This window comes from Amaranthus tricolor, chromosome 1 (assembly GCF_026212465.1).
Source record: "Amaranthus tricolor cultivar Red isolate AtriRed21 chromosome 1, ASM2621246v1, whole genome shotgun sequence".
NCBI lineage: Eukaryota > Viridiplantae > Streptophyta > Magnoliopsida > Caryophyllales > Amaranthaceae > Amaranthus > Amaranthus tricolor.
The window spans coordinates 15,158,971-15,284,796 of record NC_080047.1 but is presented as its reverse complement, the minus strand read 5'-3'; the positions used below and the strand labels follow the sequence as shown (position 1 = coordinate 15,284,796).

At 33.0% G+C, this 125,826-nt stretch overlaps 5 protein-coding genes, 1 long non-coding RNA gene and 1 other non-coding gene across 12 annotated transcripts; 1 reads left to right on the top strand and 6 right to left on the bottom strand.

Annotated features, from left to right (window-relative positions):
- The first annotated feature begins 8,785 nt into the window (after window positions 1–8,785).
- Window positions 8,786–13,686, top strand: LOC130805576 (uncharacterized). Its single transcript, XR_009040208.1, has 3 exons — window positions 8,786–9,132; window positions 11,117–11,276; window positions 13,552–13,686. It is a non-coding gene; the product is annotated as an uncharacterized LOC130805576 (long non-coding RNA).
- On the bottom strand, window positions 12,006–30,168 carry LOC130805569 (subtilisin-like protease SBT5.3). Its single transcript, XM_057670352.1, has 11 exons — window positions 29,876–30,168; window positions 29,687–29,799; window positions 29,223–29,320; window positions 28,972–29,136; window positions 22,119–22,239; window positions 15,559–16,105; window positions 14,618–14,715; window positions 14,131–14,376; window positions 13,825–13,939; window positions 13,519–13,732; window positions 12,006–12,750 (listed from the first exon to the last, which is right to left on the bottom strand). The coding sequence occupies exons 1-11, from the start codon at window positions 29,960–29,962 to the stop codon at window positions 12,215–12,217; spliced, it is 2,340 nt and encodes a 779-aa protein (XP_057526335.1). The 5' UTR covers window positions 29,963–30,168; the 3' UTR covers window positions 12,006–12,214.
- Window positions 30,169–34,297: 4,129 nt separating this feature from the next.
- Window positions 34,298–49,640, bottom strand: LOC130805565 (la-related protein 1A). Its single transcript, XM_057670345.1, has 14 exons — window positions 48,906–49,640; window positions 46,804–47,329; window positions 46,167–46,329; window positions 45,542–45,632; window positions 45,293–45,364; window positions 44,631–45,181; window positions 40,841–40,910; window positions 37,075–37,176; window positions 36,111–36,445; window positions 35,819–35,962; window positions 35,578–35,641; window positions 35,175–35,320; window positions 34,921–35,025; window positions 34,298–34,835 (listed from the first exon to the last, which is right to left on the bottom strand). The coding sequence occupies exons 1-14, from the start codon at window positions 49,173–49,175 to the stop codon at window positions 34,673–34,675; spliced, it is 2,802 nt and encodes a 933-aa protein (XP_057526328.1). The 5' UTR covers window positions 49,176–49,640; the 3' UTR covers window positions 34,298–34,672.
- A 1,404-nt stretch (window positions 49,641–51,044) lies between these two features.
- LOC130805552 (protein argonaute 4B-like) lies at window positions 51,045–59,574 on the bottom strand. 3 transcript variants are annotated; one of them, XM_057670334.1, is made up of 23 exons: window positions 59,481–59,574; window positions 57,874–58,110; window positions 57,589–57,794; window positions 56,989–57,216; window positions 56,769–56,905; window positions 56,587–56,684; window positions 56,408–56,505; window positions 56,156–56,321; window positions 55,950–56,066; window positions 55,753–55,860; window positions 55,541–55,603; window positions 55,351–55,464; window positions 55,095–55,260; window positions 54,902–55,014; window positions 53,481–53,618; window positions 53,267–53,397; window positions 53,110–53,175; window positions 52,746–52,809; window positions 52,539–52,650; window positions 52,388–52,461; window positions 51,757–51,851; window positions 51,622–51,653; window positions 51,045–51,523 (listed from the first exon to the last, which is right to left on the bottom strand). In XM_057670334.1, exons 2-23 carry the CDS (start codon window positions 58,102–58,104, stop codon window positions 51,348–51,350), a joined length of 2,733 nt encoding a protein of 910 aa, XP_057526317.1. In that variant the 5' UTR covers window positions 58,105–58,110; window positions 59,481–59,574; the 3' UTR covers window positions 51,045–51,347. The 3 variants fall into 3 exon arrangements, with proteins under 3 accessions (XP_057526317.1, XP_057526312.1, XP_057526324.1); XM_057670329.1 differs by lacking the exon at window positions 59,481–59,574 and adding an exon at window positions 58,775–59,174; XM_057670341.1 differs by having other exon boundaries at window positions 51,045–51,653; window positions 59,479–59,518.
- A 6,911-nt stretch (window positions 59,575–66,485) lies between these two features.
- Window positions 66,486–100,114, bottom strand: LOC130805538 (protein argonaute 4B-like). Of its 3 annotated transcripts, none has more exons than XM_057670324.1 (23): window positions 100,063–100,114; window positions 71,392–71,628; window positions 71,106–71,311; window positions 70,785–71,012; window positions 70,566–70,702; window positions 70,366–70,463; window positions 70,176–70,273; window positions 69,917–70,079; window positions 69,711–69,827; window positions 69,501–69,608; window positions 69,274–69,336; window positions 69,085–69,198; window positions 68,839–69,004; window positions 68,644–68,756; window positions 68,425–68,562; window positions 68,215–68,345; window positions 68,061–68,126; window positions 67,850–67,913; window positions 67,651–67,762; window positions 67,490–67,563; window positions 67,182–67,276; window positions 67,069–67,100; window positions 66,486–66,961 (listed from the first exon to the last, which is right to left on the bottom strand). In XM_057670324.1, exons 2-23 carry the CDS (start codon window positions 71,620–71,622, stop codon window positions 66,786–66,788), a joined length of 2,730 nt encoding a protein of 909 aa, XP_057526307.1. In that variant the 5' UTR covers window positions 71,623–71,628; window positions 100,063–100,114; the 3' UTR covers window positions 66,486–66,785. The 3 variants fall into 3 exon arrangements, with proteins under 3 accessions (XP_057526307.1, XP_057526300.1, XP_057526303.1); XM_057670317.1 differs by lacking the exon at window positions 100,063–100,114 and adding an exon at window positions 72,849–73,021; XM_057670320.1 differs by lacking the exon at window positions 100,063–100,114 and adding an exon at window positions 72,513–72,719.
- LOC130805528 (protein argonaute 4B-like) lies at window positions 94,084–100,681 on the bottom strand. 2 transcript variants are annotated; one of them, XM_057670301.1, is made up of 24 exons: window positions 100,600–100,681; window positions 100,063–100,120; window positions 98,859–99,095; window positions 98,573–98,778; window positions 98,260–98,487; window positions 98,043–98,179; window positions 97,856–97,953; window positions 97,673–97,770; window positions 97,414–97,576; window positions 97,207–97,323; window positions 96,997–97,104; window positions 96,770–96,832; window positions 96,581–96,694; window positions 96,335–96,500; window positions 96,140–96,252; window positions 95,921–96,058; window positions 95,711–95,841; window positions 95,557–95,622; window positions 95,346–95,409; window positions 95,147–95,258; window positions 94,986–95,059; window positions 94,746–94,840; window positions 94,646–94,677; window positions 94,084–94,543 (listed from the first exon to the last, which is right to left on the bottom strand). In XM_057670301.1, the coding sequence occupies exons 3-24, from the start codon at window positions 99,087–99,089 to the stop codon at window positions 94,368–94,370; spliced, it is 2,730 nt and encodes a 909-aa protein (XP_057526284.1). In that variant the 5' UTR covers window positions 99,090–99,095; window positions 100,063–100,120; window positions 100,600–100,681; the 3' UTR covers window positions 94,084–94,367. The 2 variants fall into 2 exon arrangements, with proteins under 2 accessions (XP_057526284.1, XP_057526289.1); XM_057670306.1 differs by having other exon boundaries at window positions 98,859–99,092.
- A 16,049-nt stretch (window positions 100,682–116,730) lies between these two features.
- On the bottom strand, window positions 116,731–116,838 carry LOC130801485 (small nucleolar RNA R71). The gene has a single exon (XR_009039624.1). It is a non-coding gene; the product is annotated as a small nucleolar RNA R71 (small nucleolar RNA).
- Window positions 116,839–125,826: the final 8,988 nt, after the last annotated feature.

Below are 125,826 nucleotides of genomic sequence, written 5' to 3'. Positions count from 1 at the left end.
TCTGCCTCTTCTTGTATTGACTGTTCGCTTGCTGTTCCTCGATCTTGCACTTTTATTCCTTCATCTTCATCTTCCAAATTTGCAAGACCTATTTTAATATTACTTGTTTCCTGTTCACTTGTTGAAAAGTTAGTTTCATCAAAGATTATGTGAACAGACTCCTCTACACACATTGTTCTCTTATTATAAACTCTGTAAGCTTTGCTTTGTGATGAATAACCTAGAAATACTGCCTCATCACTTCTTTCATCAAATTTACCTATGTTTCGTTTTCCATTCACATGAACAAAACATTTGCATCCAAATATACGAAAATAGGAAATATTTGGTTTAACACCTTTGAGCAATTCATAGGGTGTCTTTGAAGTGATTGGTCTAATTAGTACACGATTTAATGTATAGCATGCAGTATTAACGGCTTCTGCCCAAAAATTCCTAGGTAGACCACTAGCAATCAACATGGTCCTTGTCATTTCTTCTAAAGTCCTATTTTTCCTTTCTACCACACCATTTTGTTGTGGTGTTCTAGGTGCGGAAAAATTGTGATTTATGCCATGTTCATTGCAATAATTCATGAAGTTTGAATTTTCAAATTCTTTTCCATGATCAGACCTAATGTGAACAATTTGATTATTGGTAGATTTTTGTGTTTTATTAGCAAAGGAAACAAACTCATCAAAAGCTTCATCTTTGCTTGCCAAAAATAAGGTCCACGTGAATCTACTATAATCATCAACAACAACAAATACATACTTTTTGCCACTACGGCTTTGTGTTCTCATTGGTCCACATAAATCCATATGAATTAATTCTAATGGTCTAGTGGTAGTCACAACGTTCTTTGATTTAAAGGATGACCGCACTTGTTTCCCTTTAGCACAAGGATCACAAACTTCATTTTTAAGAAATTTTATTGCAGGTAATCCTCTTACTAGGTCTTTTGATCTTAAAGTGTTAATCAATGAATAACTAGCATGACCTAGACGCTTGTGCCAAAGAAGTGGGTCTTCTTCAATAACACTTAAACACGTTAGACTGTTTCTGGGAACAGTGTCCAGGTCCACCACATAGGTGTTCCCTTTTCTGATTCCCTCCAGCACAGGGTCTCCTGTACTGTTCCTAGAAATTATGCATTTTTCAGAAGTAAACTTAACAGAGTTACCTTTGTCGCAAAATTGAGAAATACTTAACAAATTGTGTTTTAAATTCTCGACTAAAAATACATTATCAATGGCATGGGAACTAGACCTTCCAACCTTTCCTTTGGCGATTATCTCACCCTTCATGTTGTCACCGAAGGTTACTGTTCCCCCATCATAGGCTTCAAGTGAGAGAAATTTAGATTTATCACCCGTCATATGCTTGGAACACCCACTGTCGAGATACCATGAGTTGTTCCCCCTCACTTGAACCTGCAAAGCAAATTAGTGGTTAGGTGCAGGAACCCATTCATCCTTGGGTTCCTTGTCGACAATACTTGAATCACATTTCTTAATCCATATTCGTTCGACATAATTTTTATTTGCTTTGACATGATGTTTCCCTCTTTATACATTGATGTTTTAGGTGTCCACTTTTACCACAGAAGGAACATATTTTGCTACTAGGGAGATCTACATAGAACTTTTTCTTTTTATCATTCCTCATATAGCCTAGACCTTCTTTACTTTTGGTTTTAGCATTTAGAATCCATTTGGGAATTTCATTGATTTTCCCTTTTCCTCTTAAGTTTATTTTATTTTTCAAATATTCATTTTCAATTTCATAGGATTCTAATTTTGATTTCAACTTTTGAAATTCAGTGCTAACCATGTGAGTAGATATGTTGTTTGCATATTTACTTAATCCTAACAATCTATTTTGATTCATTTCAATATTAAGAAAGATAAATTCCTGTTTCAATTTCTCAATTGTCTCTTTTAAAACAACATTCTGATCTAGCAAATTAAAAAATCTGTTTTGTACATCTACTCTAAATGAATTTAGATAGGATATATGATCCTTGTTTGAGTTGAGGTCTTTCTCGATTTGGAGACACTTGGTATTCTGTTTTTCTAATTTTTCATGTGTCTCCAAGAGCAACTTAATCAATTTATTCTTACTGAGTTTAGACAATTGTTTAGGGAGTGAGATAGAAGACATTACCTCTTCCATGCGCTCGTTCATCTTCAACATCTTTCCAGGGAACAGGATACTGCTCTCAGGGTTTCCTGATTTGGAGACATTACCCCATTCTCTATTCCCTTAGACTTCCCATAAGTCTAATTACAACAAAACACTCAATTACCCTTTACAAGGCCATTTCTCAAGAGGATAAGAATTAAAATAATTACTTAAGAAAAATATAATAAATTAATTGGCATTGGAAAACTGAAAATATTTTTCTTAAGATGATCTCCCTTTAATGGACACTCTTGAATCCTAAAAGGATTGATTTTTGATTCGAGCAAAGTCCCTTCTATTTATAGAGGGAACAGCCAGCAGTTACCATAAGCATAACATCCACTATCTCACACATACCTCCACTACCCCCACGTTCTCAAAACAAAAGGTGGTGGAATTAAGAAAGTGTCCGGCTGTTATTTGCTCAAGGAAAAATCAGTTTCCTTAATGCTAAAAATAGCATAGGAGTTTAAAACATAAGATCCTAAAAAATAGGAGATCTAAATCTAATTAAGAAAAAGTCTTGGGCTATTTTTAGAAAACCTAAAAATAGATTTGCCAATTAACTTACTAATTAATTTAAGCAATTAAATTAATTCTAAACCATGACATCAACTTAAAAACAGAAAATAATTAATTCGCAATTTTTCAGTCGATGCTATTCTTCAGACCTGCTACGTAGGAACAGCACACTGTCTCCATCTACAACTTTCGTCAGAACTCCAACTCTAGGAACAGTAAACTGTCTTCCAGAGCAATTGTCCAACTTCTTGGATATTTGAGACATGTACATCTTCCACGAATCAAGTCATAGGCTTCATCAACGATTCTCATTAAATCGGATATATACCTACAAAACAATCTCTAATAATATGTTTGTTTATTTACAAGTGAAGTCATCATCAAAACCTTAAGAGGCCAACATCCTCCATGTGCCATCCTTTTTTGGCACAAGCAAGGTAGGTACGGCACAGGGACTCAAACTCTCTCTAACATACCCCTTCTTTATTAGCTCTTCCACCTGTCTTTGCAGCTCTTTAGTTTCCTTAGGATTGTAACTGTATGCAGGTTTATTTGGTAAACTAGCTCCAGGTACTAAGTCAATTTGGTGCTCAATGCCTCTCACAGGTGGCAGTCCAGGTGGTAAATCAGTGGGGAAGACATCCTTGTATTGATCTAACAAGCCTCTCAATTCAGGTGGTATAGGCATGGGGTCATGGACTTCCTTGGTGACCAGAAGGTATAGCTCTTCTTTTTCTTCAATCTCTTTCTCACACTCTCTTCTATTCATTAAATGGACAGGTACCTCAGTGGGTTTAGGTGGAACAGCTCTGTGTGGAGGCAGGGGTATCAACTCTTTTTTCTTCCCATTGTGCCTAAGTGTATAGGTGTTGGCATAGCCATTATGTGTGGTCTTTTTATCATATTGCCATGGCCTACCCAGCAACAGATGGCAAGCATCCATCTCCAACACATCACACAGAATATCATCCACATATGTTCCCAAGGTCATACTCACCAAGCACTGTCTACTTACTGATCCACTTGCCTTGTTATCTAACCATTTCATCCTATATGGGTGAGGGTGAGGCTTAGTTTCAAGGTTCAGCTCACTTACCAATTGCATACTTACACAGTTTGATTCACTCCCACTGTCAATGATTAGGTCACAGACCTTCCCTTTCACTCTACACTTGGTCTGAAATATGTTTTCTCTTTGGTCAGACTTCTTAGCCATGGGTGTGGTGTGAAAGCTCCTCCTAATGATTAAACTAACGTGCTCTTCCTCAGGTAGAACCCTTTCCAGATCCTCCTCCTCTTCCTCCTCAATATCCCCTTCATACTTATATCTATTCCCATGTTCATCTTCCCAGTATGTGCCATCTTCATCACTTAGGTTGGGTGGATCTATTTCCTCTTCTTGGCCATTCCTTGACACTAATATTTTCTTTGGCTTGGTATTTTGTCTAATGTCATTCCATTCTCTCATGGTGAAAGCTCGAGCATTAGGGCAATCTCTTTTGTAGTGTCCCCTCCCATTGCACTTGAAGCACACTACATCTTAAGGGTTTGGTGTGGCTCTAACCTTGCTATGTTAGTCCTTGGTCCATTACTCTGTGCATCCCTTCTAGGTGCAGTCATGCTATTTGTGTTCTTAGGTGTATAGGCCCTGGTGTTCCTAGTGTGTGAAACAGCTGATCTGTTAACATACTTCTCAACCTCAATGGCATGTAAACTTGCTGAGTGTACTGTGAGGTCAGGTGTAATCATCATTTGGTTCTTGATATCTTCTCTCAATCCTGCTATGAATCTACCCACTCTCATCTCTTCAGGGTCATGAAGGTCACATAGAACATATAATCTTTCCCATTCATTCATGTATTCCTGCACTGATCTATTTCCTTGCTTCAGGGAATTGAGTTGCACATACTGTTGCTGCTTATAAGAGGTTGGGACATATCTATTCCTCATGTGTTTCTTAAGTTTTCCCAGGTGTTGATCCTACTCCTTTCTTCTCTAAGTCTCTATTTCTGTGTTCCTTCTAACCAAACCGCAGCTGACTTTATCAATTTCACCTTAGCTATTTTATACTGTTGGTCTAAAGGTGTCTCCCTAAACTCATAGTATTGTTCCATTCTACTTTCCCATTCTTGGTACTTGGCTGGGTCATAGGTAAGTCCATCGAATTCATGAATGTCTATTTTCATTGTTCAGTCTTCGTATGGGCGAAAATTAGGGTTTGGTGCTCTATCTGTTTGGTTATGCAAAATCAGACCAGTCATCTCTTCTCTCATTTGACGCATACCATCCTCCATCGCCCTACGCATATTTTCTTCCATTAATCCTATTCTTTCATCTAGATTCATGGTCTCTAAGTCAACAGCTATTAACCAACACAACAATTTTCCAGTAACAATCAATTTCAAACAAGAATCGCAATAACAGAAAACAATTTGTACACTGATGTGAATTGTGTGACAAAATGGATTGAAAAACTTGTAATGACAGTCAATAATGAATTCAAAATAAAAGAAATCACTCCCTGAATGTTGTAGGAACAATGACGAATGATTCTCCAATTTTATCGCCTGACAATCGCCTTTCAGACGCCTCCTCTGAAACTGCCCAGAACAAATGACAATGTTCTTGAATATCCTGCTTCTATACTACCTTTGTCCCTTTCGTGAATTGGCTCTGATACCAAGTTGTTGCAAAACAAAGGGCTGAATATGACCTTTGTTATGCAATGATTATCGTTGTTTCACAACCTTAATCAATGATGCATACAGAAACCCAAAACACTCAACAAACAAACACTCAAGCACTCAAAACAGACCAAGAAGGAACTTCTTGATTTTCTGACGTTGGTGACTGATGAACTTTGTCTGCCTTCTATGACTATTCTATGACAAATACAATGCAACGACGTTGAAGCCTTCATTGCATGGTTCCCTTGAGAATCCAAGTCACTCCGTAACTCTTCAAACTCTCCGGCCAAAGTTGCTCCACAACTTTGATGAAGTTTGCAAAAAAACTTCTGAAAAACAGAAAAAATCCTTTTCTGAAAATACCTCAATATTATTGAATGATCAAATGAAAACGTGAATTGTGTTATTACATGAGAGCCTACGTATATATAGAGTTTTACATCTAAAACTAGCCCTTACAAAATGATTGGCTTAATACACGTGTGATTAACTAACAAAACAGAATGCAAACAGAAGGCCAACACTTAGACAAATTCTGATCTTCATATTTTGTTTGACCAGCCTTCCTTCACCATGTCTTTTGGGCTTCCTGATGGATTGTTAGCAAGAGCCTAGGCCCTCTATAGCTTGGCCCGTGTGGTGAGATGACGTTCCAGTCTTCTTCATGGTCCAGGTGTCTCCGGTCTGCGCTCAGGAGGGTCAGCAAAGTCTGCTGGTCGTCAGATTCTTCTGTTGCTCTGTTTCTGCTGTCTGTTGATTCTCTTATGCCCAAGATGCTAGTTTCTGTGGTGTGATGATTTCCCTCAGCCTCTTTGAATGTTCTTAGGTCCATGCTTGATGTGTGGGAAGTGTCATTGCTGGTCCTTTGCTCTTCATGGGCAATTGGCGTAGATGTTGAACCACTTGCACTGTCTTGTCTTTGCATGCTGTTTGTGAAGGTTTTGTTGCTTGATGCATTTGCATCAAACCCCATAGTCAAAGGTGCAATTTATTATAGGAAATACCTAATACTTAGTCATAGGTTAAGTCCAGGTCAAACACAGGGAACAGTGACTAGAGCGAAATTTATGGGTAAGAATGCAAATATGAATGCTGGGTGGCTAAAGATAATAATGAGAATGAAACAGAAACTGACTATAAACAAAAGAATAACAAAGCAAGACAAATTTAGGGAGGATCAACAAGATTATTATAAATATCATCATTAAATTGGATAGTTAGAATCTTTGATTATCCATGAACAATAAAATTATAATCTAAACATTACATAGTCAAATTACTATTTAGATAGTTTCTCCAATCTAATACCTACTCCTAAATTAATCCAACACAAGTTTCTAGTTAGTCATATAATGAATTCTAATGAATTACCAATTGATCAAGAGATATTCATGAGTGAATCATATTTGAATCTAGCAACATATTTTCAATCATGGCAAGTCCTTAGATCTTTTACCTTTTAAACATGTAGAACATAATAATAAGGAAAAAGAATACAAAAAAACTACTTAATTTATAGCATTTTTTGAAAAAAATACCTAATCTAAATTTTTTTTGCAAAAAAAAAAACCTTAAATGACATAAACGTTTGCAAAAGACCACCACTTGACAGTTTTCATATGTTTATTGTTAAAATTTTATTTTGACTAGCACGAGGGGTCACGTGAATTACTCAAGTCAGCATTTGTTCCTCTTTTAAGACACAATTTCTTCTAATTCTTTTCTTTTTCCCCTTCAATTCTTAAGAACCCTAATTCTTTCCCTAAATTGAATTATGTCTTCTTCCACAGGAAATCGAAGCTCGATAGATGTGGGTGCAAAGTTTCTTTTGCAAAGAGAATTTCATGGACCAAGAAAAATCCTGGAAGACAATTTAAAACATGCAATTTTTTTTATCCTGATACTAATTGGAGGAGATACAACAAGTCAAATGGATTGATGAACCTGAAATGATTGATTGGAAAAGAGAAATGACGAACACACTTGTTGAGGAGAAGCGACATTTATCAACTGAAATTAAGATATTGACTTCAAGGGTTTGTTGCTTGGAACATGAGAAGGAACAAGGAATTTCAGAACTTAGAAGGATTAAGAAGAAATTGATAAATGAGTAGAAACATGAAAAAGAGATTGCAAGCTTTATATCAGGGTTTGTCTTTTGTTTTTTGTTGGTGTTGATTGTACTAATCAAGGTTATGTAACTTTCAAACTGTTTTGTAAGTATCAGTGTTATGTATTAATGATTGGGTATGTAATGATATTTCAAAGCTTTTGTAAACATGATTATGATGAATGAAGAGGCTGATTTTGCTGCTACTTATTTAACTTCAATATATATGAAATCTTACTCAGTTTGTAGTTTGGGTGATGACATTGTTCACAAAATAATTGTTCCATAACTTATCAAAGACAAACACAAATTTTCAACCTCGTCTACGTTTGGGTGCAAGCTAAGGCCTAAATGTCTGTATTCAGTTTTGTAGTTTTTGGAAACAAAAAACCCACCAAAATACAATAGAATGTTGATTGGTTTCATCGTCTCGTAAGTAGAATAGTAATGTGCAAAATTTCTACCGTTAAGAACATTGGAGTACAACACATAAAGAAATTAGATTAACAAAGTCATATTGCAAAAATGCACAAAACAACATAAATTAAGTTCAAGAAAATACGATTCAATTAGAAACCCAAAGAAGTACATTCAATTTAAGAAAGTTTTTTGTTAAAAGGAATTTATCCTCGCTTAGTTACCCATTTGAAATCAACCCTTTTTTCTTTTGATAATCTCCTTTTTTTCTCATAAAAAACGAGTTGATTCAAAACAACAAAGTTGAATGGTTCAAAAGCTCAAAGGAAAATCAAAGGAAGATCAAAGGAAGAGAAGAGAGGATCGAGAGTCAGAAAATTCAAAGGCAAGATTTTTAATTGAACAAAACCATGCAAAAACCACAATTGTAGCATAGTATATATGAGTGAAATTCAAAATTGGGAAGTTGATTAATGAAATAAATGATGATTTAAGAACTTACCAATTGATTGGATTGGATGAAAATGTTGCATTGAAGTGTTGATTGAACGTTAATGGATGTCTTCCATGAACAGTGAGAGAGAGATTATCAAATGAGAGCGGAGGAAAAGGAAAAATAAAGGAAATATGTTATTTCGGGGTTATAAAATGAGGTCATGTGCCTGTCACGTGCAAAGTCAAAAACCCACTTGATAGTCAACTAACTGATTCAGTCAAGTGGTAGTCTTTTGCAAATATTTATGTCGCTTAGGGTAGTTTTTTGCAAAAAAAATTAGAGTAGGTAATTTTTTGCAATAGGTGCTATAGACTGTAGTTTTTTTGTAATTTTTCATAATAATAATAATAAAGAATAACATAATAATGAAAGAAAGTAACATATTATTAAAGACTTTAGATGAAAACCCTTAAAGGTGTCAATCTATTGGAAAAAGGCTTAAGAAACTTGGGATGACACAAGATATCATGATATCCAACTAGATTTTGTTTATTTTATATCTTTGTGATGATATCAAACCAGGTAATATTATTAGAAATCTATTGGAAAAAGGCTTAAAGGTGTCATCATAAACAAAATCTAATTGTAGTAGAAATCCGGATAAAATCTCCCGTGGGAGCGTGTACATATGTTGCCCGAACTGAGTCTTGGAAGGATATACCCGATCGATCGAGTATTGATGAAACCCGGGCTGGTTTTTGTGTGATACCTAACCAAGTATTGGCATATCCGATCAGGTATGACTATTTTTAGCTCATTTTGCTCATTAACTTTTCAACTTTCATCTAACTGCAAGTCTTGTATCTCCAACTATTTAGATTCTCTTGTAAACATATGGAGATTAATAAGTCTATAATTTATTTAATTAGTGCTAAACATTCACTTTGCACAACCTTGACCAAGTTGTCCAATAGATGGGAAAACGTGGTTGCTTTTAGCTCACCTTTTAGTATGTTATTTAATAAGTTTATAATATATATGATTCATCACCTAATTTATGAGATTAAATAATATATTTTTATACTATTTTTCTACTTTTTTATTAAATTTTACATTTGGGTTAAAGCTTTTTGTGTTTTCACTTATTTTGTATGTAAAATGAGCGTAGCTACAGAAAATTATGAGTTTTAAAGGCATGAAAACACTAAATAAAGAATTGAATCGAGGAAAGATGGAAGGGAACTAAATGTCCAAAAGTTTGGAGGTAAAAATCTGATATATATAACTATTAATTTTTGACACACAAATTAGAATCATACAAAACTAGTGTCATGGAAAGAGGATTTCATGGGCTTTCAATCGACATATATATACACCCTAAATGGACATATGAGCACAAAGTTATGGCCATTTTTACAACGTTAGTTTTCCTAAATTCGTGTAGGCCAAGCCCTTGGGAGTCTAGTTAGGGTTTTGACCCGTAAAAGGCTAATTAAAATTCTGCATGTTTTTCGTGAGACCGTTTTATCATGAGACCACTCACAAGAGTAATCCAATCGGCACAATTATAATTTTTTACAATACATGATCACTTATTGATCAATTTAAGGTCATACTTGTTACCTTCAAGATCAAAATTAATGTCTTTAAAAAGTTGTAACTAATCAAAGTTTAAAAAAATAAAAAATTTTAATTTTTACCTAAAGTGATCAATTCTGACATAAGTGATCAATTTTAACTTGAATTATATAACCTTAAATTGATCAATTATGATCTTTTTAAAGTGATAAATCTTAACCTCAAAAGGTTACAAATGATTATTTATAATTTATTACTTAGAGAAGAAATCTCAAAATCCATCTGGAAAACCGTACCATAGTGCATGCTCTTCGCTGACGATATAGTTTTAGTCGTCAAAACCAAGGAGGAGGCTAACAGTAAATTGGAAGAGTGGAGGGAAGCCTTGGAGCGTAAAGGGTTGCGCATAAGTCGTACGAAAACAGAATACTTACGATGCAATTTTAGTGGGATATAATCGATAGGGGAGCCAGAGGTGACCATAGGGGGAGAAGTTATTGCATATACGTCCAAGATCAAATATTTGGGATCGGTGATTCAGAGTAATGGGGAGATTGATGGAGACGTTACTAATCGTATACAAGCGGGTTGGCTTAAGTGGCGAGCAGCAACTGGGGTGCTGTGTGATGAAAAGTTTTCGAGGAGATTAAAAGGTAAATTTTACCGTGTTGCAATTAGGCAAACATTATATGAGACAGAATGTTGGCTCGTAAAGAAGATTTTCAAACAGAGGATGGAAGTAACAGAAATGCGTATGCTGAGGTGGATATGTGGTAGTACTATGATGGATAAGATAAGAAACCAGGACTTCAAGGAGAAGTTAAGGATTGCACCTCTGTCCGCAAAGATGTGGGAGAACAGGTTGAGATGGTTTGGGCATGTGCAGAGAAAGATACATGACGCCCCAGTAAGAAGGATCGAATGCATCATAGTGGAGGGCAAGAGAAGTCAAGGAAGACCTAGGAGAACGTGGGAGGAACAGATTAGAAGAGACATGCATGAACTTCACCTCCAAGGACCTGACCAGGGATAGGGGCAGTTGGTGGCGCCTTATCCACGTCTTAGATTACTAATCCCGTCTCTTTTACCCATCGTTTGTTATTGTTCATTGCCTTTGATTATCGCTCTTTACCTCCTTCATTACTTTTATCTTTATTTTTAGTTATTTGTATGTATTTTATTTATTCTATTTTTAAGTTGTAGGTTTCTCTCTCTTTGAAGACTTTTCTCGAGCCGGGGGACTCTTTGACCGCACTCTTCTCTATGGGTATGAGCTGCCGTCGTTCTTCCTTCCCCAGACCCTGAGCATAGTTTTCTATGAGCGGGATATACTGGGTATGATGAGGATAATGATGATGATGAGGTCAGAATTGATCACTTTAAGATTATAATTGATCCATTTAATATTATATTGAACTCGTTTAAGATTATATGTTATAATGATCCCTGTGCAAGTGATGACTTATAATTTAGTAGTATAAGTTTTAAATTGATCTTTTCAAGATCATTTTAAAACTTATTTATTATCAAATTAAAATTTTCCGCTCTAATATTATAGTTATCACTAATCATGTGTATTCCAACCAGTGGCTGACCTATAAAAAACTTCACTAAGTAAACAAATTACTAGTAGCAACAGAAAATCCAATACATAATTATTTTTTTCTTTTAATCGGACTTAGTTCTTGTTACGTTTCTTATTTTGTAGCAACTATTTCTAAATAGAGGTAGTATGTACAAAACTAAAGATTAATGGGAACCTTATTGGTGAAGAGTGCTTACTTTGTTGTTTCACAAATTCTTGTGAGAGACTATCTTTAATTAGGCGGCTTATTATATATTTTTTAAAATATTATAAGTAGCATTAAGAATAATGTAAGTGGACATTTAAGATATAGGCATCAAGGATACCATAAGTAAACATTAAGAATAATGTAAGTAGGCATTAAGAATACGGTAAATAGACATTAATCTTTAATGGGTTGGGCTTGAAATATATCTTTCAAATAGACGGTCTCTCAAGAGACAAGCTGTTGTTGTTTCCTTTCAAACCAAGAAAAATAAAAAACTCACAAGTAAAAAAAGATCAAGCTAGCACACAAGTAGACATAATATTAATAATTATACTCATCAATAACATCAATAATTTAAGGTTCTAACAATAGCTTGTTTAAAATATTTAGGGTAGGGTAGATTAGGGTAGGTGGTCGATCAGAATCGAACAATCTAATTCTCGCCTGGAAAATATGGTATTCGTCGCCACTGAACCAGGACCCACTCTTGCTTAGTAGCAACACTAAATTAAAGCACCTTAACAATAATTGGACTAGTAACATAATGCTTACCATCTGACCATATTATCCTTCCAAAAACGTAATCCTTAGATATCATTCCTTTCTTAGCTTTAAATCTAAGGTGGAAGGTCTTTTCTTGACCCAAGCTTGTAAACTCCAATACATGAGGTTTGATAGAAATTGAGATCCCTTTTGGGTTATGAACATGGGCTATATACTTGCCCGAAGACCCAACATTTTTCAAAGTTCTAGTTATTTTTATGGATTTCTTAAGATTAGGGATAGTAATTGAAGGGTAATTGAGATTAAGGATGTTGAATTTGTGTGGGCAAATGTAAGGGTTCTTGTAGAATAAAGCAATAGATGTGTGATTGTAACCAAGGGCACAAAGAAAGTTGAGTTGGTCCTTGATTGTCATATCATAAACAAGTCCTGGATCCATGGCTCCATTTGGTTGTACATGACCTGCTCCATAGTGAAATGGGTTTGCTTCTATGTTGGATGCATTTATGATTGGCTCATGCATATTGTCTATTATGCTTGCTGCATAAACAATTAATATATGAATTAATAAACAAAATAACTACGGGCTACTGGTTTGAGTTATGTGCTAATCAATGACAGATCTTGGACCGTAAGCTATAGAACGAAGGCCAAGATCATTATCATAACAAGAAACTATGGGGAAGATTCAAACTGGCTCCCATCCTCTAGTTGTTGAATGTTTTCCCTTTTACCGTTATGACAGGGATTCAATTCTCACCATCTATAAAGCAAATCAATTCCCTTTGACCTTTTGCTTGTAGGTTGTACGTATTTTTTAGCCTACCCTCGAATTTTGAAAAAAGAAAATAAAAATATTAAGTCACATTTTTTTATTGTAATGTTATAATGTTTATTGAGTGATTTGATTTCTATAGTATATATATTGTTAGGCGTCTATATTTGATAGTTTACATTACATGTTTCCAAACTCTTTAAATATCTTACTTATGATAGAGTATATAACATATTTTTAACCATTACTTTAAGTTTTTAGTTAAGTTGATTTCTTGACATGGTATCAGAGCTAACATAATGATATGTCATAGGTTCAAAGCTCATCCACCTCTCATTTCAAAGTGGAATATTTAGCGCTAAATATGAAAAGAGCATGTGTTGCATCCACACTTTTACCCCAAAAAGCTCTTACATTAGGTGGCGTGATTAAATATATAACATATTCTATGGCCCCAACCTGAAATTTAAGCTTTTGGTTCAGTAATTTCTCGACAACTCATGATTGAACTTAGCAATAAAGAGTATTTGTACCTGTGGTCATGATAGCTGACTTAATTGCTGCAGGGCTCCAATGAGGATAAAGGGTTTTTAATAAACCAACAACACCTGAAACATGTGGGCATGACATAGAAGTCCCTGATAAAGAGTTAAACTTAACTCTGCGTTTATCAAACACTTGGTTTGTTGGCCCTTGTGCTTCAGTGTATGCTGCTATTACACTCACTCCTGGTGCTGTTATATCCGGCTGAACAAATTATATCACACAATTACTCGTCAGTCAAATCGATTATTATGAAATTATCTTGTTTAGAAATGTACGGGCCATGTAGAACGAACCTTAAGAATCTCTGGTGTAATGGCATTCGGCCCTTTAGATGAAAATGCTGCCATAAACGGTGCTGGCTTTACATTTAACCTTGTTGTCGTACGTGTAATGGAGGCTTTCGGGAACCTATTATCAAATTTTCAACCAATATTAAGAGAACATGTATAAAACGCGTAGGGAATATCCCAACGACTGCTCGTTGTTGTTAGAGTATATAACATATCCTGAGGCCTTAACCATCAGCTTAAGCTTTTGGTTGAGATGATTCCTTGACATGGTATCAGCGCCAGAACAGTTGTATGGGTTTGGTGTCTTACTTGGTGGACTCGATGTATGCATAAACACGAACACCATCACTATAGTTGATGTGGGAAGCAGGAAGAACGTGAGGATCAGCAATGACTTCATTGGCGGTTTCCTGGTTGTTGGCGAGGATCATAGCCACACCCCCTACTAATGTGACCTGTTGGCCTTTGTCTACTCTCGCGTTGTCTCCTCTTAGGCATACGACTATTTTTCCTATCGCCTTTTTAGGATCTAGGGTACCGGATTTGCATAATTGTCTGCATTAACAAGCCTAAAGTCATCGACTAATAACTACTCATCATTATCATCATCATACCCAATATCCGGCCCGAAAGTAGGGTCCAGGTGAGGGAAGATGATGGAGAATCCATACCCGCACTCCCTTCACGGGGAGGACTAGAGGAAAGCAGTCGGTTTTACCCCAAACAGTAATAACTACTACAAGTACCTATTGAAGGCAAGATTGAGAAAATGGGATGTTTAGTATATGATTCTTACGCTTCTTTTACGGATACATTTGCTGCTTTCACCTGAACAGCAGTCACTAAATGATAATACTTCCCTGTTGGTAATGATTTTGGTGCTAAGCTTTGTCCCTTCAAACAAATACACTCAATTGTTATTGTCAAGGATATATTAGTAGTTCTATCGTGTAGGAATGTCATTTTGTTACCCGACCCTTAATTAGCCCAAAATCCATCGAAATGGTGGTCTATAATAAGGAAATTTTTGACCCATAAGACTACAACTTAACCAAAAAGCTGAAAAAGGTCAAACTTGACCATAAACTTAAACTCTACTGTTTGATCAGTTTTCCAAATTTTATCTTTTTTTCTAGTTTCATATCATTAGTTATATCTGGTCTTACAATAATTCTACTTAATTTTTGACTTTGAGTGTGAATTTATTTGAAGTCTTAAAAGCACTATTTTGGTCCCTTTTATAAGACAATTTTTTATAAAAAGAAGACAAAATATACTTCCTCCGTTTTTTAGTCGCATCCAGCCCCATTTTTACACTTTCTTATTTTATATTTTGCGGATATGAAAAAAAATATAGTCATGTGGGATCTTGATTTATTCGTCTCGACGCATATTTTCATAATATCCAAATTTCATAATTTTTAGTCATGTATAACTCCAGATAAAAATGATTGAAAAAAATATAAAAAGATGTTTGAGTGCAAGTAAAAAAAACAAAGGAAGTATTTCATGTCTTTTTTTTGAAAAATTTAGTAACATCAAAATATTTATTTAACTCTTGGGTCAACCCAATAAGACCAAATTTGGGAAATGACTCGACATGAAAATGATCCAATCCCATGTTGAACCACCCAAAAATAACCCAATCCAAAGAAAAACTGACTCAAAACCCGCCCGCCCAACGTGTTGACAAGTCTAGTTAACAAGGCAATTAATGAATGGACATAGAAATTGAACCTTAAGATGTAGGCCATTGGCAAGAAGCACATAATCAGAAAAATCACGATCCATAGTGCTAGCTCCAACAGTCAAAATCCAAGGCGAAACATTAACAACCGTACTATCAGCAGGCCCAGAATTCCCAGCCGAACATACTAAAACAATATTCTTCATCATTGCATGAAACGAACCAATTGAAAGACTATCATTAAAATACGGAGTAGGTGTTCCACCCAATGAGGCCGAGATAACATCAACACCATCAGCAATAGCCGCATCAAACCCAGCCAAGATATCCGAGTCATAGCACTCGTTGCCATTTATAGGCGGCCAACACACCTTGTATGCTGCCACTCGGGCTCGTGGAGACCCGCCTTTTGCTACGCCTTTTCCGAACCCAAATAGGCTAGCATCTCGAATGAATGAACCGCCGGCTGTGGAAAGGGTGTGTGTGCCGTGTCCGTCATAGTCACGAGGGGTGTTTACTATTGTTATGTTGGTGATATTGCTGCTTGATAATGCGGCTAGATAGCCTTTGTTGAAGTACCTTGCTCCGATTAACTTCCTGTTTTTTCATGTATATTAACAGCCAGTTTGATAGTTAGTATTAAATAGTGGAAATGGTAATGAAAAGTTAGTGTAATTTTTATAGCAAAGCCGTAACTAAGCATAGTCAGGATAGCCGACCACCTAGGGCCCCAAAATAGTGTTATTTAGACTCGGTTTTGAGCAACATTTTTTAAGTGATTTATTTGTTAGCTTTTTATATTTAAAGTAATTTTAGAATATAATATTACAATACATTTCGTCTTGATTATTTTTGTTGAAGTGGAAAAAATTTTATCTTTTGATATAATAAAGAGCCTCATTTTGAAAGACATCGCAAAAATAAATAGGGCCTCCAAACTTTTTTGCTCCGCCCCTGTTTTATGGTAAAATCTCATGACAAGTTTATGATCTTGCTTATTTTTACTTCAGTCACCTTAATTTCTTCACAAAATTTATTCTATTGCATTACCATATGGAAATGTGGTATTAAATGATAATGAAAAATTGTGAATAAAAAAATATTTTTGATGATCAACTATTCATTACCATGGGAATGAAATTATACATTTAAGAAAAATTACACTAAAAATCATTCTCATTACCTCCATTTAGTACCAATAAACAAACGGGCGTTAGTGTCTTTAAGTGATTAATTAGAGAATTGGATTAATTATATAAATTTGTATTATGATGAAACGATCTCATATAATATGAGTTGTTTAGATTTTTGATGTTGCGTTAATATTCGTAGCTAGTTCTCTAATGATACACTTCATTAAGTAAATTTATATGATCGTTACCTCAATTTTTATCCTTATCAAGAGTTTTGTACATTTTGATTTTCTTAATCATATTATTGTTTCCAACCAATGTTGATTAACGTATCATAACGGGTGAAAATATTTTAATTGTGTTTGTGTAACAACTAGCTATATTGGTTTATTATAGCGATTAACTTTAAAAACAAATTAAATGTATAAATTGTTTGGTAAAAAACAATAGCCAAACAAAATCAAATTGATATAATAATATTATTTATTTCTATGGCTTGATTTTGTTTTCTTGGAGTGTAATTTGGTTTGGTGAGGAGAAAATGCCCATATATAATCTCACCTCTGTGATAGTATCAGAACTAGATTTCTTAAAATGGTAGGCTTACATTTGAGGGGAAGTGTTGAGGAAATGCCCACATGTGTTTCTCTAATGATGATTTAGTGAGTCATGACTAACATATAAGCTAAGATTTGTGGACTACTACTACACATGTTTTCAGGAAGAAACCTCATTAAGTTTATGTTTAGTCAATTCTTATCCTATGTGAGCTTGTACACAAGCCCACTGGTGATCACAAGCTTGTCCGCACGATCCTATGATGTTTTGTCTTGTAAGAAATTAAGAAATGCTTCTTCCAATTCATTACTAATGTCCCATTTTTTTTTGAACACTATTCACCTCTTACTCTTAATTTGTATTTTATTATTAATCTATGAGTTAAAATCAACTTTTCATAATTTTTAATTATGCACAATTAGAGATCTTAAGGATTGAATAAGTGCATTGAATAGGATGCATAAAGCAAATAAGATATTAGTTTTGAATAGAAGAGAGTAATGAGCAACTCAAATAAAAAGAGATAACTCACTTACAAGTCAAAAGAAGATTTACTACTAACATCAATTAGTAGTAGTATGAGTTACTCCTCAAATTTATAAAGTGGTATATTATTTTTTTTTTTTAATGTGGACCAACTCATGACACTTAATCATTTAGTTTGCTTAATAAAAATGTGTAGAAACTTAGATAAAGTTTTTCTTTAAGAATAAAATATGAAATTACTTTTAGTTGGTATACCGTATACCAATACTTTTAGAGTAGCTAGGCACTAAAAAGTTGAAGTATGGAAGCGTGAGCGTGCAATAATGAAGTAATACTACTACACATTTCTGGAATTTCAGCACTAGTATTATGGACTGGACCAAACCTCCATTATAAGTTTGGCTTTCAATTTGGGGTTGCGTGGGGGTAGGTGTGGAGGAATTGATCCAACTACTAGTAGAATAGTAGTATAGAGAAACTAGAAATGGTGAGACCAGGTAAAAAAAACTATTATTTTAAGCACAATTTAACTTATTTTTTTGCTCCCTTTAAATTTGCAATATGGACTTAAATATGTGAGAGTTTTTTAAAACTTACTCTCTCAGTTTTTATTTCATGTTCCTTAATTATATCAACATTTTTATAATGCGTATAGTCTTTATATGTGTTTTATTAACTTTATTTTAACATTTTTATTGTTTGTGGTTCCTATATTTTTTTTTATACAAACTTTGAAGTATAAGCTTTTAATGTTTATAGTACCTATTTTTTCTATTAAATTTATTATTTAACAGAGTATTATATAATCTAAAAAATTCAACTTTTTATTAATTTCCATAAATGTTCCTTAAAGGAATAACAAATAAAAACAAAAAATTATAATGCAGTGTTTGGTACTTAGCTTTTACATTGGCATTTTTGTTGGATTTTGGCTTCTTGGTTGAGCAACCAAAAAAATGTTTGGTAAATGACTTTTAAGCATGCTAAAAAGCTGACTTTTAACTCACAATAAAAAAACTACTGCTGTTAGCTTTTTCGTTGGCTTTTGGCTTGTTGACCCACTCTTTCTCTAATAAACAGTCAGCACTTAAATTTATCAAATATAAATATAAATAACTAGCTTAAAAGACAATAAAAATAATAAACGTTTTTAGCTGGTCAAATAAACCAACAACCAACAGTGAATAAGCAAATACCCCACTATCTATTTCAAACTCGAAAGGCTGGTGAGGATAAAACATCTTTGGACAAGAGTATTATCCTTGTAGAATACTCCTAGAAGTATTACCTTTTGCTTTTATCTATGACCAGCAGTGCACTACCAGTGCCAGAAGTCAGCAGTTAGTACCACCATCCTATATCCATATATGATTAGGGTGACTAAGAAGATTTAGAAGACCATTCATCATACTCATGTAATATAAAATTCTCCTAGATTTTATTGTAAAAATTTATCATTCATCATTCTCTTCTTTTCTTTTCAAATGTCTTATTTTTTAGTTACTATTTATTAATTACTCTTAATTTGTATCTTATTCTTAATCTACGTATTAAAATATAATTAAATGAAATTTTGTATTAATTCGTCTTAGTATAAGATTTATTAATATCTAAATTTTATAATTTTTAATTATACACAATTATCACTATTAAGCATTGAAATGATATATATTTCTACTATCATCATCATCATTGTGGACTCTAGTTATTTGCAGTGGTTAAAACGGTTCAATTTGATTATATTGATATTCAATTAAATAAAGTAGAATTTTAAGTTTAAGTTGGAGTTTGTTCATATAAAAGTTGATTGTGCATGATTAGAACATTGCATGTCATCGTTGATCAACAAACTTAACTTATGAGTCAAGCTTGGCTTGATGATAGATGAAGTCACATTAAATATAGGAAAAATTTTAAAAACTACCTAATTTAGAATACTTTTTGCAAAAAACCATCTAAATTAATTTTTTTTGTAAAAAACTACCTTAAATGACATAAACGTTTGATGGTTTTCGTATATTGACTGTTAAAATTTTATTTTGACCACCACGTGGGGTCACGTGAGTTACTTAAGTCAGCATTTGCTCCTCTTTTAAGACACGGTTTCTTCTAATTCATTCCCCTTTCCCCCTGTAATTCGTATGAACCCTAATGTTCTTTTCCCAAATCGAATTTTGTATTCTCCTTCCACATGAAAATCGAAGCTCAATAGATGTGGGTGTGGAGTTCCTTTTTTGCGAAGAGAATTTCGTGGACCGAGGAATTCCGTCAATTGTTCTTCTTCCTCATGACTCTTGAACTCTAAAACTTCAAGTAATTTATTCTGAAAGCTACAACGCAATGTCATTTTCTCTCTTACTCTCAGAGGAGGAGGATGGAGATAAGGTTTCATTAAATGATGAGGATTGTGTATGGGAAGTACTATGATAGACCCAATTTTTGCTGGAAAATTTGTTGAAATTGTGAAAAAAATTGGGTAGTTGCAGGTGGGTAAAGGAAGTTGAATATTGAGATGATAAAGATTAAAGATTATGTAAAGAAGCCACTAAAATGAAAGGTTTTTCCTACAAATTGTGTTCTTCTTCAGATTTTTCCAACAAATTGAGTTGAATATTGGATAAAAACAGTAAACTGTTGAAATCTTGTACTTTCATTGACATTTCGATGCACAACTTGAGTTGTTCTTCAAGTTTTTGAATTAGTTTGGTTAGTCTCAAAATGATGAATATTGATGGCAATTTTAGGTTATTTTTTCAAAAGCTTCAGAGAGATTTTTTCTTTTTCTGTTTTTTTTAATTATATTAGGGTGAATCTGTATTAACCTTGTTTTTCCCAAATTTATCTTTTTTGTTTTATTTTTTTGATTTGTGGTGAAATTTAGAGTAAGAAATCAAAAAAAGTTTATGGATTTTGTCTTCAAAATAAAGTGTTTACTAATATCTCTAATATCACACAATAATTCATCATTACTAGAATCATTTTTATCTAAGAACAACCCAAAATTAAACTTGAAAAACATAAATTTTCTTCTCAGGTGGAGTAGCATATTGTACTGGTATGGGCGAGGTGTGTAAGGATTTAGAGTACACTGTACGCCTTTCAATTGTTACCAAGAAACTGTCTGACATTGTATATATGTAGGGAATAGGCGAAAAAATAGGAAATTAGAAGGAAAATAATAATAATAAAAAAACAATGGAGGGAAGAGTATATTTAATGATGTCACATGCCTTTCACATGCAAAGTCAACACTTTACTTGACGGTCAACTAACGATTTCCGTCAAGTAGTAGTCTTTTGAAAAAAAAAATATCATATAAGGTAGTTTTTTACAAAAAAAAAAAAATTAGATTAGGTAGTTTTTTGCAAATGGTGTTTTAGATTAGGTAGTTTTTGGTAATTTTTTCAAATATAAATGGGACTACTAGCTTGAATAAGATAACATGAATTAGACCTCCGCCCTCGAACATCTGCAAAGCGGGTACTTAGCTATAGCCCATTTATAAAAAACCGTTAAAATTAAGAAAAATTCCAAATCTTTTCATAAAATTAATTATCTCGACATCTTCGATGTTGAATTAATCTTTCGTATTACTCTCTCTGTTTTCATTTGTTATTCTCATTCACTTTTTACGCAGATCTCAATGCAAACTTCAAAATCAATTAATTTTAATTGTGAGTTTTTAAATATTCTAAAAAGCTGATATTTAGAATATATATTGAGATAAATCTTATCAAGATCCCACATGCATAAGTTTTCATATAGATCGATGAGAAATCATAGTCAAAGTTTGACACTAAAATTCGTAAATTCCATTTGAGAAAAACATATGAAAATGGAGAGAGTGTTTTGATACACAAATAATTAGTTGAGATTGAGACGAGAGAGAGTTTAGGTTAGAGGAAGCTAGTTGAGAAAAATGATGTTCAAGGGCAAAAAGGTCAAAAGGGTGGCAACACAATACAAAAGAGGACAACTTTTATCAATGCCCTTTATAATTTTATCAGATAGTATCACATCTAGTTATATTTAAAAGTTTTATCGGAGTAATTTGCTAAATCCTCGATATAAAGTATACGTAATTATGGTGCAATTTCATTAAAAATTCTAGTTTTTAATAATAAAAAATTCAAAATAAGATTGACCGTCAAATTTTCATACATAATAATTGACACTTAATAATTTGTTGAAATATAATCACGTACAAGAGCGAAAAGAAAAATCCCAAATGTATAATTCTCTTTAAAATTTGAAGAAAATAACTCCTATAAAATAAAATACAATTTTAAATATGAAAGTTGTAGGATGGTATGACTTAAAAAATAAGTTTATAAAAGGTTATCCAAAGGTAAAAAAATAAAAAAAAAATGAAATGAAATGGGAAAGAGGAGATTAGGTAGAGTGGGAGCGGGGATGGAGAAAAAGAAACGGACCTATTGCAGTGGACTCCACCAAGAGCAGCAGATGTGGTTTGATTTTGGCACATTCCCTTCCACCTTGACGGAATTGGTCCCATTCCTTCGTCTCCAAAACTCTTTGACTCCGGCCATACCCCTGTTTGTCATTACATTTTTATAATTCAAATTACCTTTTTATTTTGAGCTACTGTCTCTTTGACAGATATATTCAAGTCCAGGCCATTTAATATTAATGCTTGCTTATTATAATTTTAATTCTTACTTAATCATCCTTAATGTTTACTTATCGTATATTTAATGCCTACTTTTAATATTTTAAATATTTACTTACATCATTCTTAATGGCTACTTATAATATTTTAAAAAATATATATTGGGCCGACCCAATTAAAGATGGTCCCTCAAAGAGGCCGTCTCTCACAAAAATTTGTGTTTTATTTTTAGGACTTTTGTATGAGATCGTCTTATTATGATATAAGTTAATATAGTTAGTCTATTTTTCTTATTAATTACTTTGAGATTGTAAGTGATCACTTTAAACCTATAAGTAATCAACTAATAAGTGATCACTTTAAGATTATAAAAAATAATCAATCTAAGGTCATAAGTGATCACTTTAAGACACTAAATATATATTGGATGATTTCAATAGAAATCGTCTCATTTGAGAATTTATGTTTTTTGCTTTTTATTTTATTTCAACTTTGGCCTATCTATTTATTAGTTGTCCATTAACCTTAATGGCTTTATTTAGTTTTTATTTTATTTTCAAACTAGATAATTACCTCATAACAAATTTTTGCAGTTAAATGTGAAAATTAATTACCTAATATTATTTAATTCTAATTGGAATCAACTAATAACTTATAAGGCATTTGTCACTTAAAAATATATTGATTACACTATAGATTGTAGTTAGACCCCCAAAATATTTGTTTTTGTGAAAAAAATTATTGTAGCTTATAAGCCAAAGTATTAGATAACTAAAGTTGTAGCATTTTAATTTCTTAGAATAGATTATGAGCTATCGTTAAAACTTATGATAAAAATCATTTTAAAATAAAATTGGTAGCATTACAAAAATTTTACATTATTTGTCAAAACTTTTTTCAACTCTACAAAATTATCAACATACATCGAAGTAGACTTATTTAAAATCAAAAGATATTTAATAAAGGTACAAAATTTTATAACTATGTTAACATCATAGCATTTTAGAAGGAATATTTTTTTTATAAGTGATTGACACATAAATAATTTTAGTAAAGATAATGTCAGCAATATTTTACATTAGTAATGGATTATTGATACAATAGATATAAATTGTTGACTAACCTTAAAATTAAATTCATAATATCAACTCTAATAAGAGACTCTCTCATACGCCCAACCTTAAACTTTTAAAAAAAAGTTATTAAAAACTTTTGTAATTTGAATTTTAAAATCCAATCACAATCACCTACTTTTTATCTTACGATACCTACTTTTAGAATTCATAACACCTAATTTAGATCATACAAACACCTACTTTATGAGTTATATATAACATTTATTTTGAGTCTTACAACACCTATTTTTAGGTTTTAATACACCTACTTTTGGATCTTAAAACACCTACTTTGAATCTTAAAATACCTATTTTAATATTATAATGTGTACTTTGTAACTTAAAATGCCTATTTTTATATCTTAAAACCCCTAATTATGTTCATCACACATTACACTTTCATCTCTGTCTTTACCTAGGACTAAAAAAATGTCAAATATATGAACACTTTCCAATTAAGAAAAAAATAATTAAACCAAATTAAGTGGAATAAAATCTAGAGGATTACTTATCTTATCAAGAAAGAAAATAATGGAATAATGGTTCTAAACTAATGAAGGAAGAAAGAAGGTTGTATTCATTTTTAAGGGATTATTTTTCTCTTTCTATAGTTGAATGATTTTCTTGGGTTTTGGAAGTTTTAATGGAGGCTTAGAGAAGGAATAAGAACTCATAAAGTGGATTGTTGCTTAGGGAGTGAAAAAGAAAATGATATTAATGAAAGAGAACGAATAATTTTCTAGCTATTTGTGTTGATTGATTTAGATTTTTTTAAAAAAAAAAAACTAATTTTATTTTTTAAGTAATTATCTACCTTCATTGGTTGGGCTAGCCAAAATAAGACGTATCTTAAAGACACGGTCTCATGAGAACTTATGAATTTATAATTATGTGGATATATTTATCTAATATCACATCTTAAAAAATTAAATTAATAAGAATTATTTCGTAAAGAAAATGAAAATTGTTAGACTTAAGGGTATAAAGGGTTGAAGGACACGTGGGTAAAGTTTTGCTTGTTTTGCATTGCATTTGTCTTAATTGGTGAGTGTCAATATTAATGGTGACTTGAGTGCACCAAATAAATTCTATGCATTAGTGTGGTTGCATAGAAGAGGAATCCTATGGGTAATTTAGTGTGAGTCTTTATTTGTGTGATGAATATGGTGTTTAAGAGTGTGATTAAATACATGAAGTAATAAAGGTATTGATAAAGAAACTTAAACACAAGAATTATGGAGCATGATGAAAAATATTAACGAGGAATTGCAAGAGTTTATAGTTCTTTGAAAAATGCTTTGAACGAGGCACTTAAAGCCTAGCCTTGCCTTGAACGAGCTCGAGGAACAGAAACTGACAGATTGTAGAACCAAGATGTGCTTGAACGAGCAAAGGTTATGCTCGAACTAGCACTTAGCAGATTGAGCAACAGAAGCCACTGGATGAAGCTGCTCGAACGAGTTGTGTATAGGCTCGAACGAGCAATGTGGTTAGACTGTGCATTGGATCCTTTTATTCAACTATTTGTGTTCCAAAGCTGATTATTATGCCATTTAATTTTTGTATTAAGTATGGTTACTCATTAATGTGTAAACCCCAATAAATAGGGTGCTCATGTGCTCATCAAATCAATCCACAAAACACCATAAGCCTAAACACAAGCCTAATCTCTTCTCTATTGTAATTTTCTATTTGAGAGTTCTTTGAACTCCTTTGAGATAATATAAGCGAGATACTACATACCGGAGGACGTAACCTTAATTGGGTGAACCTCGTTAAATCTTTTTGTCATTTTCATTGCATTATTATGTCCTATAAACATTGTTTTCATTGAAAGTGTAATCTATTCATCACAAGACTTCATACACTCGATCTTAGTAATTTTGGAGTTTAAAACACATCGTTTGAACTCTAATTTAGCATCGCTTTCAGTGAGAATATATGCAATGGAAGATCTTGTATACTTTTTATAGGTGGAATACCTACTGTAAAACCATCGATAAAATATATTTTAGAGGCCAGAGTAAAAATGTAATCTATTAAACAAGATATTCGAAGGGTTGGGCCTTAGTTGGCCGAGGCTATGTTATGTTGTGGTGTATGAGTATGAAGTTTATACTTAATAGATAGGGGTTGCTCCAAGTATGAAAGCAGGGTCAATTTTGAGGTTAGTTTTGAGGTGTAACCGCTTAGGATTCAGCTTATAAAGGGGTCTAAATTGAGTCAATCCTTATTATTATAATAAAGTTTGTGCGTAAGTACCTTAATTTTATGATCTTAAATTTGTACATTTATTTGACATTAATGTGATGGAAAAAACAAGAAATTATATGATGTATAGTTGGAGAAAAAAAGAACCGAAACTTTATTTATATAAAGGTCAATTTTTCATTTTTCGCCTAAGGCCCAAAGATAATCAGAAATAACATTGTATGAAAGGTCTTAACCCACTATAGATAGGGGTTGCATCCAATATCTATATACTAGTTTAAAATATTTCTATATATTGTTAAAAAGTAGGAGTATTAAAATATTTTAAATTTTTAAAAACTCTTAAATGAGTCGATCAACATAATTTTTTATGCATTTCAAAAGATATAGTTCATTATGCTATTTTAGTAATAAATGAAACCTCTTAAAATATTATATACATTAAAACAAATTTTGATTCAACATATAAGGAATGACTATGATATAGAATATATATAACCCAAGTATGAGGTAAGAATGAGACAAATATAAGGGTACCATAGCAATATGTAGGGATGAATTTGGGTTGGATTTAAATTGAACTCCGCTGGATCAACATTCGTATCCTATTTTTTTGGACATAGACATAGATTCAAATCTATAAATGTAAAAAATTTACACTCTGACCTAGACCCTTAAAGTTTGGCTTGTTTAGGGTTTGGATCTAGCTAGGTGTAAAACTTTTGTTTTTTTAATTTTGTTCTAAGAATCAATTAAAAAATTGTATAATGCAATTATTTTTCCATTTCTATATACTTATTTAAACATATTCAACTACAAGAATTTTCTAATACTTTATACAAATTGAGCAATCAAATATATGAAGCTTTCTAGCATTTAAATTCTTAAAATAAAATATTCTTTAAGTTTTTTGATTTTTAAAGTACAATATAACGACAGTATTTCAAATTATTCAAATCGACAAAATTTTGAATCATGCAATTTTCAAAGATAACAAAGTTCCAAATAAACAAACATATAAACATAATAGTTCATATATAATTTTAAAAATAATAAATGCAAAAGAATTTATGGGTCGGATCCGAGTTTCAAAAGTGTGCACTCGGGCTATTAGGATTTTAAAATAGGTGGATTTAGACCCTTATATTAGATTCGGATCGGGTCTAATTAAACTCTTAGAGTCCAAGACCTATTTTCATCCCTAACTACGTGGTAACTGGTACGTGTGGTATGAAATATATTAACTTAATTAGTAGGTAGGTAGGTATATCCATAAAGGAAGAGTACCTGTATCAGTCGTATGTGTATATATATGAAATAATTTCAAATTATTAAATTATTTACAGTAGCTCATTCTAAGATGGATCATATATATATATTTTTTCTTTTTAAAAATGATAAATTAGAAAAAAATGACAAGCTTATAATTTTATTTGTGACCTAAATCAACATCAATCAATAAAATCGTTTCAATTGAAGAGACAATGTGACTATAATAATTTGAAAATTTGTAAGGATTTATTTAATTGTATAATATCATATGAAAATGGTTGATTTAAGTAAAAACAATGAAACACAAAATCACACATACTTCCATAATTCCAACAGACCAAACAAAGCTGATGTTTGAAAATAAAATGCAAGAGTGGGGTGGGCTTGCACTCCCATTGGTGACTAACGACTGGATGCGCCAACGTTAATGACACACATGTGAGAGGCGGTCCTAGAAAATCCTAAACAATCCTTTGAAATAAGGATATATAAAGGTGATTTATTATTATTTTTTTTAAAATTATTGTTATTTACATATAAATCTTACTCTATAGTCCTTTGGTCAACTCTTTCAAGTATGAAATGGTTTTCCAATTTTGTGGATGGAAGAGATACTCCACGTCACCTATAGATACTCATAATATCTACCCTCTTTTTCTCTAAGAGATTACTATACTCACTTTTATATATATTTTATATATATATAAAGTTGATTTATTTTGACTCTTGTTATAATATTTTCATTTTATGAACTAAAAGTTTAATTGGATTTTGTTTTAATTTTAGTTTGGATAATAAATTGATAAGTCTAATAAGATAAATTAATTTATTTTGTTTCTTTATCTTTATTTGCTATATTATAAGGATTGAGGTGTTTGGTAAAATAGTTTATTGAACAACTTTATCTTATATATTTTTGACATAAATAAATAATTGAATGATCAACTAATTTAATACAAGTAATAGTTCGTTAAAATAACTTATTGTTATAAATCAACTATCTTTAAATAAGTTGATCTTATTAATGAATTAAATCAACTAATTAAATTAATTAATTTAATTAATTATTAACTATCAACCGTTTGTGAGTCATCACGCCCAACCAAGTACGCATGATTGCTTATAAAAAGTAAATAGTGGTCGGTGCACTCCAATGTGATTGAAGAAAAATGGGAGAACTACGCCTAAGAGTGAAAATATAGACATTTGCATCTATAAAAGACGAAAAGCTTTATGAATGATGTATATGACAGATAGATGATTATTAGGAATTGAAAATTGAAAGGCAAACCTAAATTATCTTTCAAATATTCATTGAATAGTACTAACATTAATTATTAGGAATTGAATATATCGAGCAATTATATATCTTTTCTCTAAGTAAGATTCTGAAATTTAGAGAAACCTATAATCCGAAAAAATATTAAGATTAATAAACTTTATGTTGTGAAAATGGGCCTTGTCTTTTTTTTTTGTTTCTCATAATTTACATCACTTTTTATATTACTTTTATCTTACTCATCTTTCACCGTTTTTAAATGGTTTTACTCTTTTTTAATCTTATTTACAAACTTATTATCTGTCTCTATTTCAAATCAGCCCTTTCCACTTATTTTTTGTCTTGTTTTCCAACTCAATTCTCCTTTCCGCTTAATTTCATCCAAAAATTTATATAGGATGCATTTTCGTAAGGATAGAAAAAGTACCACGTAATATAAAAGTATATAACATATTCTGGGTCTTCAACCATCAATTTAAAATTTTAGTGAAGTTGATTCCTTGACATAGTATTAAAAGGCAACGCGACAAGAGGTCACGGATTCAAATATTTAGCATAAGGTACGAGGAAAGTTTATGTTGTATCTACACTTTTAGCCCAAAGAGCTCTTGTGCGAAGAGACGTGTTAGAGTATGTAACATTAACATATATTTTCGGTTGAGTTAATCTGTAATACGTAAGACTTGAGTTGGATTCTTATTTTTTAGTCTTTCTCTTCGTTAAGTCTACCCGTAAAGGTAATATAACGTAAATAGGTAAATTAGGGGAAAAGAACTAACCAGTGTCAAGGTTGGCGATGATAGTGTGTTCACCAAAATGAGACTTTTCCCATAATGATGAAGCAGGGATTTGTCCATTATCCTCGAGCCCCAAGAAAGACCATGATCGAGTTGTGTGCAATTTCCTTCCCTCGTTTGGAAACACCGATATCACATTGGGATGCTCTGTATTATTATCAAATTAATTTGTTTATTACTGAGATGTTTCATAAATAATTAATAAATAAAGATTTGAATTATAGTGTACCAACTTGCTATATTTAATGCATGTTCTTCCTCAAGAATTGCTGCAAAACCATTGATGTGTCTTGTGTAGGAATAAAATATTGCATTCTTGGCTTTTTCTCGGCTGTGGTTATTGCAATTGGACACACACAATCACACTACTTGTTAGGGCAAGGATAATGCATTTGAGTATTGGTTGATAGTGTTCCACTCACACCCTGTTCGATAATTCGTACTAAATAGTAGGCATTGTAATGAAAAATTAATGTTATTTTGGTAGAAATATCTCTTGATAGATTTAATAGACATGTTTATTCTCTTTCATTTATTCACAAATTTCATTCCAATGCATTACCATTTAGTGACTTCCATTTGGAGTGAGTTAAAAAAGGGTCGGATAATATACGTAACTTTAGTACTTAAAAAGCTCTCACATATTTAATTTATAAGGTAGAACTGTGAAAGCTAAGAGAGACAAAGAGTAGTGTACCTTCCAAGGTAGGATCCCAAGAAGTCATAATGGGATTCAGTGAGCTGCTGCAAATGATAATCAGAAAGTTGGTGTTGATCATGTGAATGAGCTCCCATGTACACTACATAAGACTGCATCAAATGATTACATAATCATTAGTCTAAGTTCAACAGAGTATTTCCAAAGAGCTGGGAGAAATGGATTTACCTTTTTAGTAGTAGCCAAAATGGGTTCTTGCAGTGCAGATATAAATACAAACAATACAAACTTTATCACTGAAACAGAAACCTTCATTTTTACTTGCTTTCTGTTTTTAATATTCACTCCTCTGTTTCCAAACAGAGCAAGGCTTTTGTTTATGTTTTATGAAGCTGCTTAACGTATGAAGCTCTATATATATATACAACACAAAAAAGTTTTTATCATCATCATACTACCCAATATATTTCGCTCATAGAAAACTAAGTACAGAGTATTGGGGATGAAAAGTTCAATCTTGATAGCACTGAGTACCTTTCTTTGTTAACTTTTTATAATTCTGATGTGAGATGAAATTTTTTTTATTTATATCACGTAATTTGATAATTTTACTGTAAAATAATAAATGATAGTTTTATAAATTTTTATCTTTAATGTTATTGGTTCTAAAAATCTTGCATGACAAATCTATGTCAACTCAAATGTGAACAAGATAAAATCAAAGGATTGTGGTCAACTATTCATAATAGTATTCCTTCAAAATTCAAATATGAAATTAAGGATATTGAAAAACTTTAATTGAAAACATAAAGTATTTTTAGCTAAAAGATATTACAAATTTTAATTTATTTAGAAATGATCCAATATTTTTCTACACCTAATATATTACATATTACATTACATATTACATTGTAAATGATATTGAGCTAACATTACACATTCAATTATATACAAATCATATCTTCAAGAAATTATCAAGAAAATCGACATTTCATCTATAAAACTCCAAAAATCTCTGTAATGGAGGATTTAATAAATGAATTTGACATGAAAATGACTTTACAGACAAAATGAAGAGATGCAGACGAGGATTTAATGTCAATTTATATATCATAATTTTAATTCTAAGATATTCAATTTTAACTTAATGCGTTGCAATAACTCTATTTAATCTGAATACTTATCTTTAAATCAATCCTTAAAGATTATAAGTTCAAAATTGAGTTAGATGATAAAATATTTCACAAATTTACTATTAGCATATCAAATTTGAACTAAATGCTATACAATATGTCTATACAATTTGAATACTTATTTATAAAACGATAATTGAAGATTATAAGTTCAAAATTGAGTTAGATTACAAAACGTCATTGTCAGATTATATGTCATAATTTAACTATTATCGTATTCAATTTGAACTAAAATTTATACAATATCTTTATAGACTTTGAATACTTATTTTTAAAACGATAATTTAAGCTTATACGTTTAAAATTGAGTTAGATCATAAAACATTAATTATCAATTTATATGTCATAATTTAACTATTAACATATTCAATTTGGACTATTTATATATATATATATATATATATATATATATATATATATATATATATATATATATATATATATATATATATATATATATATATATATATATATTGTTGTGATTAGTGTGACTTGAGTGCACATTTGATGTGTGCATTCATGTAGTGACTCTTGGGATGGAATCCCATAAGTTTGTCATGAATAGGTGTATTAAGTTGAATCTTGATGATTGTGATTTATGATGGGGATTAAAAGTATGGATTGATGAGGTAATGAAGTATGAGTTATTCATGGGAGTTATGGGACTTAATGAAGAAGTGCAAAGGTTTAACTCTTGATGCTCCTAGGATGCTGTTTTTGACTCTTCAAGTTCTTGGAGATGTTTCATTATCATTTATTCATAGCTTTAATGTATTTAATATTACTTAGTGTGATCTCTCCTATAAATAGAGAGCTCTAATTCACATTGTAATTGGTGAAAATCAATCCACAAAAATACACCCCAAGCCAAACACTAGCCTATATCTCTTCTCTATTGTAATTCTCCATATTTGAGAGTTCTTTGAACTCCTTTTGATAATATAAGAGATACTACACATCGGAGGACGTAGCCTTAGTTGGGTGAACCTCGTTAAATCTTTGTGTCGTTTTTATTGCTTTACTTTCTCCTACAAACATCGAAATCATTGTTAGCGTAATTTGTTTGTCACTAAACTTCATACACTCGATCTTGGCAATATTGGAGTTTGAAACACATCGTTCGAACTCTAATACATCGCCGTTTTCATATATATATATATATATATATATATATATATATATATATATATATATATATATATATATATATATATATATATATATATATATATATATATATATATATATATATATATATATATAACGTGTTTAACAGATTGGCAAGGATAAACAATCTTCAATCCTAAATTATTGTAATCTTAAGCTTGAATCCTAAGAATCAGCAATCATAAGAGAGGAAGAAACAAAAATGGTAAGAATCACGAAAGGAAATAAAATGGAAAAGGGAAGAAGAGGAAGAAATGGCAAGAATCAAGAAAAGAAATAAAATTTGATTAAAAACTAAAAAAAGAGGAAAATGGAGGGAAGCAATGCCCGCGCGTGAAAATGGGCCGGCCCATATCTTCGTCTCAACTTATGACGGTCTTGTCCAAGTTTTTGTATTTATCTTTTGGATGACAATGAATCTTTTAGATTCGACCAAAAATGGTGGATTTATGACCGTTTTATAGGGTTTGGATCACAATTTTTTTTGACCCGAGGATTTAGTGTCGAAAATAATTTGACAACAGGAATCTGGGTCTTATCATTACTAGATTTAAATTCAGATCTATAGACTTATTTTTTTAATACTTTTTTATACTCCAATTCTATGTTACTTTTAAAGTTTATTCGATTGATTAATTATGTAATTGAGGTTATGATTACTTGATTATTTTTTGTTTATAAAATATATAAGTATTTGACTAATAATATATGAAATTATTTTATGCATATCAACGTTGTATAATTTTTATTTTTAGAATAAAAAAGGTAGTGTGATTAAGCTATAGCATAATGAAGCATAAGGCAATAACCATATCTTTGTGCTTATGCTTTTTTTTTTATGCATTTGCTTTTTTTTTTTTTATCAATCTTTCAAATAATATACTATATTCATTTCAATTTATTTGTAATATTAGTTTTACACTCATTTCTTATTAGATTTTGGGTTTGAGTGAATAAAATTAGTATTAGATGATTTGAATTTGCTAAAATAGATGTAATTAAATCGAATGCATAATATAAATATACTAAAGTAGACTTCTTCGAATTATACTTCATTAGGTTAGATTCTTAGGTTTCACAAGTAAAACGTTTGTGTCTAAGAAAATATTGCTATTAAATTGGGACATCTCAAAAAGAAATAAATTTCAGCTAATTTAAGAATTAAAAAGAATATGTCACATGAGATATTAACGTTTTTACAATAATCACCTACCACCTAAATATTTTATCAGAATAATTGTGTTGTGTGTTTTTAGATAATAATATAAATACAAAATTATAATATCTCACAATCTAAATATAAGGTTTTTTGTTTTAATTTTTCCAAAGGTAAAAAAGGGGAAAAAAACAACTATTAGAGCTAACATGCAACCTTCAAAGATCAATGAGGTTAGACTTTTAAGTTTAACTTTTGGATAAAAAAAACAGCCTACAAACTCTTCTATTTTTCGTGATGAATGTACATGTCAAATCCCACATCAAGAAAAGATAGAAAATGTTAACAAATATACAAGTTTTTCAACTCCAAATTATTACGGCATTTAGGAAGGTACCTAAAATCTGTGCGGGCTTAGCTCATAATGAACGATATATCATACTAATGTGGATTTACATTTTGTGTTCTAAAAAGAAAAGAAAACTTTTGAGTTTTGAAGGAATGTATTTTCTTTTGTTTGATGATAATTTTAAAAGGAAAAAGAAAGGGATTTAAAGGGGATTTAATTCCTTAACTTTAACAATAGAAAAATCTCTCTAAAATTGAAAATATTAGAAGGAAAATAAAATTTCTCTTACTCTCCCGGCCCTCGAAAACAAACAACAAAAGCTTCTTCCATTATTATCTCTCCTTCCTTTCTCTTCGCCCTCCCTTCCCCTTCGCTTTCTTTCCTACCTTTCTCTTCCCCTTTCCCTCCCCTTCTTTCTTTTTTCTCTTACATTATTATCCAAATTAAGTTTTAAAGATAAATGTTCAAATTCCATGTTAATACTTTTGAGTTTGACCTACTATATTCAAGTTAGTTTTACAAGTCAAATCAATATTTAACGATTAAAACTTAAAAAACTCGCTCATTATTATAAATTGATTTTTGTAAATTTTAGCAAAAATTATTTGCATAATGTATTTAAAATATCTATTGTAATAAAATTTTAAAAAAATAATATTGTAATATAAAAACAAACCTAAATGATCCAACATCAACTCAATCAACCATTTTAACAGAGCTAATCATAACTTGGCAATGCGAATATAGAAGGGCGAAGGTATAACAAATGAAAAAAGGCCAGACGATTCCAAAGGATTGTAAAATTGTTTTCATTGAGTCATTTTGTTCTTTTTTCATTTTATTTTTCCACTTTTTTTGGGCTTTTGTAGGGTTTTTCCAGTTATCTTATGTACAAAAAAACCCAAAGAAGAGACATCAAATACACAACGCCATTCTAAACTCGCTGATACAACGCGAATAAAGGATAGCCAATGGCAATGGCATATAAAAAGGCGGGATTGCAAGGAAATACTCGCAAAAGCCTTGGCCAACAGCTACGAAACTTCCAAACATACAAAATCCATGCCTCCTCTCTGTGGAGTAAATGCAAGCTTGCCCTCATTTTCATCTATCAAGTTAGATATAAGCTTCTCAAAATTGGGTCGCCTTTTGTATACACATTAAGCAGGTATAGGCTTATTGTCGTCCTTCACTTTTGATTTTTCTTTGGCACGGCGAAAGTCGTCTAAACTCCGAAACTCCTCTCTTAGCAACCTCTCCAACTCGGGATTTTTGTTCAAGGGTTCGTTGTTATCTCGTGCTTCCCGGTAATGATGGAATGCCCTTACCGCATTGTAAAACATTTTATGCATCAGTTTGGATAGACATAACGGAATCTTTACGGCGTAGCAAAATAAATAAGACATACCAGTACTTCTCAAGTCCGTAAAGATTGCCTTTCTTGTAGAAGTCGAGAGTGAGCTGTTCGAAATCCCCATAAAGATCATCTCTAAATTCCTTCTCCAAGCCGTAACTACAATGAAATAATAGAAGTTTAAGCATTTTAAACGAATTCGTTCTCTAATATGATTCTTGGTTCATCACAAAAGTGATTATTCATGTACCCATGAACGAGAAATCAAACAAAACTTACTAAAAATGGAAGATGATAATTTGACGTACCTGTAGAACCTGAACAAGCATTCCAGCCCATAATAGTAATTAGCGGCTGCATCCTCTAGTGCTAATTTCTGGAACTCATTGTACATTGATGGAACAAATGTATCTCTAAGAAAATACGACCAAAATCTGTAAATAGTATTCATTTCCTGCAGCAAAGTAAGTCGGACTCTCAGATTACATGATAATATGATGCAACAATATGGGCATGCAACTGCACATCCACGCTGCACAGTACTTTTTTTAAGAATAGTATGCTGATTACACGCCACAGCCTATGTGATCACTAACCAATTTTAGCATTTATAAGGATGATCAACTGCGTGATTTTTAAACCGTTTCTTTTTTTTTGTGGGGGATGTGGATCGTGGGTGGGGGGGAGGAGGGGGAGGGGATAAAGCCTCACCTCGCTGCACCCGATTCCTAACTTCTTTCGGTCATTTAGGCATCGCTTCTGGTACTTCAGGTACCTAAGTGAAATAGCAAGAATGTGAGATGAATAATTTAATTCAATGATCGAAAATCAACTGTTACTGTTATCACTTTGCCATGAAATAGACATCTAATTACTTATCTGCTATCTGGCTCTCAATCAAGAATACTAGTATAACATAAAATTACACGGGGAAATAGGGAACAAAACTTACTTCTGCTGTTTGAAGCCATTTCCCTCTAGTAACTGGTGACTTGGATGCTGAAATGGAGGGATAGACTTTGGCAAGGAGCCCACTGGAGGGCTACTTTCTGCGACATTCCCATGAGGAGAAGCACTCAATTTTGAAGACCTGAGACTGCAAAATAAAACAGATCCTAACGTTGTCACTTTTATGCATGTAATTTTTCCGACAAATAGGAAAATTTCAAAACTCAAGCAAACAAGGGCTTTAAAATATTCTTAGACATATTTGAGGCAAGCCAAAGATATCGACATAAACATACCTAGGGTTTTCAGGGGGTGTAGAACTGAAGAAAAAACCGACCGAATTACTTGGAGGACTTTCTGATATTACTCCAAAGTTGTTACGACCAACTCCATGGTTCCTGAAGTTGCTCGAGAAAAATCTCTGTTTGTGGCTTGACTGTGGCTTTACAGAGCCCTTGTTTTGTTTCCTTCTGTTATTATGATTCCCGACCTCATCACTCCCGTGACCACCAGAAAAATTTTCAGGTGACTTTATCACACCAGTAGAAGTTATAGGAGATCTAGAGCTCCCATCTTTTCCTTCGATACTAGACTTCATCTTTCTGCGATGAGACTTTTTTGCTTTGAGATCCTAAAAAGGACAACACAAGACCATTACACAGTGCTATATACTGAAAATTTATGGAAAATCATCTGTTCTATTAAAAAACGGCAAGGAACCAACAACAATTTGACTACAATGACAGAGAGCACAAACTAGTAACCACGTTACTACTTACTAGGACCAACAACAAAAACAACACATTTTCATTTGGGTCATAATAAACCTAAAACATGCCCACTAAAGAAGTGAATTAATTTGAAATGGCAATGTATGGATTTTCTTCCTATTACCGAAGAGGTGTTCATTCGGGTCATCGGGTTGATTTCGGGTCGGCTTGAAATCGTTTGTAAATCATATTTGAAGTTGGGTCAAAAAAATCGTGTTCGGTTATAATGTCAGGTAATTTTCGAGTCATCAGGTCTATTTTGAACACCTCTAGTTATTGTTCCTGTTCTCACAACTATAAAATAGCATTGAAGTGAAAAGGTAAGAGGCATAGAGCAAATTGGACTTCAGGAAATTTTAATGAAATGAATCAAAGCTCGCCAAGCATTGCCAATGCAACTTCACCAAAACTTACAGACACCTAACCGATAATAATTTGTAAGTCAAAATAGACCAATGCAAAGACAAAAGTATAGATTTGGCGTGAGAACCTGCTCATAGAAGTAAAGACCCTCATCGATTGCAGATGCAAGCTCCTTTGAAATGGTATTGAGCTTCTGAGCTTTATTTCCAGCTCCAAGGACACTACTATTCTGCAAGTTAATTAATGCTCAATATTCAAAGCTTACTCCACAGTTAAAACTGAACACTTAAAAAAAAAAGACCTGATTCATCAAAATGCATACATGATACAGTTTACGCTTACTAAACCCTATGAAATATTCCCTCTGTCCCCCTGAATTTGCACCACTTTCCATTTTAGTTTGTCCTTCTGATTTTGCACTATTTTCTTTTTTGGCAAAGGTCCCTCTATCCTTTTTAATCTCATGCACAACCTTATTCTCTGTCTCTATCTTAACCACTTATTTTTTCATCTAGTTCTTTTTTGTCTAATTTTTCAATTCAATTCCCCTTTCCACTAAATTTCTCCCAAAATGCAACAAGTGCATTCTAAGGAGGAAGCATGTAAATATTGAGAAATATATAAAACTACTACAAGAGTACATTATGATAAGCGACTATATATTATAGCATTGACTAACCATAGTTTTTTTTAGAAAAATATTAAAAATAAACAAACAGTTTCATAAAGGATTTAGAAATAACAATATATAATCCTTCCGTTCTCTAATGTTCTTCCCATTTGGAATATTCCACCTTAAGGAGAGAGAAAATTGATTAATGTTTTTGACACATTTAGAAGATAAAATATATTCATGTGAGAACTCGTTAGATTCGTCTTAATGTATACTTTTTTATTAAGTATTTTTATAATTTTTATTATGTATTTTTATAATTTTTTATAACGAAGGGAGTAGTCACTAATTCCCTTCTAAAAGCTTTTGTTTTATTGTTTATACAGGTTTCTTCCTCCATCCATACTCACTGGGGCAAAAATTTTCAATTATTTGATTCTGGATTATAATGAACTATATTAAAATAATTTATAAATTTATAAAAAAATGTGTGTTTTTTATTTATGTGAAATTGCACATGTATTTGTTACCAAGCGTAAATCGGAAACATCCTTGTAGTTATCATAAATAAGGATAAGGTTGCATACATTCGACCATCCAAAATCCAAGCCCTGCCTAATTGGGAGCCACTAATGGCATTGGAGAAATAGAATGCAATGTAAGCATGTTCCATTCTATTTCCAAATCTATTATCATGTAAAATATATAGCTAACATATTACAATTTTAGACAAGGAATTGCCTAATAACTCTTCAAATGCACAACAACAAGAGGAGTGGAAATGAAGAGAAAAGTTATGAGCTACCTCCTAAGAGTATATCTTAGGGTGGAAATCATTTTCTCTTAACCAATGTTGCCTAATTCATTTTAACTCTCCTCTAATGATCTCTAATATTCAGTTTTTATTCTAGAGCTTTTATGATAAGGCCGTTGAATCATTTTAGGTTCGATTATTTTTCCATTCCTCATTCTTGGTTGTGGATAATTGTATAACAGCTGGATTAAATATTTCAAATGGAATTGTGGAAGAGATAATGAAGATGCATAAAAAAACTTCCACCAAAGAGCAGACATTGAATAAGTTGAAGCAACAAGAACTTAGGGAAAAAATCATTGAAAGAGAAAATCTTTAAATCGGAAGACTTTGTTAAGTAAACCAAAGGCCAAGAAATACTAGAAGAAATTTTCTTTGTGTAATAAGAGATGCAAAAAGCTACAATTAGTTCACTTAAAAAAAAAGAAAAGAAAAGAAAAGAGAGAAACTTTGAAACTACTTGATCTTGAAGGTGCACAACATTTGTTCAATGAAAGAGTTTATGAATGTGATTCTCCCTGTTCTTATTTTGGTAACTCTTTTAATGTCGTAGAGAAAAAAATTTGAAAGTTAAGCAAGAAAAGAGTAACCAAAATAAGAAACAAGTTTTTTTAAACACTGCAAGTCGTTGTTAAGCAAACAAAAGGGATTGTAAGAGAAATTCAGGCAACGCTTGGAGCTTTCGGCGAGGTATATGGTTTTAGGGGAGGCAAACAAGCAAGTACACAAAGATCTTAATTTCAAAGGCATGAAATGCCCTAAGGCGCTAAGGGACTCAAAGCATAGGTTATAGGCGCCTTTCTTGGAGGTGAGATACCTCAAAAATAATAAAATAAAATAAAATAAAATAAAATCCCATAAAATAACTAAAAATAAAACCTACAAGATAAACATGAAAAGAAAACAAAATAAAGGAGAAGAGAATACAAAACATAGTCTAGGCTTCTTCAGAAGCTAAAACTGAAAGGTGCTTTAAGGCACTTTACTAAGTTCTATAAGGAGATTTGAGGCGCTCACCATAAGGAATCGCCTTGCGAAGCTTTATCAAGCCCGCCTAAGGTGCTCACATCTAGCATGTCCAGGCAAGCTTTTTCAAACTAAGACGACGATTGAATGTAGAAGACTTGTTAAGATGACAAAGCTTTTTGACAAGTTAAAAGAATTTTCTAGTATAATGTTTTTGCTTTACGTTCATAAAAGGGCCCATTTTATAGAATTCAATCTTTTGTGACCATGAAAAAGTGAAAAAGTTAATAGTCAAGTGCACAAACATATAGTAGAATTTGTCAAACCTAGACCTAAACACGGGCTCGAAAGAATTTGAACTGAAACACAAGCATGTGGAGATTCAAAATTCGACCCGTTGTGAGATTCAAAGCAAATGTTCTATTGATAATCAGATTGAATCCGAAACTAGTGGAGTCCAACCTAGGTCTAATCACCATCTCCATTTATTGTGCTCGTAGATTGCAACAATAGAAATTCTTTTAATTTTCTATAAAACTTTACTTCCAAATTAAGACAAAAATCAAAAATAAAAAAAAATAGTGTGAAAACATTCAAAAAAATTTGATTGCAAATTTGTAATAAATATACCTTCTGGTTCAACACCTTATTCAAAAAAGTTGCATACTTGATCCTTGCATTACTTCACTATCCCAATCCCATTAAGAGGCACCAACTAGGTTGTACGCAACTTTACCCTTGTTAGTGATAATAAAGAGGTTTATTTCTTATTGATTTTGGTATCAAGCAATATAGTCCACTATGACTCAAGACCAAAGAATTATGCATCTTTGGCCCCATCAAAAAGGGACCATTTGAGCAAAAAATTCCTTGATCATTTAAGCATAAAAGATTCAAGAATTAACAATGTTAAAATAATACCAAGACTTGGCATTACCAAAAATGACCATAAAATATCAGATTCATAAATTGAAACAATTCTAAATTCTAAGCTTCTGTTCCAAATAGAATTGAACAAAAAACTTCAAATTTCTTGAATAATTCTTGAACTAAAATTTCTAAAATAAGAGTACAATGTCTTTTCAAGGACACTTTTTGTTGTGAAAATGACTAGTTTACGCCATGTTAACACTATACCAACCCAAATTAGAACACTTATACTCATACTCATGTATACTTATTTGCGCGCCTAAAGTAAATGATGCAATAAAAGATAAAGCATTAAAATTATGTGTTTAGGACCTATACTTCATTATCTTAAGCTAATCTCCCTAAAAGCGAAGCCTAATGTTTGCCACAAAAAAACTACAAAACTGAATGCAAATCTAATTCATCAAATTAAGGCACCAAGCCACATAAACCTTTAAATGGAATCAAATAAGTCCATAGCTTCATTTAAAGAAACATGTCTATGAAACTAATATGATTTCAAGAGATCATGCAACTAAGGAAAAGAACATAAATTATATCCAAAATGAAACAATGGTCATATTACCATACCTGAGTGACAATTACAAGTCTCTCAAGATCCTGATCATTTATCAGCATCTCGTCATCTTCGTCCTCAATCCTTTGAGCATTTAAACCCACACGCAAGGTATACAAACACAAGTTAAACACGGGTATTACTATGACAGGTTATTTGTCCTTATCAAAAGAAAAAAACAAGTTGTTTAAAAAAATAACAAGATAATAAATAGGATACATAGAAAATAATTTACATGTAGGAATGAGAGCCAATTATTTCTTGATGATATACTTTGGGTAGTAAATATTATTGCATATGAACCAAAACAAATTTAACTATTTCAAACAAAAGAAGAAAACATGGGAAAGTCAATCACTTGGAACTAGCTTCTTTATTATTGTAGGGTGAGGTTTAGACTAATGGATCTAGCCTCTTTATTATAACAATGGCAATTGGATCATCCCTTCTTGACAAAGCAAATCTATCAATTTCATGCCTTTGAGGTTTTAAAGTATTTTTCAACATTTAAATATTTGAATTTCAACAATTCTGACTTTTCAAAGGATACATACGAAATAAAGAACTTTGGGGATTTGTTTATACTTACAAGCATATGATTTGATATTCATTTATAGATGTAAAGCATTTACAGAGAAGCCAACCACATTACATTATTCAACGTCACTCTGCCTATGCAACATTAGAAATTTTCGTGATTCCTGTTGACCCTTGATTACTACTTCACATATATAAGTTCATTCAATTGACCTTATCCTTGTGAGTAAATAACCCTTGTAATAACATATAAGTTCATTCGATTGACCCTACATAGCACAAATCATATTCGCCGACACAAAAATAAGTTCGCATGATTTAGTCATTATAATATAAAATCCACTATATTCTAAAACCAAAGAAATACTTCCTCCGTTCTTTTTTTGTTTGTCCACTTTAAATTTGTCACTTTAAGAGAGAGAAATTTAAATTAGATTTTTAAGTATATATTGAAGATAAAATATATTCATGTGAGATCTTGTTAGATTTGTCTTGATGTAAACCTTTTTAATGTATAATTTTTATAATTTTTTATGATGCGTGCTTAGAGATATTAAGGCTTAAAATTTGCTAAAAAATGCGTGCAAAAGGTAAAGTGGACAAATAAAAAGGGACGGAGGAAGTATAAAATTCTTTGGCTCAATTGAAATAAAAAAATTAAAATATATGGTAGTATAATTGTAATGGATATCAAATATGAAAGGACATGTGATAATGTCCCCATACACTTGGATTAAGGCTTTGTCATTTATGGTGTATTTAATGTCACAGTGTGATCCACTGAAAAACATGAAGACTAAGACATAACTTTTAGTATCACGAAAATCTAGCACAATAGTTACAAAGACCATGGTATGATTGGTTTCTTAAAGTGTTGTGTGCTTCAAATCAATAAGAAATGTTTTATCAACAAATACATTAAATTCCAATTTGCATATTGCCAATCAGCACCCATTAGGTTATATGCATAGACCTTATAAAAATAGTGTTGTTAAAGTTGGTGTCTTAAAGCCATCATCGAAATCAAAACAAAACAACCAACTTAACAAACGAGCCTACATAAAAAAAACTCATCTAGAGCTCTATTATGCGTACCCCAATCAATACTTTACCATAGATGGCATAAAAGCAAAGTTTGCTGCATGAACGAATAATATATCCGAAATTTAATTGTGCAGTAAAACAATTTGTTCTTTTATTAATTTGTAACGATTTTTAGCTACTCATCCAACCCCATTTCTTCAGTTTTAAAACATATGCATTCAAGTGGTGCAAAAAACAAAGGGAAACTTGAAATGCTACCTAAGTTAAATTGAGATTGATTCATCACAAAACATAAAAAAGTAATTATTATTGATGATGCTTCTATATAAATAATGCAAGATGTTCCCATATCTAATTTATTACTTACCTCCTATTTCAATCAAATGTCTCATTTGGTTTTGCACATTTATCGATGCATTATTTCAATCCTAAATAGCTCTATTGTGCTTGATTAAAAGTTATAATAAGTTCATATTAATATAATTTACATTGGAAGAGTCTACTTGACTATGTTTTAATTCACAGATTGAGAACAAAATACAAACTAAGAGTGATTGGTTAATAGAGCCAAAAAAAAATGGAACATTTGATAAAAATACAAGGTAGTTCTCTGTTTCTAAATGATCTTCCCACTTACTATAAAATGCACTTCTACAAGTTCTTCCCACTTAAAATCATTCAATCTATATATACCAAATTAACCTTAATCATCCATATGTAATAATTTCTAATACTTATGGTCTCCATATATTTCTCATTAACTTTATTTTACTTTTTTTAATGCTTATGGTCTCTACATTGGGGTAAGAGAATGTGCATGCAGTCTATACATTTCTCACTAACGTTCTGTAAATATTTTTAATTGTTTATGGTCTCCATACTTTTCTACTAACTTAATCATTTAATAAATTAACATCTCCGAGATCTGTTTCATTGCTACCCATACACAAGATTATTCAATGTTCTTTTCTTATTTTTTTAATTTCTCCAATATTTCCTTGTCATCAATTAGAAACACGAGAAGTACCTTTTAAGAACATTTGGAAGAAAGTAACTTCAAAAAGTTTATTTGAAAAAAAATAACTTTTAAAGAAAACATATTGCAAAAAAGTACCTTATCACCAGAATCCTGCATTAACTACATGAAATACATATGTAACTTTTATTAACACGACTTTCATCTTAACATTCTTTTTTTCTTTTTTTCCAATCAAACTACTTTTTCTCGCCTCTATTACACTTAAACTACTTTCCAACTCCTTTTATCTGTTTGCTAGACTCAAGGTCGGTCTTGACATTGTCTAGTCGTTGCAAAAATAATGAACAATAACCATCTATAAAAAAAGTTTAGTTCTAAAGGAGCAATTATGAAATAAAAGATATGGAATTGAGTTAGTCGATGTAAAGATAAAAAATATTCATTTTTCTTCTTGAGGTTCTAGTTTTATTCCATCCCTAAGCCTCCCCGTTGCCTCCTATCATCAGTGGTCCCTCCTTGCCTCAGGCCCTAGGGTGCTAGGGTGACAGCACCTAGGGCTTACCCATTCCTCATGGACTAGCTAGACTATGCAAACTCACGAAAGATGCAACTCCGTTAAAAGAAGTTTGAAGTTGGAATTGGTACATTCCCTCAGCAATTAAGCACAAGGTAACACTCGAACATTAGAAAATAAAACATTTTAAAATTGAAATTTGAAATCCAACAAATAAAAAAAAAACAAATGAGGCGAACTTGTATTATTTGTGCTTTAACCATAAAATTTATCACTTAAACTGTTAAACCTGATTATGCAACAAATACAGCAACCAAACCAAATAGAAGGTGTATTTTAGTTAAACTTTTAGATGTTAGAACGACTTAAAATAAGTGACCTTTCCGCTTTTTAGTACTTTTTGCCATGAAGGCAATGTTGTACATTGTTCACCCAAAAAAAAAAGGTGAAATGTGAGAAGAAAAATGAAGAGTCAAATTAAAAAATATGATGAGCTTTGCTTCCTAATTTGTTGTCTGTAGCAGAAAATGTATCCTTTTTGAAAAGAATTCAAAATCCAATATACTCTCAAATATTTGAGATATATATTTGCAATAAGAAACACAATCAAATCCAGCTACTAATAAGAGCATTGCTTTCACAGATTTCAAAAAGTTGTACAAAGAGTTGCATATCAATAACAGGAATTAAGAGATATTAAAGAGCTTTGGGTAAATACAAGAAATAATACCTTTTAAGTGAATTATGAAGACCTGCGTTTTCCATTTTTCCCTCCATTTCTAGCTCTTCATCAAGCATGAAAGTACCAGAAAAATCAGATGACAAGTCATCAAGATTCACATTAGATTCACGTTGTTCTTCCACACCATCAGCTATACGAGAAACTCTTGTAAAAGTGTGTCCTTTAAAATGATCATTGGTGGGAAAACTATTTCTCACATCGACCGAAGAGATGCTTGTTTTGGACCTCGATTTTTCATATAATGCTTTTTCATTAACCAGAGCTTGTTTATCACTATCATGTACAGTCTTTTGACTGCTATCTACACTTTTAGGTTCAAGGTCATTTCTGGATACCTCTTTTAAATCATCACTAGCTGATGAGTATATAGCAGCTCTTTCAGTTGATACATCCTTCCTAACTTCATTAAGCACATTATTCTCCACATCAATGCTCTCTGTGCTTGTAGCTTGGTCCATGGACATCTGAACTTTTGCAGGAAATGCACGCTCTGGAGCAATATATTTTGACCAGTTGTCATGTTTTCTAACCCTATCACCCTGTTTAAGGTAAGTCATGTGAGACACAAAAATGCATGTTAATGAAAAGATGGAACACTCAAGAAGAAAATATACAAACATTGATTTTATAATGAATTAAATGTACTTGACCTGCACTTCTACGGCTCTAGAACTCTGAAGTGCATTTAGAATAAATGGTATGTCTGTACTCATTCTTTTGACCTACCAAGGAAGATAAAACAACAAAAGTCAGTATCCTTTGCCTTTTTTAGTTGATAGTTCATTAAGTAAAATAGCCACGTCAATTCTAGTAAGCAGATGAATGCTACCAAATACAACAATCAGATAATCTGAATTAACATTATGGAAACAACCAGAACAAGATTTGCAATATATTACCCTTTTAAAATCAGCAATTACAGATATTGGAACCCATCCTTGGTCGTCCATTTGAGAAATCAAGTAATGGTCGCTGTGCAAATTCTCATCACTGTCAAGGCAAACATAAATCAAAGGTATGAAATAAATTAATAAATCCTTAGTCAAGGAGAAAATTCAGAAAGTGACACTATATGAAGGATAGACTCATTAGATCACAAAACAGAAAAGGTGCTTAAAAATTAGACGAACAGATTTGATGTAAAGTGTATGCTCCACTAAATCATTGAGAGAAAATACCTAATGCTAAAAAAATTGGCAACTATGCCATGACCACAACCCCTATGACCTTCGACCCCCAAAACCCCACAAAACCCTCCCTCTCCCTATAACACATTACTTCTACATAAGAAAATGGGTGGCAAGTATGCAAAGCGCTGTCTAAAAAGCTGACACAAAATGTCCTTATAGATCAAAGCTATATAGTCTTATCACAAACAAGAAGACAGGCAAGATACCAACCATTGGAAACAATTTATCCCTATAATGTATCAAGACAGTAAGGTCAAAGTACATGCTCTTCTTAAACCACTTCTACCGTGATGCATATGAGGATATGTCCAAAAACACAACCAATATGAATCACCTGAAATAGTACTCAATCTGCTTTACTATGCTATCACTCAGTGCTAGTATCTCGGGTGGCATCGGTGCCATAGGACTCGGAGGATGTGGAACGAAGCGTGGGGGGTATGGTACTCTCATAGAACCGGGCGGAGCAGGAGAGATATAATATATTGATGCACCACCTATAACACAAGTTAAACAATAATATGTCAATAATTAATGACTACGTACATCATGCAGCAAAGGGGGACAATAAATTGTACATCTAAGCTAATTAAGTGAGCCATGAGAGCCACAAAAGACACATGTCAATAAAATAACATTAGAAACAACACTCCCTATTTTACACCTAAAATTCCAAGGTAAAAATTTGAAAGCTTCGACCATGACTATTTATACTACATACAAAACTAATTTATCACACGAGATCTCATTAAGTTTGCTCTATAGTTTGTTCCAAAAAATGTAACTTCATAATATAAGGGAGAAAATTTGTACACAATGAGAACACATACTAGGCCATTTCAACTTATAATGTGAATGGAATGAGGCAAATAACATGAGAAAATTAATTAAATTAACTCTATAAAGAAAATAAGACAATGCATCATAAAGAAACCTTAAAAGATTATAACTTCCAAGATTAGAAGCTTTACCTGGGAAGCTTGGTCCACCTACAAATGGTGGAGTTGGCGCAATAAAAGAAGGTTGAGCATAAACCCTAGGCATAGCATGTGGAATCATACCATCTCTAGGACCAAATGCGCGTGGGTAATTCCACAAAGGATATGGTTGAGCATCAGCGGTGTCAGGAACGTTAGGTCTTCTACTGGAGCTAGTAGGACCACTCACATTAGCGTCTCCGCGTGGAGATCTACTAGCATCAATACAATGACTTGATGTCACCATACCTTGCGTTGGAGTCTCATTACTCGGCTGGGATATTTGATTCTCAGCCCCTGGGAAAAGGGGTGGAATTGGCTGGTAACCATAACCTGGAAGTGGAACAGGAGAAGGAACCATAGGAGAAAAAACATGTGGTGGCATTGGGTGATAATATGGTACATGATGACCAGGAAAAGGAGGCACAATATTTGGGTTACGCTTCGGTCCATTTCTAAAATGGCGATTTTGCCCATGCTTATGAGAAGAATTAGAAGCTTTATGCTGCCAAGCTGAGCCCTGCATATCAGAATAAACATATTAGAAATTTGCCCATATAACATTTGTATATCTTAATATCATACAATAATTTTGAGTATATATTTCAATCACATAAGTATTACCAAAACATAGAGCCAAAAGCCCACAACATGATATCAACAAGTATAATATATCATAATAGCATCTCTACGCAGCAAGCAACATCCATACAAAAAAATTAGAGTCAAACAGAACAGAAAAGAATTAGCTAGAACCTAGATATCATTCCTTAGCATACAATATAACATATATGGAGTGACATAGCCACCGTTTCTAGAACAAGAAAGTTTTCCAGGTAAAATATCTATCCATGCGGACAAAATTTTTTGGGAAATTCCATGTGGTAACCCTGAAGTTTCGCTTGTTCCAAGTGCAAGACAAACATTTTTTTAAATCCACGTGTTTACCTTGACATTCCAACTTTTCCACGTGGTAGACAAAAGGGAAATTTTTTTATTAACTTTACGCTATATTTACCCAATGTAATGACATTTTTTTCTTCAAAGAACAAACGTCGTGATAAACCTAATTAACCACATATTTCGAAATCCAATCGAAATAAGTACTTAATTTAACCAAAAATAAAACATTTTGTTTACCACATGGAAATATTGAAAGTTTAAGGTCACCACGCGAATTTAAAAAAACATTTGTGGAAAAGCCAAAAACTCTAGGTCGCCACATGGTATTTCCCAAATTTTTTTCTATGCTCAAGACTGTCACTACAACATAATGCATAATATTCTTATTATTGATGATTCCTTCAAAGTTAAATGTGTTAACAGAGAAGTATCAGTTCATATACAAGGTGGAGATGGTCGTAAAGTGACATTTGTGTTTTGGATCGATAAAAGGCTTATACATAGAAAATAAACTTAAATCTTGGCTTTTGGAAATCTTTCCCAATGATCAAATTAGTGTGATGATACCAAACTCATCTCCCATCATTGTAAGGCAAGACCACTTGAAGGTGATAGTACATGTAACACTATGTTTGAATAACATTTTTGGAAGGAAAGGATGGGACGGAACGGGTAAGGAAGGAAAAGGTGGGAATGGGAGATTGATGTGTTTTCCTTCCAAATCTTTCCAATGTCGAAATGATTTGCTTGGTCAAAAATGTGAAGGATTTCTTACCTCCATTTCCCTCCCTTTCCTTTCCATTCATTTCGTCATATCTAAACATAGTATAAGAATTTTCTAATCTAATGCAATAAAAAAAGACACAATCAACACCAAATTTGCACATGATTTTAAATTCTTATTATGATAATTAGAAATTATTTACGATTCACTTCTTCTAGTAATGCCACTATGTACTAAGGAGCTGATTTTTGAGTAAAAGAACAACTTGATTAAAAATAAAAAAATAAATAAAATAAAATAAAAATAAAAACATAAGAATTCACCATCAAAAATATCCATTCACAATCATCCATCCAAGCATAAAATCCTTTCAAGATCTTAAAAATCAACCATTGGGACAAGAATTGATAATCTAAAATGCCCAATATAATCACAATTATTTAAAAAATAAGACAGACAAGTGAGCGACCTGCCCATTATTGGAAGGGGATTGGAGGCCAGAATTAGCTCCCTCAGAAGCTGCCAATTGAGAAGGTGAGTCAGGCATCTTAGAGCGCTGAGTATCGGAAAGAGCAGGCCAAGCTTCAGTGCCCATAAGAGGAGTATCAGTATCATTATCAATATCAGCTGACTTATCAATTGGACTTTTCCAAGGTGATTTAGGGCCATTATTTCCGCCATTAACACCCTCATTATTTTGTTTACGATCATCTCCACCTTCATTGTCAGCCATAGCCATTACACAAAATGATACTCAGAAGTAAATTAAACCCTTATAGATGAACCCAATAAATATAAAAAATAAATAAAAAGGAAAGATTCCTTTTTATTTGGTCTTCGTTGGATTATTAATTTACAAAATTGAATAATAATAACCCACTTCAAATGAAGGTGTTGCAGCACAGAAGAAGAAGAATAACATTAATAAAAAGCTTCATTGATCAAAAACAATGGCGACGTGGATTGGGTAAGTTGTGATCATAGTCAAACAAGAATAACAGTAAGGATAGAATTTAGGAAGGAGAGAGTGGGGATAGCTGCAGAAAGCAAGGGAGAGAAAGAGGGGTGTTATGGTGACGGGTGACTGATGTGGGGTTGGACTGAGAAACAAGGAGAAGGGTTTTGTGCAAGATTAGGGTTTTCTTACATGCTACATGAGAGGAGATACGAACTTAATTTAAAACTTTTTGAAAATATTGCAACTTTGCAAAATTGAGATCAAAATTGATACCAATATATGACACATTATTATAAGAATATTCAAAATTATAAGTACTCAAATATAGTGTGAATATTTAATAAAAAAAATTGTAATACATATTATGTACTTTCTTCGTTTTTGAAATACTTATTGTATTATAGCTGTTAATTATTCATCGTTCAAACTTATTTTATGTATTGCGGCTAATTTGTAAGAAAAAATATAGCCAAGTGGGATCATGTTTGAATCATCTAATTGCATATTTTCATAATATTAACTATTTTTAATTTTTAGTTATGCATAATTCAATGTATAAATGATTAAAATAATGTTTTGGGTTCTATAAATAGTCAAATGTAGTAAGTATAATGGAACAGAAGAAGTAGAAAAATTTGTAATAATCTTAACTATTACTCATTAAATCAAAATACTTCAACTATTATTTAACCCTATATACCCCAAAAATTGGGATACTTAACCTTGCAAACCCCTAACTATTGCTAGAGGTGTTTAAAACAGACCGATGACCCAAAGTTTACCCAACCTTGTAACTGAACTCGATTTGACCCGACTTTAAAATTGATATACAATTATGTAAAAAAACAATATGGGCACACAATCCAATTTCAAACCGGCTCGAGACTCGCTTAACCCCAAATCAATACAATCATTCGAATGAACAGCTCTAACTATTGTTTATTGACTCAAAATACCTCAAAACACTTGTGAAAATAATGTACATAGTGTTCAACATTAAGTATCCAGATACAAGTTAAATTGTAGTATTTTGAATAAATGAACAATAGTTAAGAATATTATTTACGAATTTTCCCACTATATAGGAGTATTTTTGATGCTAAAACTTAAAATGAAAATACTAAATGTATATCGCTAAGTCAACAGTAATATAATCAAAGATATAAGTTGCTATGTTCCTCAGCAACATACGTAAATGGTAAAAATAGCATACTAAAAAGTCCACACTTTTTATTTTACTCTTAACAAAAGCGTAATTTTTTATTTTTTTATTGTGGAATAGACTCGTGTCACATGTTTTAATCTTTAATATATTATAAAATAGATAGATGAAAAAAAAGAATAAAATTTAGCTTGTGATTAAAGAATATAATATATTAATATGCTATGATAGTCCAAGATAAAATTTATAAATCAAAATGGAAAACATATCAAATTACTGATTTTTTTATATTAAATTTATAATATACTCCCATTAAAGAATATATTAAATTTCCGCAATCAAAATGCTGATTTTTGATTTCATATTCCAAATAAGAATTCCAAGCATTTTGCTGCTTTTATAGTAACAAGGAGATACATAACCCTAACATCCAACAAACATATCGAAGGCAACAGTTTTCACTGTCATTTAGATTTAGATCCAACTAATTTAACTGAAATCGAAAACTTCAATCGATTTAACGAAGTTAAAAAGCATCCAAAGCATTCTGTTAGGGCAAAATTTGCCATTAACTTAGACGACATCTACCGAGCATACTACTACGATTGCTATTTTTACATAAATGTCGTAGCGTTAACTTACGACATTAACTTAAGGCATCATTCATGGCCTACCATGCCGCAGCATACAATACCAAAGTGTCAAATCACTTACAAAAGCTAAACTTCACTTGCATAATCCTCGCATATTTACACCAAATTGGGGTTCGGGGTTCACCAAACCAGCCCTTTTCAGCAGAAAAACATTGAACTCGACACATTTTCATTCAGTTTCGGAAGCTGTGGCACGGGTATCGAGCCAGCTGAAGTCATACCCCCATGGCTTGATGACGTCTCTGAAGTGTCTTCAAACTTCATCCACTGTCCCATTTGTGTGGCTGCCAAATGGGCATAGCACACCGGGGCAACTGTACAAAAAAGGGTCCAAAAATTCAGTTGTATTGTTGAGATTTAGGTGTTATATGGCTTGAAATTTTCGAATTAAGTGAATGAATTGAATGCTTACCGACAGATATAGCTGTTGTACTCCTCTGATACCTGTACAGCACAACACATTAGTTGGTTTGTTCCTTAAAATGTCACATACGATACGGCTGATCAACTCAAAGAACTAATTAGCAGCACGGCATAAGAAACTTACACATAGGAAAGAGAATGCACAAGTTCCTGCAAATCATCTGGGGAGAAACCCACCTCATCCAGCAGAACATGATAGTGGGTAGGCCTTGTAGTACCCTGCAAAGCCAAACAATTGCAGGCGTAATGTTAGCATTACACGGGGCATATACACGGTAAAGCATAGTACGACTACAATGTTAAGCATGTATAAAGAAAAAAAAAAAAAAGAAAAGTTTCACGTGGTAACCCTGAAATATCGACTTTTCCACTGTGGTAGACAAATATTTTTTTATTCCATGTGGTGACCTTAAGCTTCCAACTTTTCCACATGGTAGACAAAAGCGAAGTGTTTTTGTTAACTTTAAACTATTTTTCCCGAACAGTATTTTTTTTCAAATAACAGACGCCATGATAACTCCAATTGGCCACATATTCAGTCGAAATGAGTGATTAATTTTACCAAAAATTTAACATTTAATCAACCACATGGAAAATTTAGAAGCTCAAGGTTACCACGTGGAATTATTGTCTACCACGTGGAAAAGTGAAAACTCAGGAGTCAGGGTCACCACATGGAATTCCCCAAAAAAATCATATGCATGTAAAATATAAATATACAAGGCACCGATTGAGAAGCTGGGGTTGGTGCTTACAATCATTCCAGCGTGTGCACACATATAAAAGTCATAAGTTCTTGGATGGCAGACACTGTTATCAATCACAGTTCCTGCACAGCACAAAAACAGAAACATTACACAATTGCACTAGACTACACAGCAAGTTTACCAATAATACAGTATATACCTGGAGGAACGTTTTCAGGAGCACCCGGCTGGAAAAACTTTGTGTGGTGATTCTTCTGAGCAACAATCACCACGAACTTTGGGTTCCATTTCTCATCAAGGAATTTGCACGACTGCAAATTAAGGAGTTTGCAAAATATTTAGATGCTAAGGTTCTAATTTATTAGAAAACGAGCACAATGGGAAGTATGCATAGTTAAGAGCAAACCTCAATGATTTTGTCGAGCTCAATGTTCAGCACTTGATTAAACTGTGACTCACTTACACCGTCCCTATATCGATCGAGAGAACACCAATAAAACAAGAAAATTAGAACGATATTGACAGAATTTTTTGGAAGAACAACCTTCCATTTACCAAAATTCCATTAAGTGACAGCCCGTCTTGTATGAGACCGTCTCATGGTGAAACGACCTCAAAACAAGAAGCCCATTAGCTAAAAGTTTCTATTATTAGTTATTTAACCCAAGTATGAGGCATGTCCCAAACCCATCTCATACAAGAATTTGTGAAAGATAATACAATGGCAGGGGATTAAAAAATTCATCATTTAATCAAAATAAAACCCACACCTAAAAATTATGACGTGTTCAGGCTTTCTCTTCCCAGAACTGACGTAGAAATCAAGCAAACTTTCCCTGATAAAGAAAAAGACAAGTTACTAAAATTTAATGAATGGCCACTCCAATTTTGTGTTAGCACACCAATGAGACGGTTTTATGTTGAAACCTCATTATTCCTTCGTCTTCAGTATCAGATACAGGTTTAAACAAATTGTCAATCATCTCAACTTTTGGAGACTGAGTCCTCACTGACGCCCTGTATCGCGAAATCAATGGCCACTGCCTTGAACTCACAACCTATAGAGGAAGCAGAATCACAAAGTAATTTATTTTCTTGAGGGTGGGTGGGAGTGAAGAGGAGTCTAGCAAAAGAAACATACAGCAGCAATTGACGGCACATCAGAGTGCCCTGGTGATCCGTGAGATACATCCATACCGAGAATGATTGTAGGAACCTTTGATACCAAAGGTATTGAGGGATTGTGCTCCACAACCAACATTGAGTTGAGACCACCAAGCTATACACAAAAACATGAGAAAACACTTATATCCGGAGCATAGAGAATACACTAAACATCTTGTTATCATCATCATCATACCTAGTGTATCCCGTTCATAGAACTATGATTAGGGTCTGGGAGGGAAGGAAGGTGGCAACTCATACCCATAAAGGAGAGTGCGGCCAAAGAGTCCCTCGGCACGAGAAAAATCCAGATGAATAGTCAAAAACATATAAATAAATAAAATACAAACAAATAAATAAAATACATACAAATAAATAAAAGGAAAAATTACCCAAAATAATACAATCTTTTCACAATTTTCCTACAATAATCTCACCTATTGATTAACCATAAATAACCCCAACTATTGAATCCCTTACCCAAAAGTGTTGTTCCTCAAAAAGTGACTTGTTTTTATAAGTAAACTTACATTAAAAAAAAAGATAAAATAAAATAAAATTACAAAAATATTGACAAAAATAACAAAAAAATCAAATACTAACCACTCATCCAACCCACCCCGACCACCCCACCTCAGCAATTCTCGCACTCCAACCGGCCACTGCTTTCCCTCCCCACCTTTTATACCACCCACCCTCCCCCTCCCTTTCCTTAGCTGCTCCCCTGTTGTTCATTCAGCAAATAATAAACCTCCTTTTCTCCTCCCAAGTATCTTCATATTATTTGAACATCAAAGAAATAGATGTCTGCCTTTTATGCATAAGGAGTTCATTATCCAATATGAATTTTTCAGCAGCAAATGCTTTCAAAACCTCTCAAGAACTCTTGTGTTAATAAAAAGGGACCCTAAAATCTTATACTATCAATTGATAGAAGCCAAAACCTAAAATCTTCTCAAGTAAACTATGATCATGAGAGTAGCATGATCTTCTTGAAACCTCCAAAAGAAGTCTCCCAAACACAGCAGTACAACCCACATCTAACGAAAACCAAAAGGCACATGAATTGAACATGTTTTCGGCTTTTAACTTTACAATTCAATCCTAATTCAAACACCCACAAATAAATCACAAAGAAAGCAGGATACTATCTCTTGTAAAGTAATTTAAGGGTTTATATTTTTTATTTTTTTTATAATTTGTAATTTATCTTTTTTTTCTATTCACAATGACTTGCTATTATAGTTAGTAGGTAACCAAAGTGTACCCAAAGCAAAGACCCCCAAGTTCGGATTATTCATGGTTAATTAATAGGTGAGATTATTGTAGGAAAATCGTGAAAAGGTTGAAATATTCTGGGTAATTTTTCCTAAATAAAATTATCTTGTTGAGCCTAACCTTGGCATTGATCTTCAATAGACAATTTGTGAGATACTGATCATTGACCCGAGTGGGAGCCATACATTGGGTCACAATTCCAAAGTCAGCAAGATTTTTCTTCTTCCAGGGGCCTACAAATGTAGCATACATCTATAGAAAGCACATTACTTCAATTAATGTATCAACTAATGCGAGGAAAACAAAACAATACCATAGAGATCACAGTTCTTTCTCTCCGGAAGAAGGCATAGGAGAAATTTAGGAGCACCAGGGAGTTTGGATTGTACATCCTCAAACATTTTCTCCACTCGTACAAGTGGCGGTGCACGTCGGTTTTGTGGGCTCTCCTCAAAGACATCAAAAGGCGGCTCAATGGCCTGAAATACATTTTTGGGTGAGCACATAAAAAGTAAATCAGTTAATCAACTAAATTTAAACTTTAAAAATAATCATAATACAATGCTTACAATGCCTTTCATCTCAGCACATTTGATCAGATCCCTAACAAGATTCCTAGTATCACACCGAGCAGAGAAATTCACCACTGCCCAGCGCTCTATCTTAGCAGGTTCTACAAGTTTCTGCAAAAGTACAATTATGAGAAAAAAAAAAAAAGGCAAACACAAAAATTCAGTTGTTTTAATGTCAGAAACACACCTTGTTATTAAAATTCCAACGCCCGTTACGAGGAAAGAACTCATCTCCATTTCCAGCTTTCAACTGAAACCACGTTAAAAACAACAATTCTAAGTATTACTTCATTACTCATATATCTCCAAAGATCTTACAGAAAAATCAACTCAAATTTAAGATATATGAAGATGTCAGCATGAGACACCGGAGATAAAAATTAGAAGCAGAACGGTCACCTTAGGAGCTTGAAGAACACGCCCATTAATTTGCGTGAATGAACTACTTATAGAGATCCCACAAGAACGAAGCATCGGCTCAGCATCATAATTACTGACCTTCAATGCCTGCATAAAGGAGGAGAAAGCCAACACAATAGCCAGTCAAAACATCGCATATGACAACCATGAAATAGCATAAGCATTATGGCAACTACATGAGACAAAACACTCATTCTCTCTTGGGGCTTTTGTCTAGATTTCTCCACGAGTGATGCTCTCTGAAGAGTGGATAAAGCTTTCGTGTACCTCTGAAGTGATACTAACGAACACAGCTGCAAAATAAAGTTACAACAGAAGGACAAACAAAAATTATCACAACGAACTCAGATGAAACTCGGTGCACTACAATATTCAAATTTACCTCCAGTGGGAAGTAAGTTGGTCGTTTAGGCTTGCCGACATTTATGCACGGTAGATCAGCAGAGTAGCGCAACTCTACGTTGCGGTGATTGACAAAGTAATCATAAACAGTGACTTCTGAAGCATCAGCTTCACCATTCTCATTACCCCGTTGCTTCAGTGAAAACCTATGTAAAAAAACAGAGGGCTACAATTTAATTGTTACAATCAATTGATGTGAACAGAAGGAGTTATGTGAAACAGGTAAACATACGTCTGATCTCTGCATGGCTTCTCACTAAGTCCGGTTATTTTGAATTCTTGGTTAGACGTTGTCGTCTTGATCCTCAAATTCTTCAATACTCTTTTCGCCTGTAGTAAGCATATCCACAGTTTTAAACGAATGGAGGTTCTGAAACTCAATAACAGAATTAACTGATGCATGAATATTACCTTAGCCCAATCAATAGAAAACGGATCTCTAACATTCTGGTTAGCAATTAAGAAATCCACAACGGGTCCTGGCTGAATAATCATAGTAGTAGACACATCTGCTCGACATCAAGACAGGATTAGCACTTGCATACACACAAAAAAATCATTTCATGATAAAGCTAAGAATTCAACCCCATTACCAATGTTCAGAGACAAGCCAGACTGAGTGCCCCGGAAGCTAGAGTGAAACCCACGACAACCAAGGACACCACCCCCCACATCAGCAAAGTTCTTCGGATCATTATGGAAAAATGACTGTCGAACGAGCAAACAACCCCTGAAGGAAACAAAAAAAAGTTAAGATAAAGATTGTTGACAAACATAAGTCAAAATTTCATGGTGCAAGTGACAAATCATTACTGTTTAGCAGCATGTTGTCTCAAGATGATATCTAGAACTCGCACAGCTTCCATGCTATTCTCATTTTCCTGGCCACGTATCACATTTGCTATGGCTTGCATAGGAATCTTTGCAGCAAAACTAAGTTCAACTTTAAAAGTTTTAGACTGGTAAGGGCGCCGTACTCTCTTTCGATCACCCTCATTTGGATCATCACGCCCATCAGGACTTGCATTACCATTATTATTCCTGCAGAGAGCAAATTGGCACCTTCCATTAGTAACAAAATTCAACTTCAAAAAAACCAACTATGATGAAACACATGACAATTTAATATAGGAAAAATTGATATTCATAATCCAACCTTTCACCCATCCACAGTGAATAATCCCACCTTTGGATTATTTTCTAATAATCGAACCTTTGTCATACATTTGTCCACAACAGACCATATAACATACCATATTACTATTAATAATAGGGTATGATGTCAGTAAACTAAGACAAAGGTTAGATTATTCACGGCAAAGTAATGGTGAATGTTGGATTGTGAGATTATTCACAACAGACAAGCAAAAAATTGAATGATTAATGTCAATTTTTTCTGTAATATATCATTACCTAGCTGAACTGACTTCATCCAGAACAACAGTAAACTCGAGCTTATTGCCTGGAAGTGCACCAACAGTAAACAAACTCTTTTCACCATCATAAGCAAAGCTCTTCCCAGACAACTCCGTGTCATATGTTTCCTGAACCCTATCAAGAACTTTTCTGCCTACGCCCTTAGCTTCTACAGGCCGTCCATCCTCATACATGAGGTTGACCTGTGTATGTTTTGTTGCAATATTAGCTTTATTTATAATAAAAACATTTTAACAAACACCAAAAGGGAATAGAACATACACTGTAATGAAAGAAGTGACCTTCCACATTAGACACACTGACTTTAAAATGATTACTGAGCAACTGTATCTTTTGCCCTTTAGTACCAAGACCGCGTCTAGCAATAGGAACTCGTTTCTTCTTTGGCGGATCTTCTACTTTTATAGGAACAACGTCGGGTGGAATTTCTGCCGGAGGGGGTGGAGGTGGAGGTAAAGCTTCTGCCGATCCATTTCCATCATGGGAATCCATACTCTACTGCATGTTTTAGCCAACACAAAACAAGGAAATAACCACTAATGTTAGACATCAAGAAAAACATTTCCATCATGGGAATCCATAATCTACTACAAAAACAACTTGAGAATGACTAGAAAGCTAGGACATGGTACACTGATAAAGAATACATTACTACCATACTACTGTTCAAGCATGAGGTACATAAATCATGATAATATCATGACAATGTGCCGAAATTTTACATTTACAACAAGAAAAAAGGTAAAACAGAACTCATTGGGGATTCAATTCCAAAATCAAGAGTTCCTTCATAAATTGAAAAGAGACTAACACCTTGTTGGAAAACTTCACATGTAAAGAAGATCCCACATCACTAAAATAGTAGGTTGTGGAGTTGTATATAACATTTGTAGGCCCTATTCACACGAATGGGCCCACATGGTGATTATGCAATCGATTGTCATTACCTAACACATCTCATAAAACCACTTCATGAAACTCAGTTCATAAATTTTGAAAAGCAGGACAAAAGATAACAACACAAGTATGAACAATCTAACAAAAGATAAAGTTGAAAATTAAAATGGTACAAAGCCACAAGCATTCACCAATATCACCAAAAGATATCAGCACAAATATGAACATTCTAACACTTAAATCTCAAAAATATGAGCACACATACCCATATACATCAAAGTACAAGGAACAAAACCACCCATTCACCCATTACAAGTAACATTTCAACTAAACCATCATATATATAACCAAATGCACCACAAACACATCTGTTTATCCCCAAAAAGTATAACAAACAAATCACAACATGCAGGAATGAAATGATGAAATTGAAGTATTAGAGACTTAGCAAAAGACTTGAAACCCAGAAAATAAGACCAAAAACAAAGCAGTCTAAGAAGATCTAAAGTAAAGTCAACCAACTAAATCAAGTAAAATTTATACACCACAAATTTCCGAACATGCAAAGAAATATTACAAGGTCTTATGAAAGGTGATTACTAACAGTCTAAACAAATTTTAGTTTTAAATACCCATTTCCCTGATAAATTAATTAAACCAGTAAACTAAACAAAATTCAACAGAAATCTTTAAAAAAAAATAATTAAAAAAACATTTTAAAAGCTGAAAATGGAAACAAAAAATACTTTGTTTTAGTGACATAGCAGAAAAGTACAAACAAAACGGAAAAGTACAAAAAAAACAGAGACCCAGCAACAAAATTAACAATGGCATTGCACTACATCAGATCAAAAATACCATAGCAAGTGAGAAATCACAGGAAAAAATTGATCGATGAAATAAAAAAAAAAAAAAAAAAAAAAAAAAAAAAAAAAATAACAGTGACGCGATAGTTTGAAGTAAACTCACACAGGAGAGAAGAAAGAGAGGTGAGAAAATGGGTTGAATGCGGACAGAACCCTAAAAGCAGGAAGTAGGAAAAGTTAAAGGAAGATAGAATGTGAGGAGATAAGAAACCTTTAAGGACGGTATCCGGTTTCCTCTCAGTGCTAAATGCTTCCAAATTTTGGTTTATACCCATTGCCCTCTGTTTGGTACTTGGTAGATTATCTCTTTTTAGGAGGTTTTGGCAGGTGGGATTTATCCTGACTTTGTTTCATAAAAAATGTTTGTTAGTTTTAAAGGGATAGGAATAAGGAATGAGACTAAAAAAAGAAGAAAGTTTTTAACAAAAATGTCTTCAGAAAAGGTGGGTATTTTAGTTGAGACTTTCAGTTTCATCTTTTTCTTTCAAGTGTCTAATATATAAATAAGGGATGAGACTTTTTATCGTTAAAGTTTCATGTAAAGTCTCACAAGTCCTATTTTCTTGTGCCAAACACCCTCCTTAATGAAAGAAAATCATTGTTTATTGTAATGGTAATTGTATGTATTTTAGAGGGCATTTAGTATATTTTGATGAAATTGAATGGGAATGGGAATGGAAAGAAATAGTTAGGTGGTGAAATGTATAACGATTTACCTTGTCAAGTGCCTAGTTGAAAAAATAAAATGTAATGGAATCAGATTACCTTCTCTTACAATTATGTTTCCGCTGGATTAATAGCGTTATCAAAGTAAGGAAATCAGATTTTTCCTATTAGAGAACTCCATTACTTTTGAGGTCTAGCAAACAAATGGAAATACTAATTAAATGTTTACGTTTTCCGCAACAAATCTTGGCCAACCAAACATCTTTAACCAAAATATTCTCGATTTAGATTTTTAAAGAAGGTTATGTATTCATCCTATATTTTTCTTACTTCATCTTTTCCATTATATTTGTTTTATATAAAATTTGAAAAATTTATTTCAAAAATTTCACATGTTTTCTTTTAAAAATCTAATATTTACTTTTTTTTTTTTTTGAAAAGTCTACATTTCCATTGATTTACTTTTAAGGAAAATTTGATTTTGAAGTTATAAACTTTTTTTCTTTCATTTTTGAAAGTTTTTGACTTTGACTTATCTTTTAAAGGTTTTAACTTTAATTTATCTTTAAAATGAATTTGTTTTTAAATGTCATTTTACCCATAACCTAATCAACAGATCATCTACCACCACCTTTTTTAATTTTTTAAATTTAATATCATTAAAAGTAACTTATTCTCTCTTCCATTTGTTTCTTCCATTTTCTTCCTTCTTGATCGACCATTAAAACGGGTTGGTGATCTGAAAAACTTCTTCCTTTTATTTTTTCTCTCTCCATAAAAAATGATGAATTTGTATGATAAGATTCCAATAAAATGATAAATTTATAAAACTGTCTATTATTTTCCTTTCACTTTCTTCATTAGTAGAGATATAATCACAAAAATTAAAACAAACAATTATAATAATGGTGAAGAAAAAATGAGATGAGTTTTCTAAATCAACTGGTAACAAATAATTATAATAATATTTGAATACTTAAATAAAATGCAGAGGCGAATAAAACTGAAAAATGGAGCATCACCTCTTTTCTACTTATTTTCAATATAGTAATATCATTTTAATGACTCACTCCAGACATTCATCCCAAGATTCTTCAATAGAAGCTAAATAATAAAAAGACAACTTCAACTAGAGCAACCTGAGAATTAATCGAGACAAAGAAATTCAATGATTTTAGTTCTCATAATCTCATCTTTTTTTTATCTTAGGGTGAACGTAAAAAATATTTTGATATTCATCTTTCCTTTTAAAGAAATGTATTTGTAATAATAAGTTATTATACTCTCAGCTTGTCTTGTACGAAATAATCTGTCCATATTTTTAGCTTATTTTTCTAATTAATCATTTTAAAATTTGTTAGTGATCAATTTAAAACACTATGTACATAGGTCAAGCTAATATAGATAGTCTCATCATGAGATCAACTCAGTTAAGAATAAACTACTCTTATAAGAGACTGTCTCTCGGTGAAACGACCTCAAAGCAATATTTTCATAACTAATAATTTGTCTTATTGGACAATTCTACCCATGTGTAAGGCACGTCTCACGGTGAGACCTTCTCTTACAAGAATTTGTGTTTAAGAATTTGTAATATATAATATCTTACGTTGTTGGTTCATATTACGGGCCTAGTATTATTAGGTTTTCCTATTATTGTTAGATTTTCTATTTTTATTAGGTTTTCCATTGTTCTTACTCTAATTAGGTTTTCTAGAGGTCTTATATAAATCCCTCTTAACCAACTGATTATCTACAATCTTGAATTCTCTCGTCACGTAATAATAAAATATGTTCTCTTCCTGTGTATAGATGTATCAAACACATTCTTAATGACCTACAATAAATATGTGTGTGATCATTATTGTTTTCTATTAATGTTTCTTACATTTGTTACAACAACTTAGCATTAAAACTTTCAATTTTTTGATTCTTGGAATTAGGGTTTTGAATCTATGCAAGAAAAAAGTCTTGTATGAAAGTCAAAATCGCTAACTTGAAGAACAATTTCAGTAGTTCAAGGTGGTGCAATTGTAGTCAAATTCAAAATCTGATGGTAATTATGTAGCGAGGACGATGCATTTTCAATTGAGTTTTTCAACTCAATACGTGGATCTAGAGTTTCAAAGCGTAAGTTAGTGTTAAAAGTTGGTGCTCCAATAATAATGTTTAGAAATCTGGATCAGTCCGCCAACTTATGCAATGGTACACGTGCACACGTCTATTAGTTGATCATCTCTGTGATCATGTTATACAAGCAACTGACATATCCAAATCTAAAATTGTTTATAAGGTTTTCATTCCAAGGGTTTCACTCACACCTTCTGTTATTTTCGAAATATTAGTAGATCTTTATAGAAAATAATTTCATGTATCATTGTGTTTCACAATGACGATAAATAAGAGTCATGGACAATCATTCCCAAGTTGGTTTATTCCTATCTAAGTTTGTCTTTAGTTAAGGACAATTATATGTCGTAGTTTCTAGAGTCACTAGCAGGGAATGTTTGAAACTCTTATATTTGTTAAGTATAGTGAAATATATCATCTCACTAAAGATATTGTATACAAAGAAGTATTTCAAAACCTCTAAATGATTATTGAAATTATAATTATACAAATTAAATATTTATAAATTTTTATTTTTTGGTTAAATATAAATGTTTACTTGCATCATTATTTATATACATAAAAATGTTTATTATCCAATTGTTAAAATAGTGAAATTTTTTGATCATACATTATAACGATAAATATGAAATCAGATAGTAATAAAATATAATTTAACATTTATTTATAAATTTAATATTTACATATATACTGCTACTAAAAATATGTGCATTACACGGGATTCTATACTAGTAGTATTTTAAAGTTGGAGTTTAATAACCCTATCATTATGATGTGATGATGGATTGATTTAGAGAAATTGTGTGTAGAGCTTAGAGATTGGTCATGTGTCGATTTACACTTTGTGGGATTGTATGTTTTGATCTCAAAGCTTAAATAACATGTAATGTTGGATTTACACTTCCGACATTTGATTAGTGGTACTAAATGGAGGTAATGAAAATGATTTATAGAGTAAAATTTCATCAAAAGTTCTATGTCATTCCCATAGTGATGAAACTTTAACACAAAAAGCTATTTTTTTTAACAAATTTCCATTGTTATCTAATACTACATCTCCCAACGATAGTGCATTGGAATGAATTTTATAAAAGGAAATGAGATGATTGAAGTTGGACAAGCATGATCATTAAAGTAGCCAAGAGATTTTTCAACCGCTATTACATTAATTTTAATTCTCATTACCACCATTTATTACCATCTACCAAGGGTCGTTAGAATTGATTTGGGCGCTTTTGAAGGACTGATGTGAGAAATGGACTTCATAAATAACATATTCTCTTTAGGTTAGTGATCGTCACAAGAGTTGTGGAATTCACTTGTTGTGACAAAGTCCTAAATCTCACAATGATGGAGGTGAGTTTGATCACCTAGTAGCTTACTCAATGGCATGCACACTTGAGAGCGAAGATGTGAGTACAATGGAGTATGAGAGAATAAGGTTTGGATCACTTAATGAAGTGATCAATGATGATGACTTGGAGTGCTTTGATAAAGGCTATGGAGTGCTCAAGAAAGGTGTTGAGGTGTGCCTTGATCAAGTCAAGGCTCGAAGAGAACATTGCATAACCAAGGCAGCAGCTCAACACGAAGACAGAAGCCAATGACCTCGCTTCGACCGAGCGAGGAGCAGCCCAAAATTGTCGAAAAATTCTATTTTGTGCGGGAAAGTTTGTGGGTTTTTAGAGTTTTGTCCTAGGGTTTTGCTAACATGTTGTGGGTTATATAAAGGCCCCAATATGCTTAGGAAATCAGATTGTGTGAGGCTAATACACTAGCAACAACTAGGGTTTATCATCAAGAGAGTTCTTTATTATATTAGTGTATTTGAGTGAGACCACCATTAAAGGTGAGGTCTTTGCTTTGAGAGAGTGTTCTCAAAGCTTGTGTGTGACTTCTTATTAGTGTACGTTCGTATATTAATGAAAAAACCCTTGTTTGAGGGGGAGGTATCTGTAGATACCTCATAAACATTATTGTTGTTGTCTTTGATTGTTGTGCTTTGTTTTAGGGTGGTTCTTTGTGCATCTATTGTTGATTGTTCTTCACCAAACATCAAAGCCTATTCACAACATCACTAAGTGATTTGATTAGTTTTTAAAGCCTTGGTTTACACCTAAGAACGATGTGAAAGTCGGTTTGAGCAAGCATAAGCTTTAAGATCCTCTCACCTTGAGAAAGAATTTATTTTAAGGGAAATTCCACATGGTAACATCCAATTTTCATGAAACGTCAGTGGTAACACTTTTATAAGATTTTTTCACATGATAGTATCAACTTATGCACTATTCAACTGCAATAGCATTTTTTGTAAAATTCTTGTTAATTTCTGTTTAATTCATCATTTTGTAAGATTTTTCCACGTGATAGCATCCAATTTTTGTTCTCAAATGTTTAATTCACTATTTTAACTTTTAATTCACCGATTAATTTATCAACGTCCATAAATGTTGTAACAATTTTATTTTCATTCAAATTATCAATATTATAAAGTTCAAAAGGTGCATTACAAACATTAATAAATAATTTAAAAGGCGCATTTTATTAGCTCAAAAGGTGCATTTTATAAGTTCAAAAGATGCATTCCAAGCACTAATACATATCTACTTAGTTGTTACAACATTTAAAGGCGTTGATAAATTAATTGGTGAATTAAAAGTTAAAATAGTGAATTAAACATTTGAGAGCAAAAATTGGATGTTACCATGTGGAAAAATCTTATAAAATGATGAATTAACCGGAAATTAACAAGAACTTAACGGAAAATGCTACGACAGCTAGATAGTGCATAAATTAGATGCTACGATGTGGAAAAATCTTACAAAATGCTACCACTGGCGTTTCATGAAAACTGGATGCTGCCATGTGAAATTTTCTTTATTTTAAAAAGTATAAAATGCTACAACAAATGAGTATTTTCTTGACCCACTGTTGACCCGCCAATGACTCATTTTAATAAGATTCAAATGACCTGCCCCACTATCAACCCATCTCATTATCGACCCGCTAAATATAACAAAGCCTGCATCTCAGTAGTGGACTAACTCGTCTCATTAACCAGCTCTAATCATATACCTTGTTAACAAGTTTTTCTAAGCTAAACTACAATAATTTTTTATTAATAATATTATTTATTAATACTAACAATTAAACGGATTGTTATCTCACCAAATTAACAAAGCATCTTCATTTTATCCAAGGTAATCGATGGCTTGGTTCTTTCAACGGTATAGATGTTTCGGTTGAAAGTAAAAGTGGTTGAGGGAGTTGGTGGTTGGTTGTTTAGTTCTTCTATTTGAACTGCCATTATTAATGAGTGATAAAGAGAGAGAAATCAAGGAAAATATTTGGTGAGAAGAGTCAAAATGCTTGAAGCACAAATGAGAAAGCAGGTGCAGGAATAAACACATATATACATGTCAAATTGATCGGTTTTTTTGTTTATTTATTTATCACAAATTAACATCGGTTGGTTTTATTTCTACCTACTTAGAAGGGAAGGGCTACAAAGAGAAAAATAGAAGGCAAAATCTTTACATAAGAGTAGAGGTGTTTAAAAGAGACTTGACGACTCGATATTCACTCGATCTTATGATCAAACTCGATTTGACCCGACTTAAAAACTTATTTACAATTATGTAAAAATTAATGTAGACACAAAACCCGATTTTGAATCAATTTGAAATACCTGAACCCAAATTGACCTGATGACTCGATGAGCACCTTTACTTGAAAGTTGGAAATAATTATATATGTTCCAATCTAGACAAGACACAATTCTCTATTTAGAAAGTAATAAATTCCTTCGTTTTCTAATGATGTTTCCATTTTCATTTTGGTCGTTTCATTTGTTGTTCCTTTAAAAAATACTCCTATTTATATCAACATCTCACAAATTTAAACATAATTAATATTTTTCATCCTAATTTTAATAATTCATTAAAAATAAGATTTTTTATATCTTCCACTAACTTTATTTTAACATTTTTATATTCCTATTAATTTTATTTAAATATTTTTTGATGTCTACCGGATCTAACTTTTTTCCTAAACATTCCTTAAAGGGAATATCAATAGTAAACTAGTACTTGAAAATTTTCTATAACGCCCACGATACGTACCATTTATTAAAGTAAACTAGTACATGGGTTTCAAGATGCTGATTTTATTTTACTGGTCTTACTCTTACATAAACAAGAATCCTGAGCAATTTGCTTTTAGCATGACAAAGAATACTACTTTAACACACACAACTCCAAAAACACATCCAAAGAAAATAGCTTTCAGTCGGTTCAAGAAGTTCAAAAGCCAGGGTTTTCAAAAATAAAAGCATCCAAAGCAGAACATTCTATAAGGGCAAAACTTGCCATTAACTTAAAAAACATCAACCGAGGGCTACAGCTACCAGTCTTACCGTTACTACTTACAAAAGTGTCGATCACATTAACTTAGGACATTAAATTAATGCATAATTCATGGCATACCATCACCATGCCACAGCATCGGATACTAAGTGTCAAATCACTTTAAAACAAAACCCAACAAGTCGACTTCACTTGCATAATCCTAAACATTTACACCCAAGAGAGGGGGTCAGAGTTAAACCAGCCCTCTTCAGCAGAAAAACATTGAACTCGACACGTTTTCATTGAGCTTTGGAAGCTGAGGCACAGGTATCGAACCAGCTGAAGTCATACCCCCGTGGCTAGACGATGTTTCTGAAGTGTCTTCAAACTTCATAAACTGTCCCATTTGTGTGGCTGCTAAATGGGCATAGCACACCGGGGCAACTGCACAAAATGGCCAATCAATTTCAGTTTAGTATTATTGCGATTCAGGAGTAATATGTCAGCAAAATTTAAATTAAGTGAAAATAGTGAATAGATCGGATGCTTACCAACAGAAATAGCTGTGGTACTCCTCTGATACCTGTAAAACACAAGACGACACAACACATTAGCAAGGTTTGTTTCTCAAAAGAACCAACTTATCCAGGCATAGGAAACATACACATAGGATAGAGAATTAACAAGCTCTTGCAAATCATCAGGTGAAAAACCCACTTCATCCAGCAGAACACGGTAGTGGGTAGGCCTGGTCGTACCCTGCAACACAATCAATACCAGTCAATGTTAGCATTACATATTCATCGTACTGACGTCAACTGAGAACATGCTAAAGCTACTGCAACTGCTTAAAAAAGTCTTCTACCACTCCTAATGTAGACAAAGGATTACAGAAATGAACAATGAAGCCTACACTACACGACTAAAGAAGACAACAAATATTCCTAAAAGGCAAGTATGTGTTGTACTTACAATCATTCCTGCATGTGCACACATATAGAAATCATATGTCCTTGGATGACATACACTGTTATCAACTACAGTACCTGCACGACACAAAAGGAGTAACATTATAAAATTGATAGCAGTAGACTACACAGCATCAGCATGTACACCAATAATACAGTATATACCTGGAGGAACATTTTCAGGAGCGCCCGGCTGGAAAAACTTTGTGTGGTGATTTTTCTGAGCAACAATCACCACAAACTTTGGGTTCCATTTCTCATCAAGGAATTTGCAGGACTGCATATTAAAGAATTTACAAATATTGAGTTGCTTTTAGATTAGCAAAAGACCAACAATAGGAAGTATGCTTAGTTATGAGAAAACCTCAATGATCTTGTCCAGCTCAATGTTCAGAACTTGATTGAACTGTGACTCGCTGACACCATCTCTACATTGATCAAGAAGAGAATAAGGAACAAAGTGCAGATATAATTCAGGGTAGGAACAACCTTCCATAACCCAATTCCGTTAAAAGGCCCTACCTTGAATGTCTAGGGGTAAAGGTAACTTACACAAGTCAAAATAAAACTCATACCTAAATATTATAATGTGTTCAGGCTTTCTCTTTCCTGAGCTCATGTAAAAATCAAGCAGACTTTCCCTGATAGAATAAGAAGACCAATTACTAAAATGTCAGGAATAATCACACAACTTTTGTGCCGATAGCACACAAATGAACACTCCAATACCTCATTATTCCTTCGTCTTCGGTATCAGATACGGGTTTGAACAGGTTGTCGATCATCTCAACTTTTGGAGATTGAGTCCTCACCGACGCTCTGTATCGTGAAATCAGGGGCCACTGCCTAGAGCTCACAACCTACAGAGCAAGCAGAATCAATAAGTAAAATGCTTTCTTGAGGGAGGGGATGAAGAGAAATCTACAGAAAGATACATACAGCAGCAATTGATGGCACATCAGAGTGTCCTGGTGATCCATGAGATACATCCATACCAAGAATGATTGTGGGAACCTTTGATATCAGCGGGATTGAAGGATTATGCTCCACAACCAACATTGAGTTGAGACCGCCAAGCTATACACAAAAAAAATATGAGATGCCACACACTTCTAATGAGAGCATAAAGAATTCCCCAAACATCTCGTTAAGCCTCACCTTGGCATTGATCTTCAAAAGAACATTAGTCAGATACTGATCATTAACCCGAGTGGGAGCCATGCATTGAGTCACAATTCCAAAGTCAGCAAGATTCTTTTTCTTCCAGGGGCCTACAAATCAAGTAGACATCTATAGCAAACACAAAACCTCAATTATGGATCTCAATTAATGCAGGTTAAAACAAAAAAATACCATAGAGGTCAGAGTTCTTTCTCTCTGGAAGAAGGCATAGAAGAAACTTAGGAGCACCAGGGAGTTTGGATTGTACATCCTCAAACATTTTCTCCACCCGTACAAGTGGTGGTGCACGTCGGTTTTGAGGGTTCTCTTCAAAGACATCAAAAGGTGGCTCAATCCCCTAAAATGCATTTTCAGGTGAGTGTGATTCCAATTAATCAACTAAAATGAAACTTAAAAACATTATGATCTGACACTTACAATGCCTTTCATCTCAGCACATTTGATCAGATCCCTCACGAGATTCCTAGTATCACAACGAGCAGAGAAATTTACAACTGCCCAGCGCTCTATCTTGGCAGGTTCCACAAGTTTCTGCAAAAGCACATATTATGAGGAACGGAACATAGCAAGCATCAAACTTCAACTGTACTAATGTCAGAAGCACACCTTGTTGTTAAAATTCCAACGTCCATTACGTGGAAAGAACTCATCCCCGTTTCCTGCTTTCAACTGAAACCAAGTTAAAATAAGCAATTGTAAGAATTACTTTTTTGCTCAAAGCTCCAAAGATTCTGACGAAAAAACTCTAATTCTCAGTGGTAGGCATGAAAATTAAGTAATATCAACAAGAGAGCATGAGACACTGGAGACAAACATTTAAACCAGAAAATCACCTTAGGAGCTTGAAGAACGCGCCCATTAATTTGCGTGAATGAACTACTTATAGAGATACCACAAGATCGGAGCAACGGCTCGGCATCATAATTACTAACCTTCAAAGCCTGCATCAAGAAGGAGAAAACCAACTCAATAGCCAATCAAAGCATTTTCATAAAACTTCTATGACAAGAAATAAATGTAATCATAAGTATTGTGGCACCTACATGAGACAAAACACTCATTCTCTCTTGAGGCTTTTGTCTAGATTTCTCCACAAGTGATGCACGCTGAAGAGTAGATAAAGATTTTGTGTACCTCTGAAGTGACACAAGTGAACACAGCTGCAAAATAAAGTTGCAACAAATGGACAAATAAAAGTTACTACAACAAAATCAGATGAAACTTGGTGCACCACAATATTCAAATTCACCTCCAGTGGGAAGTAAGTTGGTCGCTTAGGCTTGCCAACATTGATGCACGGTAGATCAGCAGAGTAGCGCAACTCTATGTTGCGATGATTGACAAAGTAATCATAAACAGTGACTTCTGATTCAGCTTCACCATTATCATTACCTTTTTGCTTCAATGAAAACCTTCATTGAATGAACAAGAAGGGGACTCCATTAAATTGCTACAATCAATTGTTGTGAACAGAAGACAAGATTAATAAGAGAAACAGGTAAACATACGTCTGATCTCTGCACGGCTTTTCACTAATCCCAGATATCTTGAATTCTTGGTTGGAAGTTGTAGTCTTTATCCTCAAATTCTTCAACATTCTTTTCGCCTGTAGCATATTCACATATTCACAGTTAAAATTAAAAGGAGATTCTCATACCAAAAAAACTCAATAGCAAAATTAAGTGAAGCAAAGTTTACCTTAGTCCAATCAATTGAGAACGGATCTCTAACATTCTGGTTAGCAATCAAGAAATCCACAACAGGTCCTGGCTGGATAATCATAGTAGTGGACACATCTGTTCAACATCAAGTCAGTATAAGCACCTGCATAGACAAAAAAAAAAAAAAAAAAGGAAGTGAAACTGTTCATAAAAAAGCTCAGAATTAACCCCAATTACCTATGTTCAGAGACAATCCTGATTGAGTTCCTCGAAAGCTAGAGTGGAACCCTCGACACCCAAGGACACCACCCCCTACATCTGCGAAGTTTTTAGGATCATTGTGGAAAAATGATTGTCGAACTAGCAAACAGCCTCTGCAAGTAGCAAAAAAAACTAAGATAACAAGTGATGACAAACACAAGTCAACATTTCATGGATCAAGTGACAAATCATTACTGTTTAGCAGCATGTTGTCTCAAGATGATATCAAGCACTCGCAAGGCTTCCATACTATTCTCATTTTCCTGGCCACGTATCACATTTGCTATGGCCTGCATAGGAATCTTGGCAGCAAAACTAAGTTCAACTTTGAAGGTTTTTGAGTGGTACGGGCGTCGTACTCTCTTTCGATCACCCTCATTTGGATCATCACGCCCTTCAGGACTTGCGTTACCATTATTATTCCTACAGAGAACAAAATGGCATCAACCATTAGTAACAGAATCCAACTTCAACAATAAATAAATAGAGAAGCTGTGGCAATTTATTATACATTACCTAGCTGAAGTGACTTCATCCAGAACAACAGTAAACTCCAGCTTATTTCCTGGCAGTGCTCCGACAGTAAACAAACTCTTTTCACCATCATAAGCAAAGCTCTTGCCGGACAGCTCCGTGTCATATGTTTCCTGAACCCTGTCAAGCACTTTTCTGCCTACACCCTTAGCTTCTACAGGGCGACCATCCTCATACATGAGGTTGACCTGTGCATGTTATGTAGCAGTATCAGCTATATTTACAATGGTAACATTTTAAGAGACACCAAAAGGGAATAGAAACATACACTGTAGTGAAAGAAGTGACCGTCCACATTAGACACACTGACTTTAAAATGATTACTGAGCAACTGTATCTTTTGTCCTTTAGTACCAAGACCACGTCTAGCAATAGGAAGACGTTTCTTCTTTGGCGGATCTTCTGCTTTAATGGGAACAACGTCTGGGGGAATTTCAGCTGGAGGGGGTGGAGGTGGAGGCAAGGCTTCAGCCGATCCGTTTTCATCATGGGAATCCATACTCTTCTACAGGTTTTAGCCAACACAAAGCAAGGTGAATAATAAAGTAACAAAAAATGTTTGATATCAAGAACAAATTTCATCAGCCGTCAATTACAAAAGAAAACACAGCCCATGGGGAATAATTCGAAAAATCAAGAGTTCTCTCCATAAAAGGAACAGAGATCATTTGCATTTCAACAAGGGCAAATGTTAATGAAAATAGTTGAACTCCAAAAGCAAAAAAAATCAATAGACAGCCAATTTCACCACAGGAAGAACATCATCCAAATACTCAGAAACAAGCTATAATCACCATGACAGAAGAAAGAGCTACAATCACATTATCTCAGAAACTACATACTTAAAGAATGGGTGCATATAACTTTGCCACTGAAACTAAGTTCATAAAGCAGGCACAGGTGTAATCAGAAAAGAAACCCAACCAATGCGAAACCACGCATTTAGACCCTATAATTTCCCCTCAAATACTAAGGTTCCAAAATAAGTATGAACATTCTAACACTTCAATCTCACATGCATGAACATACACACACAAATAATTCCTTGGTTTATGACAACACCCATATACATCAACATACAAGGAACGAAACCATCCAAGGAAATGTTCACTCACCCTCTCCAACAGACAATTTCAATTAAACAACCAAATACACTACAAGCAGACCCTATTCATTCCCATAAAGCATAACAAAAAACAAATCACAACATGCAGAAATAAAACTATGAAATTAAAGTATTAGAGCCCTTAGAAATAATTGAAACCCAAAAACAAAGCAGTCTAAGATCTAAACTGAAGTCAACCAACCAAATCAACAAAAGCTTATACAGCACAAATCTCTACTCCTAACATGCAAAGCCATAGAAGAAGGTATTATGAAAATTAATACCAACACTCGAATGACGTTGATGATTCCGAACCTTCTCCGGCTCTCTAACAATTCAAGCCCCTCAAAAATGCAATAATAATGAAGACAGTACGTCACTAGATGGGGGGTTTTGTGGTCCAATACTCACTACTCATATACGAAGTAGTAATAATTTAAATTAAATCACTAAAGTACAAACAAAACGGAAAAGTAGAAAAAAAACAGAAACCCATAAAGAAAATTTCAAAATCAACTACTGCATTGTACTAAATTATACTAAAAAAAAACTATATCAAATGAAAAACAAGTAAAAATGAAAGAAAGTTACGAAACAGATGAAGATCGATGAGTACAGACCTAAAAGAGGAGTGACGCTATGGATGGTACTCACACAGCAGAGAGGGAGAGTGGGAGCGAATGGAATGAGTGCTGACAGAACCCTAGGAAAGTTAAATAAAGATTTTCCTTAAACTAAGAAGAGTTGGAATTTGTTATTGTGCACGGACTTTAAATTACCCCTCACTTTTAAGTTCCCACTTTTTTTTGGGTGTTTTATTGTTGTTTTTATAAGGATTTTTATGATTATATTACAAATTTAAATAAAAAAAGCTTTTAGAAAAACTTTATTCATCTTTATTTTAATATTTAAATAATACATGTACCTAGAGGTGTTCAAAAAAATCCGATTTGCAAAACCCGATTTGGATTATCCGATATCCGATTTAAATTAACCCGGTTTGTCAAAATTGGGTATTCGGGTCGGATCCGAATATCGATTTTAGTAAAACCGGGTACCCGATATCCGTTTTTGTATATATTTTTTAAAAAAAAATAAAATTAAAATGCTTATTCTTAATATATGATATAATTAATATATTATAATCATTTAACCCTAAAAAACAATTAAATGTATTAAAATTCAAAGTAATGTGTTAAATTATATTCTATTATTGTCCTTAAATAATATTTCAAACGGCGTATTTCAAAATATATTTATATTTTGCCTAATTTAGCTCCAATTTTAAAAAAACAAAATTATATTCTTAAAAAAAATCATGTTTTCGACCCGGTATATAAAAAATAAGGAAAAAAATGTTAAAATAAATAAAGAAAAAAAACACAATTTTTAGGAAACAATCAAAACCGGGTCGGATCCAAGTCACAATTTTAGGTACCCGGATTTTCGGATCCGGGTCGACCCGGGTACCCCGATTTTGAACACCCCTAATGGTAATCGCATATATTTCACTAACTTCATTTTAATTATATTTATTATTATCCCCACATGTTTCCCACTTTATAATAATATTTTTCATTTGTAGTGGTCCCCATATTTTTTTTCACTAAATTTCTTTTATATTTTTTTAATGTTTATTGCTTTTACTCTTTTTTCCATCAAATTTAGAAGGTGTTTGATAAACGGTTGATAGCTGATTTGACCAGTTGATTTTATTAACTGGTTTGACCAACTGATTATGAACCCACTGCTATGAGCAGCTTGTTCAAAAACAGCTTATTCATATTAATAAGTTGTTTCAACCAGTTAGTTTACCAAACACTAACATTAGTTGATTTGACCACCCAACCCTTCATTTATATCAAAATAAGCAAAAATTGTTCAATAAGCTAATTCAATAAAATATTATATCCACTTTCTTAAAAATTCTATTTTCTTAATTCCGGTGAACATTCAACTTCATTAACGAATGAAGGGAGTACTAAACAGTCTCTTTGTTCCTTTAAAATTGTCCCTACTTTTTGAGAATTAAGAAAAAAATATATTTTAGATAATAAATAACCATAAACACTTAAAAATATTAAAATAAAATTAGAAGTAAAAACATGTGGATCAAAACTATTAAAATAATATTTTAATTAAAATGTAATAATTGATATAAAAAGTCTGATCCGTTTGATCCGACTCATCGATCTGCTGACTGCATTTTTAATGGTGGGTCAATTTATAAAAAAAAATGTACCGGTTCGGGTAGCACATATTATTTGGGTACTCTAGCAGATATGATCAACCACCCCTAAAGCAAGCTGATAATCCCTCAAAAGTCCGACCTCTTCATTTCATACTTTCATCATTTGTTGCGCAGTCCAAATTCGTTTAATCCATATTTTTCCACAAAATTCTTAACTTTGCTATAGTAAAAGAAATTTTGTTGCAAAAGCTTATTATGCTATAACCTAACATAATAAAATTATGCACGAAAATTAAAAGAAAAACACAACACAATTATTCAACTATCTGGATAAATCGAGTCGACACATTTTGGGTATCCGAAAAGCGGGGTATCCGATTATGAACACCCCTACAACCTTACAAGTGTTTGATTGTATAAATAATGATTGTATTAGGTATAACCTTTTTGATATGAATTTATACTCCCATCGTTATTGGGGTGTTTGGCACGTATTTGGCTTTTATGTTAGATTCATAGTTTTTTTTTTGGCTTTTAACTTGTTGGTTGGTCAAATAGTTAAAAAAAAGTGTTTGGTAAGTGACTTTTAAGCTAGCTGAAAAGCTGACTTTTAAACCAAAATAAAAAAGCTACTCTAGTTCACTTTTTTGTTGGCTTTTGGCTTGCTAACTACTTATTATTTAATAAGCAGTCAATAGCCGGTACCTAAATTTAAACATCTCCATAAACAATTGTATTTTTCAGCTAGCGTAAAAGCTAACTAAAACAACAAATACTTTTAATTGGTCAAATAAACAAACTAAAAAACAACAATTAAAAGCCCACAACCAAGTGCCAAACCCTTCCTCTTGTTTTCTCTCAATGAAAATTTCAAAAAGTTATCTCTATTATGAATCTTTTCATATTTTATCATATTTTTAGACAATAATAACATCATTTACCTAACAACTTTTACTATAAGGGCATTATATATTTACATTTTAACCCCTAAAATTAAGTACAAATAACCCATACAGCTGCTTGTAATATAATATTTATACCCATATTTCTATTAAACATAAATTTTTTTATAAAAAAATAACATTTACATGGCGCTAAAAATTAAATATGTAATCAGCTAATTCAATAACTTCAACTAAAAATGTCCCTAATTAATAAATAATTTACTTTTTTGAATTATCAAACATATCAGTTTTAAATTAGTTAAATAGAAATATTATAATAATATTGTATATATATAACTTAATTTTTAAACTAAAAAATAATTAATTATATGTTTTTGATGATTTACCGTGTAACACTCCACAATTAAGATTAATTTTAAAAACACATTATAAAAACATAAATCAAATCTTAATCATGGGATATTTACCGCACATCTATTTCTATGAATATGATTTCTAATAAAATTAATTTTAAAGATGAACCTCACTTCTCAACCCCAATCAATTATCATCAAATTGTAAAATAATTACGATTCAAAAAGATTTAAGAAAATAATGTATAATTGAGTGGAAAATCAATTTGTACAGATAACATCACATAGGTTAATTATTAATTGATATTTAATAATGACAATTAGATTTTTTAATTATTAATTTAAAAGAACAAGAACGCTGGTAAGTTATATATCTTAATAATCATCCATGAGCACACAATCATGAAATCAAATATACATTACAAATCTCATAATTGTTTCCAATAAGTATTTATATTTCAAAATATTCATTTGTAATATTTGGCGGCAACAAAAATTAATTTCATAAATATTTCTCCCTCAAAATTAACGCATTTTATTTTGTCACTAAAATAATATAATTTATAATTAGTATTAACAAAATAATAAAAGATATAACATAATTTAAATAATAAATTTATAGAATGTAATAATTAAACAAAATTATACATCTCAATATATTACCACTTAACACATAATATTAACAGGATAACCCTAATTAAAAGAACATTAATAATTACCTTCTGAAACAAACCTAAAATAATATTTTAGGTATATCTCAAATTGTCTTCGTCTACGAATCCAACGTTTGGTGTGAAATTATTGTTTACAAATTCCAAGATGAAAATGGCTAAAAAAATAGAAAAAGAGGTTTAGGTAGAGAAAAGTCACCCAAAAAAAAAGTTAAATTACTGTCCAATAATTTATACAAATATAGAAACAGAGGAAAGAGTCATGGTAGAGAAATGTGGGAAGTAGTTATTATTAGTAAGTGGAAGGTTTGGGGAGAGAAAAGTCACGTAAAACCTAAGTTTGATTTATTTAATAGCAAAAAATAAATAAATAAATAAATAAATAATTTTTTATTTATTGTTATTTTATTTTTTTATTATTTTATTGAATTCATTAATTAAAGTTTTTTAAAAAATAATGTTACCTACACTCTTACTGAATAACAAAATTGGTTAAGGAAGAGCTGTAGGAATTTAGATGCATTATGCGGAATTTCAAAAAACATATTTCTTTACACCTAAAACAAGATCTCATGAACATATTAATATATAAAAAGTATGTATAAGAATCATATCCTCGATGTGTGAATTCCACATAGTACGATCGAGTATGTAATGTCACCAAATAAGATTAGATTATCAAGTGTCGTTCCTCTAGTATTGGTCCACAAGCACCAATTGAATCACCACGTATGCTAGTACAGAATAAGAAATACTAATACTCTTATTACTTTTAAGGTGGAGATAATACAGAGAAATACTACACAAGCTTATGTAAATAATGAGTAAAGTGCATCTATTTATACACAAATGCAACACTCTTTACATACCCATTTGACGGTTACATATAACATTTATATGTAATAATCAAAATGAATAAATTTTGTGTTTTAATTCCCAATCAAAACATATCATCAATTCATATTAATAACTCCTATGCTAAATAGTCCACAGAGCATCTTATTCAATTGATACTGTTTTATCCAATCGGTAACTTATATATGTGACCTCATAGAACCCGATAATAATAGCAGTATACTAATCTAATTAATATACAGATCAAAGTTGGTTTTTAGCAAAACACTATGGCCACCTAATATAATCGAATGTATTAATCTTCATATTATATCCTATTTATATTTTAGTAGTTACACTTGATAATTACGACACTTATTTCCTTCAATCTCCTACTTGTCCTAAAACACGTGTGTAACTTTAAATTCCTTAAGTCACTTAATGTCAAATTTTGATAGCATAATGACGAATCACATCACATATACTAATGTTCAAATTTATTTCTTGAAATTAGAGCATGAACTGTTGAAACAAATGATTAACTCTTTAATCCATTTGAGCACGACCATGCATTTTTAGTTTTACTCTTCAAGAGGCGAAAGACACCAATCCAAATAATAGGAGGACTTATCTAGTCTTGTATAACCAAAACTCCCACTTAATTTTTAGCAATTCTGAGCAATCCCTTTATTACCTCCTTTGACGGCACGGCGTTTGAGAATGTCAAGAAAATACTAATCATTATTTGAGAATAATGTTATACTCATGTCAAGGGAATCCAATAAATATAACAATGAAATCCTCCATAAAATTTTGAAGAATATCAAGTAGGTCTGTCCAATATGTATCACCACACATATCCATGTAAATAACTAAACATCTCTATGTTCCTATAGCTCATGAAATCGCGCTATCAATTAACTTACAAACTAGTCTTTTTGAAAATCATTTATGTCCAAATTAATGATTTAGACTAGGGACAAAAAGTATTTTAAATAACTTGAGTTCATTTATAGGGTTTCATTCATCAAATCACGTATTTGATAAACCTATTGAACATTATTAAATACTTTGGACATTTTATTTAACACCAAACCATAATTAAATAAGAACATTCATATTTATTGATAAACATAAACAAACATAACCAAATGTCTTTACATTTGTGACTAAATTTAAGAAAATAGTACATAATTAAAGCCACTCCCCCATATGTTTCAACCCTAAAGTCCTAGTATGACTCAGATGCTTAGGTTGAGGTAAAGGTTTAGTTAACGGATTAGTAATATTGTCATACGTACGAATTTCACAAATAATCACATCGTTTCGATGAAAAATCTCGCGAATGATATGAAACATCCTGAGAACGTGTTTGGATTTTGAATGTGATCTTGGTTCCTTGCTTTGAGCAATGGCACCTTAACTATCACAATGCAAGACAATCCCATTTTCAGTTTTACTCCTAGATCTGAAATGAATTTCTTCATCCATACTGCTTCCTTTGCTGCATCGCTTGCAGTAATATATTCAGCCTCTGCCGTAGAATCAGCTATTGTGCTTTGCTTTGAACTTTTCCAGCTTACAGTCTCTCTATTCAAACAAAAGATGAAACCAGATTGAGATCGGAAGTCATCATTGTCTGTTTGGAAACTCGCATCAGTATAAACTTCAACCCTTAGTTCACTTTCTCCTCCATAGACTAAGAAATGATCCTTAGTTCTTCTCAAGTACTTTAGGATATTCTTAGCTGCATTCTAGTGTGTATCACCTGCATTTGATTGATATCTGCTACACATACTCAAAGCATATGAAACCTCCGGCCGAGTGCAAATCATGGCATACATAATGGACCTTATTACTGAAGCATAAGTTACACTACTCATTCGCTTAATCTCATCAATGTCTAAAGGACATTGAGTCTTTCTTAGAGACAAACCATGTTGCATGGGGAGAAAACCTCTTTTGGAGTTTTCCATTTTGAACCTTGTAAGAACCTTATCAGTATAAGTTCTTTGACTAAGTCCAATCAATCATTTAGACCTATCTCTATAGATCTTGATCCCCAAAATGTACTCAGCTTCTCTAAGGTCTTTCAAAGAAAAACAATTATTTAGCCATTCTTTGACTGAGTCAAGCATGGGAATATCGTTTCCTATGAGTAATATGTCATCAACATATAAAACAAAGAAGACAATACTACTCCCACTAAACTTCTTGTAAACACAAGGTTCATCTTCATTTTTGAGAAAACCAAACATTTTGATTGCCTCATCAAAACAAAGATTCCAACTCCGAGATGCTTGCTTCAATCCATAAATGGATTTTTTAAGCTTGCATACTTTCTTAGGATTTTATGGATCATGAAAACCTTCTGGTTGTGTCATATACACATCCTCTTCCAAGAAAACATTCAAGAAAGCAGTTTTTACATCCATTTGCCAAATCTCATAATCATAAAAGGCGACAATCGCTAAGAGTATTCGAATGGATTTAAGCATTGCTACTGGTGAAAAGGTTTCATCATAGTCAATACCATGAACTTGTTTGTAACCCTTTTCCACTAACCTTACTTTGAACACACTAATGTTTCCATCTTTGTCTGTTTTCAATTTGAAAATCCATTTGCAACAAATAGGTTTTACCTCATTAGGCATATCAACCAAGTTCCATACTTAATTTTCAGACATAGATTTCATTTTAGAATTCACGGCTCCAAGCCACTTATCAGAGTTTTGACTTGTCAAGGCATTATTATAGCTAGTAGGTTCTTCACGTTCTAAAATCACAATTTCAGAACTTTCAGTCAACCTGAAATCCACATACTTCTTAGATGGAACTCTTGGTCTACTAGACCTACGGGGAGCAGCAACAGGAGAAATATTCTTCTCAACAATTTGAGAATTTTCGCACGAGCTAGATTTGAGTGAAGCAGTAGGAGGAAGTGTTGGAATCACTTCTTCCAGCACAGAGTCATGCATAGGAAGAGTATCATGCATTTGATGCATTTCCTTAACCATAGGCAATGGCAAAAGTACTTTTGCTTCTAACGTAGGGTGATCCATATCCATTTGTTGCGCATCTCGAATTTCTTTGAGAAATATATTACTCCCACTTACCTTCTTGGAAATGAAATCTTTTTCCAAGAATGTACCATCCTTAGCAACAAACAATTTGTTCTCATGACGGCTATAGAAGTAATAGCCCTGTGTTTCTTTAGGATAACCTATGAAGAAATATTTGTCTGCTTTGGGAGCGAGTTTGTCTGTTTATAAACGTTTTACGTAAGCTTTGCAACCCCAAACACATAGAAAAGAAAGACTAGGAACTTTTCCTCTCCATAACTCAAATGGAGTCTTATCTACTACCTTGAACGGAGTCCTGTTTAGTGTAAAAATAGCAGTTTCAAGAGCATATCCCCAGAAGGATACTGGAAGGTTATCAAGACTCATCATAGATCGTATCATATCTAATAGAGTTCGATTTCTCCTCTCAAACACACCATTCAATTGTGGTGTTCCAGGTGGAGTTCGTTGTGAGAGAAGCCCACAACTTTTCAAATGATCAATAAAATCTTGGCTCAAATATTCACCACCACGATCTGATCGTAATGCTTTTATTGTCTTACCAAGTTGGTTCTCAACTTCTTGTTGGAACTCTTTGAACATTTCAAATGATTCCGACTTATGTTTCATAAATAAATATAACCATATCTACTTAAATCATTAGTGAAGGTTATGAAGTAATTGTAACCACCTCTAGCTTTTGTACTCATAGGTCCACATACATCTGTATGTATTAGGCCTAAGAGTTCACTTGCTCTTTCACCTTTTCCGGTAAAGGCTGATCTTGTGATTTTTCCCATCAAACAAGATTCACATTCTGAATGCGATTTGAGTTGATATGGCCTAAACAACAATGCCATAAATAGGTTTGATTATTATCATTTGTCCGACGTTTCTTGCTTTTTATGTTAAGGATATTATTTTCTTTATTAAGTAAATATAATCCGTTAGAACTATTAGCACTGGCATAAAACATATCATTTAAACAAATAGAGAAACAACCATTCTTTATTGTAAATGAATATCCTTCCTTATCCAACTCATGAATAGAAATGATGTTTTTATTAATACTAGGAACATAATAACATTTATTTAGTACTAACATTAATCTAGAAGGTGGACCTTTAAGTTCCAACTGCTACAGCTGATTCTTTTGCACCGCTCGCAACACGCAATTCTACCTCTCCTTTTGCCAATTTCCTACTCCTTGTAAGTCCCTGCACATTTGTACAAATGTGAGAACCACAACCAGTATCAAATACCCATGAAGTAGTACTTGCATAATTAACTTCTATAACATAGATACCTGAAGTAGAAGCACCAGTCTTCTTATCATTCAAGTACTTGGGGCAATTCCTCTTCCAGTGACCGATCTTGTCACAATAGAAGCATTTGCTATTCGCAACTACCTTTGGCTTTGCAACAACTTTTGGCTTATCAGAAGCTTTGGAAACAACAACTTGTCTTCCCTTTTGTTGCTTCTTCTTGCCAGCCCCAGCTTTCTTAAACCTTTTTACCTTTTGAATCATGAGAACTTCCTTCTTAGGCTCAACTTGGATATTTTGCTCGGCGGTAATGAGCATCCCACGTAACTCAACAAGATTTTTCTCAACTCCATTCATGTGAAAGTTCAACCTAAAGTTCAAACCCACCATGAAGAGAGTGCAGTAGGATGTCAGTAGCCAACTCTTGGCTATAAGGAAAGCCTAGTCTTTCATGTTTTCAAAATGACCAATCATCTTGACGACATGTTCTCCCACTGGCTTCTCCGCCTCTAACTCACACTCAAGAATAGCCTTATGAGTCTCATACCTCTTGACTCTAGCTTGCAATCAAAACATGATTTTCAATTGCTGGATGATATTGTAAGCATCCATTTTCTCAAACCTCTTTTGAAGGCTTGAGTCCATGGAAGCTGACATAAGACAAGTAAAAATTACCGATCTATCAGAGATAGCTTTATGAGTTGCTTTCTCCTCATCCGTAGAATTAGCAGTTAAGGTTGGGACAGGGGTTTTGAAAACATCCTCTCTTCCTTCGAACCTTAGAACAATTCTTAAGTTCCTTTCCCAATCAAGGAAATTTTTCTCGTTCAGTTTATCCTTCTCAAGGATTGAACGCAAATTGATAAGTAAAGTGTTGTTACTAGACATGATATCTACAATAAAAAGGCATGCAAACTTCAATATGTTTATTAAAATATAGCTTTAATTTATTCTAAATAATTTTAAAATTAATAAAAGCCATAAAACATATTTTTTATTTGTCCCTTATGAAGTAAGTGATTCCAAGATCCTAGTTAAAATAATCATAAGCGGACTTGGGCCCTACTCTTAATATTATTTTATCAAGGTAAGTAAACTCTTTTACTAATTACAACTCTTGTAATTCTTGGTTGATAGGTGATAACACTATCTACATCCTATCCTTTGCTTCAAAACCCAAAATCCTTTTGATAATTTTGTTGAGCATAACCAAATAAACATGTAAAATTTTCAAATTTACTCTACGTCTTTCTAAATCAATTAGCAACACCCTACTTGGGCAGAACCTATCACTAATGATAAAGGCTTTTATAGATGTTTTATTTTGAAAAAGCATAACTCAATATTATTTAGGGACCTATATTCTATGTTGGTTTATTTAAAAATAAACACGTAAATAAATAAACAACATAAACATATAGCAAAGCATATTAAAAGCAAATAATAAAATGCAGATAATAAATGTGATCCTAGTATGACCCCTAAAAAAAACATAAAGACTATTCTTTTAGGCTCCATTCTTCTCACATCATGAATCTCCATTCTTCGTCTTCTTGGACCTTGTCTTCTTGAATATTACAAGTATTTTTTTTTAAAATTACAATTAAAATAATAAATTACAAAAAAACAAACGACATACACGTCATATTAAAATTACGACAGAATAACCGATACACAGATCGTAAACCTTTATTCGAATATTTGGGCCATACTAGTCACCGCAAGATATAATATCAAATATTATAAAACAAATAATTTATAATAATATCACCGTAATAAAATAAAAACACATGCTTTTATAAAATTAAAACATGAACAACTTAATAGTATTAATCATATTAATAAGATTAAAGTAATAACTTAATAAATAAAAATGCAATCAATAAAATTAAAAGCATTAATCATTGAATTTAATTAATCACATTAATAAAATTAAAACATAAGAATCTTACTTAATTGGTCAAAGTTCCCAATTCAATGACCAAATTAAAACAGAAAATTTAAACCATCATAATTATTTTATTAAATTACTAATTAAAAGTGGAAATTAATTCAAAATTAATTGATTTATAATTGCATTGGATTAATTATGAGAGAATATAAAAAAAAAAATTAAAAAAAAAACCCAGACTCGCCCAGCAGGCCCGCGACCCATCCCCTTCCCCTTCTACTTTCCCCTTTCCTTGCTTGAAACAGTAGAAGCCTTCCATGGCTGCCACCAAAAGCAACATCCACAAAGACCATCGGAAAAGACCCAAGACGGTCCCTGACCACACGCCAACGACCCAAACCATGCCAGCTACCGTGGCTTGAGCCATCGAGCCGCCAAAGTGGCCGTTTTTGCACAAGTTTTTCGCAACTTTGTGAAAATTCGACCATCAAATGTTCAAATTATAATTCCAAAATAAGGGCAAAACATATAACTATCATATAATTATAGTTTAGAAATGATTAATTATGAAATATCACAAAGTTCATGAATTCAATCAAATTGGGAAAAATCTAAGGTTTGAAAAACGAAAATGAAATTGCATTTTTGGGTTTGAATTAGTCAATCAAACAACAATCTAATTGTTGGGTAATCTAATTCAAACAATAAAAACAAATTTTCGAAAAAGAATTATACTAAAATCACACTTTTAAATCTTGATGTTAAAATTTGGTAAAACACCAAATGACGTGAAGAAGAATTGTGTTTCAAATTTCCTTTTTTTTCTTTTTTTTTTTTATTAATTTTTTTTTCATTTTGCTTTTAACTTTCTTGAATTATAAGTGTCAAATACATCAAAATAACTCAATTTATTATTTTTATTATCATATAGTTTAAAATAATAAGTACTTATAATAATTAAAATTCAATTTTAATTATATATAGTTTCAATCCAACTTAATTAAACCTAATTTTAATTATACAATCATAATCCACATTTTAATCTCACCGAATTAAATCAAAATAAAAAAATGCATATTTTCATATTAAAATATGCAAGAGGCTAACTGTAACTGATACCATTGTAGGAATTTAGATGCATTGAAATTTCAAGAAACATATTTCTTTACCCCTAAAACAGAATCCCATGCATATATTAATATATAAAAAGTATATATAAGATCATATCCTCGATGTGTGAATTCCACGTGGTACGACCGAGTATGTAATGTCACCAAATGAGATTAGAACTACAAGTGTCGTTGCTCTAGTATTAGTCCACAAGCATCAATTGGATCACCACGTATGCTAGTACAGAATAAGAAATACTAATACTCTTATTACTTTTAAGTTAGAGATCGGTAGAGAGAAATACCACACAAGGTTATGAAAATGATGAGCAAAGTGCATCTATTTATACATAAGTGCAACACCTCTTCACATACCCATTTGATGGTTACATATAACATTTATATGTAATAATCAAAATGAATTAATTTTGTGTTTTAATTCCCAATTAAAATATATCATCAATTCATACTAATAATTCCTTCACTAAATAGTCCCAAGAGCATCTTATGCAATTAGTATTGTTTTATCCAATTGGTAACTTATATATGTGACCTTATAGGACTCGATAATAATAGCAGTATACTAATCTAATTAATATACAGATCAAAGTTGGATTCTAGCAAAATACTATGACCACCTAATATAATCGAATGTATTAATCTCCATATTATATCCTATTTATATTTTAGTAGTTACACTTAATAATTAGGACACTTATTTCCTTCAAAAGCTATATGTAATATTATTTTTTCAAAGAAAAAATTAAAATTAAAGATATTAAAGGTTACAAACATAGTTTAATGGCTTTACATTAAACTCATTTTAAGAAGTTTTTGCTCTCAAAACGTAAACATACTTATTTATAAATGATCAGATAACGTTTTTTTATCTCCACTTGGGTTTTTCAAGTTGCTTATTCAGTTAGTTGTTAGCTTGTCCATGTTATCTCAACTAGCTTGATTTCTTTCAAATGTAAGGATTTTATCTAAGGTTGCATGATATATGTAAGGTCATAGACTATATATATATATATATATATATATATATATATATATATATATATATATATATATATATATATATATATATATATATATATATATATATATATATACATATAGTCTTGTATCTATCAAGTTTATGTATATTTTTCTTAATTGAAATCAAAAAAGTTTGTATATATTATATTTTAGGCGTTTTGTCCTCAAAACTTAATCGTAAACTAAATAAGTCTTAAAATGTATTAAAGTTTAAAACCCAAATCCAAATTTTTATTAAAGTTCATTAACATGCAAAAATAAAATGTAAGAAAGACAAAGAAAAACTTTGAAAATTATTAAATTGAGTAATTCCAACTTTATCCGTAAAATAATTAAGATTGAAAAACAATTTGTGAAGCTAACATCACAATCAATTATTAATTGATATTTAATAATGAAAATTATATTTTTCAATTTTTAATTTGATGGGATGTGAACGTTAGTATATCAACTCTTTACCCTGAACCTATTTCAATAATAGGTTGTCACCTCAAATAATTCAAGATAAATAAGGTAGTCTCAAGTAACCACACAACCCTGTTACTTGGATCACAACAATTTGAAGGAAGACCAAACATCATTTGTATAAAGTATAAAAAAGGAAATATGTGAACAGCTATATTGACCAAACGAGATAGTCTGTTCAACGCCCAAATCATAACAAGTATAAAATGGTGATTTGACAATTGAGATAACAATTTAATATACTTGAAATATATAATTGTTGAAAAATTTATGAATGTATAATGTATATTTCATTACCTAATTGCGTACTTGTAACTAATTATTAAAATATATTCAAACAATTAAATCACCCTTTTAACATTAATTGGTGACAACAAAATTTAATATCATAAATATTTTTTCACTCACATCTAATGGCATTTTATTACGTCTCAAAGTAATAGAAGTATAACAAAATAGTACTACATATAACATAATTTAAATAATAAATAGGTAAAGTATATTAAAGAAACAAAATAATTCATCTCATTTAGAATGAAAAATTAACGTACATTAGAGCAGGAAGTGGGCCAACTTATTAAACCATGCACGTGGAGCTTGATTAAGACCCTTATAGAGCTTTATTCAATTTGCAAATATAATTTGGATGAACAGAATCAACAAAATCCGATGGTTGATGCATAAAAACATCCTTATGACACTATTATGGGTGGTTATAGGCGGGTTTGGAGTGGATCCGGCCAGATTCGAACCAAACCCATTTATTTTTAATGAATTCAAACACTGATCCGAATAATAAGGGTTTAAAATTTTCAGACCCAGACTCAGATCCAAACCCTCCAGAATATCATGAGTCTAAAAAGAGTCTCTTGACTTGTTAAATTTAAGTTTTTTATAAGTAATTTTTTCCTATATATTTTTGTGAAAGAATTTATTAACGTATTTTACAAATATTTAATATCAATTTAACATTCATAGCTCATTCATTTATGCTTAAATACAAGAAACAACTTAAACAAAATGTTAAAAGTAAACACTAGCAGAAGCGGTTGCAAAGACGACAGTACAATCAATGGGTGGTGTTGAATAAATCTGATAGTTCACTTCCTGAAATTGAAGTTAAGATTTTAGAAAACACACTTCTTGAAAGACTTAACTGCAAGATAAGAAGGAATTTTCACCAAGTTATATATTTTACCGTAACAAATATATACGATTATTTAATAATTATCTAGGTCTGGGTCTACGGGGCGGGTCTAGGATCCGGTTCTGGTTTCGGATCCGGATCCAAAGTCAATTATTTTTTAGATCTAAATCCGACCCGGATCCAAAGGATCTTAAAAAATAAGACCCAAACCCTAAAAAAGGGACGAATCTAAAGCGAATACAACAGGTCCTAGATTCATGATCATCCTTAATCACCATTTAAAAATGCATCATTTACATTAAGTTGTCGCATAACCCAGCCACGAGATAAAGCAATGGAGAGAACCACACGTATGGTGGTTGGAATTATAATAGGAGATAATACACCCTTTCTTCTTGATTGAACCCCTTCTTTGCAACTAAACATGCTTTGTAACTTTCAATGCTGCCATCAGGACTATGTTTAATGCAATATACCCATTTGCAACCAACAACATTACCTTTTAGAGGACAAAGAACAAAAGTCCAAGTAGAAGTACGATTAAGAGCAGCAATTTTAGTAGCCATAGCATCTTTCCAGTGAGGATTAGCAGATGCAGCACGGTAAGAGGTGGGTGTAGAAGAAGAGGTATGAGTAGTGGTATTGACACCATAAGATTTTTGGTTTAAGAGATTAAGTGCGGGCACAACCTTAGTTATCAGAATCCTGATTCTGATCTACAATTCTACGATCTTACGATTTAAAAATAGGCGACCAATCCAAATAGTAGGTAGGTTCTTAATGCGATAGAATCGTGCGATCCTACCTAGCTCAAGAATTTAGGTTGTAAGATCATAACATGATTCTACGTTTTGATCATGATATGGGTAGTTTTAATCGCAAAATATTTTCATATAATACAGATTTCACTTACGTACAAATATATATTTAAATAATTATGTCAATACCGTTATAAAATTTAAGTTTTTCTTGATTTGCAGTTTAAAAATGATTATTAAAAGTAATTTTTTGCAAAACTTAATAAATGAAGAGATAAAGGAAGAGAAGCATGAGTCTACATACCATTCAGAATCCCGAATAGTTGAAGTGGATGCAAAATTTTCTTGAGGGCGAGAAGGAGACTTCCGATTAGGAGGGTACTTATCATTGTACTGATTGTAGCAATTTCTAGCTTCATGGCCAACTTTATCACAAATCTGACATATAGGGCGAGGCTTGCCTGTAGAATTTTGTGATGATTTATGGCCAACGAATGAGTTAGTATTTGAAGCCCACGAGATCAAGAGGATCCAATGAGAATGATTTTCTGAATGATTATGGAAGGAGTTGTATGAGCAATATTCACAAAAGGTTGAATACTTAAAAGAGTTTTTTCAACAATTTTGGCTTCTTCTTGAAGAAGAGCGCAAAGTAATTCATCAAAAGTAAAAGGCATTGGACAAACATTAATTGTTAGAGTAGGCTAACGAATGCGAAACCGTGGCCCTAAAGATAACACGAAAGGTAAATGACCATGGCTTGAAGGTTCAGTAATGAACCATGGTTATATGCAAGTATGTATTAGGTGAAAGTATTAGGTGATTTAAGCAATAAAAGTAAATGAAACATTAACACCAAGATTTAAGGTGGTTCACCATTAATGAAACTACATCTATCATCCTAGTTTAGTGTATCATTATGTGTTTAAAGGATAAAAGAGCTTGAAAGCTCATTATAATATTGAAGGAATTGCATCAATGGTGAGCGTATGTGTGAGGTATGCATTGTGTAGAGAATAAAGAGAGTATGGTAAGTATAATGGTAGCTTGGCTCTACACACTACATAAAACACTACAACAATATATAGACAAAGGGAGACTTGGGACTAAAGAGTCAAAACAGATTCAGGAGGTTCAAAACAGCAAGCAGCAGGCTTCTGACAGCTTTTTCAGCTTGCTTGCACAGACCCTATGGTCTTCCCTATGCTTCTATGTAGCTGCATTGCGTTATGTACCAATGACAAATCCATGTGAACGCATTTCCATATACTTATTTTATGCATACAATGAGGGTGTGTACTACTTCATGAATTGGAGTATCCAATACTATTCATAATAATGCATATTTAAAGGTCTAGTAATCATAGGTTGTTACTTTAACCTTTAAGACTAAATTCTTCTATACTTAAATTGTCCTCTAACATATGACTAATTTATGCAAGATTCAAGTCACACTTCTTTTAAACTTGGAAAAAATTATAAGATGGACCACGACCGACAATAATATCATAAAGAAGTTCATTTTCAGTCAATGGCTGCAAAGCAGCAGCAAGATCATCAACAATTTTACGTTTGAACTCAACATATTCAAGAATAGACATAGCACCAAGATTATCAAGATCGGGATTCTACCTAGGATCGTTGAAAGGGTAGGATCGAAATTAGTAGAATCGGATCGTAAGATCGTGTGATCCTACAAATATGCATTAATGTGCTTTGGAATACTTATTATCAATTAAATTTGTTTTTTTCAAATTTTAAGGTGTAAGTAAAAACTTATTTGACTTTATCTATTAAATTTGAAAAAGAATACTTTTACTAATCAATTTAAATTGCAAAATAAAATTTTATAAAAGTATTGGTATAATTATTTTAATTATATATTTATATATAAGTGAAATCTGAATTATATGAAAATATTTTACAGTTAAAACTATTCTTGTAGGATCGTAGTGATCCTATCACTTAAATTTTTTAGCTAAATAAGATCGCACGATTCAACCATTAAGATCCTACATTCCTACCTATGAAAATATATATATAATGTTAATGTATAACACAGTTTCAATCAATCTTATTAGTGGTCACTAGAAAGCTTAATTTGGGGTAACTACAACTGAATGTAGGATAACTGTATGTGATTAAGTATGTGATTAGTACAAGTAGCAATCTGATTAGGGCTCACTAAAAAGCTTTACAAAGGATGATTATAACTTAATATTAGGGTAAATATGAGTGTAGGAAACTTAATGTATAACATAGACATATAGAGAACATGTTTGGAACACTTTTAATAGCCAATGCAAGCATGTAGCATTAGTCCAACTAAATTAAGAACATAAAGGAGGTTTCAACCAACCTCAAAGTTTCTTGGAGCACAATTATCACTTTTTCTTGGAGCACACTAATTAAAAATATCGATCCATAATCGACTACTTCAAGTCAAGGGGGTTAAATCACTATGCTTGAAGTCATAGAAAAACTTTATGAAAAAAACCTCTAGTTATGTATGGTAATAGATCAAACAATTGGTCATCTTAAAGCATCAACGACCCGTTTTGTAATCGGTACTAAATGGTGAAAATGGTTATGAAAAGTTAGTGTAATTTTAACAGAAATATCTTTTGATAAATTTAATGATCATTTTTATTAATAGAGACCAGTTCATAGGTCGTTGATAATATGACTAGGTCCTTTCTATGCAATACATTTATACACCTTAAATAACATTAATGACTAGCAGTAGTAGCAAGTAAAGGGTAGATCTACAAGTAATCAACTATGTGACAATTAGTTTTGAAGTCAATAAAGATTTTAATATTTGTTTTGAAGAATTAAAGATGATTCAAATTGAAATTATAAAGCTAAAGACTAGAATTTTGGGGATTAATTCTTTGAATTACTAAGGGGATGGGTTAAAAATATGTTTTTGACTAAGTTTTATGATGAGAAAAGTCTTTCGATAATAGCTTCACTACTTCCGGGTATAAGAACTACATAGTTATTAATATGATTAAGGAGATTTGGCTTCTGAACGTAAAACTTGACCACACTACTAACTTTCTATTATATGTACATGACTTCCAATTTATATTGAAACAAGAAGTAATCATACAAGATGGGCATGATACATCATTCTAAGGATGGACTAGGCCAATAGAAACGTTAGCTTTCGGACTACTCATTACTAGCATGAATTTTCATACATCACAAGTGTTCAACACATTCATACAACATGAATTGTCCATGGATAGAGATCAAAATGAAGTAGATACATGCCACTTCAATAGAGTTTCATACAATGGAACTCAGTACTCACATATTCAATAATATATATATATATATATATATATATATATATATATATATATATATATATATATATATATATTTTCAACCCATTCACCCCATAAGCAAATTCATTAGTTATCCACCTCCCTAAACTTTAGAAAGTAATCTACTCACTAATGTTTAATGAACAACAACACACATTTATGATCAAAACATTCATGATTCTTATGACGAACTAAAAGTAAAGGTTAGAAGAACTTACTCCCTCCACAATGGCTGAGTTAAGAATAATAATAACAAGAACAAGAACTCCAATATCAAATACACCCACAAGTTGTGAAAATCCAAATGCTTGATTGATCTGAAATGAACACTAATTCAAAGCTATTAATGTTTGTGAATTACACATACAACTATTAACTTGAAATATAGAATGAAAACTCTTAAGAGGAATTTTTTATGAAAACTAGAACAAGATTTTGAACTTAAGAACAAATTCTAAGAATACACACTTAAGATATGGTGCTTCTATGGTGCATTGATGTATTTTTTCTTTAGAAATTTGGAGTTTAAATAGCCAAATCCTAGAGACTTTCAACTTGCATTCATCATTAGCAGCAGCTTTATAAGAGCAAGAAGGCTTTGGCACGCAAGAGAAAAGATTAGAGGAGACAAGAGGCAAAAGATCACAGGCCAAAAAGCAAAATAGTAACTGCAGTACTGAATCAGTCCACTCGACTGGCGAGGGTCTACCGGTCAAGAGGCAAGGGTCGACTGGTCAACTGGTTCAAACCTGGTGCGCACTGCATTTTTGAAATGCCATAACTTAGTCGTTTCTTATTGGAATTAAGCGTGTGACCATTCAATTCAAAGCTAACAAACCCAAGTTTGATCTCCGTTAAAAACATATACCAAATTTCAAGTGTGGTGAAGGATATGATCATTTTAAGTGGACCCTTTCGCATTTAATGATCGATAATTATAGCACTTTGCTTCGGTAGGGCTTCTTTTCATTAATTTGACTTTCCTTTTGTCACCAATTTAATTCCTAACGTCACCAAGCCTCCGAGAGTAAGAAGATAAACATAATTAGTGCTTGTGATGGTTCAATAATGAAGGAAAACCTACAAAAATTGACAAAATAATAAGCACCATACCAAAAAAGCGTAAAATCCTTAAAAATAAGCATAACTGGACTAAATCAAAAGAATAAAGCATAAGGACGATATAAATATGAGTCAAAATTTGGGATAAAATGTACATAAAACATGTGTACCATTTGTTCTCTTTCAACAATCTCATTTTCTTCACAAATTAATTCCACACAAAACTTGCGAGGACTGTCCTTATGGATCGGCCCAAAAGCTAAAAATCGAAAAATAAAAATGCCTTGTCTTATAGAAATTAAAAAATAGAAATTCAATTTTGACCTTAAAGGTATCAATTTTGACATTAAAGGTATCAATTTAAAATTAAAGTAAACCTTAAATAGATTAATTTAAATAAAAATTTTGACCTAAAAGTGATCAATTTTAACGTTAAAACTGATCAATTTTTACCTAAATATGGTTCTTTTTCACAATTTTCGGACGGATGTAATAAAATGATATTATTTTATAGATGAATAATTAAACAACAAATGAATGGTCAATAGCACTATCAATAATAGTTTTAAAACATTATACTGTACAATTATTCTTATATGATGCAAATTATGGTTCTAATGGAACATAAGAGTACTTATTTTCATTAATCATCAATCAATAATAGTTGTACTGCTCCTCCCCCAACAGTTTCTATTCATAATGGATTTGAAAATAAAGTTGTAGGTGTAGTGTTTGCTTACCCTGGATGTAAAGGCGAAGGAAGTGTCGATCTGGAGTTATGTTTGCCAATTGATTTAATGAATGCTCTTGAAAATGATCAAGAGTTCATAGTTGTTGCCAGCTTAGTTACAAAAAAATTTCAATTTTGATCTAAAAGTGATCAATTTAGGACTTTAATGTGATCAATTATGATTAGTTATAACTTATAAAAATCAATTTTGACCTTAAAGATATCAATTATGACCTTAAACAGATCAATTACTGATCGCATATTGAGAAAAACTATAATTAGGCCGATTGGGCTATCAGTCTCATATTGAGATCATCGCTTGCAATTTCCACTGTATTATCATTTGACCATGTAGTAGGTGGTGGTAATGAAAAATTGTGAATAAAAAAACTTTTTTATGATCAAATTTTCATTTCAATGGGAATGACATGATACATATCAGGAAAATTTTCATTACAATTCATTTTCAGTACCACCAATTACTATCGTTAACCAAGTAGGTCGTAAAAGATTTTTTTTTGACTTCAAATGCTTAGTTATAACAAGAATCATTATGATGGAAGTAATAGCTAGAAGTTCTCTTAAGTATAATTTATAATTAGCTAACTCTTACTCCTTACAATTTCTAAAGTTTCAAGTATACTCTTCTTTTATTAGATGTTTGGATAAGAATTAAGAACAAGAAAGGGAAATAAAACAAAGGGAATAAAATATTAAATGGAATATTTCTTATTTGTTTAGAAATGAAGTGATAGAAGTGAAAAATAAAAACATTTTTTTCCTTTTCCGTTTGAATAAGTGAGAATTAAATTAACAACAATTATTTAATCCCTTTACTTCTCTTCCTTTTAAATTCATCTCCTCTAAAATTAATATCCAAATAAAAGAAAATAATACCTTCTTAAACAATCAAAGCATCAAGTTTTTACTCAGACTATCACAAAGAAATAGCAACAAAGCAATAAAAAAGTAGAAGGTAAGAAATAATTTTAGCGAACATAAACCCTAAAGACATAAATGGGATTGGCAACACAGATTTTAGTCACAAGTTCAACTGATAATAACTTAAAACGGCTAATGTGAACTCGATCAAACACGAGGTCAGCCGGTAAAAAAGCATCCAAAGCATTCTGTTAGGGAAAAACGTACTACCAGTCTACCACTACTGCTGTTGCCTTTTTACAAAAGTCAGGGCATCATTCATGGGATACCATGCCACTGCATAGAATACCAAAAGTGTCAAATCACTTTTAAACAAAAGCTAACAGCCCAACTTGACTTGCATAAACTTAATATTTACACCAATGAGGCAAGCCCTCATCAGCAGAAAAACATTGAGCTCGACACGTTTTCATTGAGCTTCGGAAGCTGTGGCACAGGTATCGAACCAGCTGAAGTCATACCCCCGTGGCTAGATGAGGTCTCCGAAGTGTCTTCAGACTTCATGAACTGTCCCATTTGTGTGGCTGCTAGATGGGCATAGCACACCGGGGCAACTGCACAAGTAAATGGCCAAACAATTCAATATTTTTATTGAGATTAAGGAGTAATATTAGATGTTGATATGTTCAAATTAAGTGAATAGATCGGACGCTTACCCACAGAAATAGCAGTGGTACTCCTCTGATACCTGTACAACACCACACATTAGCAGTTTGTTTTAAGAACCCACTTAGCAGTCAGGCATAAGATACATACACATAGGATAGGGAATTGACAAGCTCTTGCAAATCATCAGGTGAAAAACCCACTTCATCCAGCAGAACATGATAGTGGGTAGGCCTGGTTGTACCCTGCAAGCCAATCAATTGCAGTCAATGTTAGCGTTACAATGAAAAATTCATCGTACTGAGATCAATTGAGAACATGCTAAAGCTACTGCAACTGCTTAAAAAAGACATCAAACATTCCTAAAAGGCAAGTATGTGTTGTACTTACAATCATTCCTGCATGTGCACACATATAGAAGTCATATGTCCTTGGATGACATACACTGTTATCAACTACAGTACCTGCACGACACAAAAGGAGTAACATTATAAAATTGATAGCAGTAGACTACACAGCATCAGCATGTACACCAATAATACAGTATATACCTGGAGGAACATTTTCAGGAGCGCCCGGCTGGAAAAACTTTGTGTGGTGATTTTTCTGAGCAACAATCACCACAAACTTTGGGTTCCATTTCTCATCAAGGAATTTGCAGGACTGCATATTAAAGAATTTACAAATATTGAGTTGCTTTTAGATTAGCAAAAGACCAACAATAGGAAGTATGCTTAGTTATGAGAAAACCTCAATGATCTTGTCCAGCTCAATGTTCAGAACTTGATTGAACTGTGACTCGCTGACACCATCTCTACATTGATCAAGAAGAGAATAAGGAACAAAGTGCAGATATAATTCAGGGTAGGAACAACCTTCCATAACCCAATTCCGTTAAAAGGCCCTACCTTGAATGTCTAGGGGTAAAGGTAACTTACACAAGTCAAAATAAAACTCATACCTAAATATTATAATGTGTTCAGGCTTTCTCTTTCCTGAGCTCATGTAAAAATCAAGCAGACTTTCCCTGATAGAATAAGAAGACCAATTACTAAAATTTCAGGAATAATCACACAACTTTTGTGCCGATAGCACACAAATGAACACTCCAATACCTCATTATTCCTTCGTCTTCGGTATCAGATACGGGTTTGAACAGGTTGTCGATCATCTCAACTTTTGGTGATTGAGTCCTCACCGACGCTCTGTATCGTGAAATCAGGGGCCACTGCCTTGAGCTCACAACCTACAGAGCAAGCAGAATCAATAAGTAAAATGCTTTCTTGAGGGAGGGGATGAAGAGAAATCTACAGAAAGATACATACAGCAGCAATTGATGGCACATCAGAGTGTCCTGGTGATCCATGAGATACATCCATACCAAGAATGATTGTGGGAACCTTTGATATCAGCGGGATTGAAGGATTATGCTCCACAACCAACATTGAGTTGAGACCGCCAAGCTATACACAAAAAAAATATGAGATGCCACACACTTCTAATGAGAGCATAAAGAATTCACCAAATATCTTGTTAATCCTCACCTTGGCATTGATCTTCAAAAGAACATTAGTCAGATACTGATCATTAACCCGAGTGGGAGCCATGCATTGAGTCACAATTCCAAAGTCAGCAAGATTCTTTTTCTTCCAGGGGCCTACAAATCAAGTAGACATCTATAGCAAACACAAAACCTCAATTATGGATCTCAATTAATGCAGGTTAAAACAAAAAAATACCATAGAGGTCAGAGTTCTTTCTCTCTGGAAGAAGGCATAGAAGAAACTTAGGAGCACCAGGGAGTTTGGATTGTACATCCTCAAACATTTTCTCCACTCGTACAAGTGGTGGTGCACGTCGATTTTGAGGGCTCTCTTCAAAGACATCAAAAGGCGGCTCAATCCCCTAAAATTCATTTTCAGTTGAGTCTGATTCCAATTAATCAACTAAAATGAAACTTAAAAACATTATGATCTGACACTTACAATGCCTTTCATCTCAGCACATTTGATCAGATCCCTCACGAGATTCCTAGTATCACAACGAGCAGAGAAATTTACAACTGCCCAGCGCTCTATCTTGGCAGGTTCCACAAGTTTCTGCAAAAGCACATATTATGAGGAACGGAACATAGCAAGCATCAAACTTCAACTGTACTAATGTCAGAAGCACACCTTGTTGTTAAAATTCCAACGTCCATTACGTGGAAAGAACTCATCCCCGTTTCCAGCTTTCAACTGAAATCAAGTTAAAATAAGCAATTGTAAGAATTACTTTTTTGCTCAAAGCTCCAAAGATTCTGACGAAAAAACTCTAATTCTCAGTGGTAGACATGAAAATTAAGTAATATCAAGAAGAGAGCATGAGACACTGGGGACAAACATTTAGACCAGAAAATCACCTTAGGAGCTTGAAGAACGCGCCCATTAATTTGCGTGAATGAACTACTTATAGAGATACCACAAGATCGGAGCAACGGCTCGGCATCATAATTACTAACCTTCAAAGCCTGCATCAAGAAGGAGAAAACCAACTCAATAGCCAATCAAAGCATTTTCATAAAACTTCTATGACAAGAAATAAATGTAATCATAAGTATTGTGGCACCTACATGAGACAAAACACTCATTCTCTCTTGAGGCTTTTGTCTAGATTTCTCCACAAGTGATGCACGCTGAAGAGTAGATAAAGATTTTGTGTACCTCTGAAGTGACACAAGTGAACACAGCTGCAAAATAAAGTTGTAACAAATGGACAAATAAAAGTTACTACAACGAACTCAGATGAAACTCAGGTGCACCACAATATTCAAATTCACCTCCAGTGGGAAGTATGTTGGTCGCTTAGGCTTGCCGACATTGATGCACGGTAGATCAGCAGAGTAGCGCAACTCTATGTTGCGATGATTGACAAAGTAATCATAAACAGTGACTTCTGATTCAGCTTCACCATTATCATTACCTTTTTGCTTCAATGAAAACCTTCATTGAATGAACAAGAAGGAGACTCCATTAAATTGCTACAATCAATTGTTGTGAACAGAAGACAAAATTAATAAGAGAAGCAGGTAAACATACGTCTGATCTCTGCACGGCTTTTCACTAATCCCCGATATTTTGTATTCTTGGTTTGAAGTTGTGGTTTTGATCCTTAGATTCTTTAACATTCTTTTCGCCTGCAGCGTATTCACAGTTAAAAATAACGGGAGTTTCTAATACCAAAAAAATCAATAGCCGCATTAAGTGAAGCATTAATATTACCTTAGTCCAATCAATTGAGAATGGATCTCTAACGTTCTGGTTAGCAATCAAGAAATCGACAACAGGTCCTGGCTGGATAATCATAGTAGTAGACACATCTGTTCAACATCAAGTCAGGATAAGCACCAGCATACACACACAAAAATAGTAACTGTTCATAATAAAGCTAAGAATTGAACCCAATTACCTATGTTCAGAGACAAGCCTGACTGAGTGCCCCGAAAGCTAGAGTGGAACCCTCGACAACCAAGGACACCACCCCCTACATCTGCAAAGTTTTTAGGATCATTGTGGAAAAAAGATTGTCGCACTAGTAAACAACCCCTGAAAGAAGCAAAAATGTAAGAAAACAAGTGATGACAAACACAATTCAACATTTCATGGATCAAGTGACAAATCATTACTGTTTAGCAGCATGTTGTCTCAAGATGATATCAAGCACTCGCAAGGCTTCCATGCTATTTTCATTTTCCTGGCCACGTATCACATTTGCTATGGCCTGCATAGGAATCTTGGCAGCAAAACTAAGTTCAACTTTGAAAGTTTTTGAGTGGTACGGACGTCGTACTCTCTTTCGATCACCCTCGTTTGGATCATCACGCCCATCAGGACTTGCGTTACCATTATTATTCCTTTAGAGAACAAATTGGCATCAACCATTAGTAACAGAATTCAACTTCATAAAGAAAGAAGCTGTGGCAATTTACTATCCATTACCTAGCTGAAGTGACTTCATCCAGAACAACAGTAAACTCCAGCTTATTGCCTGGTAGTGCTCCTACAGTAAACAAACTCTTCTCACCATCATAAGCAAAGCTCTTGCCAGACAACTCCGTGTCATACGTTTCCTGTACCCTATCAAGCACTTTTCTGCCTACACCTTTAGCTTCTACAGGGCGACCATCCTCATACATGAGGTTGACCTGTGCATATTATGTAGCAGTATTAGCTATATTTACGATGGAAACATTTTAAGAGACACCAAAAAGGGATAGAAACATACACTGTAGTGAAAGAAATGACCGTCTACATTAGACACACTGACTTTAAAATGATTACTGAGCAACTGTATCTTTTGTCCTTTAGTACCAAGACCACGTCTAGCTATAGGAAGACGTTTCTTCTTTGGCGGATCTTCTGCTTTAATGGGAACAACGTCTGGGGGGATTTCAGCTGGAGGGGGTGGAGGTGGAGGCAAGGCTTCAGCCGATCCGTTTCCATCATGGGAATCCATACTCTTCTACAGGTTTTAGCCAACACAAAGCATGGTAAATGACTACAGAGACCTTTACATATACAACAGCTAGCAAATAGAATCATTGATCAATAACACATGATTCTTCCCTTTGAATTTTCCCCACCATATTACTGATCATGAAAAAGGTACAACATCATGATAATATAAAGACAATGTGCCAAAAAATTTACTCTTGCAACATGAAATAAGGGAAAAGAGAACATGACCAAATGACATTCTATTTGGAAAATCAATACTAAGGAAAACCATATAAGGAGGAAATGTCAACGAATTAAATATACTTTTAATTGCATAAGAAAAAAAGACCATATTAATCAAGGCAAGAAAAGCAAAAAGAAATTCATCATTTAAACACCCATTTCATGCACCAACTCAATCACTCAAGTACGCCTATGTCCTTATCAATTTTTACATTTGTACTAAAAACACTCAGCATAGAAAACAGAATGTAGTAAATTGAGATGGATTAGCAAAAGAAACTCGAACAATCGAAAACCTGAAAAGTACAAAACCAAAAAAAGCATCAACATAAACGAAGAATTACCAGTCTAGACAGATACTGTGCATTTATATTCTTCATTTACCCACAAATACGAAGAGGTTACAACACTAGAACGAATATTCCAACACTTAATTTTGTATGAAAGCATCAGAAATTTCCACAAATTAATAGTAACAAATGCCAGATACACATGCAGACTATCTCATTCTCAGGGAATGTTGCTAAATGCACCACAAATAGACCCTGTTTCCAAAAATAGTAAAGTAACAAAGAAAACACAAAATGCAGATTTGAAATATATGAGCCATTAGCAAAATACTTAAAACCCAGAAACAAGATCAAAGAAAAACCAGCCTAAGAAGATCTAAAGTATAGTCAATTAACACAATGAACGATAAAAGTTTGTACAACACAAATTTTTAACATGCACAGAATGAACAACATTACCAGCAGCCAAAATAAGTTATGCTTCCTAAACCTTCTCTGGCTCTCCAATACTACAACCCTGTCAAAATGCAATTACAATTGAGTCACTGAAATGATATTTTCTTGTCAAACACCAGACTTCTTCTATAAAAGATAAACCACAAAAAATAAAAAACGAAATTCTTGGGGTATCACAAAAATTCAGAAACAGATATCTCAAGAAAAGCAAAAAATGTAAACATCCCAAAAGTTGAAAAATAAAAAATAAAAAAAAAACAGCATTAAAATTTAATGGAGCGGAAACTACAAACAAAAACGGAGAAGCAGAAAACTAACAAAAAAAAATTCAAGAAAACTCACAAAGAGAATTTCGAAATCTAGAACTGCATTGTATTTAGTAAATCAAACCAAAAAAGAAAAAGGAAAAAAAAAAAAAACTACTCTGTATCAAACGTGAAATCACAGGAAAAACGTAGTCGAAAATCACAAACAAAAATCAAAAGATCGATTAGAAAAAAGAAAAAGAAAAAAAAGAAAATGACGAAATGGTTAACTCACACAGGACAGCAGAGTCAAGAGAGAGAAGGAGAGAGTGAGGTGAATGCTGACAGAACCCTAGAAAAAAATTTAAGGAAGAAATGGGCAAATAAATGGAAGAATGTATGACGAACTGAAAACCGTAAAAGCCGGTATCCGGTTTCCCCTTTTACCCATTACTATCTGCCTGTTTGGTAACTATTTATTTTATTAACGGAAGGAAATGTCCATTTTTCGATATTGTCGTTTGAATGCCATATTTAGTCTTCAAATTGTAGAGATTTACATCTTTTAAAAAAGAAATATGGATTTCGAAGAAGGGTATTAATGGTAATTCAGTATAGTGTTAGAAAAGGGTCTGTCACGTCTTTTGGGACTTTGGTTAAAGTGACAACATCGGTGATCTTTTATTTAATCACTATGGATTATGGATTATTGGGTAGCCACGTGGTGATGTCGTTTTCTTTATATTTACCCACCGCTTTTTGTGTTTTACTTATTTATTTTAATTATTTAATTATTCTATTCTTTCTATCTGAAATACAATATAATGGTACTATTTATCTTTCAAACTTATTTTATATATTATAGTTTATGTGTAAAAAAAATTCTAGTCAGATGAGATCTTATTTGAATCTTCTAATCGTATACTTTTATTATATTAAATTTTCATAATTTCCAACTATTTCTAACATAAAAATCCGCAACATATAGTGCACTTTGAGCTGCGGTTTTAAACCGCAACATTTAAAATAGGTCATTTGTTGCTATCACTAATGCTTAGGGTCGAAACCGCAGGAAATGATGTTTTTTCGACTAGTGAATAATATCAGTAGAAAATACATATAGACCATAAAAATTATAAAAATTTCTAAATAAAGTTAGTAGAGTAAATATGTGGGCATATCATAATCATTTAAAAATATTGAAATTACGGTGATTAAGTTTAATTATGTTAAAAAATATGATATAAATAGAAAAATTTTCTAGAGAAACAACAAATAGAACAATATATATGAAAAAATGAGAATATCAAATAAGAACAATCCAGTATTTATTTTATAATTGCTTCGATCACAAAAAATTCTTATGAACAGTTATTGTGAGAAAAACATTTAGAAATACAGAAAGGAAAATACTCTTTGTTCCTTTAAGTTATTTTCATTTGTCATTTTGGGTTATTTTATTTGTTATTCTCATAAAAATATTTTCTACTTATATCACAAATTTTGTACAAAATTAATGTTGCCCATCGTCCTTTAAATATTTTAATATTTTTTAATGTTTAGGTTCTCACTTTTCCGATTTAAAAAAAAGGTCCTCACTTTTTCTAAATCAAATTTATTATTCATAAAATATTATATCTTCCTTCTAAAATATTCCATTTTTCTTAATTTTTGTGAACATTCTTTGTGGAAACTTCTATAAAAAACGTAGAGATTATAATCAACTGAAACATTATTAACAACTTGTTATAATTTTTAAAATTCAAAAAATTGCCGACTTAATTAGTGAATCGGCGAATATATAGAAAAAAATGAGACATTTAGGCCTTGCCTGGATTCCAATTTATTATTACAAGAGTAAACAACAGTATATTTAAAGGAAGAAACAATTCAAGGAGTATTAAATCTATTAGTTTGGTAAACTTCTTATCTCCCCTACATCCCCAAGTGCTAACCATACACTTACAGCAGTAGAGTGAGAATATGTCAATGAAGATAAAAGTGTGATCAGATTGAAAAAATTGAGAAAATAGTGAAGATAAAGATGTGATACTGTCAACTGAAAATGTGAATGAATGATGAAGATAAAATCAACTTTTTTTTAGCTCTATACTATTTTCCCTAGGGGGTTAGAGTAATAATTTAACCCCATTTATGGATAAAAAGTTTTCTTGTCATACCATTTACTCTTATTCCAAACATATTTTTTTATGACTTAATAAGTTTATTGTAATATTTATTTATTTTTCCCTTAATCCAGGCACGTCTTTAAGGTGAATAGAATAGAGTGTATTTTATTACTCCATTGTCCATATATACCTTTTTTCCTTTCCGTTCTTTCTTTGGTGTGCTTAGTTTACTAGGTGGTTTAGGTGGTTGGAGCTGTCATTATCATGCAATTATTTTGTAAATACCTTCTTTGCTTAAAATATGTCTCCTACTCGCTGCTCCGAATGCATTAGGAATATCATCATTATCATCCTACCCAGTATATCCCGCTTGTTAGAAAAAGTAAGGCCAGAGTCTAAGGAGAGAAAGACGGCGGCAACTCATACCCATAAAGGAGAACGCGGCCAAAGAAGTCCCCTGACTCGAGGAAGATAAAGAGAAGTAGTTACACGTGTAAGATAACTTAAAGGCCTATAAAACGTAGAACCACTACAAAAGAAAATAAAGAATTAAAAGAAAGAAAACAATAAAAGCAAGAGGTTAAGACACTAAAAGATAGACTAAGAGGACATCAGTAATCTAAAACATGGATATGACATTTCTAACTGTTTCTATCCCTAGTCAGATCCACAGAGAGGTTTAACTCATATAAGTTAATTCTTATTTAACTCATGCAAGCATTAGGAATAAATTATTTATTACAAAAGTTGATTATTAGTTTATTAGGGAGTTGGTGGAGTTTGAGCCATTTATATTGTGTAAAACAATAATTCATAATTTCAATCATCATCTGTGGTGAATAAGCTTATCTTTAAATTATAATTTAATATATATTTGAACCACCACACTCACCCTAAACCTCATACTGCCATATTTCTCCTTCTACATTGAGTATACTGGATGCAAATATATATTTATTAGAAAATAATTAATAAATATAATTATTTATAGTGGATAAGTAAAATATTAAATTATAATAGTACTACTAATATATGTGAATATATTTATGGCATGTTCCCCATTAGTTAGTTCACGCATTTGTGTGGTTACTAGTTGTTTTCGTCAGTAATTGTAGTTATACAATTATAATAGTCTGATATTTATTGTTTAATTAATTGTGTATATTAATTTTATTCGGCAAAAGTAGTAATTATAATAGTTGTATGAACACGATTTGTTAATAGAAATTTAGGAAAAATCTAAATTCACTATTTCTATGGTTTTAAAACACTACAAGTTGTAACGTTTTGAAAACAACTACCAACAACCCACACTAATAAATTTACTTAAACAATTAATTGAATGATTATTGACATTTTTATATAAGTAGTGTATAAATATTATTGTTAAACCATTAATAATCAGTTAAATTACTATGCCAAACACGACTAGGGCAGGCTCCTCAACAAGAGCACCATGAGCGACGGTTTAGGACCACGTTATTGTCTTGTTAATAACTGGTTATTTGTTTTCGGGTGGTTGGTTGGTGGATATCTTTTGATAGTTTTTTCATCAATAATTTAAGTAACTAAGTAATGATATTTTAAATTTATTGTATTTTCTACGTTAATTGAGTAAAATTTTTAGTTTATCAATTGGCACTTGATAAAAAGATATAATATTCGTATTTTAAGAACTCAATATTTTGCTTTCGCTCGGGCCCTCAAAAATGTTCTAGACGCCCTGAACACAACTAATCAAATTAAGGAGATATAAGAGTAATCAAGTTACTATTCATTTATTGGCAAAAAATTTATTATTCTTTCATTCTAATGAATTTTAAAATATAAAGTATATATTATTATACACTTCCCTTAGTCCTATCAAAATACAAAATCAAGGTTTTTGCACAAATTAATGCAATATTTATATAATCAATATTATATATTCTTAATTTTTGCATAAGGATATTTTATGGAAAAATAATAGAATTGCGTAAATGTGATAAAATAAAAAGTAAATTAAATATATGAATGGGAATTAAAGAATTGATGAAATGAACTAAAAAAGAAAATATTATTCAAAAACTTGGGAAAATTAAGTTTTTGAAAATATTACCTCTATCTTCTCAAATATTAAAAATCCCATATTTTAATCATCATATCATCATAACATCTATTAAAAAGACTGTAATAGTCAAGTTTCATTATTCTACAACCTGTGCCAAGTGTAATTTTTCTATTGGAGAATTGAGATTGACTAAGTGAATTAGCTGACCTATTTGTATCAATATGTTATTTCTTATTTTAAACTTGTCTAATGCTCTAATTATGGAATTTGAAATAGCCGTACATTTTTCGCTATTAAAATAATATTATTTTATAAGACGACAAATAATAACGTTAAATTATAAGTGTATTTGACTAAATTAAGAGTCAAAATTATTTTCTTTATAAACTTATGTGAATATTAACATTGACTAAAATATGCATGGTTCTATTTTATTTATGACTAAGTATTGGTTAAATGGACTTATTTACTTAATTAAGGATCAACTAAAATAGGATGTCATGTGTCATCACATTCATTTCCTTCTTCCTTAAGCATTGAAAATGGGTATTATTAATAGAGGAAAAATCTGAAACTATTATTATCGATTTCTCTTCATCTCGTTAGTAAGCAAAGTCCACAGAAGAACCCAATTTATTTTTTCTCAAATGTTAAGGGTTATTCAAAGATCATCTCTTTAGTTAGAAATCACTTTTGGTTTAAAGATTAGCGTAGACTCAATCAAAGTGTAATCAAAGGCTCTCGCAAACTTTTGCTATCGGGTTTGATCGGGTTTTATTTTCAGTAGTGGGGTAATATCGTGGGGATCAAAAGAGACTCCATTGAAGTATCTTGAAGCTTTTTGGTGTTCATCTTTTGGGTATTTGATAAAGAAGGTTTTGAGGTAGGTATCAATAAAATATACTAATGAAGAAACGACTTAAGACACATGTCACATTATTATTAAAATTTTTCCGCTTTTTTTTCATCGATACGAAAACTTTTGATATTTGACTGATATTTAGGGAAATAATTAACTCATTAAAACATGTAATATTTGTTGATTAACTATAATTATATGTGATGATCTATTGAAATACTATATTTTCTTATATAAACCAAAAAAATAATATACGTATAAATCATTATTTTAACTTAGATAATGAATCATCATATAATGTATATAATATCTAATTTGGATATTTTTTCAATTAAATTCTCCCACCTATCTATCATAGTTGAATACTTTTTAAATTTTATTTGTCCCAATTTTAAAATATTTATTCACTTTAATAATGATAATTATATCATAACAAATACAAACATTTAATAATTAAATTTATGTTGTAAATGAATTAATTTTATAAAATAATATCATTATTCATATCAGTAAATATATATATAACGTTCGTGTTTTACATGGAAACTTATCTTATCTAGTTTAAGTAATTAGATTAATTTAAAATTTATTATTTGTATATTCAAGACTTCAATTAGATTGTTCATGATATATGAAAGTTGGAAATTATTGCTGAATAAATTTCTAGGTTGTATTGAAAATAACGTGATAAAAATATTTTACTCGTAAGTTTTGATTTATAAAGTCGACACCTTTTTTTTTAATTAAGACTTAGTGTGAATTGTGTATTTGTGTTATGACATTTTAAAGTTATCCTTAAATATTGTTTGCCATGGAATATGGCATTTGGTATAAACTGTGAAAATAGTTTATTTATATGTTGAAATAAAGGCTAGCAAAAGCTTTGATATATTCGTGTATTAATTAAATGATTAATTACGACATAAGAAGTCATTTGCAGGATAAATTTGTAAGTGAAACTCTTACTTGTTTTAGTTTTTATATGTTTCTTAAGGACTTAATAAATGTTATTAAGTTAAAAGTATCAACATTAAATTATAGGCTACGACATATGTCTTATTAATTAAAGTTGTGAAAATCAATTGAGTTATGACTTGCATATATGAGCTTTAATTATTTAATTATTTAAATATCCTATTCAACATTCGCATGCTGACGACCTATTTAAAAACGCCTATCCATTTTATGGATAGACGATGATATTTGCAAGGTTAATATTATGTCTATGGAGTTTATAGATTAATTAGCGTGGCAAGAACGGTTTTTGGAGATTAGTTAAATTTGATACTTATAAATTGTAATAGATTGTAAGTACTTTTTGTAAATAACTTTTATGGTTTGTAATATAAATATTAAAGTCTTATGTAAATAATATCAAGTCATGTTTTATCTAAATTATAAAACCTCTATTATTAATTGCTGAGATCATTCGGATCTCAGAACGAAATAGTCTATAATTGGTTAAAGTCTTCCGCTGTGACACCGACAGTGTCGTCACATTGTCGTTGCAAATTTCGGGTTGTTTCAATAATTAATTATCATTAAAAAAATTTACCCTTAATAGCATCTTTTAATGTATTACTACACATAAACTTAACAAAGAAATAAAGTAAGAATCTTTTATATTACATTTAAAAATTCATACTAAAAATTACGGAACAACATATTTATAACTAGGGGTGTCAAACAGGTCGGGTTGGGTCGTTTTCAGGTTCGGGTCATATATAAATGGGTCAACAGACCCTTGACCTGAACCTGACCCATTTAATTAAATGGGTCAAAAATTGAAACCCCGACCTGATCTGTTACAGGTCGGGTCAACCTGCTAATGACCCATTTAACCTGCTTTTTTTTTCAGGTCATTGAACCCATATAATTCAGGTCATTTGACCCATTTGACCCAAAAATTACAATATTACAAAATTACAATATTACAAAATTACAACATAAAAATTACAATATTACAAAATTACAACATAAAAACTAATTTATGGCTAACACTGTAAAACATTACAAGCTTCATCCATTAATGGAACACAGTAAACATACTTTCATCTATTAATGGAGTTGAAAATCGAACACAGTACAAGCTTGAATTGAAGATCAGGAAGATTGAACTGAAAAATCTGAAAAATCAGAAAAATCGAACACAATCCAAATCAGAAAAAAATAGAGTAAATAGAAAAAAAAGTCGCACAGAAGCAGCAAGCAGCAAGCACAGAGAAGCAGCAAGCAGCACTCAGAAAACCAAAAAATAGAGTAAATAAAGAAAAATGGAGTAAAATCAAAATCAAAACAGAAAATATTACCAGTTTAGTAAAACAAAATCAAAATCAACACAGTATTAACACAGATTACAAAAAGATTACAGTAAAATAAAAATCGATGAAGCAACAAGCCCAGAAAATGAAACAGAAAATATGAATCTTGCAAAACATAAAGAAAAATGGAGTAAACATAACACAAACAGAAAAATCGAAAAAATCGAAAAAATCGATAAAAATGAAACAGAAAAATGAAATAAAAAACAAGATGCAAATTACCAGTTTAGTAAAAATGAAACCCCAACAAATTCGAAAAATATCAAAATAAGAACATGCAAGAGAATCATTAATCAAAACAGATCTCATCAACTACTAGAACCAGATCCTCCTTTTCGGAATCTAAAACAAACCAAGAACAAAATCAAAAAAATAACATAATCAAAATCATAATCAAATTAAAATAAACTAGAGAAATTTCGGAAAACCCAGATGTAAAGCTTTAACCAAATACAAAACCAAAGATCAGAAACGAAACCAGATCTAATCCCTCTTTTCGTCAAATATAGTGAAAGAAAACCAAAGAAATGAAATCAGATTCAAAGCCAAAGAATTGAAATCACAAACAAAGCCAAAGAGTTTGAGTTTTCTGAGATTGGTTAGAGAAAGAGAGAATGAGAGAGAGGGGGGGAAAGGGCAATGAACGGGTAAAGAAAGAGATTAGGGTTAGGAGTGGGTAGGGTTAGTTTATATAGGAAATTAATCAACGGTTAGATCAAGGCCAAACAAAATCCAACGGCTGTGATTCCATTTAATAAATGTGTCATCACTCATCTAGTATAATGGGTTAAATGGGTTAAATATGGGTCGACCTGACCTGATTGACCCATTTAATAAATGGGTTAAACAGGTTTTTTTCGGGTTTTAATATTCAACCTGAACCTAACCCATTTAATAAACAGATCAGGTCGGGTTGACCCATTTAATTAATTGGGTCAAAAATCTAAACCCAAACCCGCTAATTTCGGGTCGGTTTCAGATCAGGTTAGCAGGTCGGGTCAGCTTTTGCCAGCCCTATTTATAACATCATTTAATTAATTGATTTGATTTAACATGTGATTTAGCCATTAAGCTGACAAATGTCTATTTGTTAAAATAATATATATATATATATATATATATATATATATATATATATATATATATATATATATATATATATATATATATATATTTATGTATATATATATATATTTATGTATATATATATATGTATATATATATATATATATATTTATATATATATACATATATATATATATATATATGTATATATATATATATATATATATATGTATATATATATATATATATATATGTATATATATATATATATATATGTATATATATATATATATATATATATATATATATATATATATATATATATATATATATATATATATATATATATATATATATATATATATATATATATATATATATATATATATATATATATTATTGTGTTGAAATGGTTAGAATCGAAAACAATAGTTATATACTTGAAATTACGTGCTAAGTTGCGTTTTAAGGTATTTTAAAGTGTTTTTGGCACTTTCTCGCATAAAGTAGTTCAAACTTGGTTTGTTTGGCATGAATCTTGGCACACAACAATATTTGTTATTTATTATTGTGTTGAAATGGTTTGAATTGAAAAACAACAGTCATATGCTTTAAATTACGTGCTAAGTTCCGTTTTTAAGGTTTTTAAGCTTTTTTGGCATTTTCTCGCATAAAGTATTTCAACCTTGGTTTGTACTGCATGAAACTTGGCACATAGCACTATTTGGTATATATTATTGTGTTGAAATGTTTAGAATCGAAAAACAATAATCATATGCTTTAAATTACGCGCTAAGTTGCGTTTTTAAGGTTTTTTAAGCGTTTTTAGCATTTTCTCGCATAAAGTAGTTCAAACTTGGTTTGTTTGGCATGAAACTTGGCACACAACACTATTTGATATATATTATTGGGTTGAAATGGTTAGAATCGAAAACAATAGTTATATGCTTGAAAATACGTGCTAAGTTGCGTTTTTAAGGTTTTTTAAGCGTTTTTGGCACTTTCTCGCATAAAGTAGTTCAAACTTGGTTTGTTTGGCATGAAACTTGACACACAACACTATTTGGTATATATTATTGTGTTGAAATGGTTACAATCGAAAACAATAGTCATATGCATTAAATTACGTGTTAATTTGTGTTTTTAAGGTTTTTAAATAGTTTTTGGCACTAACATCTATTTTCTCTTAGTGCTTTCGACAAGAGAATGGTATTGATTGCCGCTATTACACTCTCAAATATATGGACGATCTCTTACAAGCCGTGAAGAACGTTGTAGTCGAAAATATTGATGCGGTATGTATATGTTACGTTCTTAAATTATAATATTATATATTTAATATTGGTAAAGTCTAATGTATATGTATTATATAAATTTTTTTAATTATTTCATACAATATTTAGGTTTTATACGACACTCCAAGGGAAACACGTACTTTGACGGAAGGGGAAATGCACGAATTGAAAAACAAGGTGGTCGTGTATCATCATAGCTTTAATAAAATCCCAGTCCATCATGTCATTCAAAACTAGTTTCAGCCTATTGCATAATAGTTTAGAGATACATTTGTAAATAACATGGAAACATGACATCGGACTAAAATCACCGGGATCATTTGGGCGAGCAGTTTTTGAGATCAGGGTGATTGCAGTCACGTTCCAGGTTTTAAGGAGTACACTTGTATCAAAAAAGTGTTGAATAGCCTCCACAATGTCATTCCCAACAATCTCCCATGCCGCTTTATAGAAACTGCTATTGTAACCATCGAGACCCGGAGCTTTACTTTTAGGAATACTCCACATACCATTCTTGATCTCATCATAAGTGAAGTGGATGTTGAGGAGTTGAGTACGGTGAGCATTCAAAGAGGGGCCTTCATTTATAATGTCCATTTTAATCCTCTGTCGATTGATAAGCTTGTCACCCAGGATGCCTTTGAAGTATTGAATGAATGCGTGTTGAATTTTGCATTTTCCAAACTCGATAAAACCCGATCGAGTAACCAAATTTACAGCCCTAAGCTAAAAGTAAAATCCTTTAGGTTTGGTCTAATGATGGACTATTGCATTTGTTTAGTAATTTCACTACTGATCAACTCAAGATAATTCATATTATTAGGGTATTTTTCTATTCAAAACTCATACTTTTGTTTATTTATCAAATACTCAGAATTGCTTAGTAAAAAAAATATAATCTGAAACACTGAATTACTAAGCAGGAGCAACTCTATCAACATAAACAGCATGAGCTAGCTCAGGGCCTTGTTATTTTAATGGTCCATAAAAATTAATATATTTAATTTTGTAATTTGATATTTAAAAATATACTCCCTGTTATTCACTTTAGGAGTTCCATTTGACTTTTCACGGATTTTAAGGAGAGTCAAAAGTAGGACCCTAAGGGTAGGAAAGAGAGTAGTATTATGGGTTTTTTAATGTAAGGGAGGAAAAATTAGTATGGGTAGTAAAGGGTATAATTGAAAATAGGATAAAGTTACTAAGGACATAAAAGTCCAAAACCCATACCAAAAATAAAAATGAGACAATTAAGGTGACTTGACCATAAAAGAAAATGGGACACATAAATTGAATAGGAGGGAGTATTATTTATAACAATACATGAAAATACCATTATGTCCATATTTTCCCATAATTAATGACAAATAATCATCACCTTGGTGATGATTACTTCATGTGTTTATAATTATTGATTTTGGATTGTTGGTTCTTTCGTCTTGTTTGATTTTTTTTAATTGATAATCATTCAATTTAGACAACTAAGTAGTACTATTTTGTTATATTTACTCCTTTAATTAAATTAATTGAACAAATTAGTACTTTATTTGATTGAAACAATATGGTAGCTCATTACTATCACTTAAAAATTGGGTACACGTTTGTACTCAAAAATTCAAATGTAACTTTCACTCAGGCCTTTAAAAAGTTCGGAGACAACCCTATTATTAAAACAAAGTTAGTTAAATGATATGGATTTTTTTTTTTTGGAAATTAAACAAATTTCTTAAAATCGGGATTCTACTTAGAATTGTCAGAAAGGTAGAATCAAATAGTAAAATCGTAAGATTCTACAATAAATCTAAATTTGCTATTTAGTCATAATATTTTCATCTCAAAAGTTTAAGTTTATGAATGAAAGTTTCATTCAATTTATTTTTAAGAATGAAATGGAAAAATAATTAATAATTATTTTGAATCTTCATACCAATAAAGAAATGTAATTTTTTAAAAATTATGATGTTGGATCTTTGAATCGAAAGTAAAATTAATGAAGATGATACATAAGAAAAAATAATAAAAATTAAGAATAAATATGAAGAATCATATTGCTAAATCGTAGGACCGTAGAATCGTGTTATGATTCTACCTCTACAAAATCTATCGTAAAGAGAATAATAAGATTCTACCAACTTATGATTCCACCTACGATTCAATTCGCTCGCTTGTTTTTGGATCGTAAAATCCTAAAAGCATGGATTAGAATTGTGATTTTAATAACCATGAATTAAAGTTATATTAGTAGTAGGATTCAATTTTAACAAAAAATAGTATGTATTATTTTGAGTAACATTTATTTTGCGACAGTGGAAAAAGACGTGAATTATTAATATCAAATTTTCCATTATTAAAGGTAATGTTTTCACATATAAACTAATTTTGATGAATTTAAAGAACTAAATGTAAAATCATTTAACATGAATATTATTAAAACAGGTAAAACTAACAACTAATACATGATGAGGCTATCAAACTCTCCAGAATGTATACGGGCAATATCATTGACAAGTGCTTCATAATGCTTTTTGATTTGCTGAGTAGTCTTTCCAGGAAGCCTCAAACCAATTTGTTCAAAGAAATCAACACGATTCATATCCAACTCTGCCAGTGAATTTTCAAAAATCTTGTTTTCCTCCTTTGTCCATTCTTCCTTCTCCTTTTGATTTTCCGGAGATGTCTTTGATGAATTTTGGGAGCTTGAAATTGAATACATTAATGGTAGTTTCTCGCTTTGTGGAGGATGTGATATTTTGACTGTATAAATAACCAAAGTATACTAATTTATATGGAAAACTGTCTATTATCAATATTGATATTGAGAAAAAGTAAAAAAAATCTAAATTGATTCGTATTACATAAATTGTGTTATTTAATAAACAAATTTCATTTATTCATTCAAGATGCAACCGTTATTACTACCTGCTCTTCTATACTAATGTTATACTATCCTCCATTCAATTTTAGTAGCTATCTCTCCAAAAGCTCTCACATAAAAAGGAGAAGTATATCTACTAAAAAGAAATTGAAGATAATATTTTATTAGATTTTGTTTAGAACTATTCTTGGGCGGGCTATCTACTAGGCTCAACCCACCCGGCTCGTAAAACAGACAGGTTTGGACAACAATTTTACCCGCAATGCTAAATAGACCGGTAGCGACACAAAAAGTACTCGTGGGTAAACCCCTCCGTCTGCTTATTTTATAAATATGCAATTTTCTAATTTTTATTTTATGAGATTGAACTTTTATGTTTTCGCTTCACTTGATTTTCATTGGTATATAATCAAAATTTTTAGGGGATATTATTGATAGTGTGGTTGAAGTAGAAGGAAATGCATTTGACATTTACACAATATTGTTGACTTTTAATTTCATATTTGGTTGGGATATTTGCACAATTGAAAGACCAAGTTAGTCCCACATATTGCTCAACTACCTTTAAATACACATTAGATGTTCATCAAATATTCCATAAAGAGTTTTGAACTTTTCTTCTGATTTTTGCTTTCTTGAACTCTCTTCAGCTTTTTATCTTGCCTCTTATTAGGTGTCGAAGAGTTTTTCATTCGGAAAAATCTTTTATTTGTTTTACTTTAGTTCAAAAGTAAGCATCTTTATTTTTAAACATAGCTCCACTTTTCTCTAAGATGAGTCAAATTATTTAATTTGACAAATTGCCTATTTTTGATATAGCACACAATCATGTTAAAGCCGTAATCCAAATAATATGAAAAGTCGTAAGTTATGAACAAACAATAAGAACATAAAAGATGAACCATGTTTCTCCCTCCTCTTTCTCACTCTAAGTCCCATCTCTCTCACGACTTTGTAGCTCAGCCTACTGAACTCCGACCATGGCCCGTGGGAGAGGGCAGCCGAGGAAGCAAGTGCCTAGGAAGCGGTTATGCTCCTCATTAGCATCCTCGAAAGGTTCATCTTCATCGTGGAGGACAGTTGCTGGTCCAAGTACAATCATGGAGGACGAAGGACTTAATCCAAGATCTTCACTTAAAACCCTCTAAGAGAGAAATCTCTACCGTGACTGGGCAACGCTGGTGAATGGGGATGCCACTACCGTTACGGCGGCTAAGTCTTCAGGTGTGGAACCTTATGCATCTGCGGCTAGGGTTCGAAGCCAAGTGAATGCTGCTGCTGCTTCACCCACCAAACTGACGACGTCTGAGACCCGGGCAGCCATCAAGCCACCTACCAAGGCTGCTTATTCAGCAACACAACAACCTACTCTAGAGTATGGCCTGGTGCAACCTAGGCCGAATTCAAGGGCTACGGAGACAAACACAACGTGTTGGAGTTTTGGTGTGACTTTGAGTGCACCAATGGAGTATGATGATGTGTGATGGAGTATGGATGTGTGTGGGTATGTGTATGATGATGTAGAGAGGTGTTTAGGAGCTGCTCGACTGGTATACACTTCTGCTCGATCGAGTGAACAAGCTCGACCAAGTCAGCAGCTGTTTTGATCCTCCGCTCGACCAAGAATTGATCCGCTCGACTAGGACCCCATTTTGCTTGACCGGTCTAGCGGGGCTCAACAGCACACTCTGTTTCTTGCGCGATAAGCTTATACGGAAATGTTTTATTTTGGGCCTTCTCCCAATCATTGTAAATGACTTCTACTATAAGTAGGTGATGTGTGTATTTTATATATTATTTTCTACCATGCCCCCATTGTATTTTCATAGCATTTCTCGCGTATTTTGCTCAATTTTCTATTGGTTTTTATGCTTGGTTGGAGTGTTTGTTTCTTATCTATTTTGTAGGTACAAAGCTCTAATTATGCTAGGAATCGACTCTTGGAGCGAGATTTGCAAGTTGGAAGGTCATAAGCTACTCAAAGGTCATTTTTGTGCTGACCAGGTCTCATACCCGGGTGGGTTTCCTCATACCCGGCCGGGTGAGCCTCTCATACCCGGCCGGGTTTCCACATACCCGACCGGGTTTGCACTTGATACTTAGAAGAATTTGAAGATGTTATTCGGAAGAAAAAGTTGCCACACGCACCCGGCCGGGTTTCCACATACCCGGCCGGGTGAGCCTCTCATACCCGGGTGGGTTTCCACATACCCGGCCGGGTTTACTCCTGGACTTAGAAAATTTTTGACCTTTGAGATTTAGTTATGCTTCGCACCCGCCCGGGTTTCCACATACCCGGCCGGGTCAAGCAGTTATTTTTTTTAGTAACTTCCGTATCCTCCGATCTCTTTGGAGGAGGATATAAATAGCTTTTGAGGAGAATTTCCAGGGGGTTAAGTTTTTTTTCTCTGTTTTGAGGGTTTGGTAGTGAAAGAGATTTATCATATTACTTGCTTTGAGGGATTGTTAATCAACGCTTCGACATTGTAATTTTAATTATATTGAAGGTATTGATTTCAATTCCAATTTCTTGTTCTTGGTTATTATTGTTATCTTTGAATGCTTGTTTCTCTATTAAATTTAAATTTGATTTTCTGCATGAATTTCATTGTTGAATCTCTTGTTAGTTTCAATATGCTTAGTGAGTAGTTTTATTTCTAGGGCTTGGTGAAACTATGCAAAAGGTCATGATTCTTGTTTGATTTTAGGATTTAAATTTGGTTTGTCTAGGCGATTCAATTGATGGGTTTTAGATTGATTGCATGTTTGGCCAATTTGCAAGTTTTATTCGCTCAATTCTATAAACGAGAGTTGCGAGTTTGAGTGAACGATTTCCTTCTATGAACAATTAAGCTTTAATCGCGATAGCTTGTTTTATTGTTTGATTGTCGAATTTGTTTGCGAGAGCAACATCTTCCTTCGCCTATATTCATTCCTATCCCAATTGTTGTTCATGAATCATGATCTATGCATAGTGGATCCTTTTAGCCCTAGGTTTTTAATTATTGAATTCTATTCATCTCTTATTTTTGCGTTCTACTTAGATAACCAAAAATCCAACATTTGATCGTTAACAATAGTGAACCTAATTTAAATTGTAACTTCATTTGTCCTTCCACAGTGGTTCGACCCTACTTTCCCAACTATACTAGTTAGGTGAATTAGGAATTATTTTTGGTAGTAAAACGACCTATCAAAATTTGGCGCCGTTGCCGGGGAAGGGCAACAATTTTACTTTTTGAATTTAGCGTTTGCTTTTGCTAACCCACTCGAGGAACAACTGTTCTTCGAGTGTATTTACGTTTGTTCTAGTGTTTTTGTGCATGACCAGGAGCACCAACAAGCAACCTTTGCTTTTTGATCCTGAAGTCGAGGCAACTGCTCGTAGAACACACGCAAGTGCAAAGAAAAGGAGAGCGGAGGCTCGTAAACAAGCCTCTCAATCTCTTGACATGGCGGCTCAGGCTCCCGAGAGAACTCTTAGGCAGTCTACACAGCCCAAGGCTAGCAATGTTACCGCGGGGATTAGGATGCCGACTACTAATGCTGGAAACTTTGACATCAAATCCCATGTTATGAATATGATCACAGGAAATCAGTTTTATGGTCTTGACAATGAAGAACCCGTTGATCATCTGCAGAAATTCCTTCAAGCATGTTCTCTACAAAAGATTACTGGGATGACTGACGACGAGCTCTACTTATACCTTTTTCGTTTCTCTTTGGCGGGCAAGGCTCAACGTTGGTATAACTCTCTTCCCAACACCATTACTACTTGGGCGCAATTGTCTGATGCTTTCTTAGTGAAGTATTATCCCGGTTATAAGACTCACGACTACAGAGTTAAGCTCTATAGTTTCTCACAAGATGCGGGGGAAACTTTTCATGATGCGTGGGAGAGATTCAAAGATTACCAATATATGTGCCCACATCACGGTATTGAGAAGGAATTTCTTATGCAATCATTTTATAATGGTCTTGATAATGAGACTAAGAGGATGGTAGATGGTGCGGCTGGCGGCTCTTTCATGAACAAACAAACTTCTGAGGCTATTTCACTCTTGGATACTCTTGCTGAAAATCAATGGAATAGCTCATCTAGGCGCGCAGCTCAAGCACCAAGGAAGGGGAAACATGAAGTTGAAACCTATTCCCTTCTATCATCACAAATTTCAGCTTTGAATGAGAAGATCGATGGGATGCGCATGAATGCTAATACATCTATGCCCGTCAATGCTATGGCTACCTCTAGCCAAGGTGGAGTTGCTTGTGATTATTGCGGTGTACATGGTCATTCTCTAATGGAGTGTTCTGTAAATCCCAATGGAGCTATGGGAGTGCCAGAGCAAGTCAATGCTTTTCAAGCTCGTCCTCCTTTCAACAACAATAGCTACTATCCTGGAGTTCGAAATCATCCTAACTTGTCATATCGCAGCAATAATGTGTTAAATCCTCAACAACAACACTATCCACCACAAGCACCACAACAACAATATGGGCAACATCAGCAATATCAGCCCAATCAAGGACCACCCGGTTTCCAAAGGCCTCCTCAAGGCCATCAACAGCAGCAATTTCAGAACCAACAACCCCAATCCGAATTAGGGGAACTGAAAACCATGATGGCTCAAATGGCCAAACAGCTCGAGCAACTCAGTACTCATAATAAGATGCTTGAAACTCAAGTCGCTCAATTAGCTGCATCTAGCTCCTCTAGACAGGCTGGAGCATTACCTGGCCAACCCACTCAACCACATGGAAAGGAGACCGCCAATGCAATCACTACAAGAAGCGGGATGAGTTATGATGAGCCACCCATGCCTCAAGAGGGAGAGTCAAACTCGAAAGATGAGAGCACTTCTGAAACGAGTACTAATGAAGCATCTTCTGAGGCAGTGCAAGAGAAGGAGAAAGCGAAAGATGAGGCATTGCAAGTGCCTCCCATCAAACTTCCTTTTCCCAACCGCCAAGTGAAGCACAAACTCGACAAGCAGTTCGGTAAGTTCTTGGAGGTAGTGAAGAATTTGCAGGTAACAGTTCCTTTTACTGAATTAATCACACAAGTGCCTGCTTATGCTAAATTCATGAAAGACATTTTGACTAGGAAAAGAGCTTTTAGTGAAGTAGAAACAGTTGCTTTTACTGAACAATGCAGTGCTTTGCTACAAAATAAATCCCCTCCAAAACTGAAAGATCCTGGTAGTTTTTCCATCCCCTGTCACATTGGAACATTATTTATTGATAAAGCTTTATGTGATTTAGGAGCTAGTGTCAGTGTGATGCCTTTTTCTGTCTGTTCTAAATTGAAAATGGGTGATCTAAAAGTTACTAACATTACTTTACAAATGGCCGACCGTTCTGTTAAATATCCTTTGGGTATTTTAGAGGACGTCCCTGTCAGGGTAGGTAAGTTTTATATCCCTGTTGATTTTGTTGTTCTTGACATGGAGGAAGATCGACAAATTCCTATTATTTTAGGAAGACCTTTCCTTCATACGGCAGGAGCCGTAATTGATGTGAAAAATGGTAGACTTACACTTTCTGTGGGGGACGACAATGTAACTTTCAATTTGAGCAATGCTTTGAAAAGTCCCATGCTTGAGGAAAAATGCTATGCTATTGATGTAGTTGATGTGATTTGTTATGATAACTTGCCCCTAACTCTTATGAAAGATCCTTTGGAGGCCGTTCTTTGTCTTGAATCTTCTACAGGTGATGCTAGCATTTGGAAGACTGAAGTTGATGCTATTGAACAAGCTCTTTGTAATGAAGAGCTTAGTCACAGCGAGAGCAAGAGAGTGCAGAGGTTAGTTCGGCCTATATGCCAAGTTGAAGTAAAGAAGCCTGAACTAAAACCTCTCCCTTCACATCTTAGGTATGTTTTTCTTGATGAGAAAGAGCTCCATCCTGTCATCGTCAGCACTACACTCAATGATGCCCAACTTTCCCAACTTTTGGATGTTCTGAAAACTCATAAGAAGGCCATTGGGTATAGTGTTGATGATTTGAAAGGTATTAGTCCCGACTTTTGCATGCATAGGATTCATTTAGAAGAAGGTCATAAGCCTTGTATTCAACCACAAAGGCGCTTAAACCCCAACATGCAAGAAGTAGTGAAAAGTGAGGTTTTGAAACTGCTTGACGCAGGCATTATTTTTCCTATAGCTGCATCTAAGTGGGTAAGTCCTGTGCAAGTGGTTCCAAAAAAGGGTGGGATGACTGTTGTTAAAAATGATAAAAATGAATTAATTCCCACTAGAACTGTCACTGGTTGGCGCATGTGCATTGATTACAGGAGACTGAATTTAGCTACTCATAAAGATCATTTCCCTCTCCCCTTCATTGATCAAATGCTTGAAAGGTTAGCTTGTCATAAATATTTTTGTTATTTGGATGGTTATTCTGGATTCTTCCAAATTCCCATTCATCCTGACGACCAAGAGAAGACAACATTCACTTGCCCTTATGGTACTTTTGCATATCGTAGAATGCCATTTGGGTTATGTAATGCACCAGCTACTTTTCAGCGTTGCATGATGAGCATTTTTTCTCATTTCATAGAGTCTATCATGGAAGTTTTTATGGATGACTTTAGTGTGTATGGTAGTTCTTTTGACTCTTGTTTGACTAATCTCACTAAAGTTTTGAAAAGATGTGAAGAATGTAATTTGGTTTTAAATTGGGAGAAGTGTCACTTTATGGTGACTGAAGGTGTGGTTCTTGGCCACATTGTTTCTGATAAGGGCATACAGGTAGATCGAGCCAAGGTACAGGTGATTGAGCAATTACCACCACCAGTCAATGTGAAAGGGGTAAGGAGTTTTCTTGGTCATGCGGGGTTTTACCGCCGCTTTATTCAAGATTTCTCTAAAATTGCTAAACCTCTAACCCAACTTCTTCTTAAAGATGCGCCTTTCGACTTTACTGAGGAGTGTGTTGAGTCTTTTAACAGGATAAAGCAAGCTCTCATAACCGCACCCATCATTCGCCCTCCAGACTGGGAACTCCCGTTCGAGATTATGTGCGATGCTAGCGATTTTGCGGTTGGAGCTGTGCTCGGTCAAAGGAAGGACAAGGTCTTGCATGCCATTTATTATGCTAGCAAGACTTTGGATGAGGCTCAGGTCAACTACGCCACCACAGAGAAGGAACTCTTAGCTGTTGTTTATGCCTTAGAAAAATTTAGATCATATCTTCTTGGTTCCAAGGTTATTGTTTATACTGACCATGCAGCTTTAAAGTACCTTCTTGTTAAGAAGGAAGCCAAACCAAGGCTTATCAGGTGGATTCTCTTACTTCAAGAGTTCGATATTGAGATTCGTGATAAGAAAGGAGCAGAGAATGTAGTTGCAGACCACCTGTCGAGAATCAGGTATGACGATGGTAAGATCTCCTCCTCTATTGACGATTCATTTCCTGATGATCAGTTATTTGCAGTCACATCACAGGGTCCGTGGTTTGCGGATTATGCTAACTATTTGGTAGGCGGCATTTTGCCTCCTGATTTGTCCTACCAACAAAAGAAAAGGTTCTTGCATGATGTTAGATATTATTTTTGGGATGATCCTTTTCTTTTCCGTGAGTGTGCAGATGGAATTTATCGCAGGTGCATTCCTAAGTGGGAGGTCCATGGGATCCTCCAGCGCTGCCACAGCTCACCCTATGGGGGACATCATGGCCCAGATAAAACCGTTCGCAAGCTGAATGAGTCTGGTTTCTTTTGGCCCACGATGTTCAAGGATGCTCAGTCTTTTGTTATGTCATGTGATTCTTGCCAGAGGACCGGCAACATTTCGAGGCGGCATGAGATGCCCCAAACCGGTATTCTTGAGGTCGAAATTTTTGACGTTTGGGGTGTCGATTATATGGGACCTTTCCCATCTTCTAATGGAAATTGCTACATTTTGGTTGCCGTCGACTATGTCTCTAAGTGGGTCGAAGCAATCGCATCTCCCACCAATGATTCTAAGGTGGTCATCCGGCTTTTAAGCAAGGTTATATTTCCGAGATTTGGGGTCCCCAGAGCTCTCATTAGTGATGGTGGTTCGCATTTTCATGAACGAAAGTTAGATTCTCTTCTCAAGAAGTATGGAGTTTATCATCGTACTGGACTTGCATACCATCCCCAAACAAGCGGTCAAGTTGAGATTTCCAACCGCGAGATCAAATCTATACTAGAAAAGGTGGTTGCAAAGTCTAGGAAAGATTGGAGTATGAAGCTTGATGACACGCTTTGGGCCTACAGAACAGCTTTCAAAACACCTATTGGCACTTCCCCATATCGGCTTGTGTACGGAAAATCCTGTCATCTTCCCGTCGAGCTAGAGTACAAAGCTCATTGGGCAATTCGCGAGCTTAACATGGATAACAAGCTAGCAGGGGAGAAGAGGCTTCTTCAACTTAATGAGCTGGATGAGTTTCGGTTGTCCGCCTATGATAGTGCTCGGATTTACAAGGAGAAAACTAAGAAATGGCATGATAAGAAGATCCTTCCAAGAGAGTTTGCAGCGGGAGATAAGGTGTTATTGTTCAATTCTCGACTCAAGCTTTTCCCCGGCAAGCTCAAGTCTAGATGGTGTGGTCCTTTCTTAGTTACTAAGGTGAATAAGTTCGGTTCCGTGGAATTACAAAATGAGAAAGGTGATACTTTCAAGGTCAATGGACAACGTTTAAAGCTTTACTATGAAGGACATGTTGTTGGTATGATAGAGGTTATCCACCTTCATCCTTTTACCTGCTCTTAAGGGGGTTGAACAAGAGGGTCGTGCGGGACCTTAAAAACCAGCACTTGTCGGGAGGTAACCCGATTTGTTAGTTCACATCAATTTCAAAAAAAAAAAAAAAAAAAAAAAAAAAAAAAAAAAAAAAAAAAAAAAAAAAAGCAAAAAGTTACAACACACGGACCCGCCCGGGTTTCATCTCCCCCGCCCGGGTTTCTCCTTCTCACCAACCAGTTTTTCCTCCCGTACCCGCCCGGGGCTTCACTCACCCGCCCGGGTCCGGTCCATTCCCTCACCGTTTTTATTTTATTATTTTTTTTTTTTCTTTCTTTCCTCTCCCTCATTCCAATTCACTCACCACTTCATCTTTTTCCTCCATCAATTTCTCTCTCTTCCTCCATTACTCTCAACTTTCCTAAATCTCTTTCTTCAAATCTCCATTTTTCCTTCATCAAACATACCTAAAAATTTCACCATCCTCTTCCTCTTCTCATTGCCTTTTCCATTCACTAATTTTTTTTCTTCTTCAATTCCTCCATTCCTTCAAATCTCCATCTTTTCACATTTCTCTTTTTATATTTTTATTTTTCACCCTCAAACTCCATTAGCAAAATTCCTACTACTCTCTTCTTACCCATTCCTTAATTCTCCCCATCCTCCCATCAATTTCCAAAAAAAAAAAAAAAAAAAAAAAAAAAAAAAAAAAAAAAAACCGGGAGTGTAATGGCAAGCAAGCGGGCACGCGCTTCGGGGTCTACCTCACAACCTATCGTTCCAGCCATTGAGCGCGATAAGGATTTTCCCGACGTTATTTTCTGCAGTGAAGATCAGCGACAAAAATTTCAACATCTCAAAGGTCGAATTGTGTCATCTAAGTGGATCGATCGTTCAGCACTCGAACGATTAGGTATACTCGAACCCACACGCGATTTATTTGCTTCTCTTGGTTTATCTACTTTGTTTAATGCATGTCATAATACTCATGAGCATCTTACTTTAGAATTTGTGAGTTCATTGTGGGAAGATATTAGTGATAGGAGCAAACCTAAGTTGCGGTTTCGGCTGCTCAACCGGAATTTTTCCTTGACCGTTTCGCAATTAGCTAAATGTTTTAGCCTCCCTACGGGAGGAGATTTGCGAATACCCCAAGGGGGTGAGGCATGTGATCTATTTCGCCGATTAACTGGTTTGACCAATGTTAACATGTCACACTTGCATATTAATCAAGTTCAACATCCATGTGTGCGTGTGTGTCTGAAATTCTTTAGTTCATGTTTGTTTGGTCGAGCCGATCATCACTCCGCTCGTAGTTTGGATTTAAACATCTTAGCTAGGTATTTCTTGGCGGGAAATACAGACATCAATATTAACATCCCTGTTTTTCTTTGGAAACACCTGTTATCCATTTCCCGCCATGCTATTTCTTCGAGCCAGGATGTTGTTATTGGGGGTTTGGTTACTCGCATCGCGACTAAATTTCAAATTCCTGATGATGAGGTTGTGAGTGCTGATTGTTTATTATCTTTACAGCACCTAGGTCAATGTGGCTATTTGGTGGAGGGTAGTCAGGGGGGTTTTCGGTGGAAAATTCATTCTCGTCCCCCGTTTTATATTGATATGCCGACAGAGGATTTACCATCTTTGGAGCCCAACCGGGCTCATTACTTATTTCCTGCGGCTTTCCCTGCTGAGTCCTCCGGAGCTCGTGCGGGACCTCCGCTGGGACCATCCCCGGTGGCTCCCCAAGGGTACTCCCCTTTTGAACAGCTCATGATTGACAATTTCAATGCTATGCAATTATCTCAGCAGCAAATGGCCGCCCAATTGACCTCTTTGGACGCTCGATTCACTCACTTCGAGCTCCAATCCCAGGCTGCCTTTCGACCACTGCTTGATTACCATCATCAACAAGGTCATTTTCATGCCGACGTTCAGTATCCTGATTGGTATTTCCCCCCTCCTACCTATCAGGAGGATGACGATGATGATGAGCAGCAGGATGATGGCTTTGACCCCATGGGTTAGTAGGCTCTTGCCGCCCTCTCAAACTCTGAGGACAGTGCTTGATTTAGCTTGGGGGGGGTCTTGATTGCTGCTTTGGCTTACTCTCTTGTATATTCTATTGCTTTTAGTGTAGTTGTTTTGGTCGGAGTTGGTTGTTTCTCTCCTTTTTGCAGGTTCTTTTGCAAGTCCCACTTTGGATAACGTAATGATTTTCTGTACTTCAGCTTGCATTAGGAAGTTTAGTGGTGAGATCTTCCCCACTCTTTCCATAATTTATCCTTGAGTGTTTTTACTGCTTTGTTAGGATTGTTGCATGGTTTGTACCACTCATTAGGAGTGGGAGTTTACATGTGACCAAAAATACTGTATTGTTTTCTTAGTTGTAATGTATTTCTTTCTCCCTCGATACCCCTTTGGATTCTTGACAAAGTATGTTTCCCTGTACCCTATGGTTGAAAAATTTTTAACACATGTGATTACTGAGACCGGTCATTGCAGACTGTTGGATTCTTTTTCCGATTCCTTAGTATTGTTGAAACTTGTGTTTTTGAGCATTATTATCTATTGTTTGGAACAAGGAAGAGTTTACCTTGTAAGGGTTTGGACTTTGATTTCTATCTCACTATTTCCTTCTTGAGTGATTAGTTCCTGGTGTATCACTGATCTCCATTTTGGCTTGGTACTGGTCTTGTTAGCTATGTAATTGCGTGATGAGCATGATAGAAGGCCCTCATTTGCTAGAAGCCATGTAACATTGTTTTCAAAGACATTATTTGCCATTTGATTCTTTATTTTATTTGCCATTTGATCCTTTATTTTAAGTCCTACATTTTCTTTCATAACTAACCACATTGTAAACCTTTTTGACCCTATTTTATCAACCCAAGTCTAGCTTGGGGGAGCATTTGATCGGTTAGTAGGCGATATATATTCTGTCTTTTGGCTCACATTTAGTTGCATGGGGTACTTGAGTTAGGTTGATTATTTCCTCGTTGTTGGAGTGTGCTTATCTTCTTCATTGTTCATATTCATTCATTTCAAAAAAAAAAAAAAAAAAAAAAAAAAAAGAAGAAGGGAGAAAAATCCTCTTGGTTTGTCATATGTTACCATCTTTTCATTATTCATATTTATGTAGTTTCAATTAAAAAAAAAAAAAAAAAAAAAAAAAAAAAAAAGAAAGAAAGAAAGAAAAATTTGTCTCACATCTTTTATTTTATTGTACATTTTCGCCTTTGTAAGTTGTAAATCTCTTATAATTTGATGATGATATGACGGTGCTTTCCATTAGTTGGGTTGGTTCGGTAGTTATGAGTTGAAGTTATTTGGAGTTGTTTTCGCCTCATTTTTTGGCTACGTTACTTTTTAGATTATGCTCCCCCAAAATAGACTTTTAGCTCGCATATTTTCAAATTGAATCCTACCTTTGACCCAAACCCCATTACAAGCCCAATAAAGACCTTCTTGATAATCATGCAGTTATATGTGCTTCCTCGATTTAATACCTTGCCAAGATCTGAGAGTATGTGTTGCATTTCGAGTCGACTTCGATAGGTCGAGTGATATTATTTCCCCTTTAAACACATGAGTGTTGTTGAGATGGGAGGGTGCCTTATTAGCATTTTAGGCTACAAAAATTGATTCATATGCACATCTTTTGCATATTTGTGGGCGGAGAGCGATCGAGTACATTTTATACTCGCCACAGATAGAGGAGTGTCACCCGTGAGAACTCTTTTCTTGATTCCTCGTTATTTCTTGGTGATAAGGCTTGAATTCGCTTGTATGATATTTTACTCTTGGATTGGTATTGAACTATTTGAATGTTTTGATTGAGAGAATGTGATCACAAGCGTTTTGCGATGTTGCTTTTATAGGGTGAAGCATACTTTTATTCTTAGAACCTTGTCTTGTTTGCTTGAGGACAAGCAAAGGTTCGGCTCGGGGGAGTTTGATGTGTGTATTTTATATATTATTTTCTACCATGCCCCCATTGTATTTTCATAGCATTTCTCGCGTATTTTGCTCAATTTTCTATTGGTTTTTATGCTTGGTTGGAGTGTTTGTTTCTTATCTATTTTGTAGGTACAAAGCTCTAATTATGCTAGGAATCGACTCTTGGAGCGAGATTTGCAAGTTGGAAGGTCATAAGCTACTCAAAGGTCATTTTTGTGCTGACCAGGTCTCATACCCGGGTGGGTTTCCTC

What these genes read in the sequence shown, in the direction of transcription:
- LOC130805565 (XM_057670345.1), bottom strand. Translation starts at nt 49,175, where the DNA reads ATGGCTATGGCTGACAATGAAGGTGGAGATGATCGTAAACAAAATAAT. An exon ending in AGGTGGACCAAGCTTCCCAG is followed by an intron (nt 46,330 to 46,803) that starts GTAAAGCTTCTA and finishes CTTGTGTTATAG; the next exon opens with GTGGTGCATCAATATATTAT. An exon ending in ACACCCCCTGAAAACCCTAG is followed by an intron (nt 35,963 to 36,110) that starts GTATGTTTATGT and finishes TTTATTTTGCAG; the next exon opens with TCTCAGGTCTTCAAAATTGA.
- LOC130805552 (XM_057670334.1), bottom strand. Translation starts at nt 58,104, where the DNA reads ATGGATTCCCATGATGGAAATGGATCGGCAGAAGCTTTACCTCCACCT. An exon ending in GATGAAGTCAGTTCAGCTAG is followed by an intron (nt 57,217 to 57,588) that starts GTAATGATATAT and finishes TGCTCTCTGCAG; the next exon opens with GAATAATAATGGTAATGCAA. An exon ending in TGGCTTGTCTCTGAACATTG is followed by an intron (nt 56,685 to 56,768) that starts GTAATGGGGTTG and finishes GATGTCGAGCAG; the next exon opens with ATGTGTCTACTACTATGATT.
- LOC130805528 (XM_057670301.1), bottom strand. Translation starts at nt 99,089, where the DNA reads ATGGATTCCCATGATGGAAACGGATCGGCTGAAGCCTTGCCTCCACCT. An exon ending in TCTCAATTGATTGGACTAAG is followed by an intron (nt 97,771 to 97,855) that starts GTAATATTAATG and finishes AATACGCTGCAG; the next exon opens with GCGAAAAGAATGTTAAAGAA. An exon ending in GTCAATTCCCTATCCTATGT is followed by an intron (nt 94,678 to 94,745) that starts GTATGTATCTTA and finishes GGTGTTGTACAG; the next exon opens with GTATCAGAGGAGTACCACTG.
- LOC130805569 (XM_057670352.1), bottom strand. Translation starts at nt 29,962, where the DNA reads ATGAAGGTTTCTGTTTCAGTGATAAAGTTTGTATTGTTTGTATTTATA. An exon ending in TTGGGATCCTACCTTGGAAG is followed by an intron (nt 29,321 to 29,686) that starts GTACACTACTCT and finishes CAATAACCACAG; the next exon opens with CCGAGAAAAAGCCAAGAATG. An exon ending in GTCAGCTATCATGACCACAG is followed by an intron (nt 12,751 to 13,518) that starts GTACAAATACTC and finishes TTGTTTATGCAG; the next exon opens with CAAGCATAATAGACAATATG.
- LOC130805538 (XM_057670324.1), bottom strand. Translation starts at nt 71,622, where the DNA reads ATGGATTCCCATGATGAAAACGGATCGGCTGAAGCCTTGCCTCCACCT. An exon ending in GCGTTCTTCAAGCTCCTAAG is followed by an intron (nt 69,337 to 69,500) that starts GTGATTTTCTGG and finishes ACTTGGTTTCAG; the next exon opens with TTGAAAGCAGGAAACGGGGA. An exon ending in GTTAATTCTCTATCCTATGT is followed by an intron (nt 67,101 to 67,181) that starts GTATGTTTCCTA and finishes TGTGTTTTACAG; the next exon opens with GTATCAGAGGAGTACCACAG.